The following is a 115,593-nucleotide window of genomic DNA, read 5'->3' on the forward strand; positions in this document are numbered from 1 at the left end:
TATTTATTTATTTATATGTCTATTGTGTTCATTGTATTTTACATATAAATGTATTTGGTAGATATATATGTCACTCAGGCCTTATATCATTGTGATGAAAAATGATTTTGTTGAACTCTATTAATTTTTCACCACTAAAGCTCAAGAATACATTGAGTATGCCAGAGTGTGAATGAAAGAAACATTCTATTAAATCATTTGAAATGAAGAACTTTCAATGTTTGTTTTTATTTGTAATTAAACTCTTCTGTTTTGTATTTAGGTATGCCTAAAAAATTCAGACTTTAATATTTAATATCCTTTTTTCTCAATATCTCTTTCTCTATATATTTGCAGAAACCTCTTCAAAAATATAATTCTTAACTTTGTCATTCCCTTTCTGGCATTCTCTTTTAAAAAAAATAATTTACATTTTATCTCGTCTTTTTCCCACCTCTCCCTCCCTAAATTCATTTCTCTCTCTCTAATCCCTCTGATCTCTCATATCTCCCCCTCCTCCCTCTCACAATTATCTGTCCCATCTCTCCATCACCTCCTCAGACATTGTATCCATTCCTTAGCCATCCAATATGTGTGTATTATTTCCCTTGAAAGCTTTCTCTATGCCATTTTAATTTCAATTTCCTCACCAGTTCTCTTATCCTCAACTTTGACTGGAAGTTCACTCTCCTTTGTCATATTTTTCTTATTCATCTTTTCTTCTCTCTTTGTGTCTCTCATCCCCCTCCGTCTTGTTTTCCTCTCTTACAACATACTCTCTATCTCGTCCCCCTACATGTATCTCTCTCTATCTTTCCCCTCTCCCTCTATATCTCTCTCGCACACAACACCCCCCCCCCCCCTTGTCTCCTTTTTTCCTCTCTCAATCTCTATCTATCTCTCCCGTCCTCCCATCTCTCTACTGTCATGCAGAAATTAAGTAGTAATATGTAACCTCATGGTATTTTAATAAAGGAAAACATTTTATTACATAACTTCTCAAAACTGTTGCATACAAAATTAATAAGACATTTTGTATCTACCTTATTCCTTGTGCTTTAGAAAAATAAAATACTGTTATAGCATGATAAATGCAACTAAAAATGTTTCTGTGTACACAGTTGACATTGTAGTGTTAGGGTGGTACATACAAAATTTACAAACTGTTGAGAAAGAATTTCTTAAAGGATTCCTTACCCCTTACTGCATTTGATTTAGCAATTTATTCTCCACCATCGCATTTGATGTCAAATTTATAACACTCTTTGGGTGAGAGAACTAAGGCTTGTTCATAAAGTGATGTTCCTCACAATAGCATACCATTGCCATTACCTTTTGAGCTAACACAGACTGAGACTACACAGGATACATTTAATTGGGGCTGATACAGTACCATATACATACATCAAAAGGCCCTATCATGGATTTACTAGCCCTCACAAACTTATCTCAAAAACTTATCTGCAGCAGAAGATGATTTTATGAAAGTATATGCACAATTTCAGATCAACAGACCTTGTGGTTTTCTCTCTATGACTAAAAATTGAAGCCCCTGTTTTGTACACAACAAATGGGGGTAAATAAATCACTGCCAGTTGCAGTCTAAATTTGAAAAGAAAAATGACTGTAATTTTGCTGACAATAAATATTTTGCCACAATACTTTTAGAACAGTTTTGAATTATGATTTTGTCCAACATTTTTTTCCCTTCAAGTTTTGAGATTTTCACCTTGCAAATCCCTGCAATGCCCTTTATCAAAAAAGCTGCTCACATACATGTAGATAAGAAACAAATGCAGTCATACAAATGCATGAAACATAAAACTAGACAATAATAAGAACTACATACAATTTAAAGAATGAAATATCAACACATAAAAAAAGAGACTTTAAGATTTTTAAGAGGGTTCATCTCATGACAGTCTGTCGGCTGAAGAGGTCAAGGGTCACAGAGCTAAGGAATGCTGGGATACTATGACCATGGAGTAGGAACTCCTCTACCATGTGACTTAAAGATGAAGAGAACTCATTGGCTAGTAGATCCATTTCACCAGCTGGGGTCATCTATAAAGTAAAGAGATTCATTCATATCATAAATCATGCTGTAGTATAGGAACACATGTGAATGATACCCATACTTTATTTATCAATGACATCCATATCACTTTAATTCATCTGTATATGGAAAGTACTCCTACTTTTCTGTGTTAAATGGCTAAATATTGCATCTTACTTTTTGTATTTAGTTAATAAAGCAAGCCTTTGAGCTGGAGGGTCCCATCTTTGAAACCATGCTACTTTTAACAAGCTCTTATGTAATGCACTATTAGTTGCTACTTTATACTTGATTTGTAAAATAAACATATACACTTTTTCATTCATGTAAGTACTTTTACCTCAATACTTTTGTACATGTACACATATACACAAGTGTCTCAGCATATATAGTCAGTAGCTTGTTTTTTTCTTTTTTAAAGATTGCACAAACCTGAAAATGTAGTATATCATTAGGTGACTCTGCATACATGGATAGCAGCTTGTATTGGTTGGTTGTAGGATTATTAATCTGGTATCCCGTCAACCGATAGCACGCTTGACGGAACTCCTGGATCTTCTGCGCAAATACCTCCTTTAGTCGCTGATTGCGTAACTCTGACAACCCAAGCTCTTTCCTTACATCTGTATTGAAAAAACAAATGCAGATGTTTATTTCTATTACTGTTTTAATCCTTTTTCCAAAGGCATATTTACATGGACATCTAGATGCAAGTTGAGAATATTGCCCTCGACATCTTTCATTTACAATGACTGATATGATAATCTCTTGCTATGACTAGATAGCATATATCTTGTATTGCTCTTATTCTGTTCATCTCTGATCCCATGTAATGACTACTTATAAAAAGGAGGTTCTTAATTATCCTGTTTAGCGGCCCAGAAATATTCTGAAAACAGGTGTCAGGCATACAAAAATACCAACTGCCAACCTAAGGGTGACAGAACAAATTCCCCTAATACACCATTATGCATAACTATCATTTTTCTTGTTTGAGGTATGTAATAAAATGGTTTTTCAAATCATGTGATAGCATTAGGAAACAGATAAATTTTAGGCCTAGGATGAGGTATTTGCGATCGAGCGAAGTGAACAAACACAATTTTGTTTGGATTTGAGCCAGTCAGTGGTGGTTTATTACTATCAACTTCTAGCTTAACAAAATCAAATGACTGATTGGTTTTGTTTTGTTTTGACTAAGTATTTCTGGTGGGCCGCATCAAATCATCTAGATCGTACATGGCTTGCTACCTCAGGATCAAGGGTATAGAACACAAACTGACCGATTTGTTTTGTTTTGTTTCTAATAAATATTTCTGGCTGGCAGCATCAAATTTAGATCGTACTTGCTTGCTACCTCAGGATCAAGGGTACAGAACATACCTTGTACTGCTCTAGTCTGTTCCTCTCCGATGCGATTAGCTACGGTTTCACTAGAAGCGCCTTCCCCTGAGGACTCCTCTAGAACCCTCACACGCTGCCTCAAGGTCTCACACTCTGCTCTTAATCTCTCCAGCTCTTCTCCTCGTTGCTTCTTTGCCATCGCTGCTGGGTTCATGCTGAATGTTATAATCTTTGTCTTCGTTGGGTCGTAGTCTCCCTGCATTAAAGAACAATATGGATCGACATTACTTTTTGTTTGTATACATTGATAGAGCATTTGTGAAAAACTGTCACTACTACTAATACTAATGAAAATATTGCATATTCATGTATTCCAAAAAGAAAAGTAATATAGCGCTTTAAAACCTCAGATTTGCAGAGTAACAAAACTAATCATTAATTCATTAAGTACGTACATCATATTATATTACTGGGGAAAGAAGTACATTTTAAGGGGTCTTTTGAAAGTGACAAGACCAGCTATGTAGGATGCAGTCCTTTTTTAGTGAGAATCATATCAGGACAATCAAATGAATCACTGCTACTCAGATGTTTCCCCAATCAAGATAGAAACTATTTCCAATTACGTTTTCTTAATATACACAAGACTATGTCATTGTTGTAACTTCCGGAGCCTATGACCTACAAGCATTGCTTTCTCTTTAGGCTCCATCATATTTCTTCCCTTATTCAACTTAGTCTTATGTATCATTCTTTTTTTTGTTTGTATAAACGCATCCTAAAATGAGTTCAAAATGTAACATGCTATATGTAATGATGTACTATACAACATGTGAGAAATATGAAAATAAACTGAGACTGAAACTGAAACTGAATATCCATTTCAACTTTTTCCTGATTTATTTGAATAGATTTGTCCCCAAAATAAGAGAAAATCTTTGGGGAAAATCCTATAACATCCTGTAACTGAGGAGCTTGATCATTTTATCAAGTATACTGTCTGATATCTTTAGACTAGATTACCTTCAGTGCACTCCTTTCAAGATGAAGCTCCAGGCTTTCATTCCTCTCTGCTAGTTTCTTACACTCCTCCTCAAGCTCCTCCACTCTCTTCTTCAGTTCTTCATCTGATTCAGACGTTCCTCCTGGCACTATCTTGGAAAGAGATTCCTTGGTCATGGTAAGCTCATCCTTCAAGTGAACCAACTCAAGCTCTAGCTGTAAATTAAAAACAAAAACAAGCATCAACAACCTCATCTTTAATTTGAATTGACCAGGGGTGATAGTGAGCACTAAAAATCCTCAAATCCTTTTTTTTTTCCCCTCAACGATGCCCCCCTTGAGTAAAAAAAAAAGAAAGAAGAGGATTCAGGGGAAAAACTGGCATCTAACACAACATTCCCCTCCCATTTGAGTAAGAAAAATTGGGCAATAATAGGGAAAAATAGGGAAGAATAGATAAAAATAAGGGAAAAATAAGGGAAAAATCGGGGGGGGGGGGGGGGGGGAATCGGGTAAAAAAAAAAAGACGGAAAAAAAAATGTTTTTATCAGACCTGATCGACTCAGACTGTAATTGTGAATAGACAATAGACATATCATCTCACACTCGTTTTTGAAAAAAAAATTCAAGACGACCGACTACACGCCTCTTACCCCTCTAATACTTCATTCACATTGCCAAACAGACTTTGATCCAATTAAAAAACTGACCTATTTTTTACCATTGGGGGAAATGACCAGTAGTACCCAAACATATGCCCATCATGCCTTTTCAACGACAGCACCTATGTTATTGAATGGGCATCCTGACCAGCTTTGGGAGGTTACAGGCATGGAGAGATTCAGGAGAGCCTGGAACACTTATTTACTTTGAAGGAAATGAATGAGGCTGTTCTGCTTGTGGTTTTCTTTGGGTTTGCTGGGACTCGTTCCACAGGGTAGATCCATTTTTCACAATATGGGCTCATTTCGCATGTAGTTTATTTATCAATTACATTATGTTATTACTTCTGGTTGAATTGCTCTTATATCCAAGTACTTTATGTTGTGATTCCATAAATGTTGATGCATTATTATTTTTTTTTTAAATGTGAAGCGCATATAGAATTCAACAAATTATTATGCGCTATATAAGCACTTTCCATTATTATTAATGTAATTATTTGTGGTCTGTTGTTGGTCGGGTGTACATCTTTTTCCCATGACTGGGGTATCGTTGATTAGCTACTGATATTTTATGAAACAGAAAATATTCATACCTGTTTGACTTGCAGTCTGTAGTGCCCAGCCTCTTCTTTACTCTTCGCTAGAGCCGCATCAAGCTGCTCAATCTGACGATGACACATCTGAACGTTCTCTTCAGCTTGCTTTAGTCTTGTATTAGCTTGTAACTCAAAGCCTGAGTGGGTGACCTCTGCATCGTAGGAGTTCAAGATCTGCCTCATCCCATCACGCTCCTGAAAATCACATGACAAATAAGAAATCACATGACAAATAAGAAATCACATGACAAATAAGAAATCACATGACAAATAAGAAATCACATGACAAATAAGAAATCACATGACCAATAAGAAATCACATGACAAATAAGAAATTACATGACAAATAAGAAATCACATGACAAATAAGAAATCACATGACAAATAAGAATTATGAAAAACAACACTCTAAACTTCATTTTGCAAACCCTGTTCAAGCTATCATCAACACCATTATGAACAAGAAACATGAAATGCTCAAACATTTTTGTTCATTGCAAGGTTTCATTTTGCAAACCCTGTTCAAGCTATCATCAACACCATTATGAACAAGAAACATGAAATGCTCAAACATTTTTGTTCATTGCAAGGTTTCTACTTCATCCGGGCCTTCATCAGAACTTACCCATTTTAAGAGTGGTAATTTTAACTGCTCAATTTTTAATATGTCACCTAAACAAGGTTTACCCTTCTTTGAAATTAAAAAAGAAAATAGATTATAAAGAATGAATTCGGGGGGCCCTGTTTCATAAAACTTTTCATCTATGACAAGTGTCCCATTTCTATAACTAATTCGTTCACAGACAATCACATTCAACAACTTTGGTAGCTTATAACAGTATTGTAACTTGTTCTTGATAACATGACAAAGGCCGATTCCCCAAACACCTTTTCTTTTTAATCATGGAGAACATTAACAAACCCCAAGATCAAGAGTGTGACGGAGTCAAGTCTTACTGACCTTGGTTAACATGAGCAGTCTCCTCTGAAGTCTTTTCACTAGATCATTTTGTTGTTTATTCTGCTCTTTTTCCTTTACGAGCAGCTGCTTCATGGACTTGAGATCTCCCTTTGTTGCTTTGTATGCCTCCTCATGGGAGTGAGCACTGGTCAGGAAAAATCAATAATTCATATTCATATCTCATCTCAGAAGTTGAGGAAAATAAAAACTAAGACAATAGATGTGAATACCGGTACTACTAGTGGATGAAGATAATTAATGATTTACAGGAAATGCATTTAAAATCTGCTTTCAAGTAATATAATCTGATCTCATTTAAACATATGATGAAGTGCTTGTTATAAATATCTATGTATGATGTTAGCCGTGATCTTGTATCTGAATAAAGATTTATTATAACAAAAAATATTCATATCTCATGGAGATAAGGCTAATCAATGATCTTCTGGAATTATGATCAAGGAATATGATGTGCATTGTCATACATACTTGTACATGATATCACATGCAAATAAAAGGCTGTTAAATTGCACACATCTGCATGTATATGTATGACAAATTGTGGAGTGTCATGAGATAGCGTCTCAGCAAAAAGAAAAGGGATTGCTCTCAAACAAATTTACATAATAATATAATATAAAATACACATTCTGGGCTTTTTAGGAACAAGAGTTAATGTTAATCAATAGCCGGAGTCAAAACTTGGAATATATTGTTGATGTTTCAAGGGCCAATGTACAGTACATGTATGTATCAACCATACTCAAATGTTTGCAATTGTTGAAACTTATTATATGCTAAATAGAAAATGGAAAAGGTTTAGATCATATGTTACATAAAATGAAATTGCGTAATGCAAATACATTGTTTTGTCCTGTGTATGATTTAAAATCAGATTATAACAAAGATTTTGTAAATTACTACATTTTAAATATTTCATCACAGGATGATTAGATGGTTTATTACGTAAGCAAGAGAATATTGTAATGTACTTACCTTGCCATGTACTGGCCTTGCTGTTCTAATAAGCTCACTTGCCCCCTCTGTAGATCACATATCTTTTGGACCATCTCAGATGGTGACCTTGTGAAAAATAATAGTGAACAAATGAAAGCAGGTTTAATACATCTTAGTCTTTGCCTTAAAGCTTATCTGCCATAGTTTACAGGAAGGATTAGAGCGCCCAGCAAGGTCACTGGACAGGTGGTTATCTCATCAACTCAGCTCTCAGTTATCATAAGAAAAAGAGGATCATGGGGGACCAATGGTAACCGATTAGACATTGTTTGTTATATAGAGGGCGCAAGTAGCTACAAGTAGTGCAGTGGGCCTTTAAGAAAAGACATCTACGACAGACTGTTGCTCGACTAGCATCCTAAATAAAGAGGTTAAGAAGAGTCACGTTTGTTTATGACAACTTTATTCTATTTAATTCATTAGAGGATTCCAATAATTCTATTCCTTTTGTATATATATATATATATATATATATATATATAAAAAAAACCTATAGATTCCAAAATCTCCAATATCATGGAATTGTCTAGAATAAGTAAAAAAAAATAATGAGCTAGTCTTACTTAGGTCTTGAAGGTTGATCCCCACTGATGGATTCCCAGCGATGAAGCCTTGCTCTCAGATCTTCATTCTCTACCTGAAGCTCAGCCAGCTGAGTCGACCGTTCTTCTGCTCTCAAAAGTTTGGCTTCTAGTCCACTCATCTTCTCCTTCAGTAGACTGTTATTCTCACAGGTTTCTCTGTCAAAACAAGCCAAACATTGTCAAAATAAGCCAAACATTGATAAAATAAGCCAAACATTGCCAAAATAAGCAAATACACTGACGTAAAAAGCCAAACATTGTGATTGCATCACAGCTCTCTGTGTCGAAAGCTAACATAATACTTTTAAGCAAGCCAAAACGCCATTATTCTAGCAGGTTTCTTTGTCAAACCAAACCAAACATTGTCAAAATAAGCTAATAGAACGTGACAAGCCGACACACTGTGATTTTTCACAGCTCTCTGTGTCAAAAGCTAACAAAACATTGTTTAAAATAAGCCAAAACGCCATTATTCAAGCAGGTTTCTGTGTCAAAACAAGCCAAACATTGTCAAAATAAGCGAATACACTGACATAACAAGCCAACACACTGACTTTTCCCAGCTCTCTGTGTCATAAGAAGAAAAGAATGTTTTGAAAAACAAGCCAATACACCATTATTCTAACAGGTTTCTCTGTAAAAACGAGCCAAAAGACAGTGAAAAACAAGCCAACATATTCATAATTCACAGATCTCTCTCTCTCTTGCTCTATCAAAGCAAGCCAACACACTGTCAAAAGATGCAAACACTCACACTGTCAATTATCAAAGAAAAAAGTTGAAGAGAACAAACATAATTACATTTTGAGAGCTGCTTTTTTAAAACACCACTCTTACAAATAATATGATTAATGGCAAAACAAAAAGAAATGAGATGAATTACCTGTAATAAGCATTTTCCTGTCTCAGTTTTGTATTTTCTAGTTCCAGTTTACCGACTTTCTGTACATCACTCTGGACCGCCCTGGCAACTACAGCACTGTCTTTCTGAGCTTCAATCTGTTGCTCGAGAACCTAGAAAACAAACACAGAATGTTTTCAAATTTATATCACAGATTGCATATCATGAAAAAAGATCAAGTGAAATCATAGTTATGATTTGTCTTGTTAAGTAATGTCAGACATTTCATTAGGAATTCAATGAGCTTTCCTCCCAGCAGCTGCCCCCCCCCCCCCCCACCAATGAAAGTGTATCCTTTAACAATCTATTGAATAATAAAACATGCATCATTGTAGACAGCCATCTCACATCTGCTGCACAATAATCAAGCTGACTTCACATAAAATAGTTTTCAATCATATAGTTTGTTCTGGCACTGAACACATTTGATTTTCTCGACTATGCTATATGACTACTACACGTATACAATTAGTTCATCACACTTAAAAGTACAAGGCCAGTAGAAGATTGTTGTCTTGCTGTTACAAGACAAAAATAATAACCCACAATCATTTTTGGTCTATCTTTGTCCAAATTATTTGGAGACAAATGCCAGATTTGTTGAATCTTTTGCAAGCAGTACTATAATCATACATCTTACTTAATACAAACAAATAAAAAAACACCCCAAAATAAACAAACAAACACAATTTATAAAAATATACTAATTGCTCCAAATTGATTGTATGTCTCCACATCAATTAGAAAGATACAGAGGCATTGCTTTATCTCTTATGTACAGAGTAACAGGATAGATGAATCATCACAACACACACCTTCTCAGGGATGCCAATTTTCGGGCAATAGCCTGAATTCAGGCCCTGGCGATTTATTTTCAGACCATAGTTTAGGCTTTTTTGTGTACAAAATAGCTCATTCTAGGTGATTTTCAAGCCCTCTGATCAATTCTAACTGGCATCACTGCTTTGTACATACCTGTATTTTGTGTTGAGCATTAACCAGCTGTGCCTTGTATTCCTCTATTGCTCTTCTTTGACTGCTTGCACCTATACCTCTCCTGAAACAACAATAACAAATCATCTGATATTGCATTGTGATTATCATTCCGCACTCATGTTGTGTATCTCATTTAAGAATGCACAAGGAGGTATACTATATTCTTTCATGTTTACTTCATTTGAGATTGGGCCTTTAATCATACACTGTAATAATAATAATAATAATTATAATAACTTTGTTTACCCAGGGAAGCCTCATCAGCATCAATGCTGTTCTTCCGAGGGCCCTGCGATTATTATTACCCCAGCAATAGCCAGGTACCCATTTACACCTGGGTGGAGAGTGGCAAATGTGGATTAATGCCTTACCAAAGCACGTTAGTGCCAGGCTGAGATTTGAGCCCTCACACTATGATTGAGAGTCTAGCAGTGAATGAACCACTTGACCACGACACCTCCACAAGATTGGACTCACATCATCATACCACATCTATCTTCTGGTACATCTGATGAAATTAACCTAAATAATATAAGGGTGGGCTTACTTCATTTGGTATCTCATTTGTGTTGTGGCCTCCTCCAAATCAGTCTGTAACAGCTTCATCTCAGCATCTTTCCTAGAAAGAAGGAAGAAGACGGAATCACCAAGTAAAATGGGTGTCTTTAGCATATCCAAACAAGACTAATTTTAGATGGTGCTTATAAGTATCGGCTTGCATGGTCTTGTAGATATACAGTAGGCTTACGGTTGCGTCATGTGAGAGAGGGGGGAGGATTGGGGAGTCCTGAAAAGGACTGTTGGTAATCTCTCTTTCTTGAGTGTGTGTGATTTTGTTTAATAACAGTCATGTAAAATAACTTGAACTTTATCCTTTTCAGGGATGTAATGCAATGTATATAGACTACAGTACTAATCTCTCTGGATTTCTTGCACTCAAAACTCTCAAACATTCTAAGTACACAAAAACAATTATCTAAGTACAACTAAATATATATATATAGTGCTTAGGCACATCGTTGGATCGGTGTATTGAGCGCTATATAAAAAAACAGATTATTATTATTACATTTACTCACCTAGTGAGATCATTGGAGAGCTTGGAGATGGTATCACGACTGCTGAACTGATGCTGTAAACAAGCAACATAACAAAAGCAAAGAGTTGGCAAGGTGGGCTTTTCACAAAACTTGTCATCAGAGACAAATGACAGTTTCTGTTATAAGCTACTCAAATCCTTGCTTCTGATTGGTTATCAGCAGATTTGTAACTGATTTTTGTGATTTGTCATTGAAAAAAGGCTTTGTGAAACGGGCCCCAGAAGGTTAGGTAATAATAATAATAAAAGCTCACATTTATAATGCGTCTAATACTTTGTTTCTAGGCGCAGTACATATTATTACCCCGGTCATCGGATTCAGGCTTACCCTCACACAATGTATGCACATTCTCCACTCCCTGGGGAGCATTCCTGCTAGTCACCATTTTACAAGCGCCACTTGCTCACCCCACCACATTAACTTTCATATAATTACATAATATAATAAAGGTACATATAATACTTAGTCTTTTATTATCCTCCTGGTTACTGGTTAAACTCAGAATGATCACTATCACTTTCCCAACATTAACATCAGGATGGGACCTGATTACCAATCTAGGTATCTTCAGAACGGTCCAAAGAACACTATCACTTTGATATCAAAACATTTCAAATTAACCACATGAGTTGCATGAAATGAAATTAACTGTTAATTTCATCTCATGCACTCAAAGCAATATGTTTTAAAAACTTACCTCTTGTAATGCTGTGTCCACCTTAAGCTTCTTCTCTCTCAAGTCTTGAATCTGATCATTGAATTGATTCCTCATCCCAGCCTTGCTGCTCTTCTCCTCCTCCAAGTCACGCTTGAGTTGATTCTCATGCTTCAAGATGAACTCTAATTGACACTGTAACTCTGAGACCGCATCGGTCTTCATCTGTACAATCCAGCACAAGTAAAAAAATAAAAATTAAAAAAAATTAAAAAAAATCAACAGAGAGAAAATAAAATTAACAAGTGACATACACAGAGAGGAAGGAAAAGGTAACAGAGATGCAGAAATAGAGAGTAGGAAAAAGAAAATGAATGAAGCTAATAGTGAACTTCAGCTTTGATTGCATTTAAAACAAGAAGCATGACTGATGCCATCATAGTGTAGAGCTACCTTTTGTTCATTTGATACATGTGCTGTCAATGTGATCATTGTGATGATATGATATCTTTCTGCTACCACAACATGAATACCAGTTGTGTCTAACTACACTCCAATAAATTGACATTCAACTCTTTGTTTGCTGGGAAATTAATCCATATACTGCAAATTTGTTTAGTACAATCATATTCCATTGACGTTGCACATGTGATCAATGGTGGCTAGGGCTGTTTAATAGCTACAGACTCCAACATTCAAACAAAGTTAGAAAACTGTTCAAACATACATGTACATGAAGTCTTGTCATTTATCCACCAGTTAATGAGAGGAGTGTTTCGGAACATTAAGAGACCCTGGTTAACAAACCTGTAATTTCTTTTTGATTTTCTGCACATCTTCATCAGCCTCGAGTCTTGCTTTCCTATTATTAGCCTTCATCATTTCCATCTCCATCTCCACCTTGGCAATGCGACCGTGAGCTGTCAACAGGTCACCTTCTCGCTCTCTCGAGTGCTGCTCTCTCTTTCGCTTTTCTGCATTTTCAGATTTATTTTAAGAATGACTTTGGTGAAAGAGTTTCTTTTTAACGCTGACATTGTCACTATTTATCTTAATTTCTTAATTTATTTATCTATCATTATCCTTTTCAATTATTACTCCATAGAAACATAGGAACTGGTTGTTTAAAACTGTCTCTAACATTAAAATGACCATAAGAAATAATAGAAGAAGGCAGCCATGCCATAATTAAAGGTTCTACCATCAGTAAGTTGTAAACTAAATAACTGCCAGCAAAAGTAACAATACCTACCTACAATAGTATTACTACTGAATACAATTATTGCTAAATTACCAAGTTCACTCACCAATATCCTTAGCAATAAAGCGATCAAAGTCACCCATCATCCTAACTACCATAGTGTTATCTTCTGGGCTCTCCATTTTCTCTTCTTGTGCTTTCCTGCAAAGAATATATATATATATATATATATATTACATATCGCATGCCTGTGTAAGACCACAGAATATGTTAAGTAGAGTTTGTTTACTGAATAGTGAATACTATTCTACTATTTGGGGAGGAAGGTCTGCGGATCACAGTTATTTGGTTAACTTTTTCCATACCCGGGCAGCTCGACCGGATGCACCTGCTATTGCAATATTTATATATGCTTTCTACTGATTTTTTAATCTCAATTCATTTTTGTTATATTGTTGTATTATGTGACTTGATTTGCCGAATAAAATAATAATAAATAATACTGATTGCAGTCGTACACTACACCTCGGCTAACGTATACCGAGAGATGGATCCAGAATCCAGATACCATGAAATCATCAGGGGAATATTGGGGAAGTTACTCAGAGTCTCTGACTGTCCGCGACTCTCAGGCAAGACCAATGCACCCCCCCCCCCCCAATCATCAAAGAAACTTCTTAAGAGACGGAGAGTGAGACTGTGAGACTGTGAGACTGAGAGATCGAGAGAGGGCCCGGCCCTACGAGACAGGACAGACTCCACACTCCACAGATGTATTCATTCTTTAGCCAAGGTTGCGTAAAATTAAGAACCTCCAAGAAACAGTCATTCCAAGTAGGTCTGCATCTGCAGATCACTTTCACACGAGACATATCATTTTTAAACATCACCACTCCGCACCAGATTATTTTCACACTGCACAGCGAATGTAACAAGTTTCATTCATCATTTCATAATTTTTAAAAGAAAAGTATGCAAAATAGCATACAATGAAAGATGGTAGATATATATACCCTCAACAGTAAATGCTGCATGATAATTTTTTCAGAAAACCACCCAGTAATGGTAACAATAGTATAAGTAAACGAGAGTCGAGACTGACTTATGAGTTTTGTCTGTTAAAATTTTTACAAATATTTTAATTGTTAAACCCGGCCCAGACTTCATCTAACTAGTATCAGGGTATTGTCTAGATTAACTACACCTACCGGTACTTAAATCTAGCCTTATTTCATGGGAATGGTCTACTCACGGAAATCAGAATTCTCTTTCCAACATGCAAACTCTTTGTTTGGTAGCTGCCTGCCTGGATCTCCGTATCACCACTGTAGCATAGCGCGGGCAGGGCTTGAGTGTACTATCGGGGCAGACACGGCGTAAGCTAACTGTCTAGGTCCGCTAGGAAGCCGTTGGACCGGTAGAGCTAAGCCACAGCGGTTGTTTTTGCAGGCGCTGCATGGATTGCTTCAGTATGTCTGCTTTCTTCACAAGAGGGCGCCCGTTATAATTTCTGCAGGAGAGCTGAAGAGATGCAATGAGGATAATGCACCTGTGCAATTATGATCGAAGGGAGGGGGAGGGGAGGAGGGGGAGGGGAGGGGTAAGAGGAGGGAGGAGGGGGATTTGGGAGGAGGAGGGAGGCGGAGAGGGGGAAGGGGAGAAAGGGGGATGAGGGGGTAGGGAGGAGGAGGGGTAGACTTTGAAAAAGCAGAAACATACAAAACAAAATGTACAGTATATCAAAATATATAGATACACCTATCAAACGCAGACAATAAAAAGATTATCATAATTCGAAATATTACCAAAACTTTGTACACTACCTTTAAATCATGTGAAAGGAATTGCGTGGAATTTAGTCCAGCTGGCTTCCTGTGACAGGTATCAAGACAGCGAGAAAGTATAAAGCGTTTTTGGGGGGTTTCTTTGTTACTATATAGCGCAGCTACTACATAAATGGGGACCCATATTAATATACCGTCTACTGCGAATTATATCAGTACCCCAGCTGTAGGTGAGCCGCCAAAATGAGGCGCTAAAACTTTCAAGGAGTGTCTAATTTGTACCGGGTATCCATTTGTTTGCCTTATTGTTATCATTATTACTATTAATGTGATTATTATTATTATTAGTTATTGTATTATCGTCATCCTCATCATCATTATCATCATCATCATCATCATCATCATCATCATCATCATCATCATCGTATTGTCGTTGAGGTTGTTGTTGTGAGAGTTTCTTCAGGTTAGGATGGCGAGTCTTTGTCAATATTACGACTCCGATTTAAAAGAGTTGGGGCATGGATATCCTATGTTAGAGTTTTGTGGGTTTAGGTGATTGCGCCCCTCCCTGCAATCCGTCGACTTGATTTCACGAGTAGGCATTTTCTCTGTAGAGGTGTCGTGGACGAGTGGATATGTCACCGGACTGTGGATACAAGGTCCGTGGTTCAAGTCCCACCGCGGCACTAATGTCCTTTGGCAAGACATTGATCTATATTTGCCACTCTCCACCCAGGTGTTAAATGGGTATCTGGTAGGATGCGAAAGCTAATGTGCTTAAATTAGCAATTATTGTGCGCTTGTAAAAAATGACGCCTGGCTGGAATGCTCCCCAAGGAGTGGAGATCGTGCATACATTGTGTGCGGGTAAGCCTGAATCCGATGACCGGGGTAATAAGCGCTTCGAGAGGGCCTTCGGTCCTGAAAAGTGCTATATAAGAACTAGCTATTATTCTTATTATTTCATTTTCAGAATGAATGGTGGACTTTGGGATTTATAAAAAACATAACGAAGTTATGACGTTCCTAAAACTATTCATTTTGCTCCACACAAAATATGACAAAGATTGAAAATAGAAAAATAAAATTTTCTCAAAATCATTCATACATGAAAACCAAAATTTGAATTTTCAACTTGCGCTTCTTAGAAAGGATTTATTGATAGAAAAAAGGGCAGGTATCGGGTGTTAAATGCGCTAACTAGTTCCAATGATGACATAATCGACTAATGGTACGCATGCCCCCCCCCCCCTCTTTATCTCTCTCTCTCTCTCTCTCTCTCTCTCTCTCTCTCTTTAAAAGTATGTAAAAGTCATATAACAAACATTATTATACACCCGATACCTTTATTGTATATGTTGTAAAAATATTTCATAATTTAAAAAACGCACACCTTATTTCCCAGTGTACATCAGGACAAAAAGTTTAGTGCTAAAATCTACCTAAAAGTAATTTTATCTTTTATATTTTAGATTAATTTTTGCTGCACTTTCCAACCACTCATGCAAATCAAGACACATTCGCATCAGCTTAATTCTCTTTAATGTGCGCGAGTGTGTGCGCGTACGGGTGTGCGTGCGAGTACGTGTATTATGTGTGAGGGAGAGAGAGGGAGGGAGAGAGAGAGAGAGAATGAGGGAGAGAGGGAGAGTGAAGGAAGTAGGGAGAGATAGGGGAGGGAGGGCGGGGGAAAACGGCACCAGGAACTCTCCTCGGAATGTTATAAACCTCATTGACAAGCAGAATCAGTAAATATTGAAAATAATTATAATTAAATGTCAACATTACGGCGACATCTTCTGCAATAAAATGCATGCATGGATGAAGCAAGTCTTTGAACGAGATTATCAGTCTCTAGTCTAAAATGAATAGTTTGTTTCAAATGCGTTGTTGCATTGTAATAACTTTAACCTTATTATGGTTAAGTACATTTTGTATCTCATATTTATCACATGAAAGAGCATGCAGCCTGACATAAATCTGAAATGATAAATTAGTTTGTGCAGATATTCACTCATTAAAACTTCCTTTACTGTTTCTATGTTTTTGTCATTCTGTTCGGAAAGAGAGAAGAAAACAAAAATCAGTTATCATATTAATTGTCAACACCTAGGTTATATACAATCCTGTACAAGTGCAAGTTTGGACCTATCATGTGACAAGAAATAAAAATAAAAAAAACATCCATGCCTTCTTAATAAAAACCATGTCTAATTTTATTTGGTAATGGGATCTTAACTTTAAATAAGTGTTACAACTTTTTTCTCATTCAAATTCAAATTGAATAAAAAAATTAAACAAAATAAAAATTAATTTGACAACATATTTGACATCTGTTCTGTTAAAACAATACAATAATAGTTAGAGACATAGATATAATTTAAGAACTTGTATTACAAGGAAGAAGGCGCGAATCCCAGTATTAAGCATAGCTTGTATTGGGTATACGCCGCGCCCGAATACACAAAAACTTAGTACATTATAAATAGAAGAAAGGAAGAAAGGGATAGGCAAGGAGGAGAAGAGGACAGAGGGAGAGGATTGCAACATAGTAGCAATGGAGTGTATGGCATGCATATACAACATAATGGCATGATAAAGGTGAAGGCCGCGTATAATGTAGACAAACATTACTGCATTTTTAAAGGATAATAACACTGGATTTATCACCCCTACTTCCGAATGGGTATCGATATAAGAGAAATAAAAGCCATTCTTATTGAAGAGTAACATTTGTATAGTTTTAGAAGATGAAGATATATTTTTGATATGTTTTAACAAGTATTTTTGAGATTCACATGATATATGCATATATATTTCCTTACAAGTACATATATTAATACAATGTTTACATAATTATACACATGCATGCAACAAAGATATATTATAGATATATTATACACACCCATTCACATCCCCTTATAATTATACACACACATGTCACCGTAATTGGGAATAGGGCTAATGTAATTTAAAATCATACATTCTAAAAGCTTCCAAGAGAAGCTTAAAAGTATAGACCGGTTTTGGAAACTCCCCCCCCCCCCCATCTCTAAAAATGAAATGGAAGCTCTTATAACCAATCAAAATGCTTTGACTAATAATACGTGATGATACATAATTATTTTGCAGGGAAACCGCCAACTAATTATTGATATTGGTAAATTATCATATCAATCCAGCCTGGATAGAATTCGCGAATGCACTTCAACATTAAACATTTGGGTATATATTTCTATTTTTTGCGAATTTAGGTTGAAGTATTGCCATCTAAACCTCTGAAGGCAATATTTAAACAATATTGAATGGATATTTTGCACCCAAAACCCTTGAACCACAACGTTACCACTACCAGTCTATATCTTTTACTGAGATACAAATTTCCCCATGGGTTTAGGTGAATCGTTCCAAAGCTTAGGGCCGGTGAAACGGATATTGTTTTGAAAAATACGTTTACGGTGTTTGGGAATATAGGTTTCTTTGTATGATCTGGTACAACTTATCTATGGATATCTGAAACACGTTGAAATAGGCCACAGAACTGAGAAGATAGTTGTGAGTTTAGACATTAATTTTGTTAAATAATGTACATTGTTGAAGTTCATTTATATTTTTAATACAAAGCAACTTGAGAGATTGAAATAAAGGATCGCTACTGGATCGTGCGTGAGAAACTGATGTTATACGTTAAATTCTATTTTGCAGTGCAAAAACCTTTTGAAAGCTTGTTCGATATGTATTTGCCCATAATAATATAACATTAGGATAGGGTTTGGGAGAATCAAATAACAGTATAAAGTACGTAATATCGTTTCGGGTAAAAACCTACTAAGGCGGTAAATAACACCTGTGTTTTTAGCTATTTTGTTTTCAAGTGCATTTATATGATTTTTCCATGTTCATTTACTGTTTATGAAAACACCATGCAGACAATTAGTGTAATCCACTCTGTGAAGAATATTATTATTTAATTTGATTTTTACAGAGCTAAAGTTAGGAGGTTTTGGAGAGTTGTAAAATATCATATAGTTGCATTTCTCGAAGTTGATTTTTAATTTATGGCAGCAAACCAATTGCAGACATTTATTAATTCGGTGTTAACAGTTTTATATAGTATATCGAGATTTTTGTGAGAATATAATAAGTTTATATCATCAGCGTAAAAAATAAAAGAGAGTAGGTTGGATGATCGGTAAATATCATTTACAAACAGTATGAAAAGTAAGGGGCCTAACAGTGACCCCTGGGGGACCCCGCAAGTAATTTCGTTAAAATCAGACAATTTAGAATTATAAATAGTACATTGACGACGATTACTAAGGTAGCTAGAAAAAATGACATGTGCAATTTCACAAATGCCATATTAACTTTAGATAATAAAATATTATGGTTTTGACAGATCAATAATTACACCAATAACGGGTGAATTATCTTCGAATGCATCAATTATTTTGTTGGTTAGTACCAAAAACTAGGGTTAAGTCCGGTGGTCTTTCCGGAAGCCAAATTTATTTACAAAAAGACAATTTAGTTTTTCTAGGAAAATATAGGTTCTGTTGTAAATTATACCCTTTTTTACAAAGCCAATTCATCTTATGATCAACGTCTTGAACGCTTCCAAGGAGCTTTTAAAATTGTAAACCTCCCGTAGCTCCGGCAACCATTATCAGCGCACAGAGAAAAATAGGCATACTTAATATAGGCCGACCTTCCTTGGGTTGACCCACCGTCAACTTGTCATATTGCAAAAACGAAAGTCATTATATGTCCTTTTTTCCCTAGATAAGCTACTGCTAATAATAAAGCATGTTGTTACATAATGTCGTGCGAGATAGATTATATCAAGGTAAACTATACGCGTTCGTCGCAACGCATGCATTGCATGTCGCAGAGTTGATTAAACCGACCCACTCACACCAAACCCCCAAGTAATACGTGTATAATTATAACTCTTATACCATCCCGTGAAGGTGTTATATATTAATTGACTACAATTTGTGCTTACGGTGTGATAAAGCTCTTAATAAGGAAATGTAATATGCCTTACGGAGGATTGACATTCGGTATATCATGGAAATTGAACAGTCTACGACATCCAACAAGCAGCTTGTGTTTGCGAAGGTAAGATTTAATGCAATATTCCACAAGATGAACGCCATGGATTTTGCTTGACCAGTTCAGTACGGGTATCCATGGCGCCGCGTGAGATGTTCGTAGGTGTGTGTATAGCTCCCTGTAGAGCGCTATAGTCCTATACTGATACTTTACGAATATGGGTATGGCGGCCCGTGTATAAGCCGAGATACCTTATCTTCTGCTGATCTGAACATATCATCTTAGTCACTAATCTGTTTGCTTATCAACCGATCTATGTCTAGCTTATTGTGAATTTTACATGTAACTTTGCTAACTCTGTTGATTCTTCTACCCTCCGTGTTAATCCAGTATGTTCAATTAGTTGCCTTTGTTCTGAAATTTAAAGGTGGATAATCACAATAGAAATATATTGCTGCTAATACTAATAATGGTAATGATGATGATGATACTAATTCTACTACTATTACTTCTATTACTTCTATTTTACTACTATTTCTACTACTACTAGTAGACCTACTACTAGTACTACTAGTACTATAGTCAAACCTGTCTATAGCGACCACCCAAGGGAAATACAAAAAGTGGTCTTTGTAGACAGGTGGTCACTAAAGCAGGTTTGACTGTACTACTACTACTACTACTACTACTATTACTACTATTACTACTATTACTACTACTACTAATAATAATAGCAATTAAAAAGAAAATAAAAACTATCTGATATTATATACCTTTTTATGTTTTACTAATTTGCTTATAAACTTTGTAGTAAACGGAAATATAAAATATTCCTTTGTTCATCACCAAATCATCCGATTTTTATAAGAACTTTTCTATGTCTAAAAGCATGTACAAGCGTCTTGTAACAAAAGTGGAAAATTAAATGTACTTAAACATCAAACAAAAAAAACTACATTTATGCATGTATATTTGGTTTTGTTCTTTCTCTTTGTATTTTCACAGAGAAATTATTTGTGGTTTAAACAGAAGCTTTGTAGATACAGATCAAGGGCAATTCAGTAGTTAAAATAAATAATGTGAAATGAGATTCCATCATTATTACATCATAAGTATTACAAGAAACTATTCATGTTTAGCTTAGTTTAATTAATAAGATGTTTTTATTGCCTAAAATTATATAGATAAAATGTGAACGATTAGTTCCTGCATTACCGAGATCATGAAATTCAAAGCAAATCAAAAAAAATTACAACCATTTACTGTTGCATAATGCAATCAAATTATGATTATTTCTTATTGCCTTTATATATTTAGGAAACATATATAGTGTGTTGCCGAATATTTTAGAATGGCTGTATATCTGGCACATATCAAATTCAGTCTTATCATCTCAGATCACATATTGACTTCAATGGATCAACATGTACACTTTATTTTAGGAGCAGTTTGTGGAAAGGATTAATGATATAAACACCGAGTTATCTATAATTCGGTTGCTCAGATTACCTAAAGAAGTTTGTAAAGAATCTCTCGTTAAATGTATGTTAATCCATTCCGGACGGAAACAGGGTAACTCTTGTATTCAGCCATTGGAATAAAACATTCCAGTAGTCAGTGGTTTAGCACATATAGAATTCATGGACATGAACAAAAACTGTTAAGACGAGTTATGTTATTGACGATATATTGTTTTTGGAGAACATTCTGTACTTTGCATACTTTCGGAAAGCTTTAACATAATAATATTTTGCAGCAACGAACAATGTCTCCTTTTATAGTCTGAAGACAATATTTTGGTACTTGAATTGCATTTAAGAAACTGTCTAATATTAATTCTAAAATGTATATAAGGCATGAGGTAGGTTGTTCGAATCAAGAGAACATATATCTAACAAGAAGTGCATGAATATCGTATCAATGAACCCTTTTTTCGTACGTTTATTTATTCCATTTTGAGATTTAAAAAAAAACACACAATGCAATACATGCATCATCTTTTTACACAAAATAATTGTACACATAATATCTAAACAACTGTGTCATTATAAATTCATAATCCAATTAGGTTATATATCTAAATGAGAAACATAAACAGGGCAGAGGCCTTGTCAAGAATGATACTCTTGTTGCGGATTGAACATTATGTCATTATAAACCTATACGAGATAATTTTCCATGCAATTTGAAATGCATGTTTTGCCCGGTCTGCATGCTACTATTTTTTAAGTCTGCAATATTTCATGATATTTTCACTCTTCGGGGTTTCGCCGTTGACTTTCTGTACAATAATGAGTCCGATACGTATCTGTCCCATTTAACAATTAATCCAATATTATATTGGTCTCATTTAACATTGAGCAGATTGTCGTGCGGCGCGCTACTAACTCTCTTTAACAAAGAGAGTGAATTTTCACTCTATTTTCACTTTCTTGGGAGTGACGTCCGTGATCACTTGTTTAAGAGTGAAAATCGATTGATTTTAGAGTGCTCTCTAAGAATAAAAGAGTGAATGTTCACTCTATTTTCACTACATTTTCATTCTCCAGAGGAGTGACGTCCGTGATCACTCGATTTTTTTAGAGAGTAGTAACCGTACGGTACCCTTTCCTGATTCAGAAAGGTATAGATAATAATCATAATACCGACTGGCTTAACTTTCGGTAGATACGATGATATATTGCCCTTACTGAAATCATATTGACCTCGCCTTTGACTCGGTCAATATGATTTCAGTATTAAGGGCAATATTTCCTGGTAGTTCCCTCAAGGCCAGTCAATATTATATAATTAATTTAAATTCAGTGATACATAATATAGAAAATGTGTAAGGCAGGGAAAAACTAAACGATAAAACATGTCAGAGAGGGGAAGAGTTGGTTACATTATTGAACTAACTCATCTAGTATACAGCATAACATGTCTATATGGATACATGCTGTTTGCTTTGCTTGATTTCCTTATCCGTCTGAGCTCATTACTGACCTATAGTTTTATTTTAAAGATTCTAGTCTCTACCATAATTATTCAACAGAAAATGTAGAATTTAACATTCAGTATATACAATTTGTTTCATTTTGTGAGAATCTGTTTTCTGCCATTTCGAGAATCTATATTGCCAGTGAAACACAACACAATTTCTCATTTGTGTAACACATCGCAACAAGGCATGAAAATGTAACAGTACACTTCCTTAAATCGCTGAAAAGAAAAGACAGTTAACTAATTGAAAACAAATCTATCAAAAAAATACAAATTTAAAAATACTATGTACAACTTTTTTGGTTTGGCCTTGGGGAGGATGAATATACAATTAGAAATACAGAGAAAATTGCACTTGTTCAGAAAGATATACAATTCGTTTTGTAGTTGTTTGTTCTTGCTTTTATTTTTTCTTTTGTTTTGTAAGGGTTTTGTTAAGTGGATGTGTTATGGTCCAGTGGCTCCTGACTTTGAACCACAATGTTCAGGGTCTGGATCCCTGTCGCATCACTAACGTCTTTTGGCAATATATTTATCTACATTTGCCATACTACACGCTGGTGAGGTAAATGGGTGACCGGTAGGAGTTTAGTCCTTTAAAGGGGCATGTTCCCCGTATTCCAGAGGGCGCTCAAAATACGTACGCGCTGGCGGACGGCGCTGTAGCTGCCTATTGACACCAACAGAATACGGCTCTTACGCAGATGGCATGTTCCGATAACTACACTGGCGGGAACGTGCCCCTTTAAGTGCTTGAGCGCAGTAATATCGGCTGTGCTAAAGCCGGGCTAAAAATAATGAAGCCCAAGGAATGACAATATGCCAGGCATATGCGCTTTACAAGACTACTACCAATCAATACTATTATCATTACTGTTTGTTTTGCTCTGGTTTTTAAAATGAATATGAAACCCCAAAAGATAATTGAAATACTTATTCTTAAATGCTTTATCTTGTCCATTTGTTATGACAGCTAGACAACAGTATTCAAGCTGCAGATTTTGGTCTTAAGAATTAGAAAGTATTACAATGGACTTACAGAAAGAAAAAAACTTACAGTGGTGATGACCAGTATACACAAATGTCGAATGAGGTTATCGATATATTTCTTATATAGAGAGAGGGGACACGGGAAAGACATTTTCACAATGTAGGTTACATTGCAGGAAAAGGAAGCAGACATTAAAATGATCTATGAGATAGAAGAATATGGAAAACCTTTTACCAATGTATGGAACAGACAAGTAGTTAACAAGTAATTATGGCGTCCACTTTGTCAACATTGGGCAATATTTATTCAACCGATGTCATTTTTGTCTGAATGTTGCTACATTTATTAAAATGTCATTCTTAGGTTTGATTAGAAACATCTTCACAATAGAACATGCAAACAATGAAAGAGCTTCCTTCCTGATACTTACATAGCTTGCCTTATCACCATGGAGACCTCATATAATTGAAGACAGTTTGCCGATGGCTATAGGGTTGATTACGTGACGAAGCTACGGACAAAAAGGTGGAAGTAATAACCATGTTATTACTTTTATATTGATGCTACCATGTTCAACACGCTCATACATACTGTGCAACTGTAATTGTGCAATCAACATAATGCACTCTGCATTATCTGCATAAAATGGGACGAAATTACAATTATGTTATACCTTTAGAATTTTAGATTCTGGTTTGTTAATGTAGTTATACCTGAAGTGTATTTTACATGTAAGAAAAAAAACTTACACAAATGTATGCACTATAGCATGCTTTCTCTGACAGAATAGGAAAAACAAAGTGATTGAACAGATGAACATCTTTGCATGACAGACACAAATTTCGCGTTATAAGGACAAGTCATAAGGCATCACCAATGTTCATGACCGTCTGAAAGCTCAGTCAGTAATTGAAGAATATTTGAGAAATGTACTTTAACTCTATTTAGGGTAAAATATGCATTCATAAGCAGAGTGAAGAAAGTTAAATGAACATTGATCGAAATCACTTTGATGAGCTTGATTAATCATTGACTGAAGAAAAAATGTCGATTGAATAATGGTTTATTAATCCAATCATAAAGTAACATGTTTCGTGCATTATCATTTCATGTGAAAAACAGTCATAACCAAATTCATGTTAATTGTTTAAATTTGCATTGTAAGATGGAAAGGTATAAACATGTCATAAACAATCAAACATTATTCAATAAGGTACATAAAAATGGAACTCCCAGGTAATTAAGAAATAAAATAAGGACATGGACTTTAATTGAATGTACACTAATAGAGCACTGATTGAGCGTACCTGTATAGTTTAAGATTGATTGCGTGGACATTGATTAATGAACTTGCGGCTTGATAATATTGACAGTTGAACCATGATTGAATGTAGTATTGATATATGAACCTTGATTAAATGTTTATTGATAGATGAACCATGATTGAATGTTTATTGATAGATGAACCTTGATTGAATGTTTATTGATAGATGAACCATGATTGAATGTTTATTAATAGATGAACCTTGATTGAATGTTTATTGATATATGAACATTGATTGAATGTTTATTGATAGATGAACCTTCAGTTGGTTGAATGTATATTGATGTTAAATTATGATTGAATGTTTATTGATAGATGAACCTTAATTGAATGTATATTGATGATGAACCTTGATTGAATGTTTATTGATAGATGAACATTGATTGAATATATTGGTAAATACAAACAGCTTTGATTGCATGTACTTTGACAGCTAAGTTTTGGGTGATTGATATACTGTAAAATGAGCCTTGATTGAATGTTTATTGATAAATGAACCATGATTGAGTGTTTATTGATAGATGAACCTTGATTGAATGTATATTGATGTTAAATTTTGATTGAATGTTTATTGATAGATGAACCCTTAATTGAATGTATATTGATGATGAACCCTGATTGAATGTTTATTGATAGATGAACCTTGATTGAGTGTTTATTGATATAGATGAACATTGATTCAATGTTTATTGATTGCATGTATATTGATGATGAACCTTGATTGAATGTTTATTGATAGATGAACCTTTCATTTCATTTCATTTCATTTCATTTTTTTATTGTGTCCACATAGGATAATTGCTTACATTTACATTAACAATCTTGCTTCAACATATGAATGAGTGTTTATTGATAGATGAACATTGATTGAATATATTGGTAAATACAAACACCTTTGATTGCATGTACTTTGACAGCTAAGTTTTGGATGATTGATATACTGTAAAATGAGCCTTGATAGAATGTTTATTAATAGATGAACCTTGATTGAGTGTTTATTAATAGATGAACATTGATTGAATGTATTGGTAAATACATACAACTTTGATTGCATGGACTTTGGCAGCTAAATTTTGGGTGATTGATATACTGATAAATGAGCCTTGATAGAATGGATGCTAATAGATGAAAAATGATTGAATTTGTATTGATGTATGAAATTTGATTGAACGTATATTGATATAATGTTCATGAACTTTTATTAAATGCAGTGATGATTGATGTAAATGGATACTAATATAGGTTGTCTACCCAGTATTGCATCAAAATGATCACATAACAGTTCTTAAATAATTATTAATCCTGGGGAATTACAAATATTCGCCGTCTCAAAACGGATATAATTATTTGTCTCAATTTTTTTTATGTGGTACGTGTCAGAGAATTCGTGTACAATTATTTTATGGAAAGTCACACTAGCACGGACATAAATATCAAGATATAGACTTTTAATGCATGTACAGTTAACATACCCATGTACACTTGATGTTTCTTATGTCTTTCGTAACTCAGGAACGGTGATAAGACTGGTTGGATTGGGGCCTTTGTTGAATACATTTAGATAACTTTAATAAGTCATATTCTCAAGAAACATAAATCGAAACAAATCAATTTGTTCACATACTTAAACAATTACACAATCTAATAAGGGTATGAATAATTTAGTTGTTAACTGTATTAAATGCAATGCAACAATTGAAGGCATGTTTATGCGTGCTTTAAATTGTTGTGAATATTTTGCATTCTACTGTAAGATCTGCCTCATGATTTTTTATGTTACTTTTGTATATATTGTTTGTATTGTTTTGAACCAGTGTCCTTAAGCACAGCAGTTTTTGTTTAACTGAAGAGGCAACCTTGTTTAAACAAAACTGAAAATACAATGAATAAACAATGTGGGCATAAGCCAATACCCTCCGCCGTCTTTTGCTGTTATACATTTGTTATATCACGTTTTGAGTAGGTTATATTTATTCTAAATTTAATCTAAAAATGCATTCTACCTATCTATTCTAGTTGACCTTTTTGCAAAATGGCAATCGGAACGTGAAAGGAAATAATTATGACACCACAACTAGTTCCATAGGTAATCATTCCTATATCATTCAATATTCTTGTGATAGTATAGAGTCACATACAAATAACAGCATTTATTCTCCCATATAATTAAGCAGGGAGGTTAAGGAAATATGATTTGATCCTTTTTAAGTGCAAGAGTAGCCTGTAGCATGAACGGCCTGCATAATGGCTTTGACAATTTATGGCGTTGCCATGACACCCTGCATGCATACTGGGTAGCGCTCTATCCATTTGTAAATTACCAGAATCTCTGTCACAGTACATCGCAAACTAGGTGTATACTGCATAGCCATGCGAGTCATTTATGGTTAGTCCTACACTAAAAGGCATTAAGTTACTCCAGCTCAAACAGCAATCAACACTTTGTTCTGTACATAATTTCTGTCAACTATAACTCTCAAATTATATCCTAAATTAAAAATGAATCATTTATAATGATCAATAACATCAATTTAGAGGAAAAGATAGCTAGATATCTCTCCTTAATTCTGTGAGTTAAAAAGGTCACAGCTGCAAACGGTATTTGAAGGTATTTAATGTTTTACCTAAACAATTGGCCTGCGTCCTACCTTTAAGTTACACTTTCAACAACAAAAACAATGAAAAATGTAGCCAATTGTTGGATTATGGTAAATGAATTATTTGATTAGATTAATTCTGATGTCATTATTCTTTCGCGTCAAGACTAAAAAATTAAATTCAGATAAATTACTACTACAGTAGCTTAGAGCTTGGTTAGTGCAGGAAAACGTCTATCATCATGGTAACTAGTATCAACCGTACCAATACAAATGAACGGGTAAACTCTCATCAGATGCTCTAATATCGGACATGTAGCTCTCTTGTTCTACATTCAAGCTGATTAGATGACTTAATTGCACGTCCAATTTCCTCACACAAATCTTGTTACAATGGTTGCTATAGACTCTAATGGGATGACACACCCATTTTCACAATAATCTATTTCTAGCAATGCCACTCTCTCCCTTGAGAAAGATAAATGCACTTTCTGTTAGGAGAGGCAAGTTTCTCCTATCAGTCCATATACAGATTCGTTGTTTGTTAATGTTTGAGAATTGACAATAAAATTTGACAGCAGCGAGCATCTTATACATGTACATGTTAAATTAGTGCATTACCTCCAGATTAAAATCAACATGAAATATCTGAATGCATAAATTACTCTTTTGTTCATTCAAGAAGGGAAAGAAACAGGTCCTGCAAAGATATGACCAGACTGCTCGAGGCAAATAGATCTATTTTTTAATGAAGACAAAGACCCACAGATTTGTTTTAAAAAAGGTTTCTACATAGTCATGAACTATTTTTCTCCCTTTCTTCAAGTCAGAATAATTTCAATATGAATATGAAAAGGAAATGGTAAATTTCCTCCTCATATGAAACGGAAGAAAATAAATTGTGTTTTAATAATTATATTTTCTGTTAGGACTTGTCTAAGCCAGGCAGTTAACTCTGTATTTGAATGAATGAATGCCCTTCTATCTCAAAACAGATTTATCATTTATGTTATGTTCAATGCAATTATTAAATTCTTTAGAAGTTTAGTGTTCATAGTGACTTCATTCAGTTTATTTGTGATATAGTCATTATGATACCTGAATGAAATCAACTGATTTAACCTAAATCTTCAATATATGTTTGAAAATATATTTGCAATTTGTATATTTCATTAAATATAAGATGCAAGGTAATATTGATGACTCTGACGATTTTTCATTTTCTCCTTTTCACCTCATCTATTTCCACTTAGATTGAGAAGATAATACGTGGTATGCAGCATGCAGATCATGGTATCCCTACACGTCCACAAAAGGTCTTTCTTACCTCAGTTCCATGTGCCTTCACAGGTTAGTAATTGATCAACTTACCATGGTAACCATGGAGTACAACAATGCTAATTAACACTTGTCTGCTTCAGAATGTCTGCCATTTCGTTTTGGAGTGTTTATCACCAATTTATTCATTTAGTCTTTCATTTATTAGTTCATTAATTCACGATGATAAATCACGTCTTTATTAGAGATCATGCACAAACAACCAGGCCCGTCAACCCAGTGGGTTAGGCGACAGGTTATAATCAACGATAGATACAAAAGTACAGTACAATAACAATAACGATACAAATTGCAATGTAATATATGTATGTATGTATGTTTGTTTGATCTCACTCTTATCTTATTTTTTATTATTATATATGCATGATTTATTGAATAAAGAACAGATGTATAAGTTGTGTGTTTATTATAAGTTTTGGTAAATAATTGTTAAGTCAGAATATGGTGCGCTTAGAGACACCAGTATTAAGCGCCTTATAAATATTGTTTATTATTATTATTATTATGTTAACAAGGAGCACCGGGATAGAGAGAAAGGGAAAGGGAAGACGTTAAAGGGAGAAAAGGAGAGAAAAACAGACGTGGTATAGTACAGAACAGGATAAAAGAAGAATATTGTAACATTATGATGAGTCAGAAAAGATCCCCATACTTGATACATTAATCAATAATAATATAATTAAATCGAAACGAATGACGTCTTATGGTACATATTGTCAGTTTAGTACAGAATAGTTTCAAGTTTATTGATAAACGTGCTGTATTACTTTACCTTTCCGACCACGGAATATCAGGAGTATAGATCGAAGAGAGAGAAAGGAGATGATGAAAAATGAATGTATAGAGATTGACAAATTACACTGTAAGGTATTGATCAAATTGCCATGCTGGCTTACATCTTCCTTGAAATATTACATATAAACTAAACAGAACGGCTTTCAATATTTCGTCCCTGGTTTAAGGGTACTGATTTTGAGTAATTCCTTTAGGCGATATTTATTTTGTCGGGTTATGAGCCCACGTGAACCAATTTCAATACACACTAGTTTGCCCTTCCACCCTGTTGCTGTTATGTGTGAGGCTTGCGTAGTCATTCTTTCTTTCATCCATCCATTCATCCATCCATTCCTTCATTCATTCATCCATCCATTAATCTATTCCTTCATTCATTCATTTATCCATCCGTTCATCCATCCACCCATTCTTTCACTCATTCATTTCATTTATTTATACATCCTTTCTTTCATTCATCCATCCATCCACCCATTTATCTATTCATTCCTTCATTCAATCACTGATCCAATGCACATTCAAACATGGACAATTGTTTTGCTTACATTAATAGAAAGCCTCAAGTAGTTCAATCGGTGGACCCAAGCAGTCAAAGTACTTTAATTACAGCAAATTCTAGGGTTGTTAAAATACTTAAATGTTTGGAAATGTATTTATTTATTTATTTATTTAATATGGTTTATTTCATTAAAAAAACATTCGCGGCCCGAGAGCCAAATTGCAGTTTTTTTTAAAACAAAGTATACATCAGTGACAAACTGTAAAATTACACGTAAAACTTAATGCATGGTAACATTATGGTAGTAAAATTGCAATTCGTTTTGTACATATAATATAATATAACAAAATGATGGCTTGTTCCTATATTGCGCATGATTCATTTATCCGACCGAGTGGGACTTATGTTGCAATGTTCATAACTCCAATGCAAGAATTAAATCAAAATACTTTGAATAATATTACACTTTTAGGCAAATATTTTAGAATGCAGGAGAAGTATAATTAATTGAAATAGCTGTTTCTAATCAGCGTATATGTTTTGTAGAAATGTAATAGCAGATCATTACCCCTGTACATCAAATTTGAATATGAAGCTGATTATGAATATATTTTCATCGTGATTCTAGTTTTTCTTTTAATCACATTCGATATTATCAAGTTACACAGGAACATGATTCTTATTAATATTACAAGGTTTATTTTATGGTAAGAAATATCTACTGTGAAAAATATGTCTCAAGTACAGTAGGAAAGTGTGTTTGTCTTGTTCTCAATTTGAAATCATTTAGTATTTGTTGTAATCACCTGTTTATGTATCATTCCTCCCCCTCCTAGGTATTGATTTAATAGAATGGATCACCAAACTATTAGATGTTCACAGTACGACAGAAGCAACCCATCTTGCCACCCTATTATCTCAGTATGGTTATATCTATCCCGTCGAAGCTACCAAGACCGTCTCTATCAAAGAAGATAACACACTCCATCGATTCCAAAGTCCCTACTTCTGGACATCCCAAGACCGCTCACACGACAATACTGATTATGGTAAGATCATGTAGCTTAGCAACAACCTCTCTCATCCATTCCGAATCTTTTTTGAGTTTTTGAGTTTTTGAGTTTTTCTCCATTCGTTTTCTGTTGGCTCCCTTCATATCAAACTCTGTAATATTCATTATAGTAAATCCCTGATTCCACTACAAACAACTTTTTGTTGTTGTAATGCGGTCAATATTTTTATTTTACAGTCAGATAGAAATATCAATTACTTCATTGCCAAATGCTCATAACTTCATACACTTTTCCAATGGAAATATGAATTTGAATAACATGTGTATACATGCATATAACAGGCTCATCTCATTTTACCTTACAGCTCTCTACTTAGCTAAAAGAACTATGCGGAACAAGCAAAACTTTGGACTAGAGGAATATGAAAATGTGAGTAACTAAAACCCATTTAAAATCTGTGTGAAATTTATAGTTTATTGAGGAGAAACTAATTTCTAACCTAAGTGGTTTAATGAAAATCGATGTATGGATCTTATACAGGCACGGTTAATCAGGTAATATAAAGAGGTAAAAATGCCCGAAGTACTATGGTTAAAAAAATGTCAGAGTTAAATAACTATGTCAGAGGTAAAAAATTATATAGGTAAAAATGTTAGAGGTTGAATGTCAAAGTCAGAGAGAGAGAGAAAGACAACAAAAAAGAAAGAAAAAAAAGGGGGGGGGAAGATGATGTGCACACGAATGGAATGCATAGTAGTAGGCAGATAGGTATTTTGGTACAGGAATATGTAATGCACCTATGATGTGGAGACAGCCTCAGCAATTTGCCTGGCAAAATACAAAATAGAGAAAAGAAAAGTAGAAAAGAAACAATCCACTGATAATGGCTGACAGTGTTCTCGCGAGAAGAAAAAAAAAGTAATTTAAGAGCATAAGTGAGCACCCTGCCTTGATTGAAACTCCTTAAGGCTGTTGAAGTTCAAATTTGCCTATTATGAATGAATTGATTGCTGGATAGCCGAAAGGACATCCACATCCCATTTGTTACCATGACAACGAGAATCATACCATCTGCTCCTAGAGAAACTTATTTAAAGATCATCACCCTATCTCAGCCAAAAATCACCCTCTTTCTCTCACGCTCTCCCTCTCCCTTTCTCCACCTCCCCCGTCTCTCTCCATCTCTTTCTCTGTCCTAAAATGAAACGAATAAAGATCTTTCTTATTTGTGTGTGACTGCGAATGGTTTATGGCTGGCTGTTTGTATGTGTGTGCGTGTGTGTGTGTGTGTGTATATGTACTCTCCTTCCCCCACTCCACCCCCTCTCTCTCTCTCTCTCTCTCTCTCTCTATATATATATACAGTGCGTCCCAGAAAAAACGAAACCGAGAAGTATTGATGTTTTATCATAACTTAATCAGAACCATAAATAATGAATGATACATATTTGGAAAGCTTAGAGTCTCCTCTTTCAGTTGATGCTACTCCAATGATGCATATTTCACGCATGAGTGATTAAAAGCAATTTTAAGGAAGGAAACCAAAAAGACATTTGGCGGGCGGTATCTGAATTTCGAAGAATAATTCACATTTCTAGAAAGTTGAGTTTCTGCCCTTTCATATGACACCTCAATCAGGAAAAATGAGCGAGGAATAACAAAGTTCTGTTGGTTTAAAGTAGCCCTTACATTTTCATAATTTTAACAAACGAATTCGTTTCACTGTGTGCCTGCCGTAGCAAAAAGCAGATTTGACAAAAGACTTAACTCCGTTTCGTTGACAATCAGCCATGCATGAAGACTCTCGTCTACCGCTGATTGTCAACGAAACGGAGTTAAGTCTTTTGTTAATTTCGTTTATTGATACGGCAGGCAGCCAGTGAAAACGAATTCGTTTAATAAAATTATGGAAATGCAAGCACTACTTTAAACATACAGAACTTTGTCATTCCTCGCTCATTTTTCCTGATTGAGGTGTAATATGAAATATGCATCATCTGAGTAGCATCACATTAAAGAGGAGACTCTAAGCTTTCCAAATATGTATCATTCATTAATTATAGTTGTGATTAAGTTATGATAGAACATCGATACTTCTCGGTTTCGTTTTTTCTGGGACGCACTGTATATATATATATATATATATATATATATATATATGTGTGTTATATAGGCCCTACATATATATTCCATCACTATGTCTCTTGTTCCCGGTAAATATATAGTTAACAGCTTTTTAAGGATTTGAATTTATCGTATACTTCATCACTGAAGACACATCTATTATCATTGTTCCTTTTATTTTTTTTTATAATATCCTGATTTTCAAAAATAATTATAACCATACATTTTTCTTCATGGATTACTTTTCTTCTTTCTAAAATCCACTTTTGCTATAAATTCAGCACTTTCCTTTTTTTTAAATTTAAGGCTGCTCTCTGGAAGTAGAATGGATATGTACATGCAGTTCTATTAAAAGATTCAGCAGCAGAAATGATAGAAATGAGCAACCATTTCCACAAACAAGTCATTGTCCTATGACAATACAATTCAAGGCATTATTCATTTTCTAACAAAAACGCAAAAGAAATCATTAAACCCACATGTTTTATCATTAACAGACCATTAAACATGTAAATACGAAGGTATATCAACCTTGAAGTAATTCAACTCAACCTAGATTGAAACTAAGGCCACTAGAGGCTTAGAAGATGGTAATTGCTTTATTGATTTTTGTCTCTCTTTATTGAAATCAGCTCTATGACTACCTTTTATCACTGCATGGATTAAATTGAAACCTTTCCAGCCACATCGCCAAGGAAACGAACAATGAAATCATATACATTTACTATAGGTCATCATGAAAATGAGAAAGGTTTGCACGCATATAGACTGAGATGCAATTTTGATTAAACTTCATTTAAGCTTCATTGAGTACTGTTCGTACGATTTGTATATATTTTGTATGATTCTTACAAGAATATGTATATTATTGTATATATATATAAACCCTGTTTTGCAACAGACCGTAACATATAGTTTTGTTTTAGTAATATATTTTACTCACATCATACTATTCATCAAAATAAAGATGACATGGGCTTGAAGTTATAATAGAGTCCTAGCTATTAATGGAAGATTCACACATCAGAACATCATGGTTTATATAGCTTTAATAAAAATTAATCCTGTTATTCACATATTAACAAAGGTAAAGAATTGACATTTGCTCTGTCTTGGATGAATCATGGCAAAGACAGTTGCAAAACATTGTTACAAGCGATAAACACAAAACAATAATGGAGAGTTGAATTAAAAAAGGAAAACATTGTTACAAGTGTCAAATACATAATACTAATGGAGTGTATAGTTTAAAAAGAGAAACATCTTTTAAAAATACAAATACATAATGATAATGGAGTGTTTAGTTTAAAAAAGGAAACATTGTTATAAAAGACAAATACATAATGATAATGAAAGTTGAATTTAAAAAGGAAAACATTGTTACAAGAGACAAATACATAATAATAATGGAAAGTTTAATTTAAAAAAGGAATACATTGTTAAAAGAAACAAATACATAATACTAATAATAATAGAGGGTTTGATCTTGAAAGGAATACATTGTTACAAGAGACAAATACATAATAATAATGGAGTGTTTAGTTTAAAAAGGAAAACATTGTTAAAAGAAACAAATACATAATAATAATAATAATAATAATAATAATAATGGAGGGTTCGATCTTAAAAGGAATACATTGTTACAAGAGACAAATACATAATAATAATGGAGGTTTTGATCTTAAAAGGAATACTTTGTTACAAGTGTCAAATACATAATAATAATAATGGAGAGTTTAATTTAAAAAGGAATACATTGTTACAAGAGCCAAATACATAATAATGGAGGGTTTGATCTTAAAAGGAATACATTGTTACAAGAGACAAATACATAATAATAATGGAGAGTTTAATTTAAAAAGGAATACATTGTTAAAAGAGACAAATACATAATAATAATGGAAGTTAAGTTTAAAGAGAAAAACATTGTTACAAGAGACAAATACATAACAATAATGGAGTGTTTAATTTAAAAGGGAAAACATTGTTACAAGAGACAAATACATAATAATAATGGAAAGTTTAATTTAAAAAAGGAATACATTGTTAAAAGAAACAAATACATAATACTAATAATAATAGAGGGTTTGATCTTAAAAGGAATACATTGTTACAAGAGACAAATACATAATAATAATGGAGTGTTTAGTTTAAAAAGGAAAACATTGTTAAAAGAAACAAATACATAATAATAATAATAATAATAATAATAATAATAATGGAGGGTTCGATCTTAAAAGGAATACATTGTTACAAGAGACAAATACATAATAATAATGGAGGGTTTGATCTTAAAAGGAATACTTTGTTACAAGTGTCAAATACATAATAATAATAATGGAGAGTTTAATTTAAAAAGGAATACATTGTTACAAGAGCCAAATACATAATAATGGAGGGTTTGATCTTAAAAGGAATACATTGTTACAAGAGACAAATACATAATAATAATGGAGGGTTTGATCTTAAAAGGAATACTTTGTTACAAGTGTCAAATACATAATAATAATAATGGAGAGTTTAATTTAAAAAGGAATACATTGTTACAAGAGCCAAATACATAATAATGGAGGGTTTGATCTTAAAAGGAATACATTGTTAAAAAATACATAATAATAATGGAGAATTTAATTTTAAAGAGGAATAAATTGCTACAAGAGACATACACATAATAGTAATGGAGAGTTTAATTTAAAAAGGAATACATTGTTAAAAGAGACAAATACATAACAATAATGGAAGTTAAGTTTAAAGAGAAAAACATTGTTACAAGAGACAAATACATAACAATAATGGAGTGTTTAATTTAAAAGGGAAAACATTGTTACAAGAGACAAATACATAATAATAATGGAAAGTTTAATTTAAAAAAGGAATACATTGTTAAAAGAAACAAATACATAATACTGATAATAATAGAGGGTTTGATCTTAAAAGGAATACATTGTTACAAGAGACAAATACATAATAATAATGGAGTGTTTAGTTTAAAAAGGAAAACATTGTTAAAAGAAACAAATACATAATAATAATAATAATAATAATAATAATAATGGAGGGTTCGATCTTAAAAGGAATACATTGTTACAAGAGACAAATACATAATAATAATGGAGGGTTTGATCTTAAAAGGAATACTTTGTTACAAGTGTCAAATACATAATAATAATAATGGAGAGTTTAATTTAAAAAGGAATACATTGTTACAAGAGCCAAATACATAATAATGGAGGGTTTGATCTTAAAAGGAATACATTGTTACAAGAGACAAATACATAATAATAATGGAGGGTTTGATCTTAAAAGGAATACTTTGTTACAAGTGTCAAATACATAATAATAATAATGGAGAGTTTAATTTAAAAAGGAATACATTGTTACAAGAGCCAAATACATAATAATGGAGGGTTTGATCTTAAAAGGAATACATTGTTAAAAAATACATAATAATAATGGAGAATTTAATTTTAAAGAGGAATAAATTGCTACAAGAGACATACACATAATAGAAATGGAGAGTTTAATTTAAAAAGGAATACATTGTTAAAAGAGACAAATACATAATAATAATGGAAGTTAAGTTTAAAGAGAAAAACATTGTTACAAGAGACAAATACATAACAATAATGGAGTGTTTAATTTAAAAGGGAAAACATTGTTACAAGAGACAAATACATAATGATATTAATGGAGAGTTTAATTTATTTGTTAATATAATATTACAAAAGACAAATACATAATAAGAATGGAAAGTTTAATTTTAAAAGGAATAAATCTTGTTCATTGCATCATTACCTTTTTAACATCTGCCGTGTAAGACTGAAAGAAAAGTCTTGTACACAAATGAATGAAAGGAAATAATATGAAACAATAAATAACATAGGAACACTGTTGATAAAAGTTATCCATATAAAAGAGACTAATCCATCATTGGCTGGAGTAAATGTATAGCTTTTATTTTATGCTGCATGAGAAATATATACCTTTGAATTAAATATGAAATATAAACCTTAAAGGGACTTGGTAACATAGTTAAGATTAGAGAAAATGGTGCTAAGGTATTGAATTCAATGCTAGATGAGTGAAAACAGACCACTATTAATGATACAAATTGGGGAAAACTGATCGATTCCTTAATTATTCCAAATATGTTATTATGATTTAATTAAATTTGAGCTGAATATAAATCATTACAAAGCAAAAAATTGATTTTTAAAAGCCAGTGTTATGTCTTTTTTCATTGCAAAATGGTTGGGAAAATTCAAAAATTGGTTGGGAAAATTTACTGTTAGAGGGTGTAGCACAGTGACACCTTCAAAGAAAACCGTAAATATCTTTGTAGTCTGAGATTTTTTTTCAGGATATTTTACATGTTAGAGGGTTAGTACGGTAGAAGGAATATAATAGGTACATTTCATATTTAAAAAAATTACACGATTTTTTCATCAACCTTTAACAATGTTACTGAGTCACTTTAAGAAATGAAATCTATATACACAATAATTAAATTACAACACTTCCAAAGATGAATTAGAAAATCTGTTCCCATCTTCGTATGTGCACATAAAGGTGGCTAATATTTTGATGAGTTTTACTGTTTACTCAAATACTCAAATTTATTTAAACTTCTGTGCAATTGGAGGTTGTTACATGCATGCGCGCAATCAACTCTTATGATAAAAAAATAAACTGTAATTAATTAATTCAACATACAACTCAGTCATCCAGTCGATAAGACCAATGAGTATAATAAAACACTCTGTACATAAAAGCCCTTTCGTGTTATAAAATTTGCATGAGGTGCGACGGAGGAGCGAGTGTGAAATTGGAAGTTTGTTTAATTGTGTGCTTCAGGTGTGAGTTCACATATTGGTTGCATGTTAGGAGGGAATGTAAACTAATCAATAAAATCCATGGCTGAACGGTGATTGCATGAAATGACTATCACATTGTCACGTCACCATGGGGATAAGACGCACGTTTCCATCTTGCCTGCAGCGGATTGGTTGTATCTGATTATCATCTTAATTGGATATTTGCTGCTAGAGATTTCAGCTTTAATAATGCAGATGTTCAGACACACTCCTGAGACAAGCAGCCTCTTAATTTGTCATTATCATCTTCTGATATTCACTGAACGATTTCATACATCTGTCTAGAATCATTTTTACTTTGTAGTGTGTTTTTTCTTCTTTTGAAAGAATCAAAATGCTACCTCATGATTTTTAAATGTTGGAAGTTTAGGCTATTTAAATCCTGCCCAAAATTTACATCTCATTTATTATTTGTAGATGAAGTAAGAAATCCTATATTTATTTTAATTCATTCGAATATTAAGAGTTTTTAATGGATCTTAACAAAGCCGATTTGATCAAGGTAAATATTATAGTTGAAAGTATAACTGTGGAATGGTGTATGTGGCATCTAGTGAGGGTTAAAATCCGTGTAGAATATAAAAAGAAACCAATTAGAGGAGATAGAGAAGTTAGAAATGTAGATCTGAACAAAATAAAGAAGAAAGGAATTTCTAGAACCAATGTATCATAACATATTACATCAAAGGTATTTTTAATGATCCCGTGAAACAGAATATTGAAGTGAATACTTTAAAAAAAAAACAGGTAATTTTTCTCCTGATTGTGTAGAAAGAACTAATTTTCAGATTACATCACCAATCAGATGAAACTCTTCAGTGATTTAATGATACTGAAGTTGTAGTAACAACATGTTGTAATCGTGGTTTATTGCACAATTCATTTGCAGCCAACTGGCCAATTGCAGATTTTTTTTTACATAAATGACAGAGGCCCCTAATTATCATATGAATAGAAATTTCAAGGTGTTGCTAGCATTTAAGTTGAAGGAGTATAATATATACTATGAACATGGCTGACAAAGAAAGCGGACAAAATATACAGTTCCTCAGGTAGACAAAGGAACATCCCTTCACAGCTATTGTGTAAAAATGTGTAGAACAGGTGTCACATGCATATTCACCTTTTTACATAATAGCAGTGAAGGGATGTTCCTTTGTCTACCTGAGGAACTGTATATTTTATCCGCTTTTTTGTCGGTCATGTTCATAGTGATATCTAGTCAGAAGCAACATTGAATAAAACGATGCATGTAGGATCAGATAATTACAAAGTAATTAAAAATAGCTTTCAACCCCTGATGAATTAAACACCTTCCGGCTCCTTAACCTGCACCAATTATTACACATCACCTGAAAATCTGCTGTTGTTGAAACTTGCAGCTTCTTCTATCAAAAGAAGAAGAAAACAATTCTGGATTTATGGAGTACCAATTGCCTTTACGATGCCTTTAAGCAATTTACAGAAATATCATTCTCCCCAGTATGAAGAAGTTCTTATCCCTCTAAGGTACAATTGTTTGCACTGTTTGCTATTTCAGCTGATCGAGTTACAATGATTTGATCTGCTCAGTGACAGAGCAGAGCTTACTCATAGAACTTTACACAGAGAATTTACATGTAACACCTTTAGGCACCCAGCAGGTGATTTAATGTGTCACAAGCATTTAAGCAGACACTAATTGCTTCAAAGGACAATGTAATCTTCATGTGGTTGTCTTCATTAAAACAAATAAAAAAGGACATCTACAAGGCAGTTTACTTGATATTTATCAGGTGAAGTATATCAGGAATTACAAAACAAAGGCCCTTGAATTACAACAAACATACTAACCAAAAAAAAAAAAAAAAAAAAAAAAAACGGAACATACCCAAAATACAAAAGGACATTAAATCATGATTAAATTACCACGATTGTCTACTGTTCCACACAGGAGAGTAAATGAGAATTTGGTAGTACGGATATAATTATTTTGAGAGATTTAATTAAATATCTGACAACTAACATCTATTTTTGTTGTTGGGAGTGGAGAAGCTTCATGCTTTAAAGTTGAACCCATGCATTCATGGAAGTATCGTAGACTACGGAACTCGTGACAGGACAAAAGAAATGAAAGCTGTGAAATTGTACCATAATGTGTTGCCAAGCAATGTTTGTTCATAGCCGTAGAAAGATTGATATGACCTACTGCTGATTGCAATGAATATTGATTTTTCATGATGTTGCCATGGCAATAAGACAGGACTTCAAGCTTGCTTTTTTGATATTTGAATGCAAATTTGATGCATGTTGCAGGTTTAAACAATTGTGTTATGGAGAGCTGCAGTCAAGTTAAAGGTAGTATACATTAATAAAAAGGAAAGGTTCCTGCCGTATCTGGTGATTAAGAGATTTGAAAGAGCTGAAGTCTTTTGGCTTATTCTTTACAAGCATATTCTCTCTTTTTAGCAGTCACATATTTTTTAAAGTTAAAATCATCATCATCAATATATCATGGATTCATGGTAATTTGAGGGAAAGTGGTTCATACACTGTCTTGACTTGCAATCCAAGGATTGAGGGTTTGAATCCAAGCCAAGCACTTACATCCTTTGGCAAGACAACCACCCACATTTGCCATCCTCCGTCAATGAGTAATTGGGAGCCTGGCAATAATAATGGGGTCATAAAAATTGGAGGGCCCTCAGGAAAAAGAACATCGCTGTTGATGAGGCTTCTCCTGGTAAAGAAATGTATTATTATCATTATTATCATTATTAGATGTGTATCATTATCGTTATTATTATTATCATTATTATCAATAAAATCATTATTGGCATCATCATTATTACTATAATTTTGTGAAAGAGGGGTATTGGGTAATAGATGGGGAAATTTCTAAAGGAATAATAACACAAACTACTTCTAGACCCCCCCCCCCTTAATGCTTACCCTACTTCTCCCGAACAAACCATGTTTATAAAGACTCTATCTCCACTTTCAGATGGTCTTAATACATTATAGAAATGTGATTTTCGCTTTGAAATTCAGAAACCGTCCGCCAAATGACTTTTGTGTTTTCTCTTTTCAAATTAATTTTAATCAGTCATGCGTGAAATATAAGTTGCATCGAATGAAAGAGGAGGATCTAAGCTTCATAAATATGTGTCATTTATTAATTATAATTGTGATTAAGTTATGATAAACGGCGATAGTTCTCGGTTTCATTTTTTCTGGGACGCACTGTATAACAAGAGTTATATTGACTCCTGCATGGAACTGCGTGGCTCCTTTGTTAAGTCTATGGGAATAAAACAATTATGTAGTCAACAGGTAAAATTAATTGGGGCATTTTATTGATTCGTATTTCAGTGCAGATGTTTGTTTGTTTTATCTTTTCTACAGACGGCTTACAGTAATCTCCAACGGATGCTAGGACATAAATGGGAATTCATTCTCTTACAAGCTCAAGAACAGCTCAGGTGAGATATCTAAACCATTAACTCTTTTTTGCAAGATTGGCGTTGCTATATATTGGCACTGCCACACTGTTTGGAGTATTATGTTACATGTGGAAAAAGTCAGTTGTGGCAATCCACTTTGTGTTTCTGTAGTCTACCGAAGCCAGGAAAAACGTTGAAGACATATATAAAATAATATGTAATTATCAAATGAGTATGTAATGACCCTGGTTGCTATGTACATTGACAAATAGTTACCATATTCTGCTGCAGGAGAATATGCAGGGAATAGATAGACCTTGAAAATGAAGTATGTTACAATGCACAGAAAGGTCTTTTGATATGCACTTAGTTGTTTCAAAATGGAACGGTTCCGTATAGCCAATTAAGCTAATTGGATAATGATAGCTTGTTTTGATACAAATTACAAATAGAGAAGAATTTAAGTGGTCTATGTACAGACTAACACACAAAAGCAAAAGATTGTTTCTCTCTCTTCCACCTTTCCCATTCTCTGTCTCTGTCTCTCTCTCTCTGTCTCTCTCTCTCTCTCTGTTTTTGTGTGTTTCTCTATAAGTTCTCTGTTCCTCACTGCTTCTGTCTCTCTGTCTCTCTACCCACCCTCTCTCCTTGTCACACTATTAAACTCCCCCTCTTTTCCTTCTTTACCCCCCTCTCTCTCTCTCTTTCTGTTTGGTATATGTTTTTCTATTTGTTCTCTTTTCCTCACTGCTTCTGATCCTCTGTATCCATCTTTCTTCCTTCCCTCTCTCCTCCTCCCCCGAGTTTGAATGTGAAAATCCCCCGGCCCCCCCACTCAGGTTTCAAAATGACCGCATGCGTGTTGCCAAAATGTCCTTTTCGTAACAAAAGAAAAAGGTCGAGCCGTATTGACTTTACACACCGGACTTTTGCTGAAAAGGGGGGGTCCGGAAAAAGGCTCGTATACAAAAGAAAAAGGTCGAGCCGTATTGACTTTACACACCGGACTTTTGCTGAAAAGGGGGGGTCGGTTGGAACACGCATATGCGTACCCTAAATAACACTGAGTGGGGGGGGCCGGGGAAAATCCCCATACAATGTACATCTAGAAGTATACTTTTATTCCTCGTTAGACGCATTACAAAAGTAATACATCAATGGGGACATTTAATGGAAGCTGCAGAATCTATTTATTGCTCAGTTTTCTATAAAATAAAAAAAGTTCATACCGTTTTTTATGCATGTATATAGGCCAATTATTCTGCATTCCTATGGTGTTTGTCAAATAAAGGCACACACTGTCCAGTAATGGAAATAGTTTTACAATAATAAGGAAATATGTGATCTTAATGATTTTAAAATGTACATGTAGAAAATGTCCCAAAATGTTGTTTCCACATGATGTTGTATCACCAACTGATAGAGAATGCAAAAATACATCTCATTCTGTGCCTTTTAAAAAATTGTAGTATTTTAAAATTGCTAAAAGGTTATTGTTGTGTTTATCATTAAAATGAAATGAATAAGCAAAGAGTCTGAAAAGTTTATCACAACTGCCTATATTTTATATTAACTGACATGACAATGTACAAAGAATAGCTACAAGAACTAAATATCAGGTGAGAACTTGTTGTTGCTACCTCATGATACTACTAAGTTCATATCAGCATAAGATGATTATTTTTATTTATTTATTTATTTATTTCTAATATTTTGACAGGGTAGCCCATTCACCAACAAGTAGTGGTCTTCCATGGGGCCCTGAATGAACATATTTACATCGTTTATAACATTTATACAAAACAGTTACAAAAATAATACTCGTTTGCAAAATAAATATAATCAATTTGTTGTGCAAGAAGTGAAGTGAAGTGAAGTGTATTACGACTGGATTATGAAAGATATTATAATAAAAGAAAATAGATAAATGATTTCAAGAAATTGACTGCTGAGAGTCTGAAGGGCGATAACTCTGTGTTAATTATAATAACATGATATTTTAAGCCTAGGCACTGAATCCACTTGAAAGTAACCAAAGGCTCAAGGAGCACTTGTGAAATCAACAGCAACAAAGGCAAAGATAATTATTTTTAAAGTATATACATATATTAATTAATACCTGGCCTTCTGGCTCCAGGCAGTATCAATCTTTCTGATTGAGGCCCCTCATTATCATATAAATAGAAATTTCAAGGTGTTGCTAGCATTTCAAGTTGGAAGAGAGACTAGATCCGCTGCGAACCGTGTCATACAAGTCACGAACAGGCAAACAAACAGGAAGCAGATTTGGCCTTTTGTTTCTATTTATATATGATAATAATAATAGCACTAGTAATAATAATAATAGTATAGATAATAATATCATTAATAATAATAATAATAATGATTAAGATGATGATGCTAATAATAGAAATAGTAATATGATAATAATAATAGTAATAGTATTGAAAAAATGATGATAATACTAATAACAAATAGTAATGATAATAATAATAATAATAATGACAATATTAATAATAATATAAATTGTGTTTCTATAGGGCTCAATACAAATGTAGAATGTATAATATATGACACCATGCAAGGTTGTTGCTGTTGGAACATAATGAGCAATGACATCAGTCAGGAACGATTATTTACACTTTTGAAATTCCTTCCTGTTTCAAAGTTTTTTTTATATCTGAGTAGTGTGTTGTAGAGGATATGAATTTCTGTTTTCTTTTAGAAAAATGATAGGAATGGTCCCCCATATCCTGTGATATTGATATGTTGTAAAATAAATAACTCTTCAGTATTTCTGGAGGACTTAATTATGAGGTTTGAAGGTTCTGCTAATTGAAGACATTTTACAATATATTTTATGATATTCTTGATCATTTTAGCAGAGCCATGATAATAAACTATTATTTATTTACAAAAATAAAATCATAAGACATTCATGTTTTTTACAACTATGCTCTTAGGAACCTAAGACTGTAACATGATGTTTTGTGCATTTTACATTGTGAAGGTGAAGTGTTGACTAGGTAAATTATAACAAAGATTATGATAAACATAGTCCAAACAAGTGCATTATTTCCCCTTAGATACAGTTAATGCAATGATACAAAATACTTTATCTAATTTTATTCATCATTCATATATATATATATATATATATATTTTTTGAGTTTGATTTAAATTTAGATTCAGAGCTGTTATCAACATGTGGTAGGAGATGTAAACACAGGAAAGAATATAATTATAATGCTTTTCTAATTATAATTATAGTGTCATCTAATTATACAACAAGATTCTCCAAGTTTTGTGCAAGAAAATAGAGATTTGTATCAAACTCTCACACTTCCACAGCTTTTTCCTGCTTCTATGAAACATTGAATCTTACATTCTTGTAACAGTTAAGTTACTGCACTATCTCCTACTCTTTTGTCAAGTGTGTGCAGAGAATTATATTACAAGTGCATCCAAATTCATGTCACCAACTGAGCAATTTAAAATTTCACCTGCGAGAGGTAACACAATCTCACTTTCTCAGCTGTGAATAAAGAGAGAGAGTGTGTATGTTTGTTGTGTTGTGTGAGAGAGCAATAGATATATATATAGAGAGAGAGAGAGAGAGAGAGAGAGTGATAGAGAGAGAGGGGGAGAGTGGGAGAGAGAGAGAGAGAGAGATAGAGAGTGATAGAGAGAGACAAATAGATAAGATAGAGAGAAAGAGATAGATAGATACAGAGCGAAATAGACAGAGAGAGATATATATATAAAAAGAGAAATAGATAGAGAGAGTGTGAGAGAGATGGAGAGAGAGATGGAGAAATAGACAGAGAGAGAAAAATAGAAATAGAAAGAGAGAGTGAGAGAGAGAGAGAGAGAAAAATAGATAGAGAGAGAGAGAGATAGAGAGAAAAATAGATAGAGAGAGAGAGAGATAGAGATAGAGAGAGATTGATAGAGAGATATATAGGGAGATCAATAGATAGAAAGAGAGAAAGAGAGAGAGAGAGAGAGAAAAGGGAGTGATATTTACACTGCCTAAACACTTGTCACCTTACAGGCATTGTTCACACTGCCTGCAGGGACTTCATTTAATCTCCACCGTCAGTATGTAGATTAATCATGGAAAGGTCCATGGATTACAGAACCACCAAAATTAATGGTATTGCTACTAACTGTGTTGTTTGAATATATAAAATGGGTAAAACGTTTTCTTAACCAAAATGCTCAGGTACTATTGAAAAATAATATGAGATTTCATTTTATTTCCCTTTTCAGCCAAAAAAAGAGAAAGAACTGTCAACTATAGAGCAATGAGATGTACATGGTGCATCAGAGAGTGACTTTAAAATATTATTATGACGCACTCCTCCATGACTTGACCGCTATGTGACACATGTAGAAATATATTATGTCCTTATCTCAATACTCTAGTGAGAACAGATCATGTTTCCATATACTGTATTAGGCATTGATGACAGCTAGCCAGGTAGTCTCAATATTGACACAGTATACATTCTCCTTCCATCCATCCCCTGCAAACAGGTTGGCCAAGCATAGAAAGAAAGCTGATAGAATCGTGTTGGACGCTCAAGAAAGAGCCTTCTGGCGTGTTCACTACCCTCCCGTGAGTATGCGTATCTATATCCTGCATAATGTGATGTCTATTAAAGCAGTCCATAATAGCTAGGCCATGGGTATTCACCTTGCCTCGCATCAGGAAACTGTGTGTGACACCAGTGATACTGCAAATAGAAAATTAAAGTGGATAAATGGTTATAATATTGGTTAATTTTTAATATTATGAGAGAATTTTGTAGGAATAAAGATACCTTAAACCCCTAGTCTCAATAAATTCAAGGTATTATGCATTTCATTCATGAGCACAATTGTATCATATCAGAAGGTATTTATGCCCTTTTGGCTCTAAGCTAGCATACAATAAGCTATATCAAATAATGCAAGGATTACAAATTCATGCTGGTAATATCAATTCGGTTACTCTGATTATTGATATTATTATATATAATTATCGCTCTGTTTAAAGAAGACCGCACATTTATTTAGATATGATCCTATTATAATTATTCAACCATGTACTGCAATGTCCCTGCTTTGAATATTTTCCATATTGTCTAAATTTATTCCAGCCAGCTAAACCATAAGGAACTTGTCCACTTATTGTTGTTCAACTCTTTGCATGCATGCTCCTTTAATTTACAATTCTAAGACAGATAGCATGTCAATTATACAGGTATATCCCTTTATTCCAAAAGCTTTATCATTTTGACCATGATACTGATTGGATTTATTCCCTATGGCTATTATACATGCACAATCTCAGCTTCCATGATTGGAATGCAATCTGCAAGGTCTTCATGCCAAATCTTCTATAATCTTTCGTTCTGCATGGTCAATATTCTTTATTTGATTCATGCAGAGATATACCTCCTTGATTCATGTGACTTTGAATGGAGGGAAGCCCTATATACACAGAGTTGTCTGAAAAATACACTTTGGCAAAATAGAAATTTTCCTTCAACCCAGGGCGGCATTTTGTGATATTCAGGAAACTTGGAATATGTCCAGTTATAAGAACTGAAGTACCAGTATATGACATAAGTTGATTTTCATTTCTCTCTTTACTGTTTACATACTTTTATTACATTTATTAATTGGTTGTTTAGCAAACATGTACAAGTCCATCCAAGTTCCTCTAATCCTTACCCCCCCCCCCCCCCCCCCAAGAGGAAAAAAGGGGGTGTGTTACTCTTACATGGATTATACACATTGTGTAAAGAATAAAAGAGTATTTTCATGTATAAATCTGAGTAATAAAACTTCAACACATACATGCATAAATTTGCTCTTCAGTAGTATTTAAGCATATTCTTCCCAATTTTGATTCTTCGCCTATGCATTATCCCAATTGCAACTTACTAGGTGTAATAGGTCATATTCGAAATGCCCTATTTGTGTAATGTGTGTCCTAAGTAGCAACAATTAATGTACGCAATTCGCATTCTGACTATTAACAATTATTCGTATTAATAGATGAATAAAATAATTTGTTTTGAAGCACTATATCTCAACAAAGATTAGGGCATTAATTTGATGACATTAAAAAAATGGTCTATTGTTATTGATATGAAAATCAATTGCTGAATGATGACGACATAGGAATTTCTAATACATAAAGATATTGAAGGTTTGTGATCAATACTGTCTTTAATTTCATTTTATGATTAAACAGCCTGGACAAACAAATTGTCTGGAAGCGGATATCAGAAGAAAATGTAAAAACTCTCAACCAGCTAGAACAAAGAAACCGTCCCCTGAAGAATTCAAGAAGCAAGTGAGTATCAAAGTTATGAGTACTATATAGCCATCAATATATTTAAGATGTGTAGTTCATCATAATCATTTGTACTACTTCTCTTTTTTATGCAGTAAATACAGTCATTTAAAGGCCTACTGCACTACTTGTAGCTACTTGCTCCCTCTATAGAAAACAATGCCTAATCGGTGACCATTGGTCCCCCATGATCCTCTTTTTTCTTATGTTACTTGAGAGCTGAGTTGATGAGATAGCCACCCGTCAGTGACCTTCCTGGGTGGTCTAATCCCTCCTTGCCAAACTAGTACAGATGGGATTTAAAGGACAATTGTTTTAAGCGAAACACATTTTTTAGAATAATTCTAGTTATTTAGTATGGTATTTCTTTGCATTTGCATTGATTAATTTTGTAGTCTCTTAATAGATTTATTGGAAGGAAAAAAGGGAAGGTTCCAGACCCAGAGGGAAATCAAGAACTACTTGGGAGGGGACCAGTAATTAGACATGGAGTGGAATGACGACTGCAAGACTAGGGTGGCAGCTAGAAAACAGAGATTTGTGGAAAAATCTTGCAATCAAACCCCCTGAGCTGATAGATGGTAGAATTCTGGTTCAGATATTTTGAATGCAATAGAGAGCATTATGATTCATTTTAAATTACAATTTAAGATTTTTTTTCTCAGAAAAACCAACAAACTTTAAACGTCTTAGAAATCTTCCTATCATCTATGTAACAGTTGTTAATGAAAAAGGAACCCTCCTTCATTACATGTATATAATATTGCTAACGAAAGTAGAAACCAATTAGATGACTGAAGACTTCACAGTTAATTGTCTCGGCAAGTGTTTCAGTGCTTTGTGTGTGGGTTAGTCATCTAATTTCTACAATGAGCTACGACAATGCATTCAAATAATGGTATGATGGATTGTGTAATACAATGCAGCCATGCATTCATTATTACCAACAAGCTGAAGGTGGTGTACAGACTTTTTTTTTTTAATCTCTTGTATGTTTTACCTGACCGTGGATGATGTATAGCTTAGCAATTAACCTGCTCATAAGATCATCTAAAGCCATACAATGATTGGACCACACCCTACTTTTGTTTTTCCCCACTCAGTCTCCAGATAATTGGAGAACAACCCACATCACATGTTATTAAATATATTTAACTAGATATTCACTACATGTATACCTGAATTAAATTACCCTATTCACCATCAAACCATGTAAAGGTTTGACAACACATTTGGGTTTGTATAGATATGAAATTTAATGTCAAACAATAGCAATTCAGTAATTAAATGTTCCCATAGAAATGGAAATGGATTATTAGAATATATGGTAAGGTCACTGAGGTGTAATATACATCAGTACATAATGTGATTCCTCTTGGCATAATATTCTTGTATATAGTGCCTTGCTAGGATAACTTTTCAATCAAATTAGTAATTGTGTTGATATGGTACATGTAGTATATATTTCAGATGAATGCATACCGGTAGTCCTAAATATACTGTCCACCCTATCATATACTCACATTTCTCTTCTTCTTCTTCTTCTTCTTCTTCTTCTTCTTCTTCTTCTTCTTCCTCTTCCTCCTCCTCCTTCTCCTCCTCTTCCTCTGCCTTCTTCTTCTTCTTCTTCTTCTTCTTCTAATTATTCATAATCGTCATCATCATCATCTTCTTCTTCTGATTATTCATCTTCTTCTTCTTCTTCTTCTTCTTCTTCTTCTTCTTCTTTTTCCTCTTCATCTTCCTCCTTCTTCTCCTCTTCCTCTGCCTTCTTCTTCTTCTTCTAATTATTCATAATCATCATCATCATCATTATCTTCTTCTTCTGATTAATCATCATCATCATCATCATCATCATCATCATCATCTTCTTCTTCTTCTTCTTCTTTTTCTTCTTCTTCACCTTCTTATTCTTCTTCATCATCTTCATCTTCAGAGAACCTATGCGCCTGCACACACACATACAGGCTCTTACAAAAAACACATTTGGTTTAACATGTTATAAGATTTAGAGTTGGGTATACACCAGATAACTTAGGTGATGTAGATTTGTATTTGATTTGCATACAATGCATAATTGATTGATTCTCCCATTACAGGTGACCTATCTACAAAATAGACTGTCCAAGATGACCATTAAGACATCCAAAGCAATAGATGTGTAAGTCTTCATCAATTTCCGAACTCTTGCTCTTGCATGAAGCATTAAGTTGTACTATACCTCTTATATTCTTACATTGCTTGTAGTTTAAAAAAACAAAACAATTTGTATATCTTCTTTCCTGTACATAATATGTGTTATATACCTCACTTAAGAAATCCAGCCATCTGATAGGTCGAATTGCATTCATAAACTTCAACTGTTCCTGTAAAATTCTCGGTAACCATGCATAAAACATTTCAATATTTTTAATAACCATGGTTATTAAAAAAAGTTGGTCAGCCTCCATGGTTACCCCATAGGTTTACATGTTAAAAAATGGTTTGAGCGATGGAGGATGCCGTATGTGTGCGAAGGATTGGTCGGTAATTTCAATACAATTGAATCTCGATCGATCTTACCGACAATTTTATCTTGCATTGTTGACATGAAGACGAACATAAACTTCCAAAAACAAAAAAACAACATCTGCCGATAGATCTTGATCTAAGTTCGTGCCAATATGCATTGCAAAAGTAAAAGAAGAGTCCGTATATGGAGCTTTTGCGAAGCATTCATCACACGCGAAGCCGGTTTCAATCCATTTTAATGTATATATTGGAGAAAACTGCCAAACATGTTAACGGCGGGCCATAGCCGAGTGGTCTAAGCGTTGGTTTTCGGTACACCTCTTGTTGTTCGCAAGAGTTCGAATCCCGCCTTCGACAAAAATGATAAATATTTTTAATTTTTCATTTTTTAGTCTATTTTTTTTCGGCATATAAAAGTATTAATGACTGCTAGTATTAAAAACAACATCTGCCGATAGATCTTGATCTAAGTTCATGCCAATATGCATTGCAAAAGTAAAAGAAGAGTCCGTATATGGAGCTTTTGCGAAGCATTCATCACACGCGAAGCCGGTTTCAATCCATTTTAATGTATATATTGGAGAAAACTGCCAAGCATGTTAACGGCGGGCCATAGCCGAGTGGTCTAAGCGTTGGTTTACGGTACACCTCTTGTTGTACGCAAGAGTTCGAATCCCGTCTTCGACAAAAATGATGAACATTTTTAATTTTTCATTTTTTAGTCTATTTTTTTTTGGCATATAAAAGTATTAATGACTGCTTTAATATTCGAGAAATAGTTGTTTTCATACGCTCTCGGGAAGGTTAGAATTGGGCTATTCCCCTCGGCAAGCCTCGGGGAATAGCACAATTCTAACCTTCCCTTGAGCGTAATAAAACAACTATTTCTCTCAAAGCAGTCATTAATACTATACTATTGTTGTAAAATATATAAATAGTATTAATATTTCAATGCAATATGAAGTGTGAAGGTATATCTATAAGGTTTACACTTTATTTCATCTTTGAAAATGATTGCAAATTAAAATATTAATGAACTGTTGAGTGTGTGTGTGTGGAGGGGTGGGGGGGGGGGGTATACTCCCCAAGCTACATGTAGTCAGCTCTTGGTGAAGAAAAAAATAAAATATATGAAATTATTGTTTTATACAGTCAAATCGGTCTAATTAAGTGGCTACCTCTTTATAAAGGCCACTTGGTTATAGTGGTAATGCATTTTTGTCTCCCTTGAGAAAGAGATGTGTGTTGTAGAACCTGTCTACACTGGTAACTTTTTCTGTTTCCCTTGGGTGGCCTTCATAGAAAGGTTTGACTGTATTTATTTAATGAATAATTCTTATTATCCTCTATGTGATCAATTTGATATATTACAGACGGCAGTAGCTGCAAATCCAATTAGAAACATTCATTTTACTCTCAGTTTGCTTCCTCCTTTGTGTCTTATCCTTCCACCCACTATACTCCCCCATAGAACTCATTTACATTATTTAGGGAGGGAAGATAAATTGAGTTACATATATCCAACCCATTACACATTACCATTTCCAACACTGCCATGACATCATGAGTAAGAAATGGAAATTGCTTGAGAGATATATAATTAGACTATGACCCAGATCTCCTTATACATAATTCTTTGAGGGAAAAGATGGAAGGCTTTCCTTTAGTAGTTGTGCCACTGGGTTTTCTTTATGAAATCATTACCGGTAACTTCTTAGATGTAAAGTGACAACTGAATTTCATCAGAAAGCAATACATCTAATGTAGATGTTCAAAACCAGTGCACATCATCATTTATCATCATCATAAGGTAGCTAGTTAGTGAAATGTTGTGGCATACAAAGATACATCCAGAATGCAAATAGCATAATTGTTAATGACATTGGTGAATCGACATTGCCAAGTCTCAATAACATTTTTTTGTTATTATTAAGTCTTATCGAGGCAGAACGCAGAAGAGATACTTACTAGCTCTCTGTCCTACTGGCATGGTTCTACAGTAATGCCATAAAAATATGATTTTACAACAATTATGCATTTTGCGATCTGGATGCTCCTTTTTTGTGCCACTTAATTTCGCCAAATTACGTATTATAATGGTGTTTGCTACTAAAACAAAGGAATTATTTATATTTCATACGATAACATTTGAAAGCTATTATTGGTATTTTCTTGTTCTTGTTAAACAAGAGGCACTGTAAAGGGGGAGGGACAAAAAGAGTGAAAAATGTCTTCTTTTAATGTTCTTACTGATTAATAAGCTTGATATTACGAAGGTTGAAAACCTTTTTTTTTAATGCTAAATTAATTCATCTGGAATGTAGCTTATCAGCAGCAAGCCTGATCAGCACTTAAATTACCAATTCAATTATTCTGGTGAATGCCTTTGCAGCTGGTAAAGAACACTCTGAATAAGAAAAATATATAATCCTTGGTTTACCAGACTTGTTCCTCTAATCATTTGAGTGCTGTAGAGATTTAAATTGCTTGAAATTATATACTATGTATGATTACCTTTTCAATGAAGAAAGCTTGTTTACTTCCTTGACATTCAAAATGGGTTCACAAATTGTAACTTTGATGAAAATTACCATACTGAATATTATTAGTTTCAAGATGAACAATGAAAATAAAAAGCCAAGCATTTAAAGATTTGTCTCATAAGATGTAGGTGTGATGTAATATAATAATTCATACAGTTAATTGGAAAGACGTTTTCTAGCAGACTTATCCTCTATCCTCTGTTTTCTGAACTGTGCACACTAACAACGGTTGAGCCCCATTTTCAAGGTTTGAAGAACTGGTGTTTGAATAAATTTGTTGACAAAAGCTTATACATGTAGCAAAAGATCGACGGGTCAGTGACACAAAGATGTAACTCCATTTTGAGAAAAAGTGGTTTATGTGTCACTGAGCATTTGGGCCTTAAGGAGTTAAGTCTATGTTCCACTAGCCATTGAATTCAATGGGGTGTTGGGTGGAGTTAAGTCTTTGTGTTTCCTGGAAAGCCCACACTTTTCTGGACATTTTGATATTAAATACTCATTTTGGCAAAAAATAGGGAGCTACGTCTTTGTGTCACTGAACCCTCGAAATGTAGAATATTTTGTATCATTTAAGGTGGTTTTATTATTTCTTCTTTACTTATCTTGTCACTGACTACTCTTCTTCAAGGTGTTCGTTGTGCGCAGATATTATTTTCTGCTACTCCAATTTGCCCTGTATATATCAATATATATATGTGGAATTAAAATTCTTAAAGTTCATATATTAGAATTAAAAAGAGTTTCTGTGTTTCACTTGACAAGCTAGTATTTAATTTTTCTGTCCTTCTAATTTGACATAAATGATCGAGGTTTGGCAAATATGACCTTACAATATCTTGTGCTCAACCCCAGAAAAAAAACATTATAACGTTTTTCTCAGGAATAGTACAGCAATATGATATTTTACTGAATCAGACCCTTTTACATTTTTGTCTTTATGTTACCATATTTGATTTAAACTCGTCTTCTTTTGCAGTTTAATACGATATTGCGAGAGGTTTGCTGAGCATGACCCTTTCATATCAGGCGCTCAGCCGAGTAACCCATGGATTAGTGATGATACGACTATGTGGACACTCAACACCATGCTGTAAGTAATTCATATTTCATAAATTGTTGTTTATATGGAAAAAATGGAAATAAAATTTAAACATCAAAGCATACTAGCTATCATGAAACCCAATTCGAACAGGAAAACACCCGGCCCCCCCCCCCACTCAGTGTTATTTAGGGTACGCATATGCATGTTCCCTCCTTTTGAAAACACCCCCTAAGTCCGGTGTGTAAAGTCAATATGGCTGGATTTTTGTGTACTACGAGCCGGACTTTGGTGCGTGAAAAGTACCCCTTTACCAGACATTTTGGTAACACGCATGGTTCACGGAGTGGGGGGGGGGGGGGTGGGGAAAACACCCATGTCAAGTATTCTACAAGTATAGACTCATTGCAATCCTAACCTGCCCTATACACCCCCGTAAGGAATCCTATTGGTTAGTATTAAGATATGGTAATCCACAGCTTTCGTGATACTCATAGCTAGGGGTTTATAATAATGGTAAAAGGTTTCTCATTATGGGGATTGATATGCTGAATATTTTATGATGTGACCTTTCAGCAATTTTCTCCCCCACTCATATTGCTTACTGATATAAGATAGTGTAGTTTTGACTTGTCTATTAATAAGCATATCAAAATCACCCTAGAAAAGGTTATCATTTTATTGTCGAATTCCGGTGCTTAATGTTTCCATTTACTTTTATTACTAGAAGGTCATAATTTTTTGTTAAATGTAAAACAATTGCCTCTAACATGAAGCAAGAGATCTATCTACCTTATCAAGAGTTTTGAATAATAACTGAAATTAAACATTGTTGAATTAAGAGAAATAGTACCCACAGAGAGAGTATTACTTCATGTTTATCCCACTGCCTACTGGGACCGGGTGGCTCATATATTAAGCCTATTGAAATTACAGAATTCAGTACTCAACAGGTTAATCAACAGAGCAAATTTCAGGTTTTTAATAGGGTAGACATGTGCACTGCCAGGATACATGATACAGCAAACATTGAACATAGAACCTGTTTTAATAAGATTAAGAAACAGGCAGTATTATCTTGGTTTAGGGTTGACACACACATAGTGGGAGGAGGGTTCAAAGCCCCACTGCACTTCTTGTAGCTACATGTACTTGCTCCCTCTATATAGAAAACAATGGCTAAGTGGTGCCTGTTGGTCCCCCATGATCCTCTTTTTCTTATGTTAATTGAGAGCTGAGTTTATGAGATAACCACCTGTCAGTGACCATGATGGGTGGTCTAATTCCTCCTGGCCAAACTAGTACAGACATGCTTTAATAGAAGATGGGCTATCAGTATCAGGGAGCTAATATCAGAGGCTACTTGTTAATTTGACTATCAATGTTGGTTTTATAGGGTTGACACACCGACAGAGAGGAGAGTTAGAAGATGGGCTATCAGCTTTAGGGAGCTGTTATCAGATGTGACGGGCAAACACGAGTTTGAGAAGTTTCTGCAGAAGGAATACAGTCAGGAGAACATCCGCTTCTGGTCAGCGTGTGAAACGCTCAAGTACGCCCCCCAATCCATGGTTCCCGAGATGGTCCATGAAATATACCGGTAAGGGTGCAGAGTGAGTAGAGGAGGGAGATGAGGTGAAGATGTGAAGAAAGGGGAAGAGGAGATGAATGGAAGATCAGGAAAAAAGTTTGGAACATTTTGAAACATCTACATTACTGGATCCAATTGCTTGCTCTCAGAATCGAGTCATAAATACAAAGCATTCACCCATCAATTTCAAAATATTTTGTTGCAGACATTGTTATTGATAAATATGATGACATTATGTTCTAGGTCATTGTGACATTAATTATATTTATACCATATTTGGTGTCCAGCACATTACCTCTAAATAACATTGACTGAGTACAGGCAGAATTTGATGAAGTGTGCTAATTGTTCTCACAACTGGTATTTCAAAACTGGTGAAGTAATGATGAGTTCTTCATTGTATTATTGTATATTATTTTGTTTAAAAATATGATAATTTCATTTCTCCTTGTATATTATTCACCTACAAAACAAAATGGATGTACTTCTATCAAAGTGAATGAATATTATGCACATGTAGTAATATTCTCATAATAATTGCCCTTGAATCAAACAGAACATTCCTAGCACCAGGAGCACCATGTGAGATCAATGTAGATGGAAGGACAATGGAACTGACTCAGCAGTCACTACGGAAACCAAACAGGTTTGCCTTTGAAGCCGCTCAGCAACACATCTTCCTTCTGATGAAGAAAGATTCCTACCAGAGGTTCCTCAAGTCAGACACCTACAAGGGGCTACTAGCAAGGGCTATGCAGAATGGGACTAAACGAAAGTGAGTGAATAGTGAGGGAGGGTGGGAGGGGGGGGAAAGAGGAGGGGGAAAAGAGGAGGAGGGGAGAGAGGGGGAGGGGAGAGAGGGGGAGGGGAGAGGGGGGAGGGGAGAGAGGGGGAGGGGAGAGAGAGGAGGGGGAGAAAGAGAGAGAAGGGGAGGGGAGAGGGGAGGGGAGAGGGGAGGGGGAAAGGGAGGAGGAGAAAGAGGAGGGGAGAGAGGGAGGAGGGGAGAGAGGGGTAGGGGAGAGAGGGGAAGGGGAGAGAGAGAGAGGAGGGGAGAGAGGGGGAAGAGAGGGGGAGGGGAGAGAGAGGAGGGGAGAGAGGGGAGGGGAGAGGGGAGGGGGAAAGGGAGGAGGAGAAAGAGGGGAGAGAGGGAGGAGGGGAGAGAGAGGAGGGGAGAGAGGGAGGAGGGGAGAGAGGGGTTGGGGAAAGAGGGGAAGGGGAGAGAGAGAGAGGAGGGGAGAGAGGGAGAAGAGAGGGGGAGGGGAGAGAGAGGAGGGGAGAGAGGGGGAGGGGAGAGGGGAGGGGGAAAGGGAGGAGGAGAAAGAGGAGGGGAGAGAGGGATGAGGGGAGAGAGAGGAGGGGAGAGAGGGAGGAGGGGAGAGAGGGGTAGGGGAGAGAGGGGAAGGGGAGAGAGAGAGAGAGGAGGGGAGAGAGGGGGAAGAGAGGGGGAGGGGAGAGAGAGGAGGGGAGAGAGGGGGAGGGGAGAGGGGAGGGAGAAAGGGAGGAGAGAGAGAGAGAGGAGAGAGAGAGGAGAGAGAGGAGGGGAGAGAGGGGGAGGGAGATTCCTCAAAACACACACATACAAGGGACTTATAGTGAGGGATATGTAACAACAACAAAATAAATAAACACGTTTGAAAATGATGATCAACTAACGATAACAAGATTTTTCAGAGGAAAACAACAAATTAAAGATAGCTAGTAAAAAGCAAACATACTATTGATCTCATACTTCACAGATTCTTCACATTTGGAGGGCGCTTCTTAAGGTCAGCGAAGGTCACACCAGATGTAAGTCCGTTGGGATACCCGCGACGAGGGAGTCTTGGAACAGACATCTCAGACTCATTGAGTGACCGACCTATGACACATTCACTGAGCGCTAGTAATCTACAAGACTTTGAACTAGCCAACATGTGAGTAGTACAAGACCATAAACTCAGATTTACTAGCAAATTCAAGACAGTATTCGTTTTGGAATGCCAACATCCTTAAGCTCTCATGCATGTTCAATTTCAATTCAAAATTTAAGCTGTAGTGGAAATCCACTTAATTCCTGATTTTCATTTTCTTAGATCAAAATATGATATGTAAATTTGTGTTTTTCTTGTACATGTAGAGCCATTGAACTAGACCTAACTTGGTGACCTAGAAGCCTATCTGATGTTACGCACCAACATCACTGCTCAAGATACAAACATGTAATTCACAGTCAGCTATCGTTCATGGAATATGAAGTAAAGGCAGATTGATTTATCATAAAAAGTGTTATATACCTCACTTAAGTAATCCAGCCATCTGATTGGTCGAAATTGCATTCATAAACTTCAACTGTTCCTGTAAAATTCCCGGTAACCATGCTTAAAACATTTAATATTTTTAATAACCATGGTTATTAAAAAAATAGGTCAGTCTCCATGGTTACCCCATAGGTTTACATGTTAAAAAATGGTTTGAGCGATGGAGGATACCGTATGTGTGCGAATAATTGGTTGGTAATTTCAATACAATTGAATCTCGATCGATCTTACCGACAATTTTATCTTGCATTGTTGACATGAAGACGAAAATAAACTTCCAAAAACAAAAAAACAACATCTGCCGATAGATCTTGATCTAAGTTCGTGCCAATATGCATTGCAAAAGTAAAAGAAGAGTCCGTATATGGAGCTTTTGCGAAGCATTCATCACACGCGAAGCCGGTTTCAATCCATTTTAATGTATATAGCGTACAAAACTGCCAAACATGTTAATAACGCGCGATGGCCGAGAGGTCTGAGGCGCTGACTTTAGATACCTCACCTTTTGTACGCAAGAGTTCGAATCTCATCTTCGACCAAAAAAAAAAAAAAAAAAAAATTTTTATTTTTTAGTCTATTTTTTTTCGGCATATAAAAGTATTAATGACTGCTTTAATATTCGAGAAATAGTTGTTTTTATACGCTCTCGGGAAGGTTACAATTGGGCTATTCCCCTCGGCACGCCTCGGGTAATAGCACAATTCTAACCTTCCCTTGAGCGTATAAAAACAACTATTTCTCTCAAAGCAGTCATTAATACTATATTATTAATTATTAATTTGGATTGATTTGCTAGGTACAATGGGACAGAAAACGGACACAAGACAGAAGAGGTTTACACAAGTGTCAAGTCATCAAGGTATGTATGTTCTACAACACATGAACCCCAAAGCATTTTTACTTTTTAGGACTACTTATAAAGTTAAATTATACAATGATCTATAGATTCAAATGTAACAGAAACATACAATAATTACACACATGATACCAAGACATTTCTATCTCATTTCTAATTTTTACTTTAAGTGAACTCAGTGATTCAATGGTACAAGTTTATAATAAAATATGGTAGGAAACATTAATGTTTCTGCTACCACTAAACAAGGAAAAGTTACTGTCCATTTTATTTGACTGAAAGCCTTGTACTTGTCCCACATTGCACTGACTCCTACAGAATTATTTACATGGCTTCAGAAACTATTAATTAAACTTGGAAGGAATTTCATATGTGTTGTTGTATTTTTCTGTAGGAAGATTGGTAACTTCTTTCGGTAAAGCCTTGGTCACAAATGCAATATTCAGACCATGGAAAAAAAGGGAGATTTGTACGAATGCATCGTTCGAACGAAACTTTGTGACCATAGCTTAAGATTGTCTTTAGTTCTAGTCTGGTAGGATTGCTTTAAAATTATAAATGTTAGTAGGATATTCCTTTAATTATTTATTCTCTTTTTGTAGATCGAGTTGCCATTAAATGGTATCACGTTTGCCATTCTGAGATTACATTCTCACAGATTAATTCCTTAGTAGGTATACTCTATAATCATTTTCATCTTTCTTGATAGGTTTGCTTCACTGCAACCAATGAACTCAACAAATCTAAAGCGTCATGGATCATTGGGTGGGGTAGAGCATTCTGGAAAGGTTCTCAACGGTAATAAGACAAAGAGGATGTCTGAAACCCAACTAGATCTGTCGTTCCTGAGTTACGGGATGAAGACGACCACCAAGAAGAATCTGATAACACCCTGGGAGGAAGACATGAGCTGACCGAAACTACTTCTATCTTCATCATCCAATCAACTGTGTGTGTTCTTTCTCTATACTGCTGGTATTTGTGTTTCCATGGAAACTAGGGAAAAATGGACCATGTCATGCCTAGCTAGTACATTCCAAGCTTACAGATGTTTGGATTTTGATAAACTTTCATTTCAAATAATATCGCATCAGCTGTATTGGTGTTTCCATGGAAACTATGAAACAATGGACCATGTCATGCCTAGCTAGTACATTCCAAGCTTACAGATGTTTGGATTTTGATGAACTTTCACTTCAAATATATCGCTTCAGTTCTAGAAGCCTCTTGAATCAGTACTGGTACTGGTGTTTCCATGGAAACTAGGAAACAATGGACCATGTCATGCCTAGCTAGTACATTCCTGGCTGATACAGATGCTTGGGTTTTGATGAACTTTCACTTCTAATAATATCGCATCACCTCAAGAAGCCTCTTGAATCAGTACGAGAATACACCCGACGGTACAGAATGCAGTTGAGAAGTGACTTGACATTAAACCTGAAGTGCTTTTGTAGGTTTCGATTAAATGCGTAATACTGGTACATGTAGAAGAGAAGAGTATTATGCCATATGGTATGTTTCCTCTTATCATTCATACACCTGGGTGGTGTTTCACAAAGATCCTAAGTTGAACTTATCTCTAAGTTGGACTTAAAAATTATGGAAAGCCGTTAGTATTTACGAAAATATTTTGTAAAAGTTATTTTGATTCAAATCCTTCATATTTTCTATTATCAAGGAGATTTCATTTTCTTGATGTGAAATTTATAAAAAGTCTAAAATACTTGAATTTTCACTTTTGAATGTATTTTATTTTAAGGCTACAAATGGCTCTCCATAATATTTAAGTCCAACTTAGAGATAAGTTCAACTAGGATCTTTGTGAAACACCCCCCTGGAGTGCAATCAGAGTAAAATATTTTCAGATGTTGTAAAACCTAGTTTAGAATTGCTTTTCTATGATTTTTTTACTCATGAATTTGGAGTACAATGTTTTCCAATTTCCATTTATGTGCGTCAATTCTACTTTTGCATTTGAACAAAAAAACTACATTCATTGAAGTGCTGCTATTCATTTCTTTGTATTGCTTGTGTGTGAGAGGTTATCTCTGAAATGTGTTCTAAAGCAGTGGAAATATTAAAAGAATAAGTACTTTAGAAAGCAACTTTGTCAATATAACATTTATTCTACCTACAGACAGATATATACATGTATGACAGAATCAATTTATTTTTTAAATGAATAAATAGTTTATCAAAAATAACATACCAAGAACAGTTATTTTAAAAAAATGTTATAAAGATCTTGTCTTTTTTCATAACATATGATTTTTAGAATTGTATTATAACAATAACTAATGTAAAAGCATAACTGGATAGTAAACTCTACTAGGTGTGTAGCCTAGTACTGATTGGATGCATGTACAGAAGCCCATCACTAGACAACCATGAGGAACTGAAACGAGCATTTACACAAGTCACATCAACCAACTCCTCCCATGTCCTAATAGCAGGAGACTTCAACTATCCCAACATTGATTGGAAGCTTGGAAGGGCAAGGTCCCATACTGAACAGGAGTTCATTGAAACTGTCGCTGACTGTTATCTACACCAACACATTGGGGAACATACCAGATACAGAGAAGGCCAACGTTCCAGTATGCTAGATCTGGTTTTCACGAACGAGGACGGCATGATCAACCACATAGACTATGTACCTGGAATTGGAAGAAGTGATCATATTGGAATCCTCTTTGGCCTTACAGTATACACACCTGACACCCACACCCCTACTCCTCACCTCCAGTTTTACAGAGGGCAGTATGATGATATGTGTAAAGAGCTAGACCAAATCGAGTGGGAATCTGAATTGGAGAATAAAAGTGTAGAGGATGCTTGGGAGTTCTTTTTAGTCACCCTGACTGAAAAAATGGAGAAGTTCATACCGAAGTCAAAACCAAAACACCGCAGAAAGAAACAGAGATGGATGACTAGAGAGGCCATGAGGAAACAAAGCCAGAAACATCGAGCTTGGAAAGAGGCACAAAGGACCAAACATCCTGTGGACATCATGAGAGCAAGGAGATTAGCCAAACAGCTGCAAACTCTGACCAAGCAGTTATGTAGGAATTTTGAGAAAGACCTGGCTATGAATGTGAAATCAAATCCCAAGGCATTCTGGAGATATACAAACAGCAAACTCAAAACCTCTTGCAGACTAGGCGAACTCAGAACTCCGGACGGTGAACGAATATCAACTGATAAAGGAAAAGCGGATGCATTGAACACCTTCTTTGCCACTACATTCACTGATGAGGATAAAGGGCACATTCCAAAACTCCCACAAAGACACAAAGGAGAGACATTGACATCTATCTCAATCTCTGAAGATGATGTTTATGAAAAGCTTGTCAAACTGTCGAAGTACAAATGTGCCGGACCTGATGGCATTCACCCTTGCGTTCTAAAAGAAACAGCCGCCTCAGTTTCAGAGCCCCTCTCCATAATCTACAATGCATCATTGAAGGAAGGCAAACTACCAAGTGCATGGAAGGTCAGTCATGTGGTACCTGTCCACAAAAAAGCCAGTAAGATGGATGTTAAGAATTACAGACCAATCAGCTTGACATCAGTACCATGCAAAATTCTGGAGTCACTCATTCGTGATGAGATAGTTGCCCACCTGATGGAAAATGACCTACTTTGTGATGAACAGCATGGCTTCGTTCCCGGACGCTCTTGTGTGACACAGCTCCTGACTGTCATGGAGGCATGGACTGAGATGCTAGATAAAGGAACCCCTATCGATGTGGTATACTTAGACTTCAAGAAAGCTTTCGATAGTGTACCTCACCTTCGCCTTCTATCAAAACTTGAGACATATGGTATATGTGGCCAAATTAAGGAATGGATAGCAGACTTCCTCCAAGGTAGATGCCAAAGAGTTAGAGTCAATGACGAGTTATCTGACTGGACTAAAGTAAGGAGCGGAGTGCCGCAGGGTAGTGTTCTCGGCCCAACAATGTTTGTCTTGTGCATCAATGACCTACCAGATGGACTTCAAGGGTCTGTCAAGATCTATGCTGACGACACTAAACTGTATGGCAAAGCATCCACCAAAGATGATCTGTGCTCAATCCAATCTGACCTTGATGCACTAATGGAATGGAGCAATACATGGCAAATGCACTTCAACACACAAAAGTGCAAAGTACTACACATAGGCCCAGGAAACGTCAAACACATCTATGCCCTTGGAGATGATGTCCTTGAAGCTACATCAGAGGAGAAAGATCTTGGCATCCTCATTGATGACGAGCTAAAGTTCCATAACCATGTGGCATATGCAGTCAAGAAAGCCAACGGAGTACTCTCCTGCATCCGTCGCAGCTTTGAGTGCAGAGACAGGTCCACAATTCCAAAGCTGTACAAAGGCCTTGTCAGACCTCTCATAGATTACGGAGATTCCATATGGTACCCTCGCTTCAAGACAGACTCCAAAACCATAGAGAGGGTGCAGAAGAGAGCTACCAAAATGATTTATGACATCCGCAACCGTCCTTACATAGAGAGACTTCGGGCGCTCAACCTTCCCTCCCTCGAATATCGCAGACGACGAGGCGACATGATTCAGGTTTTCAAAATCATCCAAGGACTTGATCGCATCCCAGTTGATACCTTCTTTGAACACTCGACTAGCAACACAAGAGGCCACAGTCTAAAGATCGTAAAACAAAGATGCTCAACGAAGATTAGGCAGGATGCATTCAGCCAACGTGTCATCAATGACTGGAACACACTTCCTGAAGAGGTAGTCACTGCTACCACGGTGAATGCCTTTAAAGCCAGACTGGATCGAGTATGGAAGGACAAGCGGTTCTGCTCCCCATATGAGTAGAATACCCGACGCAGAACTGAGCCAGACAAACCTACCAAGAAGACACCCAACTACGAGAAGGAAGAAAATGGAATTGAACTGGAAGCCCGACTGCTGAGATCACAGCATTCTTCCAGAATCTCGGGTAAAGGTAAAGGTAAATCACTAATCAATGACTTGTTATCTTATTTCAACCTTGTAACCATCAGGTTTAAAATCTTGTAACTATAGATTATTCATGTTAATATAAATATAAATATTTCTGATAAAGATTGTTACAATAACAATAAGCTCTGAGTGAAGTATCAGCGATACTTTTCATGGTGGAGATATTGCCTTGCAGGTAAAGTTTCAGGGTTACACCACGTATTTCTAGTCGACGCCAATCAGAAATGAGCCGTTTGCACGTTTGATCCCTTCATAGGCTATAAATAGCCTCCACTCTGCAATGTTCTAGTCATTCTTCTGAGCATACTCATTGAAAAGTCAAGACCAAGACCTCTTAGCGGAGCTCACAGCCCTTTATAGGGCTCTTGAAAGAATTTCATGATGTATAATCCTGAAAACTTAACCGTCAATTGATTATAAAATTTACCTCAAAAATATTGGACCAAACTGTTGCATAGCCATTGATATATTATGTGAAAGTTGGCACAGGGCATTGCGTAATAAGCAAATATTCTATGAAACATAAATCTCTGAAACAGAACGTCAGAAAGAGAATAGATAAAGGCAGATTAATACTTGAGACAGCTGATTGATCTTTGGAAAGAGGATAACTCAGAGCTAGTTTATGGAATAGTTTCCTGTGGTTGTATTGTGATACTCATCATAAAGACTTGACAAAAACATGTTTATACAGCTTCATGGACATAAATGCTCAAAATATGCTTCTTTTCTATACCTATTAGACAGATTTTTTTTTGTTACTTTAGATACAAATAGTTACATGTGAACATGTGAAATAATATATCTAAAAATTCCGGTTGTAGGCCCCTTTTCTTTTTTACTTCCGAGATATGTCACTCATTATTAGGATTCATAGTTGCCATTCTGCTTTTCAAACCCATATATGTTATAAGTCTGATATTTTGTTTTCATGACAATTTAAATTGTTGATAGCCCCCCTTGAATTTAATTTGTTTTCTTGTTCAAAATATCCCATGTCTTTCATTGTACTTATCTATGATTTATGTTACTTTAATAGCAGAACAATGTTTTAGTATTAGAGGTCATAGGACTTTGTAATCTTAATGGAAAATCCACCTTAATATTCAGCTGGTATCAATAAAAGCAGAAAAAGAATAGAAACAGATAACTGGTAGTTCAAGTTTGAGCGATATCCGATTTAAATGAGGTAGGTTATGAATTGTTAAAGTTGTCATCAATGTAAACAAATTGGCAACACTGTGACGTATCAAGGTTCTCTAAAATTTGCTCTCTACAGAAACTTCAACAAATTTAATTTTCTTTGTAATTGATGATACAGGGGTTCTATAGACGCATATTCGCAACAATTATACTTAGGGTGCATGTTTTGTTTTACATTTTTTCTTTGCATTTTGTTTTCCTCTTGTAAGTTCAAACTATCACCAGTATTTTTCTCTGGTTGTTCTTGGTTCCTTCAATGTAACTAGATATTTAAAATGTTCAACATTGTAACAATACTTATTATAGGACCAACACAAACCTCTGAGTTCATTAGTATTTGCAAGATTGCCAAATTACTATTTTATCAACGGCTTACTTGAGTTTAAGCAAGCAATTTACTATACATTTGCTTTTGTATTTCTTGCGGGCATGTTCCTGGCATTAGGCATGTTTTATAGTCAACACAGCATCACACTGTTTCAAACAATATCTGAATTTATACTGAACAGTCATTGTCATTTCAAACATGACTTAATTTGCACAGTGGAATGATTTAAAAAAAGATATAATTAAAACATATGTTGCTACTAGTATTATGCGCATGCAGGCATAGTTGCATGATGTTAGTAGAGTAATTTGAAATACAAACCTGTCATTGTTATGAATGTTTGTTTGTTTATTTGTTTATGTAGAAAGGTACCATACGATGTTACAAAATGTTGTTGTTGTTTTTTTACAGGATAATTGTGTGTTTGCAGGTTGCTTGTTCAAAGCTCTAACCACCGAGTCATGTTGCCTTTCATTTGAAACAAATCTTGTATAGCATTAATCCTTTGACTAATTCATGCCCTCAATGCCATAGACTTAATACAGTAGCCCACTGAGTCCAGTTTGTCACTTTGTCAATATAATAGGGATAATCGACTGCCGATAGAGGGTGATACGAAACAAAAATTGAAAGTGCATGAAAAAAAAAATTATCAAAAAGGTGGTCGTGTATTGATAAATGTTTTCAGATTTAGTTTTCTTATTACTGCATTAAATATTGATATTCCTCAACTGAAATTTGGCAGACATATTGGAAATTACCCAAACAAATATAAAGAAAACATTCAGAAGCTTTGAAACATTTACATGTAGAACAAATTTTGGTTAAATGGAAGACAGCCATTTAGTGTTTTTCTGAACCATTCTTCAGTTCAGATTCTTCAGTTCAGATTTGACATAAACTTAAATAATCTGCTGTTTCTGTAATATTGGTTTTTCATTTCATTACCGGTATCTTATCCCATCATTCTCATTTTCCACCTATATTATAAATATTACTTTACAAAATAACAGAACACTATATTTTCATGATCAAAGGATATAATTCTCTTCTTGCCTAAAGTTTTCCTGCTTGCGTCGTTCAAATTGTTGTGTAACATCACCCAAAATGTGTTGAAATAGTCATTAACTTGTTGATGGTACATGTACATGTATAATTATGTAAAAGTAAGAACAAATATGCATAACATGTGAATATGTAAATACAGAGCTTTATGGACATGATCATCATCTGACTTGGGTATTAATTATATCAATGAGAGGAGATGATTCTGAGCTGATCTAGTAGTTACCTGAAATCTGTCTGTATATTTGAATCTAATCTTTCTTACATGTAGTGTATATAGACTTGTATGGTTGTAAATAGACTTGTATGGTTGTACAAATCTTCAATTTCATAGAGTGTACATATGTATATATTATAACTATCAATTCATCTCCTGTACATTTTCATAGTGTATTTATAAATTTCCCTACTGTGTATATATGCTTGTACATATGCCAGCTTCGCGAAACCCCAGGCATATTTTTCACACAACTTTACCCATTCGGCCAATCAATTCTTTCCCTTATCCACGACCTGCATGTACATGTAGCTAGCCAGGAATGCATATATTAGAATAATAATTGGGTAGCTGAGCATGTATGCTAGATCGAGAAAAGCGAATGTTGATTGGTCAGAATGATGCATTCCTTTGTTTTAAAGTTGCATGCAAAATGTGCCTCAGGTTTTTCTAAGATGCCTTAAGTTGCTGCATGCAAGTTCTTTTGTGATTTTTCTGATGGATCGGAGAACAAATCTTTGAAAAAATCTGAATAAATGCTTTATCTATGACTAAAAATTTATCTTGCTTTTATTATTCTCTGTGTACAATTAAAACATCTCATTCACATAGATTCACCAATGTACTTTTCATTATCCATCAACACTGGACACTTAAAGTTGGCTTTTTTTTCATGGACTTGTCACCACAGTCTTACAAAGATTTTACACAAAAATCTTGGCTCTCCTTCCCCCCCCCCCCCCCCCCCCCCCCCCCCCCCCGAAAAAAGAGGTTTTATGCTGGAGTGTTAGCTCCAACCTTTCAACGATTAATAGCACACCTTCCCTAGTGAATTGATACTTCTTGAACATCTCTGTTATTGTACATGTCCAACGGATTGGATCTGTCACAGAAAGACCTTGCCTCCTCAGGGAATGCACCTCCTGCATTGCTAGTGTAAAGTAACAAAAATTAACCTATCACCAATATGAATTAACTAACCAATTACCCCATAATCACTACCAGACTCAAATTAATCCAATCTCAGACTAAAATTGGCAGAGCATTAAATCAATAGAACCAACTCAGCTGAAGTACAGTGCAGGTGTGTGTATGTATTTTATTCTAAGCGGCTATAAACAATTTTAGGCAAAGTATTCAAATGAAATATATCATCTCCAAGGAGCCACTAGCAGAGTTCTTCATCGGAATTAACATTGCTGTGGTGTGCTTCTTTGGGAAACGACTTTCCAATAACCCAAAAGGTACATGAACAATACAAAGACATGTATGACTATCATGGTAATATTAGACACTTGAATGTCTGATACTTGAGTGAGCACAGAGTTGGGTTAGTTGGTCATGCATGTTAAAGAGTTCAAATCCTACTCATACCGTGATGGTATCAAAAGCAGCAACAGGCCAAGGAAAGACGTCACCGATCAGCCTTCGTCATGTACTGTGAAGATCATCTCTTCTGCGTTAGTCTCAAGATCTGTATTGAACAGGTCTTATCATAGTGGAATAGATGATGTTGAGGTGAGGTCATCTCCATGGCAACAATGTTAGCATCATCTGAGAGAAAAACATATGACACTTTCAAATATTTCAAAGATCATCAATTTATTAGCTTCACTTTCAATCACATGAGTTTGTAAATCGTTAACCCCTTGCTTATAACCTTCATATACATAGTGGTAGACCAATATCTATGGTAGAAAGTAAATCTTGTAAAGATAGAAAGTTTATGCATTCAGAGCACACACAAAAGAGCCAATTAAACAAATTAAAGGATACAAAACCCACAATAAATACTGGATTTTTGATAACGAAAGTTAAATATTTATTCATATATATATATTGGTGAATTCAAGCATACTTAATACCAGATTCGTGTCAAATACGGACATGTACATGTACATGTTTATTCATGAAACACCCCTATCATATCACAAGTAATTTGTATAAATTGCACCATGTGACAATCTTCAAGTTAACAAGATCTGTGGATATTGGGGTCATTTGTCATTTGTATCATGTACTAATTATAAATCAGTCTATTCAAAAATGATAAATCATTACTGGTATATCTCATCATACGGAAAAAATAACATTATCACACCCAAAACTAATAAACTAAATGTTAAAATACCTAATCACTGAGTGATGAAATTTAAGGAATTTTGATCATCACTAGTTTCCATCATTCACTCCACAAGACAGGAAGATTAATTGCTGGTGAGACGCACACTTTTTCCTGAATCACTTTCTAACCCTTAGGATAATCAAAATCTCCTTCAACATATAAATCCTCAGATTTTACTGTTCATGAACTTGAGTTTAAAGAAGTTTAAAGAAGGACTTATAATATAAGAATAGAGATCGAGCACTTCAGCATTTATCCTAGGTCCCAAAGTATTCTAAATTACTCATATCTACTTACCGATCATCTCTAGGAACAATTTATAGGTATCTTCATTGCGGATAGTAGAAGCTATGTAGGCAGCTGTGTGTTGGTTATCAGGTCCACTCAGCAGGGAGCTCAGAACATGAACCAATGATGGTAGGATTCTTGTATCATAAATCACATCTGATGAAATGAGATCAGAACATGAACTAGTGATGGTAGAATTCTATAGTATTTCAATTAGGTCATGTCAATGGCTTATCTCTTGGAATAGATTGTTAATTGCCTGTAATAATTCAGAAAACATCTGCACCAAAACCAAATATAACTGTTCACTTAGTGCAATTTTAATTTTTCCAATTAACATATACATGTAATTAAAAAATATGTTAAAAAATGTCAATGATTTCAATTTGTAAGATTGATGATGCCTTCAATAAACCAATACACAGATGAACTTACCAGTAGCTAGGATAACATCTGCATTTAGACTCCCAAGCCAGTCCTTTTTAACATTTTCCCAGTCAATACAACATACAGAAACATCAGTCCTCATTGCAGGGTTTTGATCTGAATCCTGTTGCACAAGTCTGTTTGATTCCAATCCATTTTCTCCTTCAATACGTGCTTCCACAGCATGTCTTGTTCTATGGAACCATACTCCAACATCACACAAGCTATGCTCTTCCAGTAATCTGAGCGAGGTGGTAGCCTTAAAAGTTCTTTGTTCCTGGTCTTTACGATCACCAAGTTTCTCCGAGTCAGACTTGGATCTCACTGTCTCACTCTCAGAGCTCTGCTGAGAGTTGTTTCTATGGATGTTTAATAAAATGTTTTCTTGAAGAGTTTTCAAGACTTGTTCATGGCAGTCTGAGAAGGTGTAGGTCAAAGGTTGGCAGAGGTCACACGAGGCCAGACCAGTTAATCCTAAACCACTTCCTAGCTCCAGTACTCTCCTATCACAGCAAAATTAGAAAGAAGGATCAAATTATTTTACAGCTGTATCACCCATATGGAACAAATCAGAAAAGCAGACATAAAGACACTTGATTTGTTTTACAATCATTACCAACATGCATATTCATGAGTCTAAGACAAGAAAGAGAAATTATACACAAAATTACTGGTCCCCCCCCCCCCTCCCCAAACAAAAAACACACACACCAATGTACAGGTGGGTGTGTGTGGGGGGGGGGGTTGAAATGGAGGGGTGGGAATGAGTACAACTTCCACTGTGGCTGAGTTTTTTTTTCCAAGAATTATTCAAGTTCAGCCCATTTTCTCATAAACTGATGTAGTAATGACTTTCAATTTGTTTCCACTGAGATGTTCTTTACACCTCTTACCATTTTTGTAATGTAATCAAATTTAATGCACAAATCTTGTTAAGTGCATTGTTACAGAATATTTAATTTAGCTGTTACGAATATTTGTATAGAAAGCGATTTGCCTACATTAATTTTTGCTTGGTAGGACAAACATTGTGGCTTGACCTACCTAACAACACGTACATGTACGTAATGTATGCAAATCACATCCTGGCAACTGAATTACAATTATTTGTAACAGCTAAAATGACATAAAGGCACTTTTCAAAGATTTGTAAATTAAATTTGACTGAAATGGCCCATTTAGTGTAGTGGGATAGCAACATGATAATGTGCGAGGACAAAAGCATTTCTGCAGTTTGAAATCATGCATGCACCATGTCATTCATGTTGGGAAAAACATTACCCAAGTTCAAATCTCTATGAAAACCCCACCCGTTCATACAAACTTTGTGTGATTAACAAGCAAATAAACACATGATATCCCATTGGCTACCAATTTCTTTTATTGTCATAGGCTTAATACAGGGACCATCTGGCTACAGAAGGCAAAGGGTTAATATCTATGACTAACCTGCCATTAATGATGTGTGTATTCTCTGCTATCCATTCCACCATGTACTGAGCAGCAGGCCATGATCGTAGTCCTGTAGTTCCATCAATCACTACTTGTGAGGATTCCTTCAAGGTGATTAGGTTACCTGTGGGCTGAATTGTCCAAAATAAATTTCATTCTAAAACATATTTTCTTCAGATTTCTTAAAATCATAGATTGCTTTCAAATTACAAGTTTACTTTTAGAACAATCTGGATATTTTAACTATGCCGTTGAATGATTATCTGACAATATCCAAAATTAAATAGGATTTGACTCAGACAGGGAGTATCACAATACTCTTATAATTTCAAATTAATTTAACTACCGTAAATCTCCATGTAAAAGGCGCACTTTTTTTTTTAGTTTCGATTTATGGCGCTATGCCTGGCAATGTCTCCCAGCTCAGTAATCGGTGTGTTGACTCACCACTCGGAAACTAGAACAACACTCAAATTTGTCTGTCATCTTGGTTTGAAAGTAATCTTTCTAATAGATCTCAACATGTAGTTTAGAATAATAATTCCTCCAATTTTGCTTTGGCGTACCACAAGGTTTTATCCTAGGTACTCTACTGTTTTTAGTTTACATTACCGGTAATGGTCTTAGACATTCTTCAAAAAACGACATTGATACTTTTATTTGTGACAAGTACACAAGCACAAATTGGTGCCTTCAACTGCACCTCGATGTTAAATGAAAGTCCTTCCCCGCGTGTGTTTTCGTTTCGGCAAAAAATAAATAAAACTAGATGGAATTCGACTGCGCGCAGTCGAAAATGATGCCTCCGTTATAGAGCAATTTTACAAACCAAAACAGAAAAAAAAAATTGAATTCACGTTCAATGGTAATCCATTGACAGGTTCTCAGAATATTGTGATTACAAGCAATTTCTCATATACATATATGACCCTTTGATCTTTGACCTCATGACCATAAAATCTACTCAGTTCATTGGCTCTGCAAGATGTTCTGAGTTAAATAGTAATCCATCTGTCAGTTCTAATGAGAATGCGTTCACAAGCTATTTTTGCATACATAATGGGCCCATGACCTTTGACCTTATGAACCAAGAATCTACTCAGTTTATTGGCTCTGCAAGTAACAAACATGACCTAATTTCGGCATGAATCCATCAATCGGTTCTTGAGATAACGCGATCACAAGCTGTTTTTGCATTCATAATGTGCGCTGTGGCCTTTGACCTTTGACCTACATGCTCCAAAATCTAATCAGATTGTCTTCCTATGGTGATACACACTATCATTAAGTTTGAAGTTTAAATCTCCAGTGGTTCTTGAGATATTATGATAACAATCTCAATGTATGGAATTTCATAAGTTGACCTCTGTGACCCTTGACCTTTGACCTACGTGCTCCAAAATCTATTCAGATCGTCTTCCTATGGTGATACATACTATCCTTAAGTTTGAAGTTTTTACATCTCCAGTGGTTCTTGAGATATCATGATAACAATCTCAATGTATGGAATTTCATAAGTTGACCTCTGTGACCCTTGACCTTTGACATACGTGCTCCAAAATCTAATCAGATCGTCTTCCTATGGTGATACATACTATCCTTAAGTTTGAAGTTTAAATCTCAAATGGTTCTTGAGATATCGCGCTAACAATCTCAATGTATGGAATTTCATAAGTTGACCTCTGTGACCCTTGACCTTTGACCTACGTTCAAGTTCAAGTTCAAGTTCAAATAAGGTTTTATTCATTACTTGTCAACAAGTCCGAAGACTAAAAATGCAAGTTTACATCAATATAAAAAACATTCAAAAACATAAAGATAACATAGTAAATGAGGACAAATATATAACAATGAATACATTTTAAGTTAAAACATTAAAGTAGTAACACAAAAACAAAACAACAAAAAAAGATTTTAAAAAAAAATACAAGATATGAAATATTGCTAGCAAAAATGAATAAATGTTGACATATAAACAAATAAAATGTATACAGATACTTGAATTCAATTAACTGTAACATTGGAAAAATTGTAATTAAGTATTGAGTATTGAGTATTGAGTATTGAGTATTAAAAAGTATTAAAAAGTATTAAATAGTATTACAATTGGAGTCTTGGCAGTGTGCTAATCACAAGCGTGATATGAGTACAGTATAATGTATAAACATATTGCACATGAGAACAATGGAATTCCTTAGGTATTATTGGTTACAGTAAGAATAGCAGATAATTAAAGAATGTTGTACTGTAAAACATCATCAGAAGAGAATGAGGTGGAGAAGAGGAGGGAGACAGAAAGTGAGAGAGAGAAACAGAGAGGAGGAAGAAGAGATGAAGGGAGTAAGAGGAAGAGGCAGAGAGAGAGAGACAGAGAGACAGACATAGAGCTGAGAGAGAGGGAATGGGAGTGAAATAAAGAATAAAGAGGGAAGACCAGAACTGAAGAAGAGAAAAGGAACTTTGAAAAGAAGCAAGTTCAAATAGAAAAAAGGGATGAGAGAGTGAGAGGAAGGATAAAAGTACATGCAATATCAAAATACGAATGAATGGAAGAACCCGCTATGCCAATCATCATGGCAGTTAATATTGCACATAATTATATTGCTGAAATACATGACATATAACATACTGATAATTACCTAAGCCTCAATTTATCATTATTTTCAAAAAAAATGGAATTCCTTAGGTGTTATTGGTCACAGTAAAAATAACATATAATTATAGAAATATAATTATAGAATGTTGTACTGTAAAACATCATAAGAGAAAAGAGGTGGAGAGGAGGAGGGAGGGACAGAAAGTGTGAGAGAGAAACAGAGGGGAGGAAGGAGAGACAAAGGGATAAGGAGGAAGAGGCAGAGAGAGCAAAGAGAGAGAGAGAGACAGAGACAGAGAGACAGAGCTGAGAGAGAGGGGGTGGAAGTGAAATAGAAATAGAGAGGAAAGATCAGAACTGAAGAAGAAAAGGAAATTTGAAAAGTGGCAAGTTCAGATAGAGAAAAGGGATGAGAGAGTGAGAGGAAGGATAAAAGTACATGCAACATCAAAATATGAATGAATGGAAGAACCCGCTGTGCCAATCATCATGACAATTAATATTGCACATAATTATATTATTGCTGAAATACATGACATACAACATACTGATAATTACCTAAGCCTCTATTTATTATTATTCAAAGATCGAGTGAAAGATGGGATGGGGGAAGTTCGGTACCTCGTAGTTCTCATCTTAGGCAAGGACAGATCAAGTGCATTTCGCAGAATGCGGCTACAGTCATTAACTCTGCTCTCAGGCAGGAGATGTCGATGAACCGTACTCCAAAATCTAATCAGATCGTCTTCCTATGGTGATAAATACTATTCCCGAGTCTTAAGTTTAAATCTTAAATGGTTCTTGAGATATTGTGATAACGGTCAAACGGGACGTACGGACGGACGGACGTACGGACGGTACGGACGTACGGACGGACAACCCGAAAACATGATGCCTCCGGCACCACCTTCGGTGGCGGAGGCATAAAAATAGGGGTGCGCCTTATACACAGGTGCGCCTTATACACAGAGATTTACGGTATTCAGAATTTCTTTGTTTTTAGTCCTATAGCATAGATGACAAGTCTTTATCAGCCAATAATGTATATTCTGTGTGTTTGATAATGATATTTTCTAGTGTTGATTTCTCGCTAAGTTCTTCAAACCTATGGGATAGTAAACTGAATTTCTTCTCGCTCTTCTCTTTATACCAAGTCACAAAAGTTAAAGGGAGCAGATCGCCAGTTTCCATGTGCAGAAGGCCATAATTCGCTGACACCAGACTTGGTGGAAATACCATTAATGGGGGTACAAATTTGCACACAGCAAACCCATAGTCCAGTCAAGAATTACTCCCTAATCTCTCGGAGAGCTCGAGAGTCTTCGGGCAAATCAAAGCATTACATAATGTTAATGTGATCGTTTATGAGAGTTAGTTTATCTGACAAAAAGGAGTATTCTGACTTACGTCATGGGCTGAAATAGCGCCATCTACGCTTTCCTAATTCCGACATAGCAGTAGCAACGAATTGGATGTTCGCACCGAAATCTTGTCCTAAATTACACCTGTTATTGATACGAAGCCAACCCGTTTGCAACAATAAGGAGGCAAGAAGGTTCGTTAATTCGATATATTAATGTATAACAAGTATAAATAGTATAAATAATGAGAAATGATGATATGAATGTAATCTAATATGCTTAAGTGATAATGAATGGTGTGTGTAGTATTAGTGTATGCACGGACACGTATGATACCGTATACGGCTGTAGTGGACGTTATATATATGCAAATTAGATGCACGTAAAACAGGTATACGATATATACGATATAGAGTGTAAGCTAGGGTGCTACGTAAGGCAATGTTAATTGTATGCACGTAAATAGGTATACGATATTAACGATACGAATGACGTGTCCGCTATAAGAAGGACGCAGTCATTGATATGCGTTATGCTAATAAGTCTTTGTGATTCAAACTATCTACCACGAATATTGGTCACGTGACTTGAGTGAAGGTATTGTTTATAGATAATTGCATATACACAAATGATAAGAGACAAAGAGAAGAAATTCATTTGTTATTAATCACTGCATTTAATAGGCGAACTGATGATATTATTTATACACATGTATTCGAAAATGCCTGTATGAACAATTACTTATAATCTGTTCTTTTTCTTTATCATGTTTTGTTCATACAGTTTTCACGGAGCAAGTGTGATGGAATTAGTTGACATAGAATAAATTAGCAAGTCAACCCTACTACGACTTTTCATTGACTGTTTCTTCAGTGAAAACTTCACTTCACTACGACTTGCAACCTGCGATGACGTCGTGATTCAGATTACGTGATTTGGTACAAGATGTCGGAAGTGGACATGATGGGGGACAAGGAGAAGGAAAACCCTGTTGCTGAAGCTGTGGACACAAGGTCAAAGCGAGAAGTCAAACTCACTGAGAAAGGTCTGCAGTATCAAGCTGAAACAAAAGGGAAGGAATTTAAGAGATCCATTAGTGCTTGGCGTAGAGCGTCGAATAAGTTAAGAGCTACCTTGAGCGACATCAGTGATGTCAAAGTTATTCGACAAGGTAGGGACGCTCTGCAGCAGGTGATGGACAACGCCATATCCGCTCAAGAAGACCTTCAGATTCTATTGGAGTTGGCAGGAATCGACGATGACAGCCATGAAAGGCTCGACAACATCGAACAAGAACACTCAGAGCTGATGAAAGGAGTACAAGAACACCTCCTCGAACAAGAATCGTCAAGAAAATCTAAAGTTTCATCGAAAAGACTATCATCCTGTCAAAAATGGGTGAATGAATGCTCGTTTGAAAGCCAGGATGATGTGCCGACTAAAGATGTGCCGACCAAAGATGTGCCAACTGAAGATGTTCCGACTACAGAATTGCCGACTAAAGAACCCTTGTTAAATTTGCTGACTCAGCTACAGATTAGTCGCTTGCCACTGCCAGAACCAGATATCTTTTCTGGGGATCCACTGCAATACCCTAGTTGGAAACAGGCCTACGACATCTTAATGGAACATCAAGGTATTCCTGCAAGGGATCGATTCTTCTACTTAAAGAAGTATCTACGTGGCCCACCTCTCGAACTCGTGCAAGGATTTTCTCTGATACACAATGATATGGCATACAATCGAGCTACGAGTGAACTAGAACAGAGATATGGTGATCCATTCATCATTTCGAATGCATTTCGTGACCGACTGGATAACTGGCCAAAGATACCTACAAAGGATTCCAGAGGACTGCGTAGATTCTCTGATTACCTACGACAATGCCAAACAGCAATAGAAAAGATCGGCAACCTCCGACAGTTAGATGACGAACGTGAGAATAGGAAACTCCTATCCAAACTTCCCGATTGGCTTGTTACTAAATGGAGCCGACGAGTCTATGAGCATAGGAGGTCACATGGTACATTTCCTTCATTCGGTACCTTCTCATCATTCATTGAGGAAGAGAGTAACATTGCATGTGACCCAATCACGTCCATTGGTAGCCTGAAGGAGGACAAACCGAAACAGGACAGAGGAAAATCCATGAGAGCGTTAACTATGAGAACCAGCTCCATCCAAGATGAGACAAAGAGGCCAGAACGGAAATCATTCTGTATATTCTGTAGAAATCATCATCACCTTGAGGATTGTCAAGCCTTTGTCAATCAGCCTATGTCCGAGAGGAAGAAGTTCATAAGAGAAAAGGGCTTGTGTTACGGGTGTCTCAAGAGAGGTCATCTGACCAAAAAATGTCGAGTGAGAAGCACATGCAGAGAGTGCAACAAGCGTCATCCTACGCCACTACACTTTGACAGAAGACCTTCAGAAGAAAGGGAAAGGACATCGAACCAGGAAGAAATACAATCTTCAAATTCACATACACTTGTTAATTCTAACGCCACAAGTTATGTGAAAAGCGCGGCAATCGTGCCAGTCTGGCTGTCTCATGAGAATATGAAGGAAGAGAGGCTCGTATACGCACTATTAGATACTCAATCGGATACCACCTTCATATTGAATTCTACAAAGGATGCCTTAGGACTTCATGGACTGAGGGTCAACCTTCTTCTGTCTACAATGTCGACCAAGAACGAAAGGATTCCAAGTGAGAAGATTAAAGGACTCACAGCTCGAGCCTTTAACAGTGAAAAGGTGATACACCTTCCAGCTGCATACACTAGAGACATAATGCCAGCCAACAGAGAACACATCCCCACTCCTGAAGTAGCTCGCTCTTTCCCACATTTGGTTCCAATTGCTGACCAACTTCTGCCTCTGAAGCACTGTGAAATAGGATTGTTGATCGGCTATGATTGTGGAAGAGCTCTGACTCCTCGAGATGTGATTCCCTCCCAAGACGATGACGGTCCATTTGGAATGAAAACTGACTTGGGATGGAGCATAGTGGGTGTTACAAGTCAAGATGAACAGCACTACAACCCCGATGATCACGTTGGCCACAGTCATCGCTTGACAGCACGTAAAATACCCGCTGAACTAGCTGAAAGAGACATGTCCATCAAGAAGAGAGTAACGTTCACTCACAACGTTACAATCAAAGAAGAGATCAGCCCTTCATCTGTGCTGAAGCTGATGGAAAGAGATTTCTCAGAGAGCAGAAGTGAGGTACCATTTTCGCAACATGATACAAGATTTATGAGAATCATGTCGGAGAATGTCCATATCACAGATGATGGTCATTACGAGACTCCTCTTCCCTTTAAAGAAGATGTCGTCAACCTTCCCAACAACAGATTCATGGCGGAAAGGAGATTGAGTCATCTAAAGAGAAAGTTTCAAAGAGACTCTGAGTATCATCAGAAATACTCGGAAAAGATGGATGCTCTCTTGGAGAAAGGATATGCTGAAAGTGTACCAGAATATGACAAGCAGAACGGCCAAGCATGGTACATTCCCCATCATGGGGTAGTACAACCCAACAAGTTACGAGTTGTGTTTGATTGCAGTGCAGAATTTGGAAAGGAATCTCTCAACAAGCAGCTTCTTTCTGGACCAGATCTGACTAACACACTAGTGGGAGTACTTTGCAGGTTCAGACTGGAACCAATCGCATTTTGTTGCGATATACGTGAGATGTTCTACCAATTCAAGGTGAAGGAAGATCATAGGAAATACCTACGGTATTTGTGGTGGAAGGATGGAGACTTTCTGCAACAGCCCCATGAGCTAAGAATGACTGTCCATTTGTTTGGGGCGACGTCGTCTCCAGGATGCTCAAACTTTTGTTTGAAACAGATTGCCAGCGACCATGCTATTGAATTTGGAGAGGATGTAAAGAACTTTGTACATCATAACTTCTACGTGGACGATGGGCTAATATCTGTTCCTACCAAAGAAGAGGCCAAGAATCTGATCTCGAGAACCAGAGAGATGTGCAAGAAAGGAGGCCTCCACTTGCACAAATTCATCTCAAACACCCAAGAAGTGCTGGAAACAGTTCCGGAAGAGGATAGAGCAAAGGGCACTACCAAGACTAATCTCCTACAGGATAAGCTTCCTTTGCAGAAGGCACTTGGGGTGCAATGGTGTGTGGAATCTGACACGTTCCAATTCAGAGTCACACTCGATGACAGACCTCTAACCAGGCGCGGAATACTGTCAACCGTGATGTAGATCTATGACCCTATGGGATTACTAGCCCCGATTGTCTTACCTGGTAAGCAGATTCTGCAAGAGCTGTGTAAGATGTCTGCTGATTGGGACGACCCCCTGCCAGATCATCTCAGAGAAAGATGGGAGAAATGGACAACTGATCTGCATAATCTTGACTCCCTATCAATACAGAGATGCTACAAACCTGCAGACTTCGGTGAGGTTACGACCATGCAGATGCACCACTTCTCCGATGCTAGTTCCGAGGGATACGGCCAATGCTCATACATGAGAATTAAGAATGGAGAGGGAAGAGTCCACTGTATCCTGGTGATGGCAAAGTCCAGGATTGCCCCGCTCAAGGCAGTAACAATACCCCGTTTGGAACTATCAGCTGCCGTTGTTTCCATTAGGGTGAGCACATTTCTTCAGCGAGAGTTAGCCTTGGAGGACATTGAGCATATCTACTGGACAGACAGCAATGTGGTACTTGGATACATAAACAATGAATCGAAGCGGTTCCATGTGTTCGTAGCAAATAGGATCTGTGAGATCAGACAACACTCAGAATCATCGCAGTGGAAGCACGTTCGAACACAGGACAATCCAGCAGATGGAGCTTCCAGAGGGTTTACCGTTGACCAACTCATCACTTCGAACTGGTTCACTGGCCCAGATTTTCTATGGGAAGAGACGGTTCCTCGCGCTGATGATGGGGAGGAATTCGAGGTTTCACCAGGTGACCCCGAGGTGAAGAAGTCTATGGTGAACGCGACTGTAATGGGTGACTCCAAGTTTGATCTGAGTCGCCTAGACCGATTCCCGACATGGTATAGAGCAAAGAGGGCGATGGCTTATTGTCTGCTGTTCATCACAAGACTGAAACAACGTTGTCAAAGAAAACGTACAAGACAGGCAAATGATGACTCAACTTCCCAAGGCAAAGTCTCGGTGCAGAATCTACAACAGGCAGAAACTGAGATACTGAGACACGTCCAGAGTGAAGCCTTTGGGGAAGAAATAGAAATCCTGAAGTCAATCCAGAGGAAACAGGATCTGAATGACAGGCAGAGAAGACGTCAAATAAAGAAAGAAAGTCGTCTCCATGGACTTGACACTTTCCTGGATAAAAAGGGAATTCTAAGAGTTGGAGGAAGAATTCGAAGGGGAGACGACTCATATGACAGAAAGCATCCCCTGATTCTCCCACAAAGAAGCCACGTAACGGACCTTGTGATACGTCACTGTCATGAGTTGACTGCTCATCAAGGAAGAGGCATGACATTGAACCAGATAAGAGAGAATGGATTTTGGGTTCTTGGAAGCAGTAATCGAGTGGCCAATTTCATACGAAAATGTGTCATATGCAATAGGCTACGTAGTCCCGCACAATTACAGAAGATGTCTGATCTACCGTCTGACCGTGTGTTACCTGCAGCACCTTTCACTTACTGTGGCATCGACTGCTTTGGCCCATGGGTGATAAAGGAAGGTAGAAAGGAGATGAAGCGATATGGACTCCTCTTCACATGCATGCCTTCGAGAGCCGTGCATATTGAGACACTCAATAGTCTGACTACAGACTCATTCATTCAGGGATATCGTCGCTTTGCTGCTCTGAGGGGTCCAATACGTCAACTGAGATGCGACAGGGGAACGAACTTCGTTGGCGCAGAAGCAGAGTTAAGGAAAGCGTGGTCAGAAATGAATCACGAACATGTCAAAGGCACTCTAATGAAAGAAGGATGTGACTACGTACAGTTCACTTTCAACGTCCCCGCGGCAAGCCATATGGGTGGAGTATGGGAGCGCCAAATAAGATCTGCCAGGAGAGTGCTTGAAACTTTGCTGTATCAATCGAGTAGACAACTCAATGATGAATCACTGAGAACACTGATGTATGAAGCGGCTGCAATTGTCAATAGCAGGCCGCTGACTGTGACTGACCTGAACGACCCAACATATTTGGCTCCTCTTACGCCAAATCATCTCATAACCATGAAGTCGAAAGTCTTACTTCCTCCACCAGGCAATTTTCAGGACGCTGATTTGTACTCCAGAAAGCGTTGGAGGAGGGTACAACATCTGATCAACGAGTTCTGGGATCGTTGGAGAAAGGAGTTTCTCCAGAACTTACAGACACGCCAGAAATGGACTCGGCCCCGACGGGATGCTAAGATTGGGGATATCGTCATCATGAAAGACGAGAACTTGCCACGAAATCAATGGTCCCTAGCAAGGATAAGCGAGGTCTTTCCTTCTACCGATGGACTCATTCGTAAAGTGAAGCTCGTAAAGGGTGACTCCGAACTTGACGACAGCGGTAAGCGTAAAGGACCTGTGAAAGAACTAGAGCGTCCGATACACAAACTGGTTTTGCTGCTTCCGCGTGAAGACCAGGACGGATTCCCGACCAAGGAGCCTTGAATACTGTAAGGTAATTAATATCCCTCACAAATAGGTTTTGATAGATTTAAGTAAATATAGAAGTCTGAACATAAGACGATCCAAAATTCGAATTACCCGCAAAATCTGAAAGTCTAGAATAAGACTAGTCAAATAATCTAATTGAAGTTTTAGAACCAAGAATATCTGTAATTGGTCTGTAACAAAGACTATGCTGGAACTGTAACTACAGACGCACATCAGCTCAAATGAAGTCTAATTGAACTGAGTAAACTCTTGAACTAATTGATCTGATTGAACAACAACAAGAACTCTTTTTGTGGATTGACGACATTTCCGAATGAGCTGTAATGACCTTTATTGCTGTTTGTTTTTTGTTCTCTGTTTGAAAAAATGTAATCTTATCAAATTGGAAGATCGAGCATATGACAACTATATTTGTAGAAAACGGAAATTAAGTTGATATACCTCATTTTATCGCATTAATTACCTTGCAAAAAATTACAATGTGATTGCACTTATAAGAATGTATTTAAAGGGTATTTCAGTTCAATTTCATCATTATGCTTGTATGTATTGTATACATGAATGAGCATTAGATGTGAACCTGAATTGAAACCCCCCTTTTGCAACGTAAATTCATGCAGAGTATTTGAACTGAGAGTTGATCCAGGTTATTTTCTCGATTTCTAAATCCAGTACTTGCAAATACAGCTAATTGCTAGTCATAAATGGTGAGTTGCAAGGTCTGAGTGTTTGAGACTCGCGGTTAAATTTAATTTAACTCAGATGCTGTAATAAGATACTTGGTACAAGCTCTGTACTAGAGATGAAGTAATCTCACGATACAATTTGAACTGTAAATCTTGAATAAAGATTTGTTTTCCTGCATGCGCAATTGATCATGTACGTTTCAAGATAAGTAGAAATTGAAATTTTGAGATGTAGATCTATATGTATACATATATTGATATATTTTGAACTATTAATGTTGATAAGGAACAAATAATCCAAGTCATTTCTATGAAGCTAAAAAGGGGTAAATTAATTATTAATTTAAAGGAGCCATGTTAATGTGATCGTTTATGAGAGTTAGTTTATCTGACAAAAAGGAGTATTCTGACTTACGTCATGGGCTGAAATAGCGCCATCTACGCTTTCCTAATTCCGACATAGCAGTAGCAACGAATTGGATGTTCGCACCGAAATCTTGTCCTAAATTACACCTGTTATTGATACGAAGCCAACCCGTTTGCAACAATAAGGAGGCAAGAAGGTTCGTTAATTCGATATATTAATGTATAACGAGTATAAATAGTATAAATAATGAGAAATGATGATATGAATGTAATCTAATATGCTTAAGTGATAATGAATGGTGTGTGTAGTATTAGTGTATGCACGGACACGTATGATACCGTATACGGCTGTAGTGGACGTTATATATATGCAAATTAGATGCACGTAAAACAGGTATACGATATATACGATATAGAGTGTAAGCTAGGGTGCTACGTAAGGCAATGTTAATTATATGCACGTAAATAGGTATACGATATTAACGATACGAATGACGTGTCCGCTATAAGAAGGACGCAGTCATTGATATGCGTTATGCTAATAAGTCTTTGTGATTCAAACTATCTACCACGAATATTGGTCACGTGACTTGAGTGAAGGTATTGTTTATAGATAATTGCATATACACAAATGATAAGAGACAAAGAGAAGAAATTCATTTGTTATTAATCACTGCATTTAATAGGCGAACTGATGATATTATTTATACACATGTATTCGAAAATGCCTGTATGAACAATTACTTATAATCTGTTCTTTTTCTTTATCATGTTTTGTTCATACAGTTTTCACGGAGCAAGTGTGATGGAATTAGTTGACATAGAATAAATTAGCAAGTCAACCCTACTACGACTTTTCATTGACTGTTTCTTCACATAAGGTCCAATGGTCATAAAACTCAAGGCTAACCCTGGTGATTGACAACACCTGTTATTGGGTAAACACCCGAACGGTGTCGAATTCCCCATGAGAGCCGACTACTCAGTGACTTTAAGATTGTCAACCAGATGATACTTTAACATCACAATTTTCATTTGGAAACCAACATCTGATTGAGGTCTGGTTGCAAGGTGTGTTTGTAATAAAATGGAAATGGAAACGAAATAAAATTTATAAAATACATTTTGTTGTCATCCAATTCTTGAAGGAATAAGGGAACTGAAAAAAGAGAGTAAGGTAAAGGTGTTTGAAGGGAATGAGCATGTGCATAACAGGCAGGAGAAAGATAGCTAGGATGAATATCCCATCAATGCTTGAGTTATTAGTATGTGTACGGGTCTACTTAATTGAGTCGTGCCAAGTTTATGTGAAAAAGGTTTTCCCTTCATTCTCCACAGAGAATGATGTTATAAATCAACTGCTAACCATCATGTCACAGGGGTTGTGAAGTGCCTGTAATCCAGCTAACAATGGAAGTTACAAACTGGTTCGAAACTGAGTCACGTCTTTCGGATGGTGACGTTAAAGGTCGGTCCCGAGACATAAATAATCATATCTGATTGATACACGTCTGTAAAAACCCAATTACACACACACACACACACACACACAGAGAGACATACATGTCCTTTTTACCAGTTTGTACGTCTTGAAGAATCTATCCAGAGTCTCCTCTTTCTGGGCCACCAGGGTAGAGTATACCTCATACAGCTCATCTGCAATCTCTACATCATGCTCTTCACACTATAAAATCAAGTTGGAAGTGAACAAATGAAATAGATTTAAGATGTTCATGCGTGGGTATAAAGCCGTTCGTGAAGTAGGCAACTTGGCGATCACTACATAACACTGAGCCAATGGGAATTACGCTCCCGTGCGTACGTTCGTTTGCTGCCCTCGATATACCACCGCTTGAGCAACTTCAAATATATATCAATGGAAACTTTATAAGCTAAAGATTACAACAATATCAATTATATGCTTTTTTAGTGTCTGGCAGAGGAGTAACAGCTGTCTGAAAACTGGAAATCTATAGAGCTTTAAAAATCGGAAGTTGTCAACCTATAAACACTAGCTATCAACTTGATGACATCATCTTATGTGGAGTACACATATATATTCACAATGACTGTGCTTATAACGGCTCATCACCTCGGCTATAAAGGCGAGCCGATTGGGTCCGCATGTTATGTCATCATTGTAACTGCTGCAAATTTGACCCCTGTTGACCTGTTATTTGGAGGGGTGTGGAAAATGAGGTTTCAATTGGCTTTTGTGCAATACTAAATAGGGAATTTTCTTCATTCCATTATATTCTACATTCATTCAGCTTTCAATGGATTACATTTTCATCAGATAGGATCTTTCAAAATAATGACAATACTGATATGCCTCATTTACAATGGATAGCCTCACAAGTAATTAATACTGTTCTCCCCGAGGACCCTGCAATCCCCTTGGCTTTAGCATGACTACCATTAAGGTGCACGAGCATTAATTCATGGAATTTCTTTGTACTGGGTACCCATTTACTTCACCTGGGTGGAGAGTGGCAAACTCCTTGCCAAAGGCCATTAAGTGCTATGGCAGGGATTTGAATCATGTATCTTCAGCTCCAAATACGGTGTAAGCAAACAAAGATCCATGGCATACGGAAGCTTTCAGATGTACATGTAATTTCTTTAATAGCACTTTTATGAAATAAACATGTGCTAGGGACAAACACCGAGATCAAGCCAACAAGACAATATTTTCAGTGGCAGGGGCATACAAATTGAACAGCTCACTGAATACGATTCATTTGTCAACTGACCTGTTTCAAAATGTGCTTCACAAAGAGTTTTCTGTATTTGAGTGATGGAGGAAATTCTTTGCATACAGGTGACATCAAAGTCTGCAGATTAAACAAACAAACAAAATCAAAAATGATATTGAATACGAACCCCACATGGGTCTGGCTTTGCAAATGCAACTGTTACATTGTAACAATCTAATCATCAATCAAATAGAAATCAGAAGGAAAAAAATTGACTTTTCTGATCTTATGTACTAGATAACGTGAATACACATCTATTCAAATGTAAATTTCCCAGTAGGAATTCTAACAGGTGGATTCAGAGAAACTTGTTACGACAAGTGCAATGTACATTAGCTTGGTCAATGCAGCCTTTACACATGCATTCAGCAGTTGTAAAAATATTTCCCAATTGGCAGTACTTTCAAAAGTGTCATCAACATCAGTCATCATCATTATATCATTACTAATTTTTACTATTATTATTATAATTATCATTATCGTTATCATTAATTACAGTACCACTAAGTATGAGCAGAGTAAACTAAATTAGAAAAACTCTGGGAGTCATTATCATTTACCTCTTTGAGTATGCTTTGTTGTTCTTCAAGGGAAGGAGCGGTTGTATTCCAAGTATCCCCCTAAATCGTTGATGTCATATAAAATAAGACAGTTAAATTCAATAGGCCCGTCTTCACTATCTCGAGATTGCCAAATATCCAGCTATTTGAACGATTTCCGCTTACCGTACGTGTTTACTAGTTGTACTAGCACGCTGAGTGGTATAGATCGCATGTGCGTCCGCTAGTACAACTAGTAAACACGGAAAAACGGAAATCGTTGTGCATGATGGGATCGGGATATTTAACTCCGTACTTCAGTCTAATGAAGACGGTCCAAACTATCCCGCTAGTTCGGAAATAGTGGGATATTTTGCAAACTAGACCGAGATATCTTGGGATATTATCCTGACCAACTATCCAGCTAATTTGCTACTTCTCAGTCTAATGAAGACGCAAATTAGCTGGATAGTTTCGATCGGGATAGTTCAAATAGCTGGATATTTGGCAATCTCGAGATAGTGAAGACACGCCTAATGAGAACTGGGAAAGACACCCATCTGAGAACTTTGAAAGTCACCCATCTGTAAATAAGGAAAGCCACCTGTATATGTGTTTGGGAAAGTCACCCATCTGTGAGCTGGGAAAGCCACCCGTCTGATTTGGGAAAGTCACCCATTTTCTATGTAGACCAGGAGAAAGCCACTCCTGTTATTTAACTTTGCTGGAGCATAGACTGCATGATGAAGAATTTTGCAAGAACATGCCAGCTACATGTATCTACTAGGGACATCATTTTTTTTGTAAGTTAAAGCCCTTTCTTATGAATTTCCCTCAAGTTTTGCATTCTTGCATGTAGTGTTATTGAGTTGAGGCCAGAGTTTTCCTTCGAAGGTCTCACATTATTTCGTACGTAACCGTAGCGAAATAAAATGGAAAGCTTAAACAAGAACTTACCTTAGTTCCATCTCCATTTTATGAGGTAGGTGGAGTGAGAGATAATATGTGCCCTCCACTCCCATCCTTTTTTGGTTTTATCTCAAAAAATTCATGAAAGATAAAATTTTATTAAACAATTGTATGGTAATGTGTTTTGGCACAAAGCATTGAAGTTTATGGATGCAAGATGCTTTTGTTTAAGACTCCATGACTGTTTTGAACGCAAGTTGGATACTTGTGTGTTGTGGTTTTGGAGTCAGATATCTCTGTCCTCACTGATTTGAAGTCTGACTGCGCATGTGCGAGCTAGGGGGTCTCTATTATCTCTCACTCCACCTACCTCATAAAATGGAGATCAAACTTCAAACTAAGGTAAGTTCTCGTTTAATCTTTCCATTTTCAATCATTTGCAAATCCTGATTCCGGCCGAGACACAAAATTAATTAAATAATGCTGATATTGATTTTGATCATGAAATGACGATATTGATGATGAAATTATGATGATAATCGATGATCTACATGTAGATCTGTATGCATTATGATTATAATATAAATATAAATAGATTGAGCCTGGCCTATAACTCCAGGCAGCTCCGACGCCGATGCCGAAGGCGTCTGCATCGGCGTCGGAGCTGCCTGGAGTTAGGCCTGGCCGCCTGGCTATTCGATCAAGGCTTGCAGCCTTGGACTTGGTGATAATATTAATATTATCACCAAGCCAAGGCCATAATGCTTAAAAGATCTATTTCTCTCACCCAACTGCACTGTCGAAGTGGAATCATCTCAAAGAACTGGTTCACAAGTTTGTCCATTATTTGTACCCAGCATTTGCGGCAAGATCATGAAGAATTTGTATTGCAGTATGGAACGCGCGTTTAAAGGTATTACAAAGTTTTGGTATGGGGACATGAATTTGATTCAAATTAACATATTGGAAGCATATGCGTTCCTACAATACCGTATACATTGATCGTTGTCGCGGTTGAAATCGAGTCTAAAGTTATGAAATTATAAATAATAAACTTTTTATGTTTTATATCTCCCTCTCAAGGTCAAGATATTAATTTAGCTATGAAACAATGTTTCTTGACCAAAATCGACCGTTTAGCTATTCCCGTTTGGAAATTATATATCTCAACTAGACCCTACATATTCTGAGATTTTCATGGTCGCAGCTACCATTGTACGGCCATAGGCGCTATTTGAAATTTATCAAAATTTACCGGGAGCACCGGTAAATTTGTATATTCAATTTTTCTCGAAAAAAGAAGTGTTTTAGGGGCTAATTTTTTTAGTGCTTATAATACATCCACAGGGGCATCAAAATATATCAAAGTTGTAAAGATTCACTATCCACCCAATTTTCAAAATTTCACAAAACTTTGTATTACCTTTAAGCTTGCACTGCGATTGCCATATTTCGCAATCGTTTGGAGGCGTGGCTTTACAGCAAACATGTGCTAGCACCCCGCGCGAAGCGCGGAAGCTTTGACGTTTCATTAAATTATGAGAAAAAGCAGACGATTCGCGGTTCACTGTTCTCGATTCGGCTTAACCCTTACTGTTCTGGGCTATTTCGAGCACTCTCTGACTGGGGGGGGGGGGGGGGGGGGGGGGGGGGGGGGGGGGGGGGGGGGGGGGGGGGGGGGGGGAGCAGAGAAAAAATTAATATTTATTTTTCGGGTGCTACTTTTTAAGCTTGCCTGCATGAAAATAACATTCTACGATTCGTTTTGCATTGAACTCTATGCACATTTATAGGGGCTCTTTTCTGATTTTTGGGGCTCTTTTAGGCATTTCGGGGGCTAATTCGCCTCGAGCCACCGTGTATTTTTTTCACTGAATAAAAGAAATAAAAGTGGGGGGGGGAAGCCTCCAAGGCCCCCACCCTATGATCTCGGCCGTCGAATTGTCCGATGAACGCGAAAATTTGCATACGTAAGGAACAAGATGGTATAATTAGTTTGTTCCTAATATATTTTTGTTGTTATAGCCTAATTAATTATGCAAAATGCTAATTTTATGCATTTTACAGAAAACTCTACATATTTGTCCATAGACTTGTGAAGAATCTTAAAAATGTATTGAATAAATTTTTCCTTCATCTCAAATTCATGAGGTGTCATTATTTTTATGATATTTGAAAATGCATAGGTGAATTTGCATAAATTATGAAACGCATTCATAAATATCAAATCTGGAAATATATATAGGGAACGAGAATCATTACAAAATTGTCAGACTCCACTTTTTAAATGTTAATTGAAACTCATTATTCATTTGAAACTTCTTTCTAACACATAAAAGTTATTTGAAGTAATTAATAATGATAATTTATGCAAATTTGATGCGATTTTCAACTATTTATTTTCTTATGTATTTTAATGTTTTTTATTTCTTATTATATCTATTGTTTTATTTCTAATGTATTCTTTTGTTCTGAAATACATCAAGTTACTTTGAGAAACATATAAAAGCAATTTGATATCAATTCATATCTTCACATTTCTGCTTGTACATGAATATGCAATTATAGCACTTTTTTGATGACATGCGCATACTAATTGTTATGTAACACCTTACAGGTATATCCGATTTCGACGAAAATGGTATCAAAATGTGCTCAAGACTTGAGGGAAAAAAGTCATGAAACGACAATTCAAAATTCCGAGCGGTTGCGGCGCAATCTCCGAAAATGTCGAGGGGGGCCTCCCCCCCCCCCCCCAGTACAGTAAGGGTTAATCCTTATCTAAATTCAGTTTCCCCCTTTAGCGCGAAGCGCGGAAGTTTTGACGTTTCATTAAATTATTAGAGAAAGAAGACGATTCGTTTTCCCGTTTTCGACTCTTACTAATTGTCGGAATTCGAATCGCGGAGGTTTTGACGTTTCCTTAAATTATGAGAGAGCAAACGATTCGTTGTACCATTCGCGACTCTTAACCCTAATTTGTCTGAATTCAGTTTCCCTCCTCCCACGCGAAGCGCGGAAGCTTTGACGTTTCATTAAATTATGTGAAAAAACAGACGATTCGGTGTACTGTTCTCGACTCTTAATCCTAATTTGCCTGAATTCAGTTTCCCCCCTCCCGCGCGAATCGCGGAAGCTCGGACGTTTCATTAAATTATTAGAGAAAGAAGACGATCCGTGTACCGTTTTCGACTCTAAATAAGTCCTAATTGTCGGAATTCAGTTTCCCCCTTCAGAGCGAACCGCAGAAGTGTTTACGTTTCCTTAAAATAATAGAGAAAGAAGACGATCCGTTGAAAACTTTATTTATTCTCCACTCGATCATGGGGTGGATTACCCTTGTTAGCTATAAGCTATTTTTCAAAAGGGTCCAAAGGGTACCGTTCTCGATACGTCTAAATGAAGTTTTCCCCTCCCTAATTTGTCTGAATTCAGTTTCCCTCCCCCCCCCCCCCCCCCCGCGCGAAGCGCGGAAGCTTTGACGTGTCCTTAAATTATGAGAGAAAGCAAACGATTCGTTGTACTGTTCTCCTCTCTTAATCCTTATCTGAATTCAGTTTCCCCCCCTCCCGCGCGAATCGCGGAAGCTTTGACGTTTCATTAAATTATGATAAAAGGCAAACGATTCGTTGTACTGTTCTCGACTCTTAATCCTTATCTGAATTCATGTTTTGCCCCCTCCCGCGCGAATCGTGAAAGCTCGGACGTTTCCTTAAATTATTAGAGAAAGAAGACAATCCGTTGTACCGTTTTCGACTCTTAATAAGTCCTAATTGTCGGAATTCAGTTTCCCCCTTCAGAGCGAACCGCAGAAGTTTTGACGTTTCCTTAAATTATTAGAGAAAGAAGACGGTCTGTTGTATTTATTTATTTATTCTCCACTCATGGGGTGGATTACCCTTGTCAGCTATAAGCTGTTTTTTGCAAAGGGGTCCAAAGGGTACCGTTCTCGATACGTCTAAATGAAGTTTTCCCCTCCCTAATTATGTCTGAATTCAGTTTCCCTTCTCCCGCCCGAAGCGCGGAAGCTTTGACGTGTCCTTAAATTATGAGAGAAAGCAAACGATTCGTTGTACTGTTCTCGACTCTTAATCCTTATCTGAATTCAGTTCCCCCCCCCCCCCTCCCGCGCTAATCGCGGAAGCCTGGACGTTTCATTAAATTATGAGAAAAAGCAAACGATTCGTTGTACTGTTCTCGACTCTGAATTCAGTTTCCCCCCCTCCCGCGCAAATCGCGGAAGCTTTGACGTTTCATTAAATTATGAGAAAAAGCAGACGATTCGTTGTAGTTCGCGACTCTTAACCCTCATTTCGTCTGAATTCAGTTTCCTCCTCCCGCGCGAATCGCGGAATCTTTGACGTTTCCTTAAATTATAAGAGAAAGCAAACGATTCGTGAGTTGTTCTCGACTCTTAATTCTTATCTAAATTCAGTTCCCCCCCCCCCCCCCCCCTCCCGCGCGAATCGCAAAAGCTAATTAGACGTTTCCTTAAATTATTAGAGAAAGAAGACGATCCGTGGAACGTCGTTCTCAACTCGTCTAAATGAAGTTTTCCCCTCCAGCGCGAAGCGCGGAATTTCTGGCGTTTCATCAAAATATAGAGAAAGGAAGACGATTCGTCGTACCGTTATTGACTCTTAATCCTAATTCTTTGAATTTCGTTTCCCCGAAAATTTTAAAACTGATTTCTTTAACTGATATTATAGGAAAGTGAAATTTCGAGAAAATACAAGTATTGTAGTTGTAGTCACTCGAAGTGGATAAAAGTCACAGTTCATAGCGAAAAAAACTTGTCGGCCGACCGACAATATACATCTCACCTGACTTCAAAATTCTGCATTGATATAGTACACGAAGATCGAGCAAGAATACCGACACAGCTGACCCGACATAGCAACATAATATTTACCCGTGTCTTTCTTGCTCCCTCGACGAGATCGACCACTCCACCCAACAACCTCCTCTCTCTCTTTTACTCCCACTCCTCCTCTCTCAGACTCTTACCTCCCCTAGCTCTCCGACTCTCTCCTCTCTTTCATTCCCCGTTTCTAGCTGTTTCCCTTTTATCCTTTTTCTTCTTTTTTCCTTTTCTTTCTTTTCCTTTCTTTCCTCTCCTCCCTCTTTTTCTTTTTTTCTCTTTCTTTCTACTCTTTTCTTTCCCTAGTTTCTTTTTTTCTTTTCTTTCCCTCCCCCTTTTCTCTTTTTTTCCCGACGGCTGCGCAATTTTACCGACAATATCCTGACGGGTGGGGGTGTCGCACCCCACACCCCCCCCCCTTAGGAGACGCCCCTGTTTGTGTATGAGAGTGACCCCCCTGGGTGAAAACTCCGCAAAACAACCCTTCTATGACAATGTTTACTGACAAGTTCTTTTCATAATAGATATAGTTTTTTCCTTTCTTTTTTCTCTTTCATCCTTCCATAATAATTATTCTCGTTCTCGTTCTCATTCTCGTTCATATCAGCAATCATGGCGTCACTGTGCAGGCTCCGTGTTCTTTCAAGTATTCAGAATTTTGCCAGAATTCAGCACATTCGAAGCATTGCCACCCGGAGTTCATCATTTGCAGTTTTGCAGCAGGGTTTAGGAACTTCAAAATGCAACCAGAATAATCTTCAACAGAGAATTACAGAGGTAAATAATAACTATTCAAACAAATCTGCTGGCCTGCGCTTGCGCTTGCGCTCGCGCTTTGCCAGGCCATAGCTTGCTGCATCAGATCAGTGCATGGTCGATGGTATTCTGATTGATTTCGCTCCATGCAATGTCTATGGCAGAACACTAGGCCTATGCGGTAAGTGTATACGTAGAGAGCGTACATTTCACATCGGTCTTACAAGGCCAGGCGATAGGCGACAGATCAGGACCAGCGCAGCACATTTAGCTTTCCACTCCGATATGCTTCAGCGCACTCCTGACCTACATTCATTCTCTCATGTCTGCTAGCTCTTAGTCTTGGCTTTTAAGTTCTATTGTTCAGGATTCAAAAATCTACATTTTGTCGTAGATCTAGATCTATTTTTATTCTTTAAATTTTTTTTCTTCATCTAGACTATTTTCTCTTTCATTTCATTTTAAAGGGGAAAAGAAGAAAAAGAAAATAGAGAGAAGCCTATAATATAGAGTAAAGGAGCCCGTTTTCGGCCACTTAAGACAAAATCCTATTTTTAGGACTCTTTACTTCCTATTTATTATCATTTCTTGTTCAAATCATGAAGCAAATATTATTATTTAAACAAAAAAAGAATCCCAGAAAAAAATCACGAATTGCCATGACAATATTCATTTCAATTTTCACTGTTTTGGAGCCAGTTATCGGCCGAGCGTTTCAGTTTACGGCCGCATGTACAAAGTCAATAGGAAGCGCTCGCGCGCGCCGTGCGTTTCCGCGCTGATGTACAGCACAAGCGGGCGGAGCAGGTATCCCACGCCGGAGCTCCCTGGTGCTCGCCTGGCCGAAGACAGGCACAGCGGTGATCGGAAGTTGGAATCTGAATTAGACAGAGATATCGTGTGTGCGTCGCGGTGTGCGGCTGCATTGATTTAATACATGCGATGAGATACTTTTGAGCTTGCGACTAGCACAAAATCGGGCTCTAAATCTGAAAAATACTTTAAATAAAGCTCATTTTATGGTACCCATATTTCTTACAGACACGCGTAAGATACTCGATTTTTCAGATTTGGGTAGCGGGACCAGCGATTACATCGCTAAAATGTGATATTTTAGGATATATTTTCCATTGCAAATGTGGTTCTTCAGTGACACTGGCATGGTATGGTATGTGTGGGATATGTGTTATGCTATTATTAGGGTGTCTGATCGCGCACCCGATGTTGTGTGCTAAAATTCTTCCCATAGAGATTACACGCATCCCTATGCAGTCTACGTGCATTGCGCGACCATGCAAAAAAAGTCAATTTTTTTTTTTCAATTCGAGATTCAAACCTTTATCTGTTGTGATCCTGAAGGTGATAATCAATAAATGAGGTGTCATATGAAAGAGCAGGTAAATTCCAATATTTCTAAAGGGGCGTAGCCCCCGAAATTCTAAAAATATCTTGGTCAAAACAGCAATTGAAACATTGTGTCCTGGCTAACTCTGAGGTTTGTCACTTTTGAGATATGACGCCCCGATCGATAAGTAGTCCCAGTCCTAAGGAACAATTCTATGTGCTTATATTTTCGCTAGCCCCCAGGGATCACAACTGATAACAGTTTAAAAATACCCTTCTCGCTATTTGGTGGATCAGCTAATTAGGGGGCGTGCGCTCCGCTCAGTCCAAACCATGGTTACATCGCGTAACATCTCCGCGCACGAACGAAACCCCAAATTCAAGTATGGGTGGCCATTCGCGGCATAGAACCCGGAAGTGAATACACGTTATAGTCAATGGCAATATCGCGGAGACATCTCCGCGATATTGCCATTGACTATAACGTGCATTCACTTCCGGGTTTATTGTGCGACGAACGCCAACCATACTAGTCAATGGCACATGTCGCGGAGACAGCGTAGCTCAAGCTGCAAGTCGCGGATTGGCTTAGCAGCATGCGTACGATATGCATACGCTTGCATATCGCGCGATACAGCTGTTTGGCTAAATTTAGCAAAACAACATCACTCTGCGTAGACGTCTTTTTCATCGATTTTGACCAAAATGATATGAATATACCAGCGTTTTGGAGGGGCTGTAACTTTTGATAGAAACATCGGTGAGACTTGAAATTTGAAATGTATTATTCTGATAACATCTTTTATTCAAATATCAAACAAAAATGGTGAAAAACGATCCCAAATTGAAAATTGAAAAATCGTTCAGACACCCTACTATTATGCAATGTATTTTAGAGTGATTTTACCTTGCATCCAACTAATCGGCCGAAAACTGGAGCTGGCCGATTACCGGCTCTTTTACTCTATTTAATTTTTATTTTTGATACTCTATTTAAAAAAAAAGAGAAAGAAAGAAATTAATATTAAAAAGAAAGGCGTTGGTGATAATAGTCAGGTCTTGACTGATTGCCATTACAACAAAAACAACAACAACAACTGTCCCTATTCATTCATCCTCATGCACATTACCTGCTATAGCACCACACACACACACACACACTTCCTTATCTCTTAGCTATTCAACCCAGCACACATGGCACATGGCACTCACTTTTGTCTTGTGTGGGTCCTTACACTAAGAAGGCTAAGTAAGGCTTTAGTTAAAAAAAAAAAAAATTGTCTCTAGATCTACTCACTGAACTGAGCATCGGACTCGAGTCGAAACGTCGAGTCTTCCTCCTTTAAAAAAATGTATTATTATTATTATTAATGAGAATTGTCCTAAACGAGGATATCCTCATAAACGCTGACAAATAGCATCCTAAAAAATCAGGATCCTCTACATTTTTGCTGATGTTCTTTTTCTTCAGGGCTCTGCAGAAAAAAATTAGCGATTAGAAATAAAAAGAGATCAGGGAAATACCTGAAGGCAAATTAAGCCATATCTGGCTTGGCAATGATATCAGCATTATCAAATATTAAGTAAAAAATTTGAAACTAGATCTAATGAGAAGGCGAAAATGTTGTCAGTGTAAGATAGAAGTGTTGAAATAACAAAACTTGTATCATGAATCGACATGTATGTACCATAGATGAGTAAAGTAAAATTCGTAGCACCGTGACTTGCAACATATCACGTGATGTGTGATATTTTGTGGTCAAGGACGTATTCACCGAAAAATTAGGATGACCAGGTGAATGACCAGAAAGTTCAAGTTTCATGTCTAATGCACCGCCTTTTTGAAACTCGGTTCAAGTTATCTTCAGGACAGATTGAGATTATACTAATTAGAAAATAGAAATGCATTTTACTGAGAAGAAAAAAAATTGTGTGCAATGTACACTGTAAGACACATTAACCCCTTGACTGACCATGATTGTCTTCCAGTTGACCAGGTCAGTGCGTCATTATGGATCAGCTGCTGAGATGACCATTACTAGTATCCAGGAGAGATGTACTCTAGTCCTTAAACTGTTCGACAAGGTGGACCCTGAAAAGGTAAGTATCTTTACTGCTGTAATATCTCAGGTTTAGCTGAATACTAACTGCCCAAGGGAGAGGGTGTAAAAACCATTTCCCATTTTTGGTTTCATGTAACTGTAAAAAATGAGAGAGAATTTTTTTATAAAATAAGGATTCTGTGTGAGGGCAACTTCTTTAAAAAAAGGGGATAGAACACATTGTCCTTTGCACATCTTTACATGTACAGTACATGGTGTACTGTGTAGTCAAGTGCTTTCATCCTATTTTTGACATGTCCTGTTATGAGCTCAAAATGCTACCACCCATTGTCAAGGATACTACAGTTCATGTAAATCTTTTATTTTGGTTAATTTGTGGTCACACTCTCACTATTCATGAACTGTATTTGTAATATATTTCATACGAATGTTCCTCCCTCTTCCTAGTGTCATAACGATTAATTCTTTCTTATTTTGTAGAATTATCTATAAATCACATATTGTTGTGCTGTAGCTGGAACCCCAAACCGGGCCTGGCCCGGCAATTTTTCAAATTTATAAACGGGATCTGTAAAGGTCTGGTAACCCGAACAGAGCAAGTAACACATTATTTTAGGACTTGCCACTTTTTCAAATTCTTCTAATTCATTTAAAATTACTTCTAATGACCCGACATCACCCACAAAGTAAGCTGTATCATCAGCATACTGTATTTTCTTTAACTCAAAATGTCCACTGATTTTGTTGAAACATACACCTTTAATATGATCATGTTTACATATCTTGTCAGCAAAAAACTCAGCTGCAATGACAAACAAAAGTGCTGAAAGCGAGAGGGGATAGCCTTGACGTATTCCCCTCTGTACTTGAAACTGCTCTGATATCCGGCCATTTACAAGTACCTGGTGTGACCCAGTTCCGGAATTCCTTACCAAAATTTAACTTTTTCAAACATCTCAATGGAATCAAAAGCTTTGGTGAAATCATGGATCTATTAGGGATGGACATTCATCGTTTTCTTAACGAATTCATTGTGATTGTCTCCGTCAATGTCGTCTCAATAACATTCCGTACATGTTTCTTCCCTTTGGTCTCATCATGGTCGCCGGCAAAAAGCCGGGACAGAATCAAGATAGTGATTTTACACATGTTAATCTACATGCGCAGAAGATAATTACTCGCCTAAATCATGGAAAATAGATGTGCAGTTCTGGCTTTTACTCGGAAATCGTTGTTCCGTGTACTGTACATGTATTTTTTTTGAAAAACATGTTGATATTACCAGATAGAGGTTATTTTTGGATTTTTTGGTTGTGATTTAAAATCCTGTTTCCCCCTATTTCCTCATAATATTCAAGAGTTACAACGCACATGGCTGATACAGATCATGGCCTTCTAATTGTTTTATTAGGTCATAGGTGTGTGCGAAAGTTTGCGAATCAGTATTAATACATTTCATATCACCAAAATCGTCTGCTTTTCAACTTTGCTGCTCCCCATTGAGGATGCTTTTATTTAAGACACACTCTTACAGAGCACACCATCCAAACAAAACCCAAGAGAGGGAAACTGCTTCTTTGTCAATGACCGAAAATGCTTACGCAGTCGTTATTGTTAAAACAGCTGAATGTTCTCATTAAGATGCACATAATCAGAAGAGGCGACTATGATTGGATCAAAGAAAGAATCACGTTGAATGTCCATCCGTATTAAGTCCATGGTGAAATCAACCAACATAATTGCTCCCTCATCCCAAAAAACTTGATAGAATTTGATAGAGATATTCCTGGTGTTTTTTTTTACTTTTCCTGGAAACAACAGTTTTTTTGCATTCTGCTACATACATTCATCAAACCCTCACATTCCCTTTTAATCTTGACTGAGCTCTTTCACTTCTTGTGAGAACACATAGTCGTTAACACGGTCTGAGTCAATACAATTACTTTTGTAGAGATCTTCATACTATCGTTTGACCTAGACTCTTAAAACATGCTGTTGCTTAGTACCGTAACCACATTTTTATTCCCTCTAACTTTCAATTGGGTGATCAGTTTCTTTTCACCATTCTTCTTTTCAAGAGATAACAAATATTTTGTGTTTTTTTCACCATCTTCTATCCATTTGACTCATGACCTCATTCCAAATTCTCTACATTTAATCTTTAAAGATGTTGAGTTCTGGTCATGCGATTGCATTGTGAAAGAAATGGTGAGGAATCAACCAGAAAAGGTTGATCATCTAGCATACAGTATAAGACTTTGTGTGTATTGCAAGGTTCTGGAATCATCAAAATGATAAGAAACTTGAGCTGTTGGAGCCATGATGAATTGAGGTTTTCTGGTCTGTAAAGATGCAGTCTTGGTAAAGCTACAAACACTGTACACAGAAAAATGTATATGGGACTACACGCACATGTGGCGTAAAAATTCTACCCCCGGGTTTTACGATGTTACATGACATATTTAGAATATAAAGGCATATGTAGAGCCATGCTTTTCAGGGAACATGTCTCATCTGATGTTCTTCCACACTTGCATAATAAGAATGATGACGCTCACAAATTATTGTTCACCTCTTCCCTGGTAGGCTTTCCGAGCTACAGCACTAACATATTAAATCAATTTTTCATACACTGGAACATACAATATATTGTACTGTATGCCTTAAATGTATGCCTAGGTCTGTACATTGTATTGAAACATTTTGTATGTTTTTATACTTTATAGGTGTCATTGGAATCCAAATTTGCAGAGGATCTTGGATTGGATAGTTTAGATGCAGTGGAAGTGATTATGGCTATGGAGGATGAATTTGGTAAGTTAAAATCTGAAATATCATGGCTCTCATTCTCTCTCTCTCTCTCTCTCTCTCTCTCTCTCTCTTCCTCTCTCTTCTTTGAACCACAAAATTTTGATGAATTCTTATTCAATTCTTAAATTTATTCAATGCAATTAAAAATATGGTCTATTAAAGAACATGGTTTGCAGAGTATACTAGTACAAACTTATACTATATACAAGATAAGAATGAACATTAGCATTCAAATTACATGGCGATATAGAGAATTATATAGAAATGTTAAGTACAATCATCGATATAATTATACAGAAAAAATACATTTAAAAAAATCTGGTAAAATCACATACCGATGTTATCAACAAAATTCACTGTAAGAATATTAGGTTGATGAATTTGTTTAGTCAAAGCATACATACATGTACATGTACTCAAAATCTACAAGTATATTATTAAAGGGATCCAGTAACTTTGTCTCAGATTCTGAAACAAAATCCTGGATTTTGCTCATGCTGCAATGATAAGTATAAACCTTTAGGTCAGTCAGAAACCCCATTACTTTTACAAGCCAATCACCTGTCAGATTATCAAGATATTTATGATTGGAAACAGAAACCAGATTTTGCGTTTGACTAACGGTTTTCATAACACTACAGTCTACTGGGGAAAACGTGTATGGTAAAACCGGTCACTCAAAGATTTTTACTTTTTTAAAGCACTTTTTGATCATTTTAAAGCGCAATTTCTTTTAGGGCTTCAAATATTACACCATATCACAGACACTGATAACATGTAGGGCCGTGCATCTCAGATTCAACATTGTTAAATGATGCCTTTAAGCATTTTTCAAGGCAATTTTAACAATATTTCACTAGCAGGATATCAGTATGATGGTGAAAGATATAATAGGTTTATCTGTTTCACATGATGGTGCTATGTGTTGATATTTATTTAACAAAATTCAAACGGCGCTGTTGAACACTAAACCAATTAAAGATGGTTGTTGCTTGTTCATTTTTTATTTTTTTTTGTCTTGTGCACCTTACTTGTCAGTCGACATGTTACTAAGAATCATTACATTACATTTCTAATTGAATGGTGTTCTTTATTTGACTTTTGAGGTCCATGCAGAATTCTATTTGGAAGTTGCAACTCCAAAATCCCTCCTGGTACCCTCCTTGCTTGCTTCTGTTTGTGTATGATAGAAATCGGTAAAGAGTTACTTTCTAAATACTTTGAGTCGCTCTTATTCATTACTTGATTTTGAGATTATCTTCATACTGATTTTTTGATTTCTTTTACAGGAGTTGAGATCTCTGATGAGACTGCAGAGAAGCTTCTAAATCTGAAGGATGTCGTTGAGTGTGTAGCCGACAGACTGGATGTAGCGCACTAACATTCAACATAGACACTTGTTTTGTGTAAGTATCAGATAAATTGATGTCCGTGTGAAATTTGGCTGCCTTTATAGTCAAGAGACTTGGCCACATGTTCATACAGGCTGCTCAGCAGATGTTTGCTCTCGTTTTGGGACTTAAACACAAATCATGTTGTATGTAAAAATTATATCACTTTGTGAAAATCCAGTAGAAATAACAATCATTCAATCACTACCCAGTACTTGATCTGTCCTTTAAGATTGCAAGTTTCTGGTAAAATTCAAACTGCCCATTTATATGGGATTAAAGAGGACAACTTACAGATGATTGTGAAATTTCCTTTAGTTTGTTTTTACATCACTTGTATGTGTTTACTTCATTTTTTGTTTTCTGCAATGTTTAACTTACAAGGTTTCTGTGATACTAGACTTGGCTCAACCCTCCCCATCTCTCTGTCTCCCCCACCCCTCTCTCTTTCTCTCCCCTCCCCCTCCATTGCCTGCACATTTTAATCAGTTGATTACTTTATTACATTCTTTTTGCTAATGCACATTGAATTAATTCCCTCAACTCTTTTCTCTTTTCCCCTCTTTCCTTACATTTTCAGATTATACAGATATATTGTATCATCGGCTATGACCAAGCGAATGCAGTGATGGCCAGAGGATCCCCCCTTTTAACACAGGGCTATAGACTGGACAAGTATTCCCCATTGTGCAATGTGTGCATCATGTGGATATCATCAATGTTACACTCAATACACATGAAGGCTAGTCAGCCCTGACAACTTGTTCTGTAAAATTTGATTTGTCTTAAAAATTATAAGAAGTACATGGTTTCAACTGTCCTCTTCCCTGGAAAGTTGTGATGCAACTATATGCTTTGTAATAGAACACTGCACTTTAATGCTATGTTTTCCAAAATACTCTTCCTGCTCTCATATTTCAATCCTCATTCTGTTGTTCTCATGTACTTTAATGAAACGCTTGAGGAACATCTGGTTATTGTATAAATTGAAGGTCTTATTGCACAACAGTCTATCTATCCATACCATTTAAGAGAAAGACTGCCCCTTGTTCTTTGTATTATCTGCTTATTGTCATTCTTTCGGCGCAAGATATGACCTAAAATATATGGCGTTTATACACCAATGAGTGAATATGAGGGTTAGCAAGTCCAGTTGAAGGATCTGGTCTAATCCAGTATGGATGAGTCAGATCTGGTTTGATCTGGTTAGATCTGGCCAGTGTTAGATGCAGTCAGTTTCCCTTGCACTTCATTCACAGAACATATAAGTGGGTATTTGTGATTTGATTTGATTGGAGTATTTGGTAAAAATTAAATGTTTTGATGAGACCAGTAAATGATTTCTGTGTTGCTTTTAATGAATGAATTTGAATGTATTCTTTAATTCCATTTTGTTATGAATAATAACTGTGCTGAAAGTTGAGTCCGCATAGGTCAGAAAAAAAAGGTTAAATGAATGAGAGAGAGAAAGAGAGAGAGAGGAGAGGAAAAGATGTGTGACGGAGAGAGATGGATTGATAGACACATGGAGATAGAGAGAGAGAGAGAGGAGAGGAAAGGATGTGTGACGGAGAGAGATGGATTGATAGACACATGGAGATAGAGAGAGAGAGAGAGAGAGGTACTGAAAAAGAGTTATAAGCGATAGAAAAGGGAATAAGAGTACAAGGTGCGAGATGGAGGAAACAATAGATGGAAAGAGATTCTTTTAAAGAATGAATACACAAGATGCAGAATCACACACAACATATCCTTACTATGCAGAGAGAAAATGTAAGAAATCAAGATGAAATAAAATAAGAGAAGAATAGGGAAGACAGTGCAAAACATGACAACATGGAGAGAATTTGGAGGTGGGAGAAAGCCCAGAATGGTTGTTCTGAAGATGCAGAGAGATAAAGAAGCTAATAAAGAGAAAGAACAATGCAGAACTAAGAATAGAAAGAGAAGAAGGTTTAGAGGAAGCACGATTGAAAACTGAATAATAACTGAATCTTGGATAAGACTACAGACTGAAGAAAAACCCCGAATCATTCAATTCCAACTGTAACTTTATCAAGACTAAGCCAAATTTCTGATCATTTTGACGATTCCAGAACCTTGCAGTACACACCAATACTTATATGCTAGATGATCAACCTTTCCTGATTGATTCCACAACGTTTCTTTCACAATCCAATCGCATGACCAGAACTGGTCTTTATCTTTAAGGTCTCATGTATTCCATGCTCCTTGAGGCTTTCCATCTAGATTTATCATGGAAAAGATGGTGATTATATTTAAAGATAAAGTTGAGTTTTGGTCATGCGATTGCACTGAAAGAAACGTGGAATCGATCAGAAAGGGTTGATCATCTAGAATATATGTACTACCAAATATTATATTAAAAATTGACCTTCCAGTAAATGCTTCCCCAGTTCCTACATTCAATTTATCATGCCACTAGGACTCACCAAGCAACAAGTACTCACACGTAAGATGACTATCTGAGGACAACAACAAAGGCTAAATTTTCTTTTCTGTTTTGTTTTTTAAATTGTGTTTAATTATCGGTAACAATAAAACGATACACACCACAGATAACATTTCACATACAGAGAGCTACAAAAAAATAGTTGCTTATACATGTGAACATTACTATATGCTGGTATAGTATTCATTTTGTTTAATTTGTGTCATATGTAAAGCTAAACATGAATTCATACTTTGTTTACAATACTTAACCCCCCCCCCCCCCCCCCCCCGCACCGAAATAAAGAAAAAAGATATTGGTATAATGATAAATTAGTAAAACAATAATTTAGCATAATTGCAGACCTAGCAGCTTACATATTAACTGCAAAGACATCCATCTCCAGGTATTATAAGGTTACGAGCAAGATTGCTTCATGATAAAAAGTATATGTTTTTTTTCTACTATTGAAGTACAGGCCACCTTGTGGTCTGTGTATCATAATCATGTATCACCGATGTCAAACAGAGAACTGAAGCCACATGCAAGCAAAGAATGCACCTGGTTCTTATCAACAACATTTATAATAAATCCATGTTCATTTTAATCTTTAAATATACATCCAAATTTACACAACAGATCCTTTCCTACAATAACTCTTCACGTCAACACACATTTACGTATTTCCACGAAGATATACTATAAATCTAGCAATATAACTTTTATTTTATCCGTAATACACACGTATTTAAAATAGGAAACTTAGATTTTAAAATTTGTTTTCAAGTTTAAATAACTACATCTACCTCGACATTAATCGCATCAACTTATTGTAAACATACTGAGAAAAAGTAGGGAAGTAGTCCGGTGTACAATGCCTAAAAGGTCTGTAATCAAAGCAACTAGCATTGCACATCTATCACAAGCAAACAAAGTGATGGAGAGAAGAAAAATAAAAAGTCTGAATTGATTCTAATCTACATAAAAATACACGTTTTCCAAAAGAAAAAGAGCAACACGAGAAAATCAAAAGATCCAAACAATTTTCAACCTGATTACTTTGTTCTCTCATGGGTCTAATAGGAGATACACTACCCAGGGCTAGCTATTACAACTACAGATCTACCACCATCAGTCCATGACACAAGTAACCCCAACTCTAACCCTAACCCTGATCTTGACCCTAATCCACTGTACTGATTGGGTGGGGTATTCTGTACAGAAGCTAATATTGTAGTGGAGAAAAAAAAAGCTTAACGGTACCATGTCCCATTTGCAGACCCCCAAAATGAAAAGGTTGAATTCCAACGGCATTTGAAAGAAAATACAAATTTAGAACTTCTTTCAAAATGCATGCAGCGTCCTATACGTCACACAGCACATTAATTAATTTAAAAATTAGTCAGAACTAAAACTTTCCACAAATGAACTAGCCCATAATAGCCACAGACTCATACCAAAAGATAGCCATATAAATAATTTCATCTGTTGTTATTTCTTGTTTAAAGTCTCTGAATGTCCTGTAGATCACAATCCAAATAGCTTGGACCTGCCCTATTACCAAAGATAAAAAGATGTCAGTCAGTCACTCAATAGTGTCTGACAGTCTAGAAAGTAAATGGGTTTCCCTGAATAATTTGAATAAAGGACACTGCTACATGTAACATTTAAATTTCACAGATAGGACATACATGACATATTCATAATTCCTGCAAAGTTTTTCAGAATTTGATGACGGCTGCAAAAGGGACATACCGGTAGTATCTTTAAAGCACACCAGCCAGACTATATGAGCATTACAATCAGTTTTTTAGCACAATGAAATTCCCAACACTGATCAAAATTGTAAAAGAATATCATTTAAAAGCAGATAATACATGCTTCTTCTCCTTTGGCAAATGCTATTTTAACAGGGGAGCCATTCATGCCACTGTTTGCTCTAACCATTATGATCTTTAGATAATATTTTTTCCTTCAATAATGAATTATCAAAAAGAGTAAATTCTGTAGATTTGTGACCATGATTTGTACGTCACCAATGTCAGTAAATGTTGATAGCAAACAGTGGCATGAACGGCCTGCCATAGTTAAGTCTAACTTAAAGTCCATCTTAGTCTTTGTGAAACACCCCCCCCCCCCCCCCCCCAGCTCAAGTGTCTGATATAAAATGAAGTGAAGAGTAAGATGATGCATACAAATCAGAGCAGTGGACTGTGCCAAGTCATATACATACATGTACATGTACAATATTTGTTAAACTAAACCGAATCGGCAAGAAAGTTGTTTCAAACAGACTATCATCAAAATGTTATCATCTACATGACATGTGTTTGTGACAAAAAAAATAGAGCATTTTGTAATATTATTTAATACAATTTAATTGCATAAAACAAAAATATGAAGATTACAGATACCTTCTCTTATGGTGTATATAATGTAGATGATTAAGTAAAATGACTACATACAAATTAAAAAACCATGGCAAATCATGAAAAAAAATTGGTGCGAAAACTAAAATAAGATTAAATAAAAAAGTAAAGCTGAACAAACTGTCAAATCTTTAGAAGAAGTGTAATCCATAGATACATGCAGATACCTCTTTAGACTGACATACAGAGTCCATCAAAGGATATTTACTTTCCCCTGCCCCATGTTGGAGCACCCCACGTAGGGGCAGTAGGGGCGGGTCTGCCAGATGATCTGCCAGATGACAAAGCAGGATATTCTTCATGTACATTCATATGTTCAGCTAGATCTCTTGCAAGGACAATTTGAGAACAGACAGAGCAGATACTGCTACTCTCCCCTTTACCTGTTGACTTCCATGCTTTTGAACCTGACTTTGATGGCGGCTTAGTGTTGCTGATCTTCAAGACAGTGTCTTTCGGTGCCTTGGACTTTGACTTGGAAGCCTTGTAGCTGTTGTGAGCTGCTAGGAGTTCCTGCTGCTTCGCAAGATCTGGAAGAAGAGCGACTAACTCGTTGAAGACACTCTGGAAGTTTTCTTCTGAAAGAGTTTGCATGCAGCGCCGGTAGTATTCTTGAGCAGGGATCATGTTCTGACGGAACTCCCCAGAATCCTGTTTGAACTGACCAAACAACCTGGGGTCACCAAAACAGAAGCCTTGAATCTTGGCGACGAGGTCGCGATTCTGCTGCTTGAAGTTGGGAGCCTGAACGAATTCAGGTCCTGATGCTGCAGAGTTAGCTGCAGAAGAGAAACCAGGCGGAGGAGGCTGGACAGCAGAAGATGAAGAGAAACCAGGAGGTGGGACACTGGAGGATGACAGAGCAGGAAAAGCTGCAAAGCCTGGAGGTGGTCGTGCACTAGATGAATCTGAAGACGCTGAAGGGGCCTTAGAACGGATTATTGTTGTTGGTTGGGAAGGAGCAGACATTGCTGGCTTCTGTACTGTAGATTCCATCTTTGCACCAGCACTGCTTTTCTCCCTCTTACTCTCCTTACCACTGCTCTCTGTTGCAGATCTGTAATTCATAACCTTAGGGTCTTGACTTGCTGATTGAGCTTGGGGCTTTTTATTAATATTTTTCTTCTTTTTATTCTTTTTCTGGTTACCACCCAGCAAACTAGCAATTGAACTCAGAGTGGGAAATTCAGCATCATCATCAGCTCCCGGAGAGGCTGTTCGGCTAGTTTCTACTGTTGATGTTGCAGGAGCTGCTTTGTTGCCATGTAATGAGCTGGGTGCTTTGTTGCCATGTAATGAGTTGTAAAACCCGAAAGATGCAGCAACATTCATAGGAGCATTTTTAATAGCACCATCTCCATTTCCTAGAGAAGGGAAATCAGCTTCTGTCTGCTGAGGTGCGGTACTCCACCTTCCTCCCATCTGAAAAGGTTGACCTGGTACAGCCAATGTTGGAAAGTCAGCTAAATCTGGCGCTTTCTTGGCTATATTTGTAGCATAAGAATCTCTGTTAGATATTGGATCAATGGCACCACCAGGCTTTAAAACTTCATTTTCCTTGTCTTCTTCAACTTTAAATTTATTTTTAGTCTCTCTTTTTGGCTGTATGGCTTCTACCGGTGAATCTGGTCTTCGACGCTCTATCACACGAGTTCTCCTCTCCTCTTTTTGAGGTTGAACAACCATTTTCTTTTTCCGTTCATCACGCCGTTCATTATCTCGTTTAACTTCTTCTTTCTGTGCCGTTTCCAGGGATGCCTCTATTGCCATTTCCGTGTCTCTCTCTTTTCTGGAAGTAGGGAACAAAGAGACAAGTGTGACATAGCAATAAATATCACCATCTACAACACCAATTAACTGCACTCTCAAACAGTCATATCAAATCCATGAATCTTTCATCATAAGGAACATGCAGAGCTGCCAACCATTCCGTGTTTGCTGGAATTGATCCGTTTTTTCCTCCAAATTACGGTATTACGTTTTTTCTTCATAAAATACGTTTTTTAATAATTTTTTTAATAATTTTTTTTATTTTTTACATAACACACGTCAAACAACTGCCCTAAAATGGTGATTTGTTCACAAATTCAATAGAAAACTAATTTTAAAACATACTTGAAGAGAAAAATATTCTTTAAAAAAATGAAATGCCGATAATACCAAAATAACCACCAACAAAGTTACCTGCTTGTATGGAAAAAACAGCATGATGAATGAACATTTCTGCATTGGAAGTGTGTCGCACGTGGTTGTAAGTTTCCTTTTTATGAATTCCTATTTTGGGCTTGAAATTCCTTTTTTTGGTCGTACAAGGTTGGCAGCTCTGAACATGCATTTGGCCTAACAACTTTAGAGCTAGGTTGAGAGGTAAACTTGTCTGAAAACCTGCAATGCTACACACATTGCAAGTATAAGGGTGTAGTGTGAAAGGGGCAGGGACAAGGTATGGAAAGCAGATCACATTCATAAACTGAGAACATACAGACATATTTTTGTCTTCTTTTTATTTTGCAAACTGATACACTTACTTCTCCATACTACAAGGTCATTAAACCTATTTAATGGAGCCAGGGGCGGATCCAGCCGGGGGCGAGGGAGGGGCACAAAAAGGGGGCCTGGAGGGGTATGGAGCTCTATTTTGTTTTTACTCAATTGAGGAGGGGGAGGGAAGGGGGGGGGGGCGTCTTGATGGCCCCCCTGGATCAACCCCTAAATGGAGCATCGAGGAAAAGAACTGCCTTACTGTTGCCTTCAGAAGGCCAACCAAAATATTTATAAGTGTTTACCAGTAGTAATGACTTATGGGTACAGCTACTAAGCAGCCATAACCCTAAGGTTAAATTGAAAGTTCTGATCAGAAGAATATTAAGTGCATGTATAAAACACAAAATGTTGAAGATAGAAAAGGAATATATATTATTTGAAGGAAACAAAAGACACATTACTTGCATGTGTAGTTCTTAAAAATTCACAAAATTTGTTAACATTTGGAAAGGCTGGGTCTGGAAGAATCTGGTGGAAATGGTAATAAAAAGTGGATTACGATGGGTGGGTAATGTGTTGAGAAGGAAAGATGATAAACCCGTGAAAAAGAGTGTAGGACCTGGAAGTAGATGGGTTAAGAGAGAAAGGAAGACCAAAGATTTCATGCAAATATCTGGTGAAGAAAGAAAGTAGTAAGATTGGTCTAAATGTAGAGGATGCTCAAGACAAGGAAAAGAGGAGGGGAGGGAGTTTCATCGAAAGTCAGTGACCCCTCATAAGAGGGAAAATATCGACTTTAATAAATGATAATGAATGAGTGAAGGGACTGGCTGGGTGTTACAGCCCAAATCAGTGGTTAGCAGCTCTACAGACTAAGTAAAGGGCTAAAGGACTGTCACCGTCTGTAACTCTCTGGTGCGACTAATATTACCTGTCTCTTTGATATCTGTTTCTGCCACCTCTGGTTCCTCCCCCGTAAGCACCTAAAATACACAAAGAATAATATTCAATAGTCATATTCCAAATCCTCAGAAATAAGTGAATAGAGAAGTATTTCACACTTTAAAAAAGATATTGCTTTTACAGGTAGGTAAAGGCTTCTACAAGAGAAATCTATGCGAAAATGTAGTTCTGTATTTGAGAAGGATTCCTTGATATAATACTTGTTTTGTTTTAAATTCAATGACTTAATTTACATTTACCTCAAAGATTCTTCACCAACAAAGACATATGCCGACAAAAAAAATATCATACACAAATGTTGTTTGTCCTTTTACAATAACGGATAAACAATACAACTATGAATAGGCCGTTTTATCCAAACATTTTCTGACTTATCAAAGAATTTAGGGACCACTTTTGTCGTTTTAAGGGCACATGCTGCTTAGTGAATCATGTATTGGCTGCAGGGCTAAAGTCAGTGTTACATTGCTCTGGCCCGTAATGTTATGAGTTCCTATAGGAAATCTATTATTCAGATGGTCATATCTAAGCCTATACTTACATATTCAATTGGTTTTCAACATTTGTACATTATTTTTGATGCTCTTTCGGAAAATGAAGAAAAAATTGAGAAATTCCAAGAATAGATTTTTGATGACGTCACACTTCACCACTCTATAGACTTTCCATTGAAGCATTAGGACACATATATATATTTGATTGTATTTTGGTTCTTGCTATCATTGAACTTACCATCTCTAGGTCCACGTTGATATTCTCTTTGTCTAGCTGGTAGGTTGATCTCTACATCCACCTGCCTAGTCTGTTTAGCTTGGATCTTGGTCATCTTACTAGCATGACGCTTAGCCTTGTGAGCCTTGAGATCTATTTCACTACGGAAAGCTGCCACAAACTTCTCATTCAGGCATTGGTCTTCTTCACAGAGATAGTGATCAGATCGGAAATGATCCTCTAGGTCTTCATATTCACTGAGAGCAGAGAGATAAAAAGAAATACCATCACCACATTATTAGTAAAGCATTAAGTTCTGTACTAACAAAATAATACATGTACAATATGGATTCTACATGAAGGCAGCTAGGTATTCGTCCAGGACCATTTTCCACACAGCAAATACAGTATCGCCCCTTGGGTAAGCTCAAAAGAAGCCCTTTCTTGAGAGCTGACTGAGCTACTCCTGTTTACATAGAGATGTCATGGTCTAATAGATTTATTAACAGACTGTGGGTCTAATGGTAAAGGGTTTAAATTAATTCCTGCCTTAGCACCAATGTCCTTTGGCAAGACATGTATTTACATTTGCTACTCTTCACTTAAGTGAAGTCAATGGGTACCTGGTGAAAAGAGGAAAAAATTCCTTGAATGTCTGAGTGTCTTATCAGGGTAGCTCTATGAAAGCGAGGGTTGATGCAATACTGTGCCTCTGTCCTCTGAATGTTGATCAGAGTTGTCATTAGACAGATTTTGCACTAATACTGTACGTTTGGAGCTAGAAGTGTGTAACATGATTTAAATCCTTTCTAGGTGTTCCAATGGCTCTAAACAGACAGAGCTTACCCTTTGGTGAAATGCTTTACTTATTGGTACCAATTCACCTGCATACAATCAACAATAATTACTTTTAGGTTTTAAAGGTACTACATAAAAAAAAAACATCCTTTCATTAAAGAAATTGATGTTTTTCCTCCAAAGCTTGAATTACATGAAACAACACATCTAGGCCCCTGTTTGAAACATGAAATAAAATTGTTTCTTACCCATAGTACTGGTTGGTCACACCATCAGTCTCACAGAAATGACAGAAATAATGATCTTTGCGCAGATGGCGGTGAAGCTCATCGTTGTCAAAGTAACGGTCATCACAGAACTCACACAGAGGATGTCCACGATACGATGTATCATCCTGATCTCCTGTGCGACGATGCCGAGCTAGATCCTTGCGAGTGTAAAACTTACGCTCAGATGATAACACCTAAATTACAATGAAAGAGGAAAAAAACAAGAAGGTTTGAAGGAGAAATACAGATGAAAGAATAAAGGCAAATTCTACCTCTGTACAAAGTGATGACATAAGTTCAATTGGCATGTTTTGTTTTTGTTTTTTTGTTACTTGAAATCTAATCAGCTTGATTTGTATACCTTCTAAAAGAAAACATCTAAAAATTTAGCAATTATAATGCTGGTTTTATCTTTCAAATGAAATTCTATAAGTATACTGTATACAGGTAGATCTATAAACCTGAAATGTTAAGTTTAAGAGTGACAAGTTTACCAGTCCAGTCTGTTCTGACGGGCGTTTACCTTAATATTTTCCACACAAAGCTGACACGAGAAAAGCTCATGCTCTTTACGCATGTGGACCTGGAGCTTCTTGAAGGTTGCATCGGGTTCTCGTTTGATGCCACAGATTCGACACTCAGTAGTCAGGATCCTCCGGTATTCCCCTTGGATGTCAGTGGTAGCAAAGAAGATGCCACTCTTGCGATCATTGGGAAACTTGTGAGAGATGATCCCATCAAAAAGATGCAGCTTGATTGTGAAAATAGCCTACATGTTTTGAAAGGAAAAGAAAATGGTAAAATTGTTAATTAACTGTTTAAGTTTGGGGGATAAAATTAAAAAACGAGAACATATTCAACATATTTCTTCCATTCTTATCTGGTCTAGCATTATCAAATACATTTAATTGAGGAAGAAACAAGTTAGAAAATGCCAATTATATTTTTTCTTTCAGTTTCACTCTTTCCCCTTTCTCTTATACGAATAGTGCAATGGGTTCTTAACGTGCAAGGGTGATAACTCTCCTGTACACGGGGCCTCCATTTAACGTCCTATCCAATACGTAGTGTTTTCCACGTGACACAACCTGCGTCTATGAACAAGGGAAGGGGCACGTTAACACACAACGCAGACTTCAATCATCCGCCTGGATGGGAGTCGAACCCGGGATCTTTGGTTCGACAGGCAGACGCTTTACCGACTGAGCCAACTCGCTTCCTTAACTTCAATCAACTTCAAATTTTCAGTAATTTTTATATTTATTCATTTTAAAATTGTATTATTAGAACATCAAGGCAATGATGAGTAATAGATAAAATCACAGTTAACTTTTATTCTGTTTATTCACTCAAGTAAAAGAAGAGTAAGAGATCCATCCATCCAACACCAATTGCATCACATGGGACTGAGGCATACAGTTTCCACATACCTTTGGCATTTCCGAGCGGCATACTGCACAATACATCTGATTACAGATCACCCTCATCTTGGTAGAACACTTAAAACAGATTGGGTGATTACAGGGTCCAATAGCATAGATCTTGATCTCCTGACAACACAGGACACACGTAGATGTCAGGCTATCGGTAGTTTTCGACATTTTTGCTTCTAAGATTCCTGTTCTTTAGAAAATCAGATGAAATTAGTAGCGTGAAATTACTAGGCTAGGCGGATTCACGGCACAGGCATTACGTGTACAGTCGAATCGCGTGAAAGAAGTGAACATTCGAAGCAGCTCATCATATCAGCAGAGCATGCAGTCAGTGACCTTTGACCATCTCTATTACGTAAATTAGTCATTTCTATTTGCAAAAACTGTCGCAATACATGTTTTGTTTATAATGATTCATATTAAATTGCATACATTTGTTTTCTTTGTTGTTAAATTGAATTGAAAAATCCCAATCAAATGACAAAGGAAACAATTGTCAAGTTGAATAGCCCAGGCGCAGATCCATGCAGGGGGGGGGGGGGGGGGGGGGGGGCGGGCCTTGGCCCCCCTCTCCCAAAATAAAGAAAAAGAGAGAGAGAGGGAGAGAGAGAGAGAGAGAGAGAGAGAGAGAGAGAGAGAGAGAGAGAGAGAGAGAGAGAGAGAGAGAGAGAGAGAGAGAGAAAAGAAAGGGAAAGAGGAGAGAAAGGGGAATAAAAAAGGCCAAGAACAGTAAGGGGGAAGAAGGAGATCGGGGATCGGGGAGGGCCGGCCGAAAGGACTTTGCCTCCCAGGCTGTTGCCTCCTCCTCCCCCCCCCCCCCCCCCCATCAACAAAATAAGAGAGAAGGAAAGAAAGCGAAAGAAAAAAGGAAAAGAGGAGATAACGGGGAGCTAAGAAAAGAGAGGAAGACGAAAAGAAAAGAAGGGAGATATTGAGTTGCAATTTTCCCGCCAACAAGTTGTGGATCAGGGGGGGGGGGGAAGGGGCAGAGGCCCTTGCCTCTCACCCCCGCCCCCGCCCAAAAATGAGAGAAGGAAGGGAGAGGGAAAGAGGAGAGCTAAAAGGAAACAAAAATGAGGAAGAAAAAAAAAAGAAAAGTAAAAAGGAAAGAGAGGTCCGTTGCGATTGTCACCCGCCATCAAAGTCTAGATAGGTGGGACATTCAAATGTGGTATATTTCTAATTCGATATTATGTTGCTTAAATGACATAATTTCCGAGATTTTTCTTCGATTTTTAGTAAATTATACTTTGTATGCGTTTGTCAAGGGCATCGAGCCCTCTCCCCCCCCCCCCACTTTTTTTTGGAAAAAGTATATTAAAGAGAATAGAATGAAATAGAGAAAGAAAGTAAAAATAGTGACCTGCCAGTGTCACAAAACAATGAGGTTTTGAAATATGCTCATCTGACCGTATATTTATGTCATCGAGGAAAATGATGCATGTGCGCATACGCAAGTCTACTACTACTTCATAGGAAAATAATTTAGTCTTCGGCCCCGTATATAAAGGGCTAAATTTGTAAACATTGGGACATTATTTTGGCGGTAATTAGTGGCTAGTTTTGTCGGTAATCCAGTCGGTGGCCTCTACATCCCCCACCCACTGAAAAGGGTCCAGCGACGCCCCTGCCGGCCTCCCCCACCACCAATCCGCACCAGCGCACCTTGTTATGTTGGAAAAATGGCACTTCTTTTCCCCATTTTCTTTTCTTCTTCCTCTTTATTTTATTTTCCTTTCTCCCCTTTTCCCTTTCCTTTCCCTTCTCTCTCTCTCTCTCTCTCTCTCTCTTTTTTGCTTTTCGCCCCCCCCCCCGATCCACAACTTAGTTGCGGGAAAATCACAACTGATATCCCCCCCTTCTTTTCTATTCTTCTTCCACTTCATTTTCTTTCCCTTTTCTCCTCATTCCCTTTCCCTATCCTTCCCTTCTCTCTATTTCTCTCTTTATGTTGAGTGGGGTGGGGGAGGGGTGGGAGGCAAGGGCCTTTTGCCCCCCCCCCCCCCGCTCAACAAACTGTTGACGGGAAAGTCGCAACTGATATCCCCCTTCTTTTCTTTTCTTCTTCCTCTTTTTTTCCTTCCCATTATCTCCTCTTTTCCGCTTTCTTTCCATTTCCTTCCTTCTTTTTTTTGCTGTGCTAGGGTAGGGGGGGGGGTAAGGCAACAGCATGGGAGGCAATTAAGGCCTTTTCGCCCCCTCCCTCCGATCTCCTTCTTTTCCCAATTTTCTTTTCTTCTTCCTCTTTTTTCTTTCCTCTTAACTTTTCCCTTCTTTTTCTTCTCTTTCTCTCTCCCTCTCTCTCTCTCTTTCTCTCTCTGTCTATCTTTCTCTCACTCTCTCTTTGGCGGAGGGCGGGGGGGGGGGGGGCAAGGCCACTGGATCCGCGCCTGCTTCCAGTCCAAACATTTACTCTATACTATCACAGCCGACATGCTATGCCTGCGTATTCATAATGATCCCCAGTTGGAAAGTGAAATTTTCTCCTAGTTCATTTATGCACATGTCTTTATGCACATGTAACGTGTTCACACGATCGATGCACATGACTTCTTTGGAGCCCCAGTTGGATTTTTGAAATTATCTCCTAGTCCATGATTGCAGGGCCCTCAGGGAGAACAGTATGAATACTGATGAGGCTACCCTGGGTAAACAAGACATATTATTATTATTATTATTATTATTATTATTACACATTTCCGCTAGTTATCAGTGAAACGTTCACACGACCGACACACCTGTGTATTCTGTGGGACCTCGATTGGAATATGAAGTACTCTCTTCGAAATAAATCCCCTTAACAAACTTTTGGTTCACTTTATGAATGGAGGCAGTTAATGAAATACGCCCGGTCAATATTGTCCGGGCGTTTATTACTGTCTCTACTTTACGGTATAAAACACCTGTCCCCGATTTCCACCCAATGTGTGTGTGTATGTGTGTGCGTACAAGAGAGAGAGAGAGAGAGAGAGAGAGAGAGAGAGGGGGGGGGGGGTAGAATGAGGTGCGAGGGCGATAATAGTAATTCTCCTATACTTAAATTCTATGGATCTTTCTAACATTCATAAATATATAATGTTCTCGTCAATGTTCTCATCCAATTCCTGGAATCACTGAGCTGTATCCACGATAATGTCACGACAACCAAGTTCTGAGAAAAATCCCAGTATACATGACAAGATAATGAGATTGACATTTTAAGAAGGAATCAAGAGGGCTAGCCGGACAGTGTAAATGTAGGCTACCTTTATACACATTGATGTAATACCGATGGGCAAGACCAAAAGACAAACTGATTAATGGCATTGCCAGTGAGAACTGAAGCATACTTTTTAGACATGCGGTAGCCATACTTGTTTTCTTCAAGCCATTATGAAGTTTGGTGCTTCGAGTGTATGAGAAATCGATACAGAGGATTAACAATTTAAAATGTGCCATTTTACCCGATATACCAGATTTCTTAAAGTTTAAAATCATTTTTTTTTTCTAGGGAGAGAATACAACACTCCTGATAACTCGATAATGTCAATAATATTTCAGCGCTTTAATGGAATATATAATAATATTCCCACGAGCAGTTTGGTATTAATGCAAAAGATCACTCTCCCCCCCCCCCTACCACCACCCCACCAAGAGGGAAAAATGCAACGCAAAGTGCGATATCAACATGTACGACAAACTAGACTACAAAATAATGTCCACTGAACTTTCGAAGGAGAAGAATAGCGCCATCAAGGATGACATAAAGCATCCATAATGACGAGGATATGATAATGGATGACAGCTATTATTTCCATCTTCCTTCCCTTTTTCAGCTGTCTTTCACAGAATG

The 115,593-nt window shown here is 36.5% G+C and overlaps 5 protein-coding genes and 1 long non-coding RNA gene across 6 annotated transcripts; 3 read left to right on the forward strand and 3 right to left on the reverse strand.

The window, feature by feature from the left end:
• Positions 1–941: 941 nt before the first annotated feature.
• Positions 942–14,544, reverse strand: LOC591426 (mitotic spindle assembly checkpoint protein MAD1). The gene is made up of 16 exons (XM_030984068.1): positions 14,310–14,544; positions 13,164–13,258; positions 12,664–12,830; positions 11,899–12,081; positions 11,181–11,233; positions 10,649–10,720; positions 10,081–10,162; positions 9,088–9,218; positions 8,184–8,360; positions 7,600–7,686; positions 6,604–6,748; positions 5,640–5,837; positions 4,403–4,597; positions 3,419–3,635; positions 2,468–2,658; positions 942–2,043 (listed from the first exon to the last, which is right to left on the reverse strand). Exons 2-16 carry the CDS (start codon positions 13,237–13,239, stop codon positions 1,888–1,890), a joined length of 2,130 nt encoding a protein of 709 aa, XP_030839928.1. The 5' UTR covers positions 13,240–13,258; positions 14,310–14,544; the 3' UTR covers positions 942–1,887.
• A 4,780-nt stretch (positions 14,545–19,324) lies between these two features.
• On the forward strand, positions 19,325–59,955 carry LOC582974 (regulator of G-protein signaling 9). The gene is made up of 14 exons (XM_030984964.1): positions 19,325–19,962; positions 29,044–29,140; positions 31,256–31,468; positions 31,797–31,861; positions 41,815–41,891; positions 46,392–46,473; positions 48,100–48,201; positions 50,301–50,362; positions 54,235–54,348; positions 55,694–55,897; positions 56,445–56,663; positions 57,625–57,801; positions 58,982–59,044; positions 59,751–59,955. The coding sequence occupies exons 1-14, from the start codon at positions 19,912–19,914 to the stop codon at positions 59,953–59,955; spliced, it is 1,731 nt and encodes a 576-aa protein (XP_030840824.1). The 5' UTR covers positions 19,325–19,911.
• A 6,753-nt stretch (positions 59,956–66,708) lies between these two features.
• Positions 66,709–87,901, reverse strand: LOC100889152 (protein-lysine N-methyltransferase EEF2KMT). Its single transcript, XM_030984069.1, has 8 exons — positions 87,784–87,901; positions 86,109–86,168; positions 85,546–85,626; positions 84,369–84,476; positions 71,130–71,263; positions 69,690–70,183; positions 69,264–69,410; positions 66,709–68,395 (listed from the first exon to the last, which is right to left on the reverse strand). The coding sequence occupies exons 1-8, from the start codon at positions 87,838–87,840 to the stop codon at positions 68,289–68,291; spliced, it is 1,188 nt and encodes a 395-aa protein (XP_030839929.1). The 5' UTR covers positions 87,841–87,901; the 3' UTR covers positions 66,709–68,288.
• On the forward strand, positions 81,966–83,668 carry LOC115923452. Its single transcript, XR_004063891.1, has 2 exons — positions 81,966–82,989; positions 83,579–83,668. It is a non-coding gene; the product is annotated as an uncharacterized LOC115923452 (long non-coding RNA).
• Positions 87,902–92,365: 4,464 nt separating the features above from the next.
• On the forward strand, positions 92,366–101,577 carry LOC100889221 (acyl carrier protein). The gene is made up of 5 exons (XM_003726519.3): positions 92,366–92,634; positions 95,947–96,057; positions 98,747–98,834; positions 100,121–100,237; positions 100,803–101,577. Exons 1-4 carry the CDS (start codon positions 92,470–92,472, stop codon positions 100,210–100,212), a joined length of 456 nt encoding a protein of 151 aa, XP_003726567.1. The 5' UTR covers positions 92,366–92,469; the 3' UTR covers positions 100,213–100,237; positions 100,803–101,577.
• A 2,987-nt stretch (positions 101,578–104,564) lies between these two features.
• On the reverse strand, positions 104,565–112,035 carry LOC583044 (E3 ubiquitin-protein ligase ZNF598). Its single transcript, XM_782970.5, has 6 exons — positions 111,759–112,035; positions 110,852–111,097; positions 110,308–110,522; positions 109,283–109,518; positions 108,519–108,570; positions 104,565–106,892 (listed from the first exon to the last, which is right to left on the reverse strand). Exons 1-6 carry the CDS (start codon positions 111,927–111,929, stop codon positions 105,308–105,310), a joined length of 2,505 nt encoding a protein of 834 aa, XP_788063.2. The 5' UTR covers positions 111,930–112,035; the 3' UTR covers positions 104,565–105,307.
• Positions 112,036–115,593: the final 3,558 nt, after the last annotated feature.

Source organism: Strongylocentrotus purpuratus, unplaced genomic scaffold (assembly GCF_000002235.5).
Source record: "Strongylocentrotus purpuratus isolate Spur 01 unplaced genomic scaffold, Spur_5.0 spur5_scaffold_14, whole genome shotgun sequence".
Taxonomy (NCBI): Eukaryota; Metazoa; Echinodermata; class Echinoidea; order Camarodonta; family Strongylocentrotidae; genus Strongylocentrotus; species Strongylocentrotus purpuratus.

Coding starts and splice junctions, on each gene's coding strand:
- LOC591426 (XM_030984068.1), bottom strand. CDS start 13,239: ATGGAGAGCCCAGAAGATAACACTATGGTAGTTAGGATGATGGGTGAC. Junction 10,721..11,180: donor CTCTCCAATGATCTCACTAG/GTGAGTAAATGT, acceptor CCTTCTTTCTAG/GAAAGATGCTGAGATGAAGC. Junction 2,659..3,418: donor ACAGACTAGAGCAGTACAAG/GTATGTTCTGTA, acceptor TTTTCAATACAG/ATGTAAGGAAAGAGCTTGGG.
- LOC582974 (XM_030984964.1), top strand. CDS start 19,912: ATGGAAATTGAACAGTCTACGACATCCAACAAGCAGCTTGTGTTTGCG. Junction 31,469..31,796: donor ACACGACAATACTGATTATG/GTAAGATCATGT, acceptor TTTACCTTACAG/CTCTCTACTTAGCTAAAAGA. Junction 46,474..48,099: donor GGCGTGTTCACTACCCTCCC/GTGAGTATGCGT, acceptor ATGATTAAACAG/CCTGGACAAACAAATTGTCT.
- LOC100889152 (XM_030984069.1), bottom strand. CDS start 87,840: ATGGACAAACTTGTGAACCAGTTCTTTGAGATGATTCCACTTCGACAG. Junction 84,477..85,545: donor TGAAGCACATTTTGAAACAG/GTCAGTTGACAA, acceptor TTGATTTTATAG/TGTGAAGAGCATGATGTAGA. Junction 70,184..71,129: donor ACACACATCATTAATGGCAG/GTTAGTCATAGA, acceptor TTGCTGTGATAG/GAGAGTACTGGAGCTAGGAA.
- LOC100889221 (XM_003726519.3), top strand. CDS start 92,470: ATGGCGTCACTGTGCAGGCTCCGTGTTCTTTCAAGTATTCAGAATTTT. Junction 92,635..95,946: donor TTCAACAGAGAATTACAGAG/GTAAATAATAAC, acceptor ATTGTCTTCCAG/TTGACCAGGTCAGTGCGTCA. Junction 96,058..98,746: donor ACAAGGTGGACCCTGAAAAG/GTAAGTATCTTT, acceptor TATACTTTATAG/GTGTCATTGGAATCCAAATT.
- LOC583044 (XM_782970.5), bottom strand. CDS start 111,929: ATGTCGAAAACTACCGATAGCCTGACATCTACGTGTGTCCTGTGTTGT. Junction 108,571..109,282: donor TCAACGTGGACCTAGAGATG/GTAAGTTCAATG, acceptor TGTGTATTTTAG/GTGCTTACGGGGGAGGAACC. Junction 106,893..108,518: donor AACAGATATCAAAGAGACAG/GTAATATTAGTC, acceptor CCCTACTTCCAG/AAAAGAGAGAGACACGGAAA.